This window comes from Ptychodera flava, chromosome 4, assembly GCF_041260155.1.
Source record: "Ptychodera flava strain L36383 chromosome 4, AS_Pfla_20210202, whole genome shotgun sequence".
NCBI classification, from domain to species: Eukaryota; Metazoa; Hemichordata; class Enteropneusta; family Ptychoderidae; genus Ptychodera; species Ptychodera flava.
The window spans coordinates 7512110-7656288 of NC_091931.1; the positions used below are offsets into that span (position 1 = coordinate 7512110).

A 144179-nucleotide genomic window follows, 5' to 3' on the forward strand; every position below is an offset into this window, starting at 1 on the left:
ACTACCTTTTTGATTTTCATCGGATTTCGCATGTCTAATTTATTATTACTAGTTTCATTGCTCGGATGCTAATATTGTATTTGTATCATGTTTGCATTATTTTGTGTTTTTCTCATGTTAACTGCATTTGTAACTTTCGCATCATTTGTATCTGGTGAAATACATAAATAAATAAACATGATGTCACGAATCATTTAGGCTATACTGAATTTGGATTATGGGTATTGGTTAGCTGTTGCTATTTCTGTGAACCAGCGATCTACGCATTGCTGTACAGGTTGAATCTCGCTCAGGCTGCCTATGCACTCTTTTAAAGAATGCAAAGAGACTATAGTTCATCAAAATGAATGTGCCTATGACAGATAATTTTGGACACTTTCACATATCATACTACATGCTGCGTCACACACTGCTTGGGTGGACGTGACACTTGAGAGATGGACTTGAACAAATTCAGGGAAGAAACTATATAGCCTCGGAAGTCATGTTGATAATTACTTTCTCACATTCCTGGCCGCTGGGAGTGCGGGATGGACAGTGTGGGGAAAAATCGATTCCACACTCTCAGAAACCGTCCCACACTCTGCAGTAAATATTACACGAGCTCTGATTGGATGATAAAAAGTCTGTATTGTTCCACGCGCAAAATGTTATCTAATGGCATGACGAGTAACAGACAGACCAGAACTACAAAGTAAGCAGGTCAAAGTACAGTGGCAGACGACAGACTTGTCACGATTTTGGACAAAGTTGTACATGTCTAATGTGAATTTAATGCATTTTGCGGTCATGTGAGAAAAAGAATCTCACACACCAAGGACCTGGGATCAGATTTCTCACACTCGTTGGGGATATTTTGTCTCACACTCGCATGCGGCTCGTGTGAGACAAAATATCCCCAACTCGTCCTTGGGGTGTGAGATTCTATTAATGTAGGGTTACACTAATGAAAAAAACATATGAAAATACAACCTAGATAAGGAATATTGGATAAAATAGGTGTCGAAAAAAATTAGATAAAATATCAATGATGTAAACAGAACTGGAATAATCATACATTAAAATCCAAGATGAAGTTGAGAAGAAAGTACTCTGAGTTTAAGAGTAATTCAAAAATTTTATCTATCTGTTTGTTTGACGATCTAATTATCTGAATATCTCTCAAACTATATCTATCTGGATTTTTTAATAAAATAGCCTTTGACATCTCTCCGGATCACTCTACCAAAAAGCAGATTTTAACAGGTAGGTAAGGTACCTGTCAAAGGTTGTCAAATTTCCAAGTTTGACGACATCATACTTCCTAAATCTTTGTTCACATATGCGCCTTCACAGACCTTTGACAGGGATGACACAGCTGAAAAATTCCCGCATTTGATATCAGCGTCACAGTATATGTGAATGTCTATGTTTACTCTGATAATTCACTGCTTTACCAAGGCTTTATATGTGCATATATCTAATTACATTTCCCTCTAAGCAAAGGGACATATCTTCAAACAATAAACACACAGGGCAAGGTGGCCATATACGGTTGATATTACGCCCACACAAACGTGAAATAAAGCAACACATACAGCGCCCCCTATAAAGCAGGTGGTTTTCATCAATTACACCCAAGGACGGAAATATGGGCAAAGGTGGCCTTATACGGCTGAAATTCGTCCCGGACACATGTGAAATAAAGTAACACATACAGCGCCCCCTCTAAAGAAGGTAGTTTTCATCAATTACACCCCAGGATGGAAATATGGGCAAAGGTGGCCATATACGGCTGAAATTCGGCCCGGACACATGTCAAGTAAAGCAACACATACAGCGCCCCCTCTAAAGCAGGTTGTTTTCATTAATTACACACCAGGATGGAAATATGGGCAAAGGTGGCCATATAGGGCTGAAATTTGGCCAAGACACATGTTAAATAAAGCAACACATACAGCGCCCCCTCTAAAGAAGGTACTTTTCATCAATTACATCCCAGGATTGAAATATGGGCAAAGGTGGCTAATACGGCTGAAATTCGGCCCGGACACATGTGAAATAAAGCAACACATACAGCGCCCCCTCTAAAGCAGGTACTTTTCATCAATTACACCCCAGGACGGAAATATGGGCAAAGGTAGCCATATACAGCTGAAATTCGGCCCGGACACATGTGAAATAAAGCAACACATACAGCGCCCCCTCTAAAGCAGGTAGTTTTCATCAATTACACCCCAGGATGGAAATATGGGCAAAGGTGGCCATACGCCGCTGAAATTCGGCCCGGACACATGTGAAATAAAGCAACACATACAGCGCCCCCTCTAAAGCAGTACTTTTCATCAATACGGCTGAAATTTGGCCAAGACACATTGAAATGCAACACAAACAACACCCTTCTAACAAAAATTACTTAACTAACCTGCTGTGTGACAACAATCAATACCACTCATTAAAACATACTTTTACTACCAACTGCACACAAACTTTGATAAAGCAAAACCAATACAAAATTATACAATTTAACAATTTATTCAAATACCCAAAAATCATTTTCAGTACAAAGAACTTCAATTGAAAATATAAATAAATACTACTGAATTGCCCAATCTAGCGCATCCTCAGGGGCAGAGCGTAGGGAATGTGCCCCATCTCTTCTCGTATGACTGTACTTCCCCCCCCCCCATTTTTTTAAAACTTTTTTTCATGTTTCGCGTCCAAAATTTAAAAAAATTTGTTAACTCTCGTTGCTCTCCAAGGAAGTGGACGTCTGCGGAGGAACTTTGTCTTTCGATTTGGAGCAATGTTAAATTCATCATCATCAGAGGAAGATTGGCAGGACCCCGAATCTGTGTCTTCACTGGAAATGTAATGTGTCGTTTTAAGGAGCATGGTTATGTACTTCTTTTCTTGCTGACTAAATGATGACGAGGATTAAAGCATGTACCGGCGCCTTGTTAGTTTCTGCAAAAGTAAAAATAGAAGCTTTTAAATGTTTGTGACAGGTAATGATTGATCTATCATATGCCATACAACATACATTCAGGTTGTATTAATAAATTAGCAGAATCTTTATATCTTTCCAATACTAATTCAATGCATTCCTTATATGGTCACATAAGCGAACTTGCTAAATGCATGGACGAAACGAAACGAAAGGAACGATACACGCCCTATGATTGGCTAGACGCTGCAACGTTCGTTCTTTTCGTATGCAATCCTTTGTTCTGATTGGCTGAACGAAAACGACGACAGAGTTTTCGTTCCTTTCGTTCACATTCTTTTTCTTGATTGGCTGAACGAAAGTGACGAAATATTTGCATATTCATTTTTCTGATTGACTGCATGGAAAGAACGAGCTAATGTTGTTCCTCAAAATGCTGGCGCCCCGCTCTCATTATATATTCACCATGTATAACTCCCGTCCTTGAAATACAAGGAATAACAGTGAACACAGATTGAACAGAGTTCATTCACCGCGACCTCCATTCAACACGCCTCCTAAACGGTTTTGAAAGGCTGACAAATTTGCATTTTTATTCCTTTATATTTTAAAGTTGTTTTTCCAAATTGGTTAAAACAGAGACTTCCGCCCTGTCATTTAGTATTTCGCGTTATTTTGGTCTCAAATATGGAATGGAGCAACAATCGGGCGTGCTGCAATGAATCACGCTCATTGTTTAGGCCAGTGGCACACACTGCCCGAAACAACACGCCCGGACTCATCTCAACACACACAGTCATGGAGAGTCGTAGCAGTGCACGTGGTTCTACGACTGCGATCGCACTTTTTCAGGCACACATTGGTGGAATTTCAGTCGTTAAATCTGAACAAATCTGAACTTAACTGTGTGAATTGAGATGAGATGTGATGACTAGGGGTGTGTGATGTACGGCGGACCTTAAATGTCCAAGCCTCGCTATAATTAGTAACCAGACAGTGGCTGAGCTAGAATGGGCGCGAGGGGAGGGGTAGGGTGTTGATGCCCTCTAATACAAAGTTGACCCAAGATATTATATTCGTGAATAATGCACTTCAAACAGAAATATATGAGAATGAAATATACTGTTTTTAATGACAATAAAAATGAGATAACTCTATAAAGAATTGTTTATATTTTCAAGTGTTCTCTCAATCTGATCTAAAATTCTGGGCAATCTCTGCATAATAACCAGATATGCCTCATAACTTTCCCTGACAATATTGTGAAGCGGTCGTCGGTTGCCGGCCCGTGCTCCTGGAACCGGGATCTCGCGGCCAGGTGGCACATGTTGATTTGGTTGCTCTTGTTCTTGTAGTTGCTGTTGTTGTTGTTGTTGTTGTTGTTGTTGTTGATGTTGTTGTTGTTGTTGCTGCTGCTGCTGCTGTTGCTGTTGGTGTCGTCGTCGTTGTTCTGGCGTGTGTTGCTGTGCGTATCGCATCTCTCTTTCCCGGACGTGTCTTTGACTATAAATAATAATAACAATAATACTAATAATAACAATTTACAAATATTTTTAAAAATGATTTACCAGTAGATTTTACCATGGAAACAAAGATAATTACGATTTTAGAGAATAACTTATACTATCTTTAAAACATGCAATACTTTATCACCTCTACCATAATAGCAACAATAATACAATGTCATTGCATGATACTTACTCTGCAATTCTACTTGATATTGCATCATGAATTCTCCGCCTCAGTCTAGCTGTTGTACCAGTAGTGTACATTTGCCTAATTTGCGATGGGAGCTCATTGCCACGACCTGACATACTCAACAATTCGGTTGTAGTTATTGCCGAAGATAGTGTACCCTTCGGCAATAATTGCTATTTCTGGCTCTCGCACGCAAATACGTGTACGTGTACGAGTCGGCGCGGCCATGCTGAGAATGCTGATCGTCACACTTTTCAAGACTCGTGGACAGACACTTTCCTCGTCTATAGCACGTGTCATCTGTTGTTATTACGCAATCAGCAAAGTGTATATTTACACCTTAATTTGCATACACCAGACACTATTCTATTAACCAATCACTGAAATGATTGCCAACGCGGAGAAAATCGTCCACACTGCATAAACTATAATAACAAATTTCTGCAGTATTGACACAGCATCAATAAATATCACCATGCCTGGATTTACTCGTGAACTGCTTTTTCAGATATTGGGCATTATTGCTCTATATCTGGAATTATGTGTACTGGTATTGCCACCTCTTCCAAACCATCAGTCTTCCGTGGAGTATCAGACTGCTACTATGCCTCTGCTGGACACACTGCTTTTGTTGCATGCGTCACTGCCAATACCTCCACAACTGCCACGGATAACTACGATCCTGTTTCCGCCCCAGTAGTACCACCCGCAAGCATGGATGCAACTCCTTGACAACGCTACCAATTTATGGCTACTGACTGGAGAAACACCGGAATCGCTATTGCAAATAATTGACGATTTGTTGCCACGCCTTACAAGACGTGTCGGACGACATAACACGTTGTCACCAGAACAACGAATCCTGATGGTACTCATATGGTTGAGGAAATATCTCAATATTGACACTCTGGGTGCCTGGTTTAGGGTAAGCGCATCAGTTGTTAGCCGGGACATTCACCATATTGTACCAATGATGTGGCACTATTTCCGCGGTATGGTGCGATGGCCAACACGGCAAGAAATAGACGATTTGCGTGGTAACTGGGAGTTCTTTCCGAATGCAATCGGGACAATTGACGGAACGTTGCATGAAATATATATGCCAACTGTTGAACCTCAGAGTGACTTTTACAGTGGTTACGCACATTATCATTGCATTGCTACTCAGATAATAGCTGATAATCGATGCAATATAATCTTCATCAAATCGGGCTTTCTGGGGCACAATAACGACGCCGCTCAGTTCGCTTTACTATACCGACGATTGGTCCCGGCGAGGCACTGCACTTACCACGAGATGTGTATTTATTAGCCGACCAGGGTTATCCTAATGTTTATCCCCTGATGACGAGATTTAGCCGGCGTCACATGACCATACCACATAGTCGTGTTAACCGCTGTCGGATCACAATTGAACATGTCATCTCCTACCTGAAAACATATAGAGCTGTGAAAGAGATGTACCGACACCCCAGGTGGTTTATGCCTGTTGTTGCAGACGTGTGTGCTTTCTTAGCGCAGAGACATATAATTTTGTTCAGGGAAGTGAGATGAACGTTTAAAGGAAAGAAAATTTGCGTCGTTTTATTTTCGTTTTATATATTGTTGTGTTTCAGACACTTTTATTATCACGTATGAGCAATAAAATGCAATTTTATTTGAAGTTCGCGCAAAGCAGCGCCATCGTTTCCTCCACACACGTAGATTTCATTATTTTATACGTAAATTATTGAATGATGAATGAAACGAATGGTTTTGATCTCATTCCCATGTTATGTAATGGTTATGTATGGGTTATGTATGTTGTGAATTGTTTACGTATCAGTGTTTGTATTATTACTATTCATGATTATTTACTTCGTCCGCGTGTAATTTAATTCGCAAACAATCGACCTCTCGCGACAATAAATTGTTCTATCACATAAACAAAATTATCAACTTTCTTAAAGCCGCACTTTTCAATCCCAGGTTCTCGCATTAGTGGCGTTCTCCTCCCAGTAAAACATTTGGCCAGTACGATGTTTGATTTCTATAACATTGATTACACAAACTGATATCAACCTTTTGTCACATTTTGCTAATCCTGCAAACAGTGTTTATACAAGCGTTTGATTGACGGTCGGTTCAAATCACCAAAGGTCATTGATTCCCCACCACAAACGCTCCAATTTCCTAAAAAATTGTCTTCCAGTCGCGTTAGACTTTGAATATAACCACAGAGTTCGATTGGCAGCAACTTCGCGCTGACCACTTGACAGTCTGTCTGTGTTTTTGCGGCCGGGGAAAACTAAAAAGTGGCATTTTCTGGAGCGTGTGCCCGCGTGTTGCCGTTTTGGTGTCCACTTACACGGTGAACGCCGCCATAGCTTGGCGTCCTTTAAAAGGGAGGCTCCGCCGCATTATTTCCAGGTACATTGGAAACGTGCACTGAGCGAAATAATACTACACTGTGGCCACGGCAGGGCATGAACGTGAAATCCACCAGCTTTACAAAACACTTCATTCACCGTGACCTACATACAACTCGTGTCATGAAAGTGTTTCAATCTGTGCTCAGTTTTATACGAAGTTGTATTTTAAAGACAGGCGGAATCACATAGTGAATATATAATGAGAACGAGGCGCCAGCATTTCGGTTAACAACAGCTCGCCCTTCCATGCAGACAAAATGAATATGCAAATATTTCGTCACTTTCGTTCAGCCAATCAAGAAAAAGAATGTGAACGAAAGGAACGAAAACTCTGTCGTCGTTTTCGTTCAGCCAATCAGAACAAAAGATTGCATACGAAAAGAACGAACGTTGCAGCGTCTAGCCAATCATAGGGCGTGTATCGTTCCTTTCGTTTCGTTTCGTCATGCATTTAGCAAGTTCGCTAATAAAACGCATGTTTCAACATTAAATACGGCTAGTTTTCAATCGGGTTCGAACCCACAACATACGGCATCAGTCGCCTAGACATAAAAAGTGATTTTTAAAAACTCGTACTGCGCCTGTGCCTTGCCGATGCTTTTCACAACGCAGGCGTGATGAGGACTGGGTAGTGTACCGAAAGATTTTGTGTTCCGACACAACGTCTCTACGTACATATTAGCGACGTTGCGTGGGAATATACTTCAACATCAAGTCTGTATTGCGAGCACTGGCCGAGCTCGCTCGTATACAACTAGCACGGGCCAACATATCCCTGGATACACAGAGCCTACGTCCGCGATTTGTCACAAACATGGCCTAAATTAACTTGTACATACCTTAAGTTTTCTCGATGGCCTTATTTTTCGCCTTGCCCGAGACTCTTCTGCCAGCTTTTCTTCTAGTAACTGCTGCTTTTTAGCATTTCTTCTTGGTTCTTGAGGAGGCGCTGAAACTCTTCTCTGCTGCTAGTAACTTCTTCATCTGAGTAGACGGTCTTGCGGCGTCAGTGCCCGGACTCACGTCCTCTCCACCTAGTTGAAGTTCTCGTCTTGGCCGGATGATCCCAAGAAGGGATGACGACTCAGTCAAACTTGACTGCGGAGTTACTTCTGTATGATTTTCAGAGCTCGGAGTAGCCATCGTAGATGATTTCGAAACGCTTAGGTTGTTTAAACTTCGCGGTTGTTTGTATTGCTTGTATACACATGTGTATGCAAATTTATATTCATCTTTGGCATATACCACGCCCCTTTAGGCTCATTCACAGTATAAAGTAACACGCTACAGTGACATTGTGTAATAGTTTGACCCAGAACTCTGTAGCACTGCTGCGGTTCCAATTTTAGAAATGAAAGTTTTGAAGTCAGAATTTACCCTGAATATTAACATTAATTTGGCCTTTTTCACCGAACAATACAGTTTAGACGCGCAGTTGCTTAACAGAGAATGATGACTGCATAATGCTTGCTGTTTAAAGTGGAGCTTCACGCTACCGACAGTTATTTCAAAACAATGTCAATTTAGATGACAAGGAAATCCCCTCATACTATATAGTTTCGAAAAGCAGATAATCTAAAGTTTAGTATGGTAGCAACAGTTTACTGAAAGGATGATGTGGATGTATATTTTTATAAAAAAAACATCAATTTTCAAACTAATGAATACAGTTATTCTTAGTAAAACACAATACAATTTTCTGAAATTTAATATTTTACTTGAAACAAGAGTATATGGACAACAAAAAATATTTCATTTTATCATCATTCAAAAATTGCATGACTTGAAAGATTGACATTAAAAAAACGGTGAAAAGCCTGATTAACAAAATTAAAATGCCCCTTACTCAAAATGTAAGAATTTAAATGCCAAGCAAAATAAGTGCTTTGTTAAATAGGATTTAAAGTACATAATGTGAAAATTTAAGAAAATTTGAGCTAGGTAGAATGGATCTGAATTCTTTAGAAATCTTGAAATTGGGAGAAAAGAGAAGCCAGGTAATCGGATGATTTGCATACATTTGCATTTATTAACACTCCGTTATCATGCAATTTACGACTGCTTGACAAGCTAAAAGGTAAATCCAACAAATATGTTAATATTTGGTTAACAAATTGATTTAAATAGATGAATATTTGCAAAAAAGTGGTTTTGAGCAAAACACACTGTGTTGGGTGCAGCGCGCCCGTAATCTTAGCATTACAAGTGTATTTAAATTTTGTTCTTGTCTTAGTAGGCTTCACAGTGTGTAGACAAGACATTTTGCTCAGACTATTGCAGTATTTGTTGATTCCATCCCGCGACTTGGTGTGAGTACGAATATTATTATTTGGTTAAAAAACCCCGTGATCAACATTTTGCTTTTTCATTTGATCGCGTATGGAGAGACAGGGCTCGAAATTAGCGGTATTCCCGCATCCACAGACTACCAACTTTTTCCTTGGGTTACCAGACTCCCCCTATTACAGACAGTCCAAGATCTGTTTTTAGCCCTGCCGAAGGTGGTGGACATCGCCATGACGACTATCACATTTGGCATGCAACTCTGAGAATGAAAAGGCTGCCAATACAATGATAGCTCACCAAACCTTTTAGTGTCATTGTCATCAACTAAACCAGTTTACTTTGGGTAATGAAGTTGTGCAAGTATTCACATCAAATGACTGACAAATTCACTTCATGGGCAGAATCTTGAAAAATAGCTTTTCCTTCTCTTGTTACTGAAAAAAATCCCTAAACTTAAATATGCATGGGCTACCAGCCATTGTCTCTGGGCTACCGATTTCAGAAAATGGTAGCCAAAGTTGACTACCAGAGGAAAAAGTTAATGTCGAGCCCTGACTGAGATTGTCGCAGAATAATCGTATGGCCTTTTGGATCTCGATCGCTCTTGAATGGAGAGCTATTTTTAGTGTTTGGAAAGTTGGATACGGGGGCTGGAAGGTGGCTTAGCTTGCACCCCTTGTTTAATTATAGGAAGAGAGAGTACTTTCGGAGAGATGTGTTGGGCCATCGTCCGAGACTATGACTGCGTCAATATATGACAGACTAGTGTCCTTGTTGTGTTACTTATATGACATCTAAAGAATTTATGAAACAATAGCAACACCACAATATTATGTTAGTTGAACTTTATTGGCCAACAACAACAATATCAGCAGTGTCTCAATTGTGAATGCAATCATTAGGTTTACAAAACTTTAGAAAACAGCAAACCTTGCAGTGCATTGTGCGCAGATGCAGTGGCCTCTTATCCAAAAGTTCGGGTATTAATAAATTTTGGCTTTGTGTTACCGTAGAAATCGACACACGAAGGAACATGGGTGGAAATCAAAAGCTGCGAAACAAGATTCAATAGGATGACTGATTTACTGCTTCACCAGATTAAACTAAAAATGCCATGACGAATAATTGTCGCTTAATTTATATTTAAGTTCGTTAATTGAACTTAAATTGGCAAACAAGATTCAAGAGGGTGACTGATTTACTGCTTCGCCAGATTAAATGGATAATGCCACGACGAATAATCGTTAATTGAACTGGGAGCCTCCTGCGTTATTTGATTTTCTTACACCAATCAACTCATCATTGACATAACGTTTAAGTTGCTAATTACACATTTAGTGTTTCGTCAAAATTGAGTGTTCTTAATGTATGTAGACCAGAGTTCACGACCCCGATAATGAAGGTTGATATATATGCAACAACAACATAAACTTTAAAACAAAGTACTCCATATGCCATTGTGATTTGTAAGACATCTGTAAGACATGGTCGACAGTGCATAATGGTTTGAAACTGTACACGCCAATTTTCTTAGCTATGTTTCAGACAACCATCAAACCGTGACCATCTGTTGCCAAGTTAACACTGTAATTGTTCATACGAATCTTTCACGGTGACCCCTTCCTATGATTCCTATGATGTAGAATAATTCATGTTTGAATACTATCAATAAGTGACACGGTCCGCATCGCCAAAAATAATACCAAATATTCATCCTCGAAAAACTACTATTTTCGTCGGTTACGCTTTATTCAACGTGATCGAATGGCTCAATCGGATTCTCGTCATCAATTTCGTTGAAGAGGCCCTGCAATTTACAAAGTATGACATTAGTTAGCCATTGACATTGAAAATTTATTGATTCATAAGATTGTGAGCGTGTGCTCCAAATTAGCATGTTGATGGCCAGTATGTTGATCGTTCTCAGGCAACAAGAAACATCCATGAGAAAGTGATTCATTTACGTCACATATTACGTTATATACTTGAACAGAGCTGTTTCATGTTTTTGAATTTAGCAGATATATCACCATCAAAATATTGAGTCAACATTTTATAACCTTACAAATACACAAAAATTGGAACCACGTAACGCGCTCTTGTAAACGTCATAATTGGATGTCACTGTATCATGCTTGACGGGATATAGTCCAGCGATAATTTTGAAAAAGGTAGCTGAAAACCTAAAATTGCGTTCGGCACAGAAGGTAAGACTGTAAAAGATAAAAACTTAGGAGAAACCAATTTATCAGAGGCATTGCGGGGTATTTAAAGCACATTCCAATATTAGAGTATTCTTCACAAAGAAATAGCATTTACCTCGTTATTCATCAGATGTTCAATTTGTGGTATTAGCTGCTCAGCGGACGGCCTCATTTGTAAAGGTGACTGCCAACATTTCCGTATTACTTGATATCTAAAAGGAAAAAAACAGAAGTATAAACATCATTGTTGTTTATTTCTTATTTGTAAAATGTACCGGTACAAGGTCCACTTGATATGACGCAATGATCAAATATAAGCTGAATCTTTGCATGTTTGCCTTGGCAACCTATTTTACATTCCGTTTAATTGTATTAAAATATGAAAATTACTTCTCATTATAAGTTTTTGACGCCGAAGGCTTCCATCAACAATAATCTCGAATCAAGTTCGGAAGGCTCTTTCCGACTCGAAGATCACGGTCCTGTCCTTATTTCACAACTCTCGTTAAGACAGTTTTCATAAAACTGTGCAACTCACGCTTCTTCTGTACATGTGTTTGGCCTTGGCAGTCTCTCCCCACGGGCTATTCTCCTAATAAACTGGTAAGGCGTGTCTTCTTTGAAAGGCGAGTCACCTTGCAGTGAAACAAACGGCAACAATTGCTATATTGGACCGACATAGGTTCTTTAATTTCTAAGGAAACAGATCTATGCTATCTCTCTAAACTATACATACGAACCCAATTTCACAAATAATTAACTTCCAACTTGAATACTACTGTATTTCCGAAGAATATATGTGAAAGTCAAACGTTCTGTCGATTTCATCGGGTATTCCCTATTGTTACAAATTCAAGTTACGGTACTATTTGCCAAGAATTTGACAATCACACTCTAATCCTGGCTGGGCACATTGAATTGACATTAAAATGACCACACTGAACGTAATTTACTCGTATATTCCGGCTAACGTAAAGGTACTGTAAATATTTACGCAAACCGTTCGACTTCATTGCATCAACGTCAACATATTAACTTTAAGGAAGTATGAAGTATGAAGAACGGTGGCGAGCACTACGATTCAAGAATGCTCTCACTTCGGTGCTCTCATAGTTTGAGGTATGACATGTATCACATTGTCGAACTCTACATACCATGTGAACAAATTTCCCAAAGTAGAACTCCAAATGACCATCTACGAGGAACAACAAAATGGGAATTTGAGTCAGTTAAGATATATTCTTTTCGTCGGACCTTATGTTTCTGTTTAAGTACAACAGGAACTACAAGAAATGCAACACCATATATGCGCTACGCATCCGTATTTTTCACCTTATGAAGTACTACTCTTAAAGCTAAGTAACAAAAATATTTTGCAACTAGACGAGTAGACGTTTGCAAAAGCATCTATTACTTAAGACATCTATTAAGACATCTATTACTTAAGTATATATATATATATTATATTATATTACTTAAGTATATATATATTATATTATATTACTTAAGTATATATATATTATATTATATTACTTAAATATATTATATTATATTACTTAAATATATATATATATATATATATATATATATATATATATATATATATATATATATATATATATATATATACACTCTTCCATAGGCAATCGATGTTCTCTTTGCTTATCAGAAAAGCTACACCTTATCCATGCTTATAAATCAATGCTGTTAATCAAACGCTCTGAATTTAGTTTCAAAATGTCAATACAATATTCGCACATTTTAACAAAACCAAGTGTTTATGTACTTGATACAAGGCGTATGTCAGTATGAAGCCTCGGACAACTCGGCAGATCAATGCATCGTTATACGAGAGGCACAATAAGCATTTACATATACGGGAGATAGTACGATACCTAATTAATTATCCATTTATAGAATTAATGTACAAAAATCAAATTTTCAACTCCATAATATACATGAACATTTTCTCCTTCCTTACACATCACTCTTGTAGTAGAACTCTCCTCTTGTGAGGAATTCTGGTGGCATCCATTTTAATGGCAGTGCAGTCTGATTCTCAGCCTGTTGGTTAAAAGTTATTAGGGAAACGACTTTTAATTTGAGGATAACGACAGCACCCTTCTTTTAATTTCGGTAACCATTTGTCATTCGCGATTTAAGTGTATCAAACGCTTAATTGAACTATGACCTTGATTCGTGCGTATAATGTGTAACTATTGTCAATTTCAACAAATTTAGAAAACCCAGCAAAAGCTTAGCTCTCCATAAGATTGGTGGAAGACCTTAAGCCTAACTATGGATAACAACTGCCGCGCGGAAAACGGGAGTAACAATTTTCTTTTGTCGGGATCGAAAATGGCTGTTGTCTCATATCATTTTTATAATATCTATAAACTTTGACGATGTGGAACAGTAATTTAACTCACCCAGGGCATTTTTACGTAAACTCCCTTCGTTTCACTTGCGTCTCTACTGAGACCAAAGTCGCTAATTTTTGCTACTCCACCATTGAATAGTAATATATTTCTCGCTGATAAGTCTCTGTGTAGAATCTGAACAAAAGGAAGGAAACGTCTGCGTAAGAGTGTGTCAATCGACCTAGTTTGGACGTGCATATGATATTTGCAACGATATAATTTTCGAAATAGTACATATTATTGCCTGAAAACATGGGTTATGTGCCCGAGAGCAGGTGACAATTTGCCCTACGGCGGGTAGGACAAACTATCTCTTGCTGAGAGGGCACATAGACCCATGTATCAAGACAATTATATTTGCATTTCATATATGCCTCTCTACAGTTAACGCTATATGACATGTAGTTAAATGTAGGGCATTCTCAAACAATTATATATATATATATATATATATATATATATATATATATATATATATATATATATATATATATATATATATACAATTATCGACCAACATCAAAGAATAAGAAATAGTAGTGCGCGCACGGATATTTACATCTAGCGTTAAGCGTCATCTTTAAGGACAAAAACGTCGAAGGTCTTCACCGGACCTGGTAACTATGGAAACCGGTCCGTATATAGTTCAAATAACCGGCTAACACCCTGGATGTGCCTATTCAATTCAATGCACTAATTTTCATTCACACCAGCATGTATTAAAACAATTAGAAAATAGCCCTTATTGACGAGGAACTGGCCATCTAATCTCGCTTGAATACAGACGTTGATATGCTTAACATGGTTGAAGTTTTTTTTAAATATTTAACCACTACATTCATTTTCTCGTCACGCCTGACAAAGATTATCACGGCTGTAACCTTTTTCTGTTGGATATATTGCATCCCCAACGTTATGTGCCTTGTGTAGCAAAGTAATTCTTTCTCCTTTTTCGTGGATATGCGCTTTCCCAGGCAGTGAAGATAGTTCAGAAGATCACCACACGTTGAACTCTCCATTACTAGGCAGTTCTCTCCTGTAAAAGAAATAATCCCATATATACATATATTATGTATGCACAACAAACGTCATCCGTCTAAAAGTGTTCCCGAATTACCTGTGTCATTTGACAAATATTAAATCAACCTACGATACGTTATTGCCATCAAAATAATAAAATGGCTTTGAGGAACATGGTTATTATGCTGACGTTTGTAAAAAAAATATTGCAGTGTTATTTTTCATTCAAAGAAGCCGTGTAATTTATAAAGATGGCTTTTTTATACAAATATTCGATTTCTATGAATGAAAATAAAAGTAAGTCCTAAACTGAAGGTTTCCCTATCATTTTATTATTTCAGTTATGGAAATATCATCAATCGATTCATTACATAATGTCGCCTATTCTTTGCCTCGTATAAGAAACTATGTCATCAGACCCTCAACTACGTCCCTAGTCCGATGCAAAAGAAATGCCATTTCTGCAGATACAACACAGAACCAAGTGATATTTGGTAAAAATTCCTAAATTATATCATTTCATCTGCTTTTGAGTCTTATCTGCATATTTGTGCAACCATCTGCTCAAAATTTACAGGTAAAAAGATACGCAAAAGGTCATATTCGCTATAGTAATTCGTTTAGTCAAAATACGGTCATAATAAAGTGTGTCCTATGCCTTTAATATGCTCTGTGAATACTTGAACATGCAAATTATAGAAATTCAGCAGCGATATACAATGAATATAATTATCAATGTTTTACCAAGTCTTGTCAATTGCAAGTAATAAGGCGGAGGAAAATGAGTGATTGTCTACCGATCATTATCGTGCATTCTACCTTGTTGTAGAACAATGCCTTTCAATATCACGATATTCGGATGTCCCTGTAGTTTAATTAAACAAGATATTTCTCGAGCGAAGTCAGCATAGCACTGATAGTTTCTTCTGGCTGGAAAACGCAAATTAACAAAACTTTAATTTGGAATGTAAGACAAGACGTATGAAAAATAATGAACTACAGCTCTTTAAAGAAAAACAATATGCTCAGTAAACCATAGTTGTCGGTTGCCATTCTTTGTCAATGATTGTGTATATAGCATGCATTGTGATTAAGTACATCTCCAAAACACTAAATCTACTGCATTACCTTGAGCGTAGGACTGAAGTTGACGATCATCAACTAATTATAACACAAAATTTAGACATTTAAAACAAGAAAAAACAAAAACATTTCCAACGTAGCACCCACCTGGTAGGAGAGATTTTATTGCTACATCTTCGGTAATTTTACTTCCTTGCGGCTTGAAGTTTCCTTTATATACTTGGCCAAATGATCCCTGTCCCAGCAATTCATTTGATTTTGTTAACCTGGCTGGCTGTATTGACCAGTATTCACATTGTCCAATATTTTCCTGTGCGAGTGAGTTGGAATTTCATTTGATTATCACAATCTGAAAAAGTCCCTGTGATGATGTCAATTGCAAGTTGTCATGTTTCGGTGGAATAGGGAGAAATCGATTTCGCTTAAAATTATATGATATTTAAAGGGGTAGTTCACCAAGGATGATTTTTACATATGTGCTAGCTTTGTGGTCACTTACCCCGGAAAAGCTTTTTTCGCCTTTAATTTTTACAAAACCGATAGAAATAGTACAGGAAGTTGCCCATGTAATTTGAATCATGGAAAAAGCTCCAAGCTTGGAGCTTGCAGCATGTGATATGGAAGGGACCATTTTCCTATGGGTATGGCATTGTCCACTCAGCCATGCTCAAACCAGGCCGTGCGTATTTACATAACTTTTGTTTATACTGAGTATCCTTGCATAAAAATGAATCACTTATAATAAACTTTCCACTCTCAGATTTTGTTTTTGCTGTTTACTACTGTGTTGCTGTGAGTGGACAATGTGGGGGCCATAATCGTCCGAAGATGATCCCTTCCATACCACATGATGCAAGCTCCAAGCTTGGCGCTTTTTCCCCGTGATTCAAATTACATGGCAACTTCCTGTACTATTTTTATCGGTACTTGTAAAAAATCGCGCGAGTTATCAATGGTGAAAATAGCTTTTCGTCCTTGATGAACTCTGCCTTTAACATATATCAAAGGCAGCCTCATATAGGTAATATAAACTGTGACAAGAAACTTGGCCAAACGTTTTACGTGTATAAAACAAATTCCCTACTGCTTGAACAAGCTAAATAAAGGTCAAATCAAGTTTCAAAGGTATTAGGAAATCAAAAGTATTAAAATTTCGACGGAATTCGAGGAAATTTCCACCTTTTGCATAAGAAATCATATTTGATTGACATTTACACACTAAATATTTATGCTAATTTGTATGAAACTGAATGAATGCTCCGGAGAAATATATGATATCATTTTTGTTTTGTTGTTTAGTATTAAATGAGCTCTATTAAACAGACCAATCTAAAACTCTTTATGCATCTTCACACCACTTTTTAAAATCCGGCCAAAAAAACTTATAAAATGTGATCATAGTGACTACGTATCTTTCGGCTTGAATATAACGAAATAACATCAACACAAGTGAAGGTCTGATAAAAAATTATGGGGTCGAATAACCTTTTCAGAAATATGACAGTAAATGTGGCAGGTGCAATACAAAAATGGTTATTTATTTATTTGTTTTTTATCTTTGCATTTCTTTAGGTCTTACAAAATTCAATGGTTATGGGCAGATTTTCATCAATGAAAACTCCCCGATTTAGATTTAACCGTATATATATATATATATATATAATATATATATATATATATTATATATATATATATATATATATATATATATATATATATATATATATATATATATATGTGTGTGTGTGTGTGTGTGTGTGTGTGTGTGTGTGTGTATTATATATATATATATATATATATATATATAAACAACCCAATGAAAAAAGATATACACAGTAAGAATTGATAAAAACGAATAAAGCAATAAAAATACAAGTCAATAAAAAGAAAAAGTGCACATTGCACACTTTGAGTGCGAGAGTGTCGACAAATTATTGTAATTGTTATGCAAATTACTTTTAAAAGACAGCAGCGATGGTGCGCTGACTACGGAAGTAGGGAGCTAGTTCAACTCAAAAACTGTCCTGCTGAAGAATGAATACTAAAGTAGATCTCTTCTATCTTTGGCATTTGTAGCTAAAGATCATGGTTATGCCTACTTGTTGTTATAGGTGAAATCGTAAAGTGCTGATGGTACTGAATATCGATATTATTTCTCTTGATTTTAGAAAGCATAATTGTCCTATAATATATACGTCTGGTATGGAATCCATTGTAATTTGTTTATTAGAGGGGGATAGTTACTGATCTAATATTTTGTAACTAAACATGTAGCACGGTATTGTGCTTTTTCAAGTTGTTGTAATTGACCTTTTTATACAGGTCCGATACCGTGTAAGCAAATTCAAGTTTTGGGGCGTACGAATGACTGGCATGCTCTTTCGATAGTTGCTGGTTTACAGTCTTCCAGCATAAGTTTAATGAGGCCCAGTGTTTTACTGTCCTTGCTTGATACATGTATCTCATTACAATGACCATTGTTATGTACGTCATTTCCCCCACACTCATCATGACCTGAGTTTAATTAGTCTAGAACATTCTAAGGGTCACTGCCCTGAAGGACCTCACAACCTTGAATTCAATTGGTGTTGTTTGGAATGTTCTGAAAATTTAATTAGTTGTGTAAGAGAGATAATTTTAGAACAGTAATTAGCATGTAAATAAAAGTTCTAGATTGTTCTTATATGCTTATGTAATTCCATAAGTATAAATAAGGACGTGCAGGCTTGCAGTTAGACATTTTTGGATCGTGTATCTTGCGTGTTACTTCAAGTCTTTGGAAACTCCAGCGGTATTAATTTCAAGACTTTTCAAAACCTTCACTGCCAACGCTGGATTTATACTGTGGACTTTATGCAACTTCAAGCCTGCAAGCCAAAGGACAGTTCATTCATCCGACTGACTGTTACAACTCAGAGACTGGAGTTTTGCCGTCCCAGCTGAGATAATTAGTCTATATATACACTTTTACAGTTTGTATTCTATCCCTGACTTAGCAATTAGTTTCATTTCATAATAAATTTCGTTTTACACGGAAACTGCTGAGTTCACCTTTTGTTCGTTTTCTGTCACGTAACATCATGCCATGGTAACAAAGACTTTACATTACTCCTAAGAAATCGTCTGATGAAACCTTATTCAGGTTTGTCTTATTTATGTTACAGTTTGATATTACCTCATTATTGCAAATTGCATAACATATATACAATAATACTCCATTAAATACTTACCTTGAAAACATTGCATATTTCTCTCTCTTCGTCTTCAAGACGCTGATACATTTTGTCCTTGTGTTTACTGCGTAAGAAAACTACAGCAGCACCAAATATTGCAAGGGCGGAGAGTAAGATGATAGCCATTATTATCCTTTTTTTGTGCCATGCCTCGTCACTGTCTTGACCAGGTGATACTTGTGGAAAAACCCAAATGAATAATACCACATTTGTTATACTGCTAAAGTTCATTTAAAGTTCATATATTAATGTTAAGATTTATGTCAGAATTTTATATTAATTATGTCCAGTTTAGTACAGTACAGCGAACATGACATGGTTATGTTAATCATTACGTGATGCATCCTTTGTTATGTAAATTCTATAGCATTTACAGCGCCACGAGGTGTACTTTGATACTAAGTGTCTGTATTCATTTAGTGTGTGTAGTAACGATATAGCGGATGCGGTGGCACCACAAAGAGTTTGCTCTGAGTGTGTTAGAATGTTAGACATTAAGTTCCTAAGCCAAGCCATCCGGCCGAAATTGATGTAGTGCCATGACGATATGTAACTCATGCTTCAGTTTGGAAGAAGTTTGTCAGTGTTTGGTAATTTACGGTCCATAGGAAGTCTTCGATTACTCTGTCCATATAGTGCCATTGATGCCTGTACATGCTGTGTTGCAACTCATGAAGAATTGTCATTCAGTCTGGTAAATAATAATATTATATAGGGCTCACCCCTTGGTGTCGCGCAAGGGGTTAAAGCTAGAAATGTTATTTGTATTGATTCAAGATAAAATAGAATAAATTGTTACTTGCTATATATGTTTGTACGACAACCATGCCCATTTACCCTCTGATGAAAACAGTTCACGTACACGATGTCAAACCCTGCAGGTATAGATTTTCTGTAATGTGTAAAATGTTGGACAAAAAATGGCAATTTTTACCATGATAACAACCTATTGTTTCACAAGGGACGTATCGTGCCATCATTTATTTATTTATTTATTTATTTATTTATTTATTTATTTATTTATTTATTTATTTATTTATTTATTTATTTATTTATTTATTTACACTTTTAATGAGCGGCCGAGTTACTAAATAAGTAATTTTCATCGGGGCTCAATAAATACAACAATCTTGATAATGGCAGAAGTACATTTTAGATAATAAAGTCGTTCACAATGGAAACTTCAGTTTGATAAACTCTCTTAGCTTCACCTTAAACTGTATAATATTAGACGCATGTCTTAAGTCGTTTGGCAGAGAATTCCAGAGTTGTGTGGCACGGTAATGAAAACTCCGTTGACCAGTATTTAAAACTGACTTTGGAATATAACAGTCTTGACGAGAAACAAAACGTGTTTGATAAGCATTATAGTTGCAACAGTAACTGCACTGCCAAACTTCCACTTGCAAAAAGCTAGCGTTCCGTCTCAAAACTGGCAATTTGCATCTAGTTATTAACACAGGGGGTGGGGCACTTTTCTAAAATTTAATCCCAGCATTCTTTGCGTATGCCCTCTTTGATATGCCCGACAGTTTTCTGTTTCTAAATTTTAGGAGTGATAGTAACGATATTTTGTATAAGTGACAAGGTGGATAATACATACTGGCCGATAAAAGAGATTATTAATAGCATTTTATAGAATAATGCTTTACACGTTTCGTATTTGTTTATTTACTAGCACTCAAAAACATGGCGGCGCCCATGAATACTTCCGGTTACTTGCGTACTTTATTATGAATCTGCGCATGCGTAGTCAGTAAGCCCTTGGCGTGACTAAAACTGAAATGATATTAGACAGTTGCAGTTTGTAACATATGGTCATTTTGAACGCTAAACTGTATAATCACGGACATTGTGAGAGTGACTTTCACTTGGTAAAATGTTTGATATACAACAATACATACACATATACTGATTCAGTACATGTAATACGTTAACTATATACGTACGTTACAAATAATCTGCATAAGCGTACACTTGATGTGCAAAAAGCTGCATTACGTTTACTCTTGATCTGCATAGATATACGCTACGCACATCAAAATATTGAAATGTTTCATATATACGTTTCGTATGCAATTGATATTGTGTTCAATATACGTCAATATACGTAAATATACTAAACTTATATCAAGTATTTTGTCCAGTGTCTTTCCTTGTTGTTTTGAGCAGTTGCGAACATAAAGAAGAAAGCAACTCAGCAATTTGCATTATGCAAATTACCAAAGTTGAGAAACATCTGTGTCGAGTGTAGCGAGAATAGAGCTTCGCTTGTTGTTCACACTATTACTTGAGAATATAAATTCATGTACCCTATCTTGTAATGTTAGTTGCTAATATAGAGAAGTCAATTTGCTGTCAGTATGAAGGAAGCTTGCCGTGTATGTGAACATAAAAGCCATCGAGTACCAGAAGTTGGATGTCTCTATATACGAGTGCTGTTGTTTGTTAATGACTGCATAGCATCGTTTAATTATCTGCTTGGAAAAGGTTTACGTTGTCTTTATATGTTGACTCATACTAAATGCCTGTTGTCAGTTTCGATTATTCATTTTGAGAATTCTGTTAAGAGTTGGACAGTATTGTACGCTTATACAGCAAGTTTTGTGTATGGAGTTCAGAGATACTGTAATACATTTTCCTTTGCAATAAATTATTTTGATTTATATATCATTAATTTTACCATTTGCTCGAGAGTGTTACATCTTGGTGTAATTGTGAGTATAAATTGTTCTGTAATTTATTAATAATTTATTCATAAATTTAGAAGTGTCATGATAGTTGTTTGCTTGTACTTATGGCTAAAAATTACATATGAACGACGCAGGAACACAACGAATAATGGAAATTATTACCTTCTTCACAATGGCAACCGCTTGTACCATTGCATGTCGATTTTTCCCAAGATTGACAAGAACACTTCTCTTCACACAGGCCCCCACAAACCCCTTCTTTACATTTGCACCATCCTTTTTCAGAGTCACAAGATATCGTGTATTCAGTATGACATAAACACTCTTCGGAACAATTACTCCCGAACATTCCATCTGGACAAGCTGCGAACGAAAATAGTCATTTCACGTTTAAAGGTTTTTAAGCTTACATTTGTTCAGCCGCAGTATCTCGCGATTAGAGCTTTGTAAGTCGAAATTATTATCTCTCGATGCAGACTTGAAAACATTACTGACCTTTTTCACAGTATAAACCAGTCCACCCAAGACTGCATATACACCCAAAGTGTCGATCGCATTCGACAGCATGTCCACAGGCACAGTCAAGCTCACATTTATCACCCCATTTGTTTCTTTTACAACCTGTAAATATATCGATATTGAATGAGGTACACTTAGACTTTTCGAACATGGTAGCGATATTCATGAGCCACATATTTTCAGTTGAAGAAAAGTTGCAATAAAGCAATAACACATGGCGGTTTTTGACTTAATTTAAGGGGCGCTGCACCCAACACAGCGTATTTTGCTCAAAAATCACTGTTTTGCAATTATTTATTCAATTTTGATTAATAATTTGTTAACAAAAGATGAAAATATGGTAGCGTTCACCTTCTACTTGTAAAGCAGTCAAACATTGAGCGACAAAAACGGTTAAATTTATGCAAATTTATGCAAATTTATGTAAATCATCAGATTTCCTAGCTTGTTTTGCCTTCCAATTTTAAAATGTCAAACGAATTTAACTAAATCTGCCTGGGTCAATTTTCTTAAATTTTCACATTACATACTTTACAAAATGAATTTTTTGCAATAAAGTTCTTACCTTTTGAATAAGAGGCACTTTTAATTTTGCTAATAATGATTTTAAATCACTTTTTGAGTGTCAGTCTTTCAACCCTTGCCATTTCAGAATGAGGATAGATAATTCAAAATAAATAGTCTTTTTTTCTACATGTACTCTTCTTCAAAGTGTAATATTACATTTCAGAAAATAGCGCCAAGTATTTGACTTAAATTTATTTTTATCATTAAATATCAAAAGTGAGATTTTTTACCCTAAATATACAATCACTTCATCCTTCGAGTAAACTACTGCTACCATACTAAACTTTGGACTCTCTACGTTTTGAAAATATATATGATATGAGGGAGTTTCCTCATCATCTTTGATGAGAAATATTGCTTTGTAAAAACTGTGTTGGCAACATGCAGTTCCACATCAATTTTTGTCACAAATAGAAAAATTGAGGTTTTCTACTCAACATTGATCTTCATTCTTCGAGTAAACCATTGCCACCAGCTAAACTTTAGATTCTCTGCTTTAAGAAGGGGTTTTTTATCATCTTTGATGAAAACTTATCTTTGAAAAAAGCAGTTGGTAACGTGTATGTCCACCTTAAAGGTGAAATGAAAAGGAAAAAAATAGCCAAAAAGTTACCCTGTTCAACGTATTAAGTATGTAAAAGAAGATTAGAGACAAAATAGTGCAAAGAATACGCCTAAAAAGCACCTTTTCGTTTCGCCAAAGAGTCGATCAGCAAGACTGGCCCAGAATCAGTTTTGTTATCGATTTCTCAAATTTGCCATCTGAGGGCGTCTAGTGACGTCATATGAGTCAAACAAAATGTCGCTCAGTGACAGCGAGAACGCAGCAGACTATTCAGACCTTGAAGACTTAGCCAGAATACATCAGTTATTTGGTCTCAAACTCTTCATATTTCATTCTTTTCTATTAATTAAATAATATGAAAGACCAGGTTCAAACATAAAAAGCCCAACACTCTGTAAAAAATTCCATAAACATGTGTACACGATCAGAATACCAAACACAATGGTGGCGTCGAGGCCACGTACGACACCCACACGAGCGCGTTCAAGAAATCAAGGTACTCAAGACAATGCTGGAAAATCTTTACTGCTAGCGACGCTGGCTGATGACCTGCATGGCCGAAGTATTCCAATCCCGTTTCCGGCCACGGAGGCTAAGGAGACTGCGTTCGCGGACGCAGGAACTTCTTAACTCCCTAACTAGGAAATTGATGTCACCCACGAGACAATGACGTGATACTGAAGCGATATAGATCCGATCATCAAATGATCAAAAACCAAACGGTCCATTTCAAGGCGGCCACATCCTCCAAAAATAAATCATCCATTTAATAACATTAAGATTCTACTTCCTCCCTCTGAAACCCACAGAAAACTGTACTCAGTGTTCACTCATCCTACACACTGTACATGCACGCGTTCTCACAAATTGGAGTGTTCATGTAACACATTTTACTACTTTTTTGCATTAGTGTTTAAACAGCAGCATGCAGCGCTGCGATATTGAAGTACCAGCGATGTCAAACGAGCCTAATTTTGCAGGATTTTGGGCTCTGAATTTACTTGAAATTTTCGCAATTTTGTGTCTGTAAACATAATGGTCTAAACTACTGTGAATATGAAAAATACAATTATTATTTCTGTCGAAGAAGGTACTGTGTTTCCGTACAATCCACTTAAAGGCAGGGGAGCCTATAAATACCCCCTATCTCCCTGGGCATTCATAATCCAATATGAGTGGCGTACGGTAACAACGTCAACGAATGCTCCCGAAAATCTGGAGCTTTCAACAACCATGGTGTAAATTAAAGCACTGTTCCAACATATTACGTTTTGTGAATACTTGTTGCATCACCTTATTGGTGAAATTCTCTCATTTTTTCCATTTTAAGTTGATTTTTGATGCCAAAACTGCTTCGATGTTGTGTTCAAAGCGTCCACAGAACAATAGATGAAAGCATTCAAACAGCTGCCAATCACGAGGGGACGCGAAAAGGTGCAAACGATCAAACATTTGATGTGTACATCGGATCGATTACGATGTCAACAATGAATAAACGATTCTTACCACTGAGCAAAATACTTGACCAACGGTTACTGAACACGAGTCTCAGATGAGTTCAGACACAAACGGACTGCTTCATGGTTTCAAGCACATTGCCTCTCCCTGTTTGTTTGTTGATCTGTGTACCTGTAGGCTATGAATGGGTGATGTGTATGTTGACCTGCAGTACGATATTTTATGATAGATCTCTTTTGGAAGTATATAGTGACCTAGCCCTACATACGATGCCGTGTGTTCCCGGCGTTATACGGCCTCCCACCACGGCTCTGCTGATTGCCACGGACAAAACCGGCAACATGCGGATCTAATTTGGACGGAGCACGAACAACTACTTTTCATACTGTTTTCGGCCGAAATCAACTCGAGTCCGATCCAAATCCAATTGCCTACCCAAATCACTCAACCGCTCACAGAGTGCGAAAAGAATGCTCTCGTGACGTCTAAAACCGTTGTTTGCTGGCGATGCATGGTCAATGGCCGAGGCAGTGGACGCCCATTGGATACGTTCATGCATAGACCCTAAAAACGTTTTTAGGGTCTATGGTTCATGCCACGATTATGCAGGTGCCCATGAGCTGCATTATTTCCTGTCGGGTCGGGGCGATGAAACTAAACCGCGATTGACTCATCTCTGTCTGATTTGACCAAAAAGAGACACTTGAAATAGATTATAGCATCAAATGTTGACCGTTCAGACTGAAACATGATGAAAGGTCTGAAGATCGCCGTGATGTCGTTCTTCTCAGTCTACACGTTTTTCTGAGCTTGTTTTTTACTAAATTGCTCTAATATTATCTGACGTTTTTTTGATCGATTTTTCTTTCCCAACCAGGGCACAACATTACCCTTTTTACTTAATAGTAACCTAGGATTCATTTAATTCGCAGATTACATGTAATAGACTCTTATGTTCTTCCTCGATTGTCTGTGACTGATTTTGCTTTCCCGATATCGATATTGCGTTCGCACTCACATGTCTTGAACCTTACGCCATTCACTGAAATAGTTTTCGGACAAACTCAATAAATTTGACAACTACTAACGAATAGTCGGCAAAATTTACAGAGACTAGCAATAATAATTATGGTCATTTTACCATCTTTAGCAAAGCGGATTCGCTTGGCGGAAGCAGTATCTAACGATCTGAGTTCCAGTTTTACCTATCCGAGTGAGTGTAGTATTAATTCGAACGAGTGAGATCATAATCTTACGATGTTCCGAGTGGCCTGGAGATTTTTTATAATATACAATAAACTGACCCTATCAAAATTACTCTGTTTTACATTGCTTGGATATTGATATTTTTTTCTATACATTTTGACTTTTGATTTTTGATTCTCCATTGGCGGCAGCACAAGTACGGTTACAACCGTCATGTGATGACCGGAGTGCGATTGTAAAGTTGTCGGGAACAGTTGTTGTTCAGAAGAAAAATCATTTTGTATTTAGAGGCTGCAGTTCGGGATTGTTCATGATAAACAACCAATTATACATTTCCTACATCTTTGGAACGGGGATTACGGTAATCTTTCATGTGATGAAAATTTTTTGAACGTGTTTGCAATGTGTTCCACGATAAGTGTGAACGGATTCTTTGTCAGTAAAATCGTCAGAAATGGTCCAGTAACCATGGTAAAATAGACACAGATGAAAAATCATTGTGAGGAAGATAGTAAGAAATTCACATTGCAATATTTGCTGTCGTATTTCTCAGCAGGAATAACCCATTTTACACGTTGTGTATAAGAACAGCAAGCAGGTGTTCGGCGGTCGATTGCTTCTATCATAATGATCTTGATCGCAGCTATTTGGCGAGAAGACAGCGGGTACTTATAATCTCGCAAAATTATTGACATCATGTCTTTGTATTGACAATTTTCGATCGGAGGCAGTTCAAATCAACAGCCGTGGTATATTAGGAATCGTGTTTATCACTGGACACCGAACTACCTGCTATCAACAGTACGTTATGTACCATCGGCGGTAACACATTGGTCGTAATCTTGTCTAATTCTGCCCCGCCTTTTGCACCGTCCTGAAAAAGCTAGATTATTTTTAGTTACCCTGACATATAATACAGCGACCTTGCACACTAATGATCATTCCAATGTTTCTGTTGGGGTTTGTTGGCTTTTTAATTTGCTCCGTGGCCCCGGTAAGATTTTTTTCAATACGATACACAGTTTGAATTTTTTTCAACGTAAATTTAGTATATTGCCAGTTTGTTGGGTAAAGTTGTCTGGAATGAAAGTTTGAGTTGACGCTGACAGAGTAGACGTCGAGCCCGGTACAGTTGACTGAGATCCGGTCGGTTTGGGGTCGTTTAGTCCGGAAACCTGCAGAGTTCTGTATGATCATCATTCGGAATTTAGGTGAATTTTTGGTCAAAGTAATTCAGTAACAATGTATGCCAGATTCCTGGTGTTGTTTTTGTCACCGTCATACGCGTATACGGACGGTTTTCGATTAAAAACGGTAAAAATATCCAGTGCTCGTAAATGCGTGCACAGTTTATTCAGTGACTGTTTACGCAGCAGTCGTCGATTCGACTAGGATTTGCCACCACGTAACAACTGTAAACACCGCGTCAACAGTCCATACGAAAATTTTGTGCTGAATCGAGTAAGATAATAATTGGCTTGCAGTGGGAAAGGTCAGTCCATCATCCGTCAAAGTTGTTGAGCCAAAAAATCTCCACTGTGCACCAACTACATGAGTGGCTGTTATAGTTGTACACGTAGTTCCATGGGCTTTCCTCTGTCCCTTGTTACGAGCTACCGGTATGTTCAAAGTGCGTCAAGCTACGAATATTGGTGAAGTACCGGGTACATTGATTTTGTTCAAAGCCACTGCCTGTTCGTTCCCCGTGTTGTTTTTTGTGTCCCTAACGTTGGCTGGCCCTATATGCGTACAAACATAGCAATCGGGATTAAGATTTCCTGGATAAATAGAGACACTCATAGTTTATTCCGCCTCTGACGCAAAGATACACACTGTTTTACATGTGCCACTCCTAGGCCCTGGGATCGATTTCCATACCTTTAACTGTAAACTAAAAACTTGCAGTTCTAAAAGCTAAACACGACTGGTCTGACCTTTTTGCTTACATTTCAATTTTCTTGTAAAAGTATGACTGAATTGTACATGCGATCACCAATGATACAAAATGTAATGCAAGTGTCACTACGAGGCGCCAAATGTAAAAAAATTAATTTACACAATCAAGCTTTTTTTAGAGATAGAAAAGGTGGAAAATGTATAGACAGAGAGGAATAATATATATATATATATATATATATATATATATATATATATATATACATATATATATATATATATATGTGTGTGTGTGTGTGTGTGTGTGTGTGCACGCGCGCGCGCGTGTATACACACATACAGATACGTTGCCCCTACACATATGTTTGCGTATGCATTCATATACATACATACATACATACATATAGAACAAAATACGCGCACGCATATAGCGTATTCATTCGTACATGTAGAATACATACATACACACATACATAATAAGTACGCGCATACATACATACATACATACATACATACATACATACATACATACATACATACATACATACATACATACATACATACATACTTACATCGGACTTTGATACAGCTCGAAGATTTTACATTGAGCCACGTTTTCGAGGCAGCTGCTGACGTTTACAGTATCTGACAGCGCTGCAAAATGTTATATACTGTATTCAGCCTCGTTCTGATGAAGCTGAGCTGAGTAAGTTTCTTACATATTGAACCTCGTTCTGATATAGCGATACAATTGCAAAAAGTTTATATATATCGGGCCTCGTTCTGATGATACAACTACACACAGCAAAATCTTACATACAGTCTCGTTCTGAGGGCACAGCTATAACTGGGAAGTTTTATACACAGACTCGGTGGGTAAATTTTACATACAGACTCGTTCTGAAGAGAGCTATAGCTGAGAAGTTTTATACACAGACTCAGTGGGAAAATTTTACATATAAACTCGTTCTGAAGACACAGCACGCTGGGAAGTTTTATACACAGACTCGTTGGAACAAATTTTACATAATATTATACAAACTCCTTCAGAAGACACAGCACGCTGGGAAGCTTTATATACAGACTCGGTTGGAAAATTTTACATGCAGCTAGCTGGGACGTTTTATACACAGACTCGGTGGGAAAATTTTACATACAGCTAGCTGGGAAGTTTTATACACAGACTCCGTGGGAAACTTTGACATACAGACTCGTCTTGGATTAAGTGTAATACCTGGTGATGCTTGTGCTCAGAAAGCGTGATTGAACTCTGCCCGGTATTGTACGCGGCTAGACCCTGGCAAGACGAAAGCCAATAGTGCTGGTGCTTGTGCTATTCAAGTGCATTTGAACTTTCCGGTTTATTTTGATCTAGTAAGGTAGCAACAACAATGATCGTGGTACTGCTATCAGGTGAGATCACCACTGATCTGGGCTGCTCGCAGCCTAGCCCTGTGTACATGTCTGTGTGTTCCCGGCGTTACACGGCCGGGAACACACAGACATGTACGCAGGGCTACTCGTCAACCATATAACGATCGCTCACTGAGACCGCTGCAGTTCGTCAACTGTGCAACGAACTTTAGCGGTCTTCACAGTTACGAGAATAAAGACAAAAAATTTAATACTGAAATCTTGGTGCAATAAACCCATGCACAATTATGGATGAAGATAAATTTGAGTAAAAACACAGCAATTCTTGGTATTGGACTTTCCTCGGGGCATTTGACACAAGGAGCATGGAGGTACACGCGAGCATGTAGCTAAGGGACTGGTCAGTTGCTTCAGCCATGCAGGGGGCGGTTTATAGATTCATGGGGGTCACCCTGTTTTTGACTTTGGTGATGGGGGTCACCATGTTTTTGAAATGCCCAATAGAGGGGTCAGTGTGTTTTTCAAGTTCAACAAGGGCTCATACTTGCATAAAATGCATTGTGCCAGCCACAAATTTCAGCATTGAGTTGCATTTTCGGGCGCCCTTCGGGCGTGTTACTTTAATAATAATAATAAGACACATTTTAGACCCCTGTCCTAGTGCAAAATTTTAAATATTTGACATATATATATATTTGAGATATCTGTATTTTTAAAATTCTTTGGCGCGCCCTTGGGCGCATTTTGTTTAAAATATCAAACATATTTTTTAGCATGCCCTTCATATGAAAAGCATGACCATTTCCTGATACTTTCTGTTTTCTCTATAAGAATTTAGTATTAGAAAGCAACATGCATTACTATTTCAATCACATTTTCCTTACACAATAGTTTCTGGACATCTGCTTATGCATAAAGGGAGTTGGAATACATACAGCTCATTCAAAATACTGTACTCAAACTTTAGAATTGACACTTTTAAGTTCCTATCTTAAAACTGATATGACACCAGTTTCATTAAAACACAGAATGACTGATTGTTGAAAATATACCCCCAAATATATATATATATATATATATATATATATATATATATATATATATATATATTATAATATATATATATATATATATATATATATATATTATATATATATATATATATATATATATATATATATATATATATATATACATACTGAATTATTCAATTTATATTCCACCTTTTGTTAACCTTTGTTTCACACAGGGGGTCACCCTGTTTTCGAAAGTTGAAATGTGGGCTCACCCTGTTTTTGAAAGTTGGAATGGGGGTTCAGCCACTTTTTGACGTCGGCAAAAAATAATCCACAGGCCCCCCCCCCCGGCCAAAACACTGACCGGCCCCTAATACAACGGTTGTGTTTACGAAATGATCAGATACTCAAAACACAAGTAAATCAGCGACGCTCAACCGACAGAGTATATGAGATTCATTGAAGACGGCATGGAGGTCGCAAGAGATCTCTTTCTACCTCCATGCCATGTTCAATGAATCTCATATACTCTATCGGCTGAGTGTCGCTGATTGACTGGTGAATTGGAATGTCTGATCATTTCTTATTCTTGTAAACACAACCAAGCACCATGCTCTGTGTACCGCCATTCTCCTTGCGTCGAATGCCCCGAGGAAAGCCCAAGACCAAGAATTGCTGTCTAAAAATTGCCTTCATCCATCATAGTGCTTGGGTTTATTGCACCAAAATTTCCAAATTAAATTTTTGTCTTTATTCTCTTAACTCTGTAGACCGCGAAAGTAAGTTGCACAGCCGACTGCAGTGACCTGCAGTGAACGAGCACTGTGTGGTCGACGCCTAGTATGGCGTGTAATCCATGCCAAAATTAACACCTTACATTTTGAGCCAACCTACATGCAACTCTCACGAAGGTACAATGCAACTCTCACGAAACTGCATGCGATTCACAAAGCTACACGCAACTCTCGCGAACGTGCATGCAACTCACGAGGCTACATGCAACTCACGAAGCTACATGCAACTCACGAACTTGCATTTTGAGCCAACCTACATGCAACTCTCACGAAGCTGCATGCGACTCACCAAGCTACATGCAACTCTCACGAAGCTGCATGCGACTCACCAAGCTACATGCAACTCTCACGAACGTGCATGCAACTCACCAAGCTACATGCAACTCTAACGAACGTGCATGCAACTCACGAACTTGCATGCAACTCACGAAGCTACATGCAACTCGCGAACCTGCATGCAACTCGCTCGAACCTCATGCAACTCTCTTGAAATGCATTCGCTTTGCGCTGCGACTTATTTGAATCGGACTCCCTAGATTACCTTTGAAGCTCAACTCATTTTTGCTTGAAGCTCGTTTTTGAGCTGAACGCATTCGTGTCGGGGAAAGTCCGTGTGAAGGGGGGACTTGGTTGGGGTAAACCAATTTTAAATAGGGTCTGCTGCATGCTGCCTTCGATTTAATTAAAGGCACTTCTGGTTGAGAAAACCATACGTGAATTGGAGTACACTATGTCGGTTAACGTGTGTGAATGAGGTTCTATCGTATTTTATTTGACTCTCATTTTACTTCAAGTAGACTGTGCCACAATGTGGTTTACAATAACCAACCCATCATTAAAGTGACTAACTTTGCTCCGACAACGCGGAAGCTTATGAGACGTCACAACGCGTCATACCAACGTCATATGACGTATTCAGATGTGTTCTGCCAGTGAGCCAGGGATCTGAAAAAAATGACCCGACATATAGTATATTATGGAAGACCGGTCACGTCATGCGACATGCGACCTGCGACTTCAAAACTGCGACCTGCGTCCCGCGAGTTTGAAACATGCGACCTGCGACTTCGGCATTTAGACCAAGGTGTAGGCCTAACCTGCGACTTCACAACAGCGACCTGCGTCCTGCGTGTTTGTCAAACTGCGATATCAGTCTTGATTTGTTCGCACATTGCTCTGAACACGAGCCTGAAAAACACGAGGGACACCATTGCACTATATTAAAACAGCCGGTTTACCGCATTCTCGCGACCAGAGCATTATTTTCGCACCGCTGGCCTACGCAAAAATCGGCCAGCGAAAGAATTCAACCAGCGATAGAAGTGCATGAAGCTGTGACGGTAGAGAATTCCACAAACGAAGAGCACAAATTTATTTTCCTTCTTACGAAAGGCAAACCAATCTGAAATAATGCAATAGCAATAGGGTTTTAAACGTCTACATCAGTGTTTAATAGTTTCTGGAACTTTTCTGCCTACATGATCTAAAATATTATATACACACAAAAAATAATATGTACATATTATAGTATGTACATATTAGGCTTAAAGACTGAAAATATGATTGTAGGAGGGTTTAATTATGTCCTGTTTTACAGTTTTAACTCGCGTTATCTATAAAGAACTTGAGTCGGTCTCTGGCTATTCATGGTTAGCAAATATGTTTGCACTTCTGTCAATATCAGTATTATTTTAACTGCTTTACTTTGCATATGTTATTTGTGTAGACAAATGTAGTCCGAAGTTAACCAGTAAGAATATTTTTATTTTTCCAACTGAACAAAAGTTGGATCAATTCGATTTTTTGACGAAAAGAAAAATGAAATTAGACGAAAAGATGGCAACATCCGATGATCAATCACTAGATGTGAATCTCCAGGAATCACTCATCATAGTGTACATAGGTAACCATCCTTAAGGCAATCTGCACATTGCAAATGTTCAGTGTTTTTGTAAATTGTTTCTCTTACATTAATTCGATTGTAAAGGATATATCCTTGGGCCACTTCCTGTCGACTTTTATGATTTCAATTTGTTTTGTCTACGTCTGACAAGGCGATTGTAAGGACTACGTATTTAGCAGGCTAATACTCGACCCGTAAAACATCGCCAGCTGTACGCATACGCTGTGTGAAGTTGCCCTCATTTTCCTTATTGAATAGTCACGGAAGTGAATAGCGCAGAGAACAAACAGTAGAGAGAAATTTGAAACGATGCGGAGAATTGTCTCCAGCAGGGAGATTTGAAACAGCCTGCGGAGAAATTTTAAACAGTAGAGAGAAATTTTAAAAGGCACCAAGATTTTCAAACAGCGCGGAGATTTTTACACAGTGCGGAGAGTTTTCAACAGCGCCGAGATTTTTACACACTGCCGCGAATTATTTTACACAGCGCGATCTTTACACAGCACGGAGAGTTTTCAACAGCGCCGAGATTTTTACACACCGCCACGATTTATTTTACACAGCGGAGATTTTTTAAGAGCACCGAGATTTTACACAGCGCGGAGAATTTCCATGAGCGCAGAGATAAATTCACACAGCACGGAGATTTTACGCTGCGCAGAAAATTGTTGCTTTCGTCTATGGTAATCGAGTGACACGATGACATCGTACAAACGAGGCAATGCAACGGGCAACTCAAGTTGCTTGTTGCACTGCATATACTATATGTCGGGTCATTTTTTTTCAGATCCCCTGGCTCACTGGCAGAACACATCTGAATACGTCATATGACGTTGGTATGACGCGTTGTGACGTCTCATAAGCTTCCGCGTTGTCGGAGCAAAGTTAGTCACTTTAATGATGGGTTGGTTTATTGTAAACCACATTGTGGCACAGTCTACTTGAAGTAAAATGAGAGTCAATAAAATACGATAGAACCTCATTCACACACGTTAACCGACATAGTGTACTCCAATTCACGTATGGTTTTCTCAACCCAGAAGTGCCTTTATTTAAATCGAAGGCAGCATGCAGCAGACCCTATTTAAAATTGGTTTACCCCAACCAAGTCCCCCCTTCACACGGACTTTCCCCCGACACGAATGCGTTCAGCTCAAAAACGAGCTTCAAGCAAAATGAGTTGAGCTTCAAAGGTAATCTAGGGAGTCCGATTCAAATAAGTCGCAGCGCAAAGCGAATGCATTTCAAGAGAGTTGCATGAGGTTCGAGCGAGTTGCATGCAGGTTCGCGAGTTGCATGTAGCTTCGTGAGTTGCATGCAAGTTCGTGAGTTGCATGCACGTTCGTTAGAGTTGCATGTAGCTTGGTGAGTTGCATGCACGTTCGTGAGAGTTGCATGTAGCTTGGTGAGTCGCATGCAGCTTCGTGAGAGTTGCATGTAGCTTGGTGAGTCGCATGCAGCTTCGTGAGAGTTGCATGTAGGTTGGCTCAAAATGCAAGTTCGTGAGTTGCATGTAGCTTCGTGAGTTGCATGTAGCCTCGTGAGTTGCATGCACGTTCGCGAGAGTTGCGTGTAGCTTTGTGAATCGCATGCAGTTTCGTGAGAGTTGCATGTACCTTCGTGAGAGTTGCATGTAGGTTGGCTCAAAATGTAAGGTGTTAATTTTGGCATGGATTACACGCCATACGCCTAGCGCATGTCATTTCTTCTACGAACAGGCCAGATCAGTGGTGATCTCTCGTGATAGTCATACCACGGTCATTGTTGTCGCTAGCACAAAACAAACCGGAAAGTTCAAATGCACTTGAATAGCATAAGCGCTAGCACTACGCTAGCTCTGCATGGCAGGGATGTGTGTTACCGGCGTTATACGGCCTCCCATGGTGGCTCTTGTGGTGGGAGGCCGTATAATGCCGGTAACACACAGCCCTGCCATGCAGAGCTAGCACTATGCGTGTATCAGCTTTAGTCTTGCCAGGGTCTAGCCGCAAAAAAAGGCAGCTCACGGCCGGCCGGGCTGTGCACGGTCTTTTCCTAACGTGTTGCTGTGAAGCAGCAGCCGCTACAGGCCAGCACTGCAAAGAAAACAGGTCAGAAAAGCCAGCGCACGCGCACAGCATTTGGGCTACAATAATTGCACCAAGCCTGAATCATTATTATTAGCCCTGCCATGGTACCTTCTAAGCTCCATGCGTACGATACTCTGTTTTCCCAGCGCGACGCGAGAGGCCTACCGCCTCCTGTCCAGCACCTTCAACGCCGGGAACACACAGTATCGTTTTGCGGCTGTATCAGTCAGCAAGAACAGTTTATATATATATATATATATATATATATATATATATATATATATATATATATATATATAATATAATATATATATATATATATATATATATATATATATATATATATATATATATAAATTTTCAGAGCAGAAAGTTCGGAAAAAAAATCTTCAAACTAGTTTGCAAATAAAAAAAATAAATAAGAAGACAAAGGTGTAAAAAAAAATCTGCAAAAGTCTTCAAACTTTTGAATTTTTTTTAGATTTTACCGACAGAAAGCAACTTTCTGTATTTTTTAGTACATCCTCCAGGCACATTTTTAATTTTAATTAAACATTTAGGGTGACTGTATCCCTTATACTGGAAGTTGTGATTATCTTATCTTTTCAGGACTTTTGTATTCTGATCACTTGAAAATTATGAAATTATAGAGCCTGTTTTCTACTTGTTTCCTGCGTACAAACCAAGCAGGTACACTAGGTAAAACATTGAAACTATGGTATGGTTGTCAAGACAGAAAGTTGTATTTGCCTTTTAAGATCAAAATAACAGATGCAGGCTACATCAGTTTCATTTTTTTCACAGCATTTTATTGCAATGATGAATGCAAGAATGTGGTGAACAAGTAGAAAACACGTCAATTATGATAAAACAACATATCAAGTATTATGTATTATTTTGCTTTTAAAAAGGCATTTTCAACTCTTTTTTCTCAAAAAACAGCCTCAAAACAACAGGAACACATGTTTTAACATTCAACAATACACTAAGTAGAATGCCATCTATCCAACAAATCCCAACACAGAAACACACAAAAGGGTTGAACTTTGAAAGTTTCTCGATAGCAAATACTTAATAAATCTGCATGAATAATCGTTTTTGTGTAGCAAATTTCAAACAAATTGGACAAGCCCTTTCAGAGAATACAGATTTTTGACCATGAATGGCATAAATTGCCCTAAAAAGACAAATATTTAAATTTCAACACATCTATACACATCCAATCAATTTGGACATGCTGCTACAGAGAAATAGATGTTTTGATCAAAAAGGGAAACAATTGCTCTAAAAACACAATTATGCAAATTTAACTATATTATTTAGCATATTTTAGCTTCTCAGCTTTTCAAAATCAATTGTAAATCATGAAATATGCATGATGTATGAATATAGGCATTTCACCACGCAGTAGAAAGGGAAGCCAGGAAACCAAAATAGTCAATTTTCAAAACTATAGGAAGCTACTGAGGAGCAAGAAGACCATGTTTCAGAGGAAGATGTGTAATCCGAAAAAATGCTCCCAAAGTGCCACCAAATAACACCATTTTTATGTCTATTTTTCAAAAGCTCCAAGGGCAGGAGGGGACACCCTCTCCTGACCACCCCCTGCAAAAATACTCCCAAGTGCCACCAAGTAACACCATTTTAATCTCTATTTTTCAAAAGCTCCAACAGCACCAGGGGGACACCCCTCTCCTGACCTCCCCCCCTGTGACCGCTTGCGTGGCCGCTTATGGTGCTTGGCACCACATCTTTGCCCTCTTTATCTTCAGACAGCGACGAACTAAAAAAAAAATTATAAATCTGAAAATTTACTCTGAAAAAAAAAATTGCACAGCTAATCTCAATTGGAAAAAAACAAAATTTCAGAAATTTACAATAGTAAAAAAAAAATTTCACAGTTTCATTGTGACCACCCCCCTCCTAAGGTCTAATGGTCCATCCCTAAGTCAGAACGAGGTCCAGCTGTATCAGTAAGTCAGAACGAGGTTCTATGTATACAAATTTTTTCGCGTCGAGGCTCGACCCTTGTCCAGGCTCTGTAATCTATGTATGCATGTATGTATGTCTGTATGTATGCATGTATGTACGTCTGTATGTCTGTATGTCAGTATGTATGCATGTATGTACGTCTGTCTGTCTGTCTGTCTGTATGTATGTATGTATGTATGTATGTATGTATGTATGTATGTATATATGTATGTATGTATGTATGTATGTATGTATGTATGTATGTATGTATGTATGTATGTATGTATGTATGTTTGTGTGTAAGTATGTATGTATGTGTAGTGTGTGTGTTATGCATGTTCGTGCCAAATTATGTGTGTACGTGTATACGTATGATGTATGTATGAACGTATGTATGTATTGTACATGTCTGAATGAATACACTCTATGCGTACGCGTATGATTATGTATGTAAATTATATATATATATATATATATATATATATATATATATATATATATATATATATATATATATATATATATATATATATATATATACTTGCGTGTGTGTATGTACGTATGTATGTATGTATGTATGTATGTATGTATGTATGCATGATGCCTGCCTGCCTGCCTGCCTGCCTGCCATGCATGCATGCATGCATGCATGTATGTATGTATGTATGTATGTATGTATGTATGTATGTATGTATGTATGTTTGAATAGCATGTTTTGACTTTTTAGTAATCCAATGGACGCTATGATTCTTGGAGAAACGGCACACCAGGCGCCAAATGTAAAAAAATTAATTTACACAATCAAGCTTTTTTTAGAGACAGAAAAGATGGAAAACGTATATATAGAGAGGAATTATATATATATATATATATATATACACAAATATATATGTGCGTGTGTATACACAAATATACAGATACATTGCCCAACACATATGTTTGCGCATATAGCGTATTCATTCATACATGTAGAATACATACATACATACACATATACACACGTACACAAATACATACATACATACATACATACATACATACATACATACATACATACATACATACATACATACATACATCGGACTTTGATAGAGCTCAAAGATTTTACATTATTAAAGCCTCGTTTTCGAGGCAGCTGCTGACGTTTACAGTATCTGACAGTGCTGCAAAATCTTATATATACAGCCTCGTTCTGATGAAGTATCGCTGTATCCAAACGAGGTTCTTTATGTAAGAAACTTACTCAGCTCAGAACAGCTGCGAAACGTTTATATATATATCGGCCTCGTTCTGATGATACAACTACACACAGCAAAATTTTACATACAGTCTCGTTCTGAGGGCACAGCTTATAGCTGAGAAGTTTTATACACAGACTCGGTTGGACAGTTTTACATACAAACCCGTTCTGAAGACACAGCACGCTAGGAAGTTTTATACACAGACTCGGTGGGAAAATTTTACACATACTGAGTCGTTGAAGAGAGCTATAGCCGAAAAGTTTTATAAAAAGACTGGATGGGAAAATTTTACATACAAACTCGTTCTGAAGTCATAGCACGCTGGGAAGTTTTATACACAGACTCGATGGGAAAATTTTACATACAGCTAGCTGGGAAGTTTTATACACAGACTCGATGGGAAACTTTAACATACAGACTCGATTTTGATTAAGTGTAATACCTAGTGATGCTTGTGCTTAGAAAGCATGATTGAACTCTGCCCGGTATTGTACGTGGCTAGACCCTGGCAAGACGAAAGCTAATACACGCATAGTGCTGGCGCTTGTGCTATTCAAGTACATTTGAACTCTCCGGTTTATTTTGATCTAGTAAGCTAGCTACAACAATGATCGTGGTATTGCTATCATGTGAGATCACCATTGATCTGGGCTGCTCGTAGACTAGCCCTGTGTACATGTCTGTGTGTTCCCGGCGTCGTACGGCTGTGGTGGAGGCCGTATAACGCCCAGAACACACAGACCTGTATGCAGGTCTACTTGTCAACCATACAACGGCATCAACCATACAACGATCGTTCACTGAGACCACTGCAGTCCGTCAGCTGTGCAACGAACTTTCGTGGTCTACACAGTTACGAGAATAAAGACAAAAATTTAATACTGAAATCTTGGTGCAATAAACCCATGCACAATTATGGATGAAGATAAATTTGAGTAAAAAGACAGCAATTCTTGGTCTTGGACTTTCCTCGGGGTATTGAACACAAGGAGCATGGAGGTACACGCGAGCATGTAGCTAAGGGACTGGTCAGTTGCTTCAGCCAGGGGGCGGTGGATTCATGGGGGTCACCCTGTTTTTGACTTTGGTGATGGGGGCACCATGTTTTTGAAATGCCCAATATGGGGGGGGGGGGAGGGTGAGTGTGTTATTCAAGTTCTACAAGGGCTCATACTTGCATAAAATGCATTGTGCCAACCACAAATTTCAGCATTAAGTTCCATTTTTCAGCGCGCCCTCTGGGCGCGTTACTTTAATAATAATAAGATATATATATATATTTGAGAGATCTGTATGTTTAAAATTCTTCGGCGCGCCCTTGGGCGCATTTCTTTGAAATGTCAAACATATTTTTTAGGATACCCTTCATATGAAAAGCATGGCAAGTTCCTGATACTTTTCTGTTTTCTCTATGAGAATTTAGTATCAGAAAGCAACATGCACTAATATTTCAATCACATTTTCCTTTATTGTATAAAACTTTTCAGCTGTAGCTCTCTTCAGAACGAGTCTGTATGTGTAAAATTTTCCCACCGAGTCTGTGTATAAAATACACTATTCCATGTGCCCCTTTCAATGAACACGCAGAGAAAACACGGTATCAATTCAAAAATACATTTTCTATTTCCAAATGAAATGCTCATATTAAATACTAAAAATGTACAATGTTACTTTACACCACAATTGAAACCACTTATTCACTCAGTACATGACTTACATAACCAGATTTCGCAAATATTTTCTATTACTGATGCTGAAAATATTTTGACACATTTAAAATGATACCATCTGTCACAACCGTCGCATTGAATGCTCCGCTGTTCAAACTCTGGATGTCATTGGGTTCTAAACAAACCTCAATGCAAGAAGGACAAATGACTTTCTTTATTTCATCTGATTTCCTTTTATCAACTTTGCTTTTCTTTCTCTCTGTTTTTATGGTTTTAGGTACTTGTATTTCAATGGCGTTGTCCATAAATGCGAAGGCCTGCTTTGTGTCCGGTGATTGAATTGAATTGCTAATTTCTACATCTGGCTGAATTGAATTTTTTTTGGATTGACTATTTACAAGCTTTTTTGCAAGAAAATTATTGAAAAAAATCTTAAGCTGTAACAATTTTGTCCCAGTATGTACAATCAAACATAATTCTCTCAATGTGATAGACATGTGATGTGTAAACAAAAAAATCACACCATTTACGACATGTGATGGCCATCTGCCCCTGAATTTGTGCATAGTATGCATGATTCTGTTTTAAACCTAATTTAACATTATCATCGACTAAGTAACTTGGATGTCCGGGTTTTGGAGTAGTATGTGAAATACTGATCGGACATTTTATTTCCAAGCAACCGTTACCACAACATTTGCAGTTGACAAGGTAGTCTGGTGTTTCCCCTAAATATGGCCGCTCTTTATCGATGAAAATACCGCAATCCCTTACAGACAAGTCAACATGACATCGTTGCAAAATATCTGTATATTTAACTTTAGCTACAGGTTCCATGTTTCGGCCGTATTGTTATGTAGGTCATTTACCCACACTCATCATGACCTGAGTTCAATTAGTCTAGAACATTCTCAAGGTCACTGCCCTTGATGACCTCACAACCTTGAATTCAATTAGTCATGTTTGGAATGTTCTGGAAAGTTGATTAGTTGTGTAAGGGAGATAATTTTAGAACAGTAATTAGCATGTCAATAAAAGTTCTAGATTGTTCTTATATGCCTTTATAAAAGGGACGTGCACAGCTTCCAGTCAGACTTTTGGGATCGTGTCTCTTGTGTGTTACTAAACTCCAGCAGTAGTCATTCTCAAGACTTTTCAAGACCTTCACTGTCAACGCTGGATTTATACTGTGGTCTTTGTGCAGCTTCAAGCCTGCAAGCCAAAGGACTGTTCATTCATCCGACTGACTGTTACAACTCTGAGACTGGAGCTTTGCCGTCCCAGCTGAGATAAGTAGTCTGTACACTTTTAAAGCTTGTACTCTGTCCCTAACTTAGCAATTAGTTTTGTTTTCGTAATAAATTTTGTTAAACGGAAACTGCTGAGTTCACCCTTTTGTTCGTTTTCTCTGCACGTAACAAATTGGGGGCTCGTCCGGGAGCGAATATTTGAGCCGTTTGACAACATTTTGACAGCCTTTTCAAAACTACTGTATACTGTGAACTCAGCGAAATTCAATCATGGCGGAATTCAAGCCAGACGAATTTATGGATGACCTTGATCAGGACACATTTAATTCCCTCAGAAAAGACAACCTCATAGCACTGGCAAATTTCCTTAAAGTAGATGTCAAAAGATCTATGCGCAAGCGAGAAATACAGTTCAAGATTGCAAAACATTTAGTTAATTCTGGCCATTTTGAGGAGTCTGCCTTAAAAGATTATGAGCCTGAGTCTTCCTCTGAACTCAGAAAATTAGAATTAGAATTGCGGACAAATTTGGAGATTAAGAAACTAGAATTACAAATGGAAGAAAGACAGAAAGAAAAAGAATTACAAATGGAAAAAGAGAGACAGGCATTAGAAAAAGAAAAAATACGAATGCAGTTAGAAATGGAAGAAAGACAGAAAGAAAAAGAAAGGCAGGAAAGATTAGAAATGGAAGAAAGACAGAGAGAAAAAATTGCGATTAGAAGAACAGCGATTACAGGTAGAAATAAAACGTTTAGAGCTTGGACAGTCAGGAAAATTCTTCCCTTCAGACAAGTTTGACATCACTAAGCATTTCAGGTTAGTTCCCCCTTTCCAAGAAAAGGATGTTGATAAATATTTCCTTCATTTTGAGAAAATTGCTCAGAGTCTGAATTGGCCTAAGGAGTCCTGGTCTATGCTTTTGCAGAGTGCTTTGGTGGGTAAAGCCAGAGAAATTTACATTCAGTTGTCAGTAGAGCAGGCTTCAGATTATGATTCTGTGAAGGAATTAATTCTCAAGGGCTATGAGTTGGTGCCTGAAGCTTACCGTCAGAAATTTAGGGATTGTGAGAAGGTGAAGGATCAAACTTATGTTGAATTTGCTCGAACAAAAGAACAACTGTTTGATCGTTGGTGCTCTTCTGAAAAGGTCAGTCAGAATTATGACAAATTACGACAACTTGTTTTGATTGAGGAATTTAAAAGGTGCATCCGGAGTGACATCAAGACGTTTATCAATGAACAAAAGGCAGATACATTAGAGGTTGCTGCACGTTTGGCCGATGATTATTCATTGACCCACAAATCTTCATTTCTCAGCAAACCATCCCAGTCCTTTTCATACAGAAACAATGCAGGTAAATTTAACTCCTCCTTTTCGTCCAAGAATTTTTCAAAGGACAGTAGAAAATCAAATGACAACAGTTCACAGAGTTCAAGTAACACTCCCACATCATCAGATCCCAAGTCTCAATCTCCTTCTGACAAACAGTTTTGGTACACTTTCTTGTAATTATTGTAAGAAAGACGGCCATTTAATGTCAGATTGTTTTAAATTGAAAAGAAAACGTGAAGGTCAAAGTGGTCAAAGTTGATCTAAGCCCACCGGCTTTATTTCTTCATCAACTCAATTAGAGTCTAATAATGTGTGCAACACATTTTCTGAGGTTAAACCCCTCTTATCCCCAATTAATGAGGTCAAGGTCAATTCTTCTCAAGATAGCATTATGGGTATTTTCGAGCCATTTATTCATAATGGTTTTATATCACTTTCTAGTGATTTTTCTTCCGCTACCCCTGTCAAAATTTTAAGAGATACCGGGGCTTCCCAGTCTCTTTTGTTGGCAGATACCCTGCCGTTTTCTGAAAAGTCATTTTCAGGTTCTAAAGTTCTTATTAAGGGGGTAGATTGTAATGACTACATTCCTGTTCCTCTCCATAATGTCTATTTGTCTTCGGACTTTGTTTCTGGACCTGTGACTTTAGGTATTAGGCCTTTTTTGCCTTTTGAAGGGATTCACCTTCTTCTTGGAAACGACCTTGCTGGGGACAAGGTCATTACTAATCCACTTGTGACTGATAATCCTAGTTTAGATCAGGATCCAGAGCCAATTGAACAAGACATTCCCGGCCTTTTCCCATCATGTGCCATTACTCGAGCCATGTCAAAGAAAACTTCCGAGAATCAAAATACTCTCAAAAATAATGTCACAGATGTTGACTTAAATGACACCTTTCTCAGTCAGGTGTTTGACACGGATCATTCCGTTATCCCTCGTGGATTTGAAACTTCCAGTAAAACTTCTGCTGACCAAAGTCAGACATTTTCTAGATCAAATCTCATTGCAGAACAACACAAAGACCCAGATATTTTGTCTTTGTTTGACAGGGTAGATGATGAAGGTAAAACTTCAGATAGCTCTGTTTCCTATTATACAAAATCTGGTATTCTCATGCGTAAATGGAGACCTCCAGACGTTTTGGTTGATGACGATTGGCTATAAAACATCAAATTGTGGTTCCAAAGCCCTACCGTGCTGAAATATTGCGCCTGGCCCATGAAACCCCTGGGCTGGTCACTTAGGAGTCAGGAAAACTTATCATAAAATTCTCAGTCACTTTTATTGGCCTAATCTCAGGCAGGATGTAGCACATTTCTGTAAAACTTGTCACACATGTCAAATGGTAGGAAAGCCAAATCAGACCATTCCAAAGGCCCCTTTACAACCAATTCCTGCATTTCAAGAACCATTTAGTAGGATACTAATAGACTGTGTTGGGCCCCTACCAAAAACAAGATCAGGAAATGAGTACATGTTGACAATAATGTGTACATCAACTCGGTTCCCAGAAGCCATACCACTGAGAAATATAAAGACAAAGACTATAGTGAGAGCTTTAGTCAAATTTTTCACTTTATTTGGCCTCCCTAAATGTGTCCAGTCCGATCAAGGCTCCAACTTTATGTCTGGTATTTTCAACAAGTAATGGATCAGCTAGGCATTAAACAGTATAGGTCCTCCGCCTATCATCCAGAAAGTCAGGGTGCTCTTGAGCGATTTCATCAAACTTTGAAAACATGATTAGGACCTACTGTTTTGACACTGAGAAGCAGTGGGATGAAGGAATTCATTTTCTGCTCTTTGCTGTTAGAGAGTCAATTCAGGAGTCTCTTGGTTTTAGCCCATTTGAGCTTGTATTTGGACATACAGTCCGTGGCCCACTTAAGCTCGTTAAAGAGAAATTCCTATCAGACGATGATGATTGTCTGAATATTTTGCAATATGTGTCAGATTTTCGTACGAAACTCTCTAAAGCATGTGAATTAGCCAGAGAAAATCTTGAGTCATCTCAGCAGTCAATGAAAACCAAATATGATAAAAGCACCTCAAAACGGAAGTTTGAACCAGGTCAAAAAGTTCTTGTTCTACTTCCAATTCCTGGCAAACCACTCCATGCTCGTTACTTTGGGCCATACCTAATTGATAAGAAATTGAGTGATTTAAATTACATCATAATAACACCTGACAGGCGAAAACAAAAACAGCTATGTCACATAAATATGCTTAAGCCATATTTGGATAGGGATAATCCTACTATAACTCAGCCTGTCAGTGCAGTCAGTTCAAACCATTATGAAGATAGTGATACTGAAACTGACTTGAGTGAAAATACTCTAAACTCAAAGCTGGGCTCGGTCAAGCTTCAGAACTCAGAAATCCTGGAGAAGCTGGAGTCTACAAAGTTGGCACACCTCCAGCCAGAACAACAACAACAGGTGAAAGAACTGCTCCATGAATATAAACACCTGTTTCAAGATGTTCCAACGAGGACAAACGTCATCTATCACGACGTTGATGTTGGGGACAGTAAGCCTGTAAAACAACATCCATACAGACTGAATCCAACAAAAGCGAAATATCTCCAGGAAGAAGTCAAATACCTGCTGGACAATGACTTTATTGAACCCAGTAAAAGTAACTGGAGTTCGCCGTGCATACTTGTTCCCAAATCAGACCACAGTTATCGTATGTGCACGGACTTTAGGAAGGTCAACACTTTAACAAAGACAGACACTTTCCCAATCCCGAGGATTGATGACTGCATCGACCGAGTGGGAAAAGCCAAGTAGTGACAAAATTTGACCTACTGAAGGATTTTGGCAAGTCCCTCTGACGGATCGTGCTCGTGAAATATCCGCCTTTGTTACACCAGACGGATTGTTCCAGTACAAGGTGATGCCATTCGGAATGAAGAACTCTCCGGCAACGTTCCAACGGATGATCAACGACGTCATATCCGGGCTAGACGGGTGTGCAGCTTACGTTGACGACGTCTCCTGTATAGTGACACCTGGGAGAACACATCAAGCTCATGCGGAAGTTCTTTGAGAGACTGAGTAAAGCAATGTTGACTGTCAACCTTGCCAAATCTGAGTTTGGTTGGGCGAGGGTAACTTACCTCGGACATACTGTAGGACAGGGTGAGGTAAAACACTGTTGATGCCAAAATCAGTGCCATTTCAAGTTTTCCCATACCAAACTGCAAACGACAACTGATGCGCTTTCTTGGTATGGCTGGTTACTACAGAAAATTCTGTCCAAATTTCTCCACAATTACTGAGCCTTTGACTAACTTACTTAAAAAGAAAGTAAAGTTGTTTGGTCAGAGCAATGCCAACAGGCATTTGACACACTTAAAGCCATACTGCAAAGTGCCCCAGTGTTGTCTGCACCAGATTTCACTTTGCCATTCAAATTAGCTGTGGATGCTAGTGATACGGCTGCTGGTGCGTTTTATTGCAAGAGGATAGTCATGGTGTAGATCATCCTGTTTGCTATTTTCACGCAAATTTAACAAATCCCAGAGAAACTACTCTACAATTGAAAAAGAGTGTTTATCTTTGATATTAGCTTTACAGCATTTTGAAGTTTATGTTACTTCTTCAAATCAGCCAATAGTGGTTTATATTGATCACAACCCTCTTGTTTTTCTGCAGAAATTGAAAGGCAAAAATCAGAGATTGCTAAGGTGGAGTTTAATGTTACAGGAGTTTAATCTTGACATTACACATATCAAAGGCAGAGACAATTTAATTGCAGACTGTCTCTCTCGTATTTAGAGTTTATTGTTGTTCACTTTCAAGAAATTTTATTGTTGTTCACTTTCAAGGAATTTTACTTTAGAGTAAAACAAAATTTGAGTACTTAAATCCTTTTCAAGATTACATTTGTAAAAGAAAGATTTTTCTTTGAAAAATTTTCTTTTTTGAAGAGGGGGTGTGTTATGTAGGTCATTTACCCCACACTCATCATGACCAGAGTTCAATTAGTCTAGAACATTCTCAAGGTCACTGCCCTTAATGACCTCACAACCTTGAATTCAATTAGTCATGTTTGGAATGTTCTGGAAAGTTGATTAGTTGTGTAAGAGAGATAATTTTAGAACAGTAATTAGCATGTCAATAAAAGTTCTAGATTGTTCTTATATGCCTTTATAAAAGGGACGTGCACAGCTTCCAGTCAGACTTTTGGGATCGTGTCTCTTGTGTGTTACTAAACTCCAGCAGTAGTCATTCTCAAGACTTTTCAAGACCTTCACTGTCAACGCTGGATTTATACTGTGGTCTTTGTGCAGCTTCAAGCCTGCAAGCCAAAGGACTGTTCATTCATCCGACTGACTGTTACAACTCTGAGACTGGAGCTTTGCCGTCCCAGCTGAGATAAGTAGTCTGTACACTTTTAAAGCTTGTACTCTGTCCCTAACTTAGCAATTAGTTTTGTTTTCGTAATAAATTTTGTTTTAAACGGAAAACTGCTGAGTTCACCCTTTTGTTCGTTTTCTCTGCACGTAACAGTATTGCAAAGAAGCAATGTTTGGGCTTACAGCATTGTATCCATTAAGCGTGAAAATAAAGATGATACGTTTATATCACCAGACATACTGTGACCTTTCATACTCTTAACTTTCGTATACACGGCGTAAAAATTGGAAGCTGTTATTCTCCCAGACCTGAGTTTATGCCACATTGGATTGTCATGTTGTTTTCTTGTCTTTGTTTCAATATGAATAATATCTTTGTCAGAATAAAGGGGCAATGAAGTGAGAAATCTTTCTCTCTGCCGTCTAAATTACAAGTATATGAATTATCATTAAGTCTGATCGCCAAGTCCGGTAAGTATGCATTCTCTACACAGTTATCAATTACAGTGTTGCTATTTTCAGAAACAGAACTCTCGGCAATTGGTGTTTCAAACAACGTATGGAGGCAAGCATTAGGTACAACTCTTTTTAATTTATCGTGCAAAGTAATATGCCTGTCATCATGTGTTGTATTGTGATCTTCTGGGAGTGGTCAAAAGAATCGTTTCATCGCGGCTACTAGTGGCCTCTTCACAAATCCTGAAAATGAATGAGAAGTGAACATGGCGGCGTAAATATTTTGATTTATACAATCCGCTATATCACCACTCTTAGTAATATAATTAATGATTAATAGATAATTAAATGTATTCCCACACTCCCTTCCTCCCTCTCTCTCTACATGCGTCTCTGTCGCCGTCTCTCTGTCTCTATCAAAAGATGAACCACACCGAAAATTTCACACATGTTAAATAATAATTAATATAAGTATTATATAGAAATAATGATGCGAATATTAATAGGTTCAATTTCCTTGAAAATTTCACCATTGGGTCGAAAAGACCAAATATGATATCGATTTCACTTCCCCATGTTCCCATGGTAACCATTTTAGGGGTTGAAAATTTCAGTTTTTCTAATATCCCATGAGAAGTTACTTTGATTGATATGAAAATTACCTACTGGGGGAGTTCGGGTCAGAGAACACAAAAACAAGACTTATCTTAATGTTTCGAGTTGCCATGGTAACTTTTTGGGATTGAAAACGTTACTTTTTCCATAATTCCTATTAAAGAATTATTGATTGATGTAAAAAAATTGATAATAAGGGTTTTTTCTTGTTAGCCCACAAAAAAATCACACTCATTTTAATGTGAGATGTTTCCATGGTAATCATTCAGGAGTAAAAATTACCAGTTTTTCAAAGATTCCACCTAAAATCCAGTAACCAACAGAATATGTTATATCAAAGGGATATTTTTGGTTAGGAAGACCAAATATCCAGAGTAAAAATCCAGTAATCAACAGAAATATTATACCAAAGGGTTATTTTGGGTTAGAAAGACAAAACTTGATATCCATTTTTACTGCCCTGTGTTTCCATAGTAACCTATTTGCGTTTTAGAATTTCAAAGTTTTTCCAAATTCCATTAAAAGTAACCCCAGTTACTATGCAAATGCTCTCCTAGGTGTATTTCTGACAGCATGAAAAATGCTATATTGTTTCATGTTGCCATGGTAACCATTTAGGTAACCACAGGTTTTTATTTAAAACCATGCATATTTTAGATCAGGGGTATCTTTTTTCGTTAACCAGACAAGAAAAAGCTACATGTACTTTACGAGATTCTGCCCATGAAGTGAATTTTCTAGTCTTTTGATGTGTATACTTGCACACCTTTAATACCCAAGGAAACAGGTATAATGGACGACAGTGGGACTCAAAAGTTTTGTGACCTATTAACAATCCGTTTCACTCTCAGAGTGTATGCAAATTTTAAAAGTCGCCATGACAACATGACAACAATATGGCCTTTTTAGCACTGAGACATACTGTAGCAGGGCTAAAAATAGACCATGGCCCTTCTGTTGGGAGGAGGCATAATTTCCGTGGCATTTAGATTGATACATTATTATCAATATGCAACGAGAATGCGTTTTTATTAATATTGGCCATCGTTTCCTGTGCCTGTCATTCGAGTACGTCAGTTCAGATATGGAAACTTTGTTGCAAAACCCCACCGCACGGCCGGTGTCTCCAGAACAAAGTCATACTATGGCAAATTTCTATGCCCAGCTGGGTTTGACTGCGTCGGTCCCAAAGTGACCGACGCATCTTTCAACCTTTCAGCTTGGTGAAAAACGCCTTTATTGATTCGCCACAAGCCTGTGGACTCGCTTATTTTTGCACAAGTGCTACGTGGACATAGGAAAAAGTTGTTGAATACTCACTGTTTCAGTAAATCCGCCATGATGAGAGTTCTCAAATCAAAAAATGTTGCCGAGCTCGATTACAAATATCTTCAACGTCATTGTTATACAAGAGTTAGCAGTCCAAAGTCTGTCACCCTGATTTTTTTCAAAGTTTGGAGAAGGCCGGCATTTCATCTGAATGATTGTACGACGTGAAACGCAAAATTCCATCGCATATTATTCGGCAATATGTAGAGTAGAAATACTGTATATCGTCGCTCCATGTACGTATAAGCTTATACTCCACAAAATGGCCACAGGCGGCGTGAACTTTCTGAAAGGATTTCCTAAACGTCCTACTTGGTACCTTAGGGACTCACTTGTGATGTCCTGAAAAGTATTCTCTGCAGTAATTCTAGATTCTGTCAACATGCAAAACTGAACGACAAGATTATAGCATGGGACGTAGTGTACAGACTACACATTCACGCGCAGGTAAACATAATTTCGCACGCTCATATTGGCAGACTACACTGGAAAACGAGTGCGCATGCGTGAAGGTATATTTGCAGCAAATACACTGGCATAGACTCTCCATAGTCACTGTGCCTTGTTTTGTGTGCGTCCACGACTGCCACGATGGACCTGCATTCGAACACCTCTTTTTCAGAATTCCCACCGCTTCAATGACGTGTTATTAGATTTCTATATAATACTTATAGCCCCTAAACTTGTAATAATAATAATAACAATAATAATAATAATGGGTTCTTATATAGCGCACGTATCCACAAGTACATGTGCTCAAGGCGCTTTACAATTTTGACGATACTTACCTGTAGCATTATATCGTGCCTGTTTAAAATTCATATCGCTCACATTTATATATGGAATGGACGTCTTTTGAGAAGGAATATTCCATCTAAATCTTTCCTGTGTTGCAGCTGGGTTTGTCATGCCAGACCGATTAGCTGCCTCAACCCTGAAGAGCAGGGCCGTTACATGACAACATGTTTCACTTAATCTGAAACAAATTCGAAAAAAGAACAGTTGCATGACATATCAAATCTTTGATTAATCGAAATCTATCGATGTTGTCTTGAATATGATATTATTCGGAATCATTTATGTCGCAATATCAGACAATATGATTTGACATGATATAGTATATTGTACCAATGATCTAATGTGATATAATGTGATATGACGTGACATGAAAAATATATAATATAATATAATATAATATAATATAATATAATATAATATCATATCATATCATATCATATCATATCATATATCATATCATATCATATCATATCATATCATATCATATCATATCATATCATATCATATATACACCTACCCAGCAGTACAAGTGCAATATGCAGAGTGAATGTTGCCTTCTTTTGTCTCACATACCCACAAGTCATGTGGAGGACAATTTAACGTTGTGATGGTGTACACTTTGAACGCAGAAACACATAATTGCAAGTTTCTGAAATCTCGTGGACAAATATCTCTTTTATCCAATTAATTTCGAAAAATCGGAAAGATTTCCCTTCTTTATATTCATTTAAAATTCTTTTTCGTAAGTCTATATCGCCATCTGGATGGTCAATCATAACGAACTGGCAGATATCATTAAAATATACTGGGGGCCACTTCTTTAGTCCATTACTTGATTACCGAACCAGCAATCCTCTAAGTGGAACGGATTGGGAAGTTGACCACTCGTAGTTTGTAACAGCGTACTGTACAGTACTTGTTTTTCCTAAAGTAATTTGCTCCCGTGTCTTAATATAGGTAGATGCATCTCCCATGCCGCAAAAGCGCGAGAAACAAGCATAGCCTTCGTACCGTCTTTACTGAGTCCTCTTTGAGATACGTATTCTTTAAGAGAATTCACAGACCGTGTTTGGAACAAATCAGGGGCCATTATGGCAAACACTGAGGACCTATGATAAAACAGAAGAAGGGGAGATTTGCTTAGTTATGTTAGACTTTATGTTAGACTTTATATTTTATTTTATATTTCCTAAAATTTATCATCAGATAGGCGTACGTCTAAGATACCAGTTAGTCAAATGATGAAAAATCCTTATACAATAGGTGTGAGTTATTGTTCCGGATGTCACAACGTCTTTGGACCAAGGGTTGAGAAATTAGGCCTTATAGAAATTTTTCCCGTCAAAAGTAGCCCAGAGATGTTTTACAACATTTTACATTGTACTTAGTCCTGATAAAAAAAATTACAAAACAACGCAAATATTCCGAGTGGTCATCAACTGTATTTTAGGCCAAGGCTTTGTTATCGATAGGCTCTATAGCATGAAAGACTGCGTCCTTATACAACGCATAATTTTACACAAAAAAATAATTTTAAACAAGTAAGATGAAATCATGTACACTTACGTGTCAGATTCTTCGTGTTGGTGTATATAAATCTCCTTCCTGGGCGAAAAACTTTCCAAAAACAAAAGAAATTTGGCGAGATAAGAAGTGGCGCTGCGCTTATGTGACTTCCTCGTTGGCACGATTGACCTCGTGACCTTTATTATATTTCCCACATTCCAATGTAAACATGGATGACGTGCGTAAGGGTAGAATCGTGTATTTCCCAGCGTGCTGTGTCATCAGAACGGGTTTGTATGCTTTCACACCGACAAACAAACAAACAAACAAAAAACTAACTCGATTCTGTCATTCGGATGAAGTACGCTCTTTAATAAATATATCAGCTCGTACGATGTTTTGCATAATGAAACAGATTGATTTTTGAAGACTTGTGTAATTTTCATGTAACTGCCCCTCCTACTTTGTTGCTTAGTTACTGTCAAGGGCGCAGTCATTTCAAACATTCCAGCCTGACATCATGCGCCACGCGCATCCGCCATTTTGCCCAAAATCTGGGTAAAATGGCTGCCGCATGGATACCTGACCCTTTTCGTGAGTGTAGCGCAGCCAGCGGTAGAAAGGGGCAGGGAAACAGACTATCAAATACTGTAAACGTCAGCAGCTGCCTCGAAAACGAGGCTTAATGTAAAATCTTCGAGCTGTATCAAAGTCCGATGTATGTATGTATGTATGTATGTATGTATGTATGTATGTATGTACGTATGTATGTATGTATGTATATGTATGCATGTATGTATGTATGTATGTATGTATGTATATGTATGTATGTATGTATGTATGTATATGTATGTATGTATGTATATATGTGTGTATGTGTGTATGTATGTATTCTACATGTGTGAATGAATAAGCTATATGCGTGCTTATTTTTTTCTATATGTATGTATATGTATGCATATGCAAACATATGTGTGGGCAATGTATCTGTATGTGTGTGTATACACACGTACACATATATATGTGTACAATATTATATATATATATATATATATATATATATATATATATATATATATATATATATATATATAATATATATATATATATATATTTAGAGGTTATTACCCAATATCGCCTGTTCCTGTGTCGTATCAGCATGGGTGTCATTTGTGCTGCGTCAGACACGAGACGAAGTCGAGTGTCTGACGCAGCACAAATGACACCCATGCTGATACGACACAAGGACCAGGCGATATTGGGTAATAACCGATTTATCATATACCCATGCCCATAATAGGGAATTTTTACAAATAGAACGAAAAACCTTTAATTTTGAGGCTTTACTTGATTACGCTTTGCGCATAAATATCAGAATGTTTATGTGAACAGGCTTCATTCATAAAGTATACGACGAAGATGACAACATCACGCGCAACATCGCTGCAAGTCGTCCATATCTCAATGAAACCCAAGAAGAAAGACACCGGGATACAAAAATCGTCATACAGAAGGAACATTTTAAGGTGCAATATGCTATTACAACTGTAACTGATCAAAGACTGCTCAGCTTTAAATCTATCCTGATTTCGATCGTCGTACGGCACGGAGCTCGCGCGGAAAGGGGATCCCCCCCGGCTGAAAAAGAACCAAAACCATATGTCGAATTTACCTGCACGGTTTGGATTTGAACTCTGGTATGCGGCGCACTTTATTTGTGTAGCAGAGATGCCAGTGCACAAACTTCTCAGCCACATCCATGCAAACGTCTGTTAATTAGGACGTCTATAAAGCAATGTTTAACTTCATTTCCATAGGCAACTTATGTCCATGGACATTGTATAGAGTAAACTTTATTGGAATGGTTCTCCAAAGGCAGCCCTCCGGTTAAGAGGGTCGTGGGCCATTACGTAAAGTGAACTTTATTCTAGTGGGCAACTAAAGGTGGCCCGCCAGTAAAGAGGGTCGATCATGGCCATTGCATTAAGTAAACTTTACTGGACAGGGCTGCCCAGGTAATGGGGTATTACATAAAGTCAATTTATTGTAGTGGGCCGCCGCAAGCGACCCACCGGTAAAGAGGGTCGATCATGGCCATTACGTGGAGTAAACCTAATTGGAGTGGGCTGCCAAAGGCGTCTGCCCATTGAAAGGGTCATGGGTAGTACATAAAGTATATTTATTGTAATGGGTTGCCAAAGGCGGCCCGCCGGTAAAGAGGGTCGATCATGGCCATGGCATAAAGTGAACTTTATTGTAGGTATTATGTTTTTAAAATGTGGTGACCCCCCTTTCCTACCAGTGAAAAAGCGATGACCCCCCCCCCCTTCGCGGATTCCAAAATTACGATGAACCCCCCTGGATTTCGCCCCCCGGCCGTAAAAACCGAACGGTCCCTTAATGAAAGAATACAATTATAACATATACCACTCGTTTGAAAGATATATATTTATATTGTGAGATGTAATAAAAAGGGGCTTAACTTCGCTAACTTTACGAATGTGCAGATAATAGAAGTCTTCATAGCCAACGAAAAACCCAAACCAGATAAAGACATACTATGGGGAAATATTTACAAAGGACTGGTGAACAACATTAACTTTTTATTCACTGATACATTGATCATATTTTATGTGACTCTGTTGTTACTTCTGACAGTAATGGAGAAATGCGACTACTTTTCGTTTTATGAGACTAATAAAAAACTTATAAGTGGAAAAAGAATAGTTATCAGCAAGTCCAAATTCAAATTCGTGTCAAGTTTGTGAACGGCATGTTTCTATGTTCACATGGGCTCACACATACGGATAACATTAAGAGTAACGAGAATGAGGATGATGGCAAGTTACGATAGAGACGTTTGTAGAACTTACGGTGGAAACATGGTATTTTCCTGACTTAGCTGACAATAGTTATTCCTATTTTACAGAAAGAAAGAGAAAGATTAAACACGCTGTCCTTACCAGTGATCTCAGCATATCCTGTATCCGAATACTCTACTCCTGATATATCTTCAACCACACATCTATATTCCCGGTATAGCTCTCAGTCAAATGATTCACCTGGATATTGCTATAACTAAAATATCATACAAAATATAATTTACAATGATAGTGGAAAACAATATCACATTAAACACAAGCATGCAATTCATTTACAATAAGACAGCTCTATATTACAGCGGTGAAATCTACCGATAAAACGTAAAATTTTGGACGATCATTTCGTCTGTCACGTCTGTCTTCTCTTGTTGACCAAGTAAATATTTAATAAAAGAATAAACATATCACGAGTTTTAAAGATATGTCAGTCTGCGCAAGCCTTTTTATAAATTATGATAACACTCAATTGAGTTAAGATTTACGCTATTACTGCTAAGAAAAAATACGTTGGTTATAAAAATCATCATCAATGCCCAACGAACCCACAAATTATGTGCAACTCCATGTTAAATCTTTTTTTCCTTTAAGGTTCCTTCTTTATTATTCCCAGAGGAAAAAAAGGTTTACATCACAGAATGTATGTACGACAGTTTCTCAAAACCTTATGGCTACACTCTTAAACTATGACAGAAAAAAAGATGAAATTAAATCAAATTCCTTCGTTGTAATTCACATTGCAATAATTGTCTCAGATGTGACTTGTTTGTTTCTGTACAATGAAATTTGTGTATTATCCATTTTGCTACTAACACAATTAAGTTGAGTTTGCTATTCAAGTTTCTTGTAACATCTACTCCACACACTATATTTTGCCATGTTAAATCTAGCCATACACACTTTCATTACGTACGGAAATAGACAAGCTTAGGTATGGCATACAAGGAGTGTAGTGTCCGTGCACAAATAAAGAAAGAAATCAGCACAGGTAGGCTACTTGTGTTTTTTATGCTTTCGACGTTCAAAAATAAAAACCGACAGGCATGTGTACGACATAAGGTTATTTCATTGTACGTACTTTAAAATAAATTGATTCTCAAATGGCTCCGTCGGTAATTGTAATGGGCATGAAAGGTACTTATATAGAAATGCCCGCACCATAGCTGTGCTGCCCTATACGATCATATCATAACCAAGATCAAACGGCAAATGTATTAACAGTGATTATTTCCTTGCAGTAACTTTAAAGATTAAAATTGGTGCAAAAACTGCAAAGCAATAGACATGAAAAACTGTAAAATAAGGGCTGTCTGGCAGCCACATTTGATCGTATTACAAAACAACCTATTGAGTGCATGTAAATATAGAACTATGTCTTTATGTCAACTTTGAAAAAAATTAGTCGAGGTATGTCTGAGTTAAAGATTTAGACATAAATTCTTAAATGAAATCACTACACTGTACAGCCATATTAGATCATATCGCGATAGTAAATAGATGTGCATAGAGCAACATACGGTTATTTCCATGTCTCAACTTTAATGCAAACGTGAAGGCACACGTCTTAGTTATGGCTGTGGACAATGCATGATAGCGGCCATACTGACTCATATTGTGAAACAAAATGGTGCACATATATAGCTCTTGACATGACAACATTGAAGCAGAACGCCCCCGACTACATTGAATCGTATTATAGCGCAAAACACATCGCATGCATATGTATTGTGACATAGACTTACTACGTACTCGTACCAATTTGAAAGAAATCGATTGAGGTATCTCCAAGAACAGCTTGTACAGGGGTGTAAGGACGGACATGACAAAATCTTTCACTTTCCGGTACTTCGACGCAAACACTTCTTTTCATTTGATGTATTGAAACAAATGTACAATTATTGCAACCTAATTCACCTGATTATTTTCCTTACTTACCTGTAGGCTTCTTGAATATGTTCTGATATGTAGGTATTATCGTCTTGCTTACTGTCGTGCAGCTTACCATTTATATACCACGAAATACGTGATTTATTCGAAAGATAATTTTCAAATTCTATGTTATAGGCGTGACAAAAGAAGGTTGCTGTATTGTCGTAATATGTTGACATCGTTCGTGGTGCCATCTCTAAGTGTTTGTAAGCTGCATAAGTAATTGATTATACGAAATTAATGATTTCACATTCATAACTAAATTTGAATGTTAATTCTCAAAATACTTTAAGAATTACAATCGCCTTTCTCCATCCCCTACTGTATATTCAAAATAGTTTCATACATCACCATTTTTACTTCTATTCTTACTTTAAGTCTAATTTCCAAACAAGGTCATCATCATATCTCTTAATCCTTGCTTAAATCTCAAATATATAAATTCGCAATTTTACACCCGAGAATCGCGATCAGGATTGGAATAAATTTCTATAATCGGACCTCCATATTTTTCAAATTTCTTAAAAGTGTTAGGTGCTCTGTATCCGAAAGTTCCGATATTACAAATTACTCATAAAAACAAGTGTATAACTTAAGAAGAAAATCAGATGAGCGTACATTTCTAGATTTAAACCGATATTACTTCACCATTCAATTATCCTTAACTACTTCCAATCATGTTCGCAACCTTTTTGACTGTATTCTTAGCTTTCATATTTTAAAAAAACCAAATATATGTAATTTTTACCAATTTATTAGTATCGGCTAGATGGTTGGAATGCCACAACTCACTGCAGGAAGTTTTCTTTCATAGAGCGCACTTTCCATGCTAATTATAATATTGAATTATCTTCCAGGGCCAATTGAATGTCGCTGTTAAAACGTCGGCAGCTAATTTAAGTAAGGAAACAAAAATATTTCTTGACAACTCACGAATGTCACAAGCAACTCCCTTCCAACCTTTCCGACATTTACAGGCTCCATTAAATGTATGGCAGATAGCTCCGTTCTGACAAATGCAATCGTACTGGCAAAAACCTCCATATTTTCCTGCTGGACAACCTTCAAAAGACATCAGAAAAATATATTTAATGAAGATAAGTATGTTTTAGATCCTCTTAGCTACATCCAGTCACCGCACTATTCTTCCACACCGTCATTCTCACTGCACACACTTCATCTCGACCCTTCCTTGCATATGCATTCATTTGTGCATTTATACACAAGACAAGTACAGACATACATTTTTGTTTTTTTATTGATTCAATACATAAAGCACAAAATATTCAAATTCAGGAAAAAATCTACAGACTAAACACACAAGAATCATTGCGTTTGGATAACACAGGAAGTTGTAAGCATGTTCATTTTCCCAATGTTGCTCCATCGGAAGCAATTCAATAAATGCAAGAAAGAGACCGCACTATTCTATAAGATCATATAACTAAGCAAAGCTCATGACCTGTTTTAAAAATATGACATTGGATGTTAATATGCTGCTTTTTACGTAACACACAATCGTTACTGATCTTTCTGTCAGGTACATTCTATCTAGACATATAAATACACAAACGCTGAAGAATGTAATACACCATAAGAACAGGTAAAATGTTAACTTTACCTAATGCCTTAGCTTGACCAGTCAGTGTTAACTCATTCCATGAGAGTTCAAACATATTTTCTAAGGCTAAAGAAATATATTCATAGGGCACTGTCAGAGCAAAAAACTTAAGCGATACTGTCATCCCACGTTCAACTATCGTCTTTGCAATATTGGCTGGTACATCTACAGGATTCTAATAATAATAATAATAATAATAATAATAATAATAATAATAATAAATAAAGTAGTAGTAGTAGTAGTAGTAGTAGTAGTATAGTAGTAGTAGTAGTAGTAGTAGTAGTAGTAGTAGTAGTAGTAGTAGTAGTAGTAGTTTTCAAACCAACTAAAATCTGAAAGCGGAAACAGTTTTCCAAAATAGCAAAAAGTGAAAAAGAGAACCTGCGAAATACAATTTACAAATATTTACAATGTAAGTACAGAAAAGATCTAAACCAGCGTGAGAACAAAGACGAAATTCAGATGACGAAAGATACTTGAGGTACTGCTACATGGACATATCGATGATCAGTGAGGGAATAAATTCAGGAGACAGTTCAACGCTGCTTACTGGAGAAAACAGAACTTATGTTGTTAAGTGTATGTATAACCCTCCATCAAACTTTTAACGGATCCGAAGATCGAAGGAGTACGGTGCCTAGGGTTAAAAGTCGACAATGACCGGGAAACAAGGAACTGTCAGTATATATGTGTGCAGGGAAAAACAGGAACATGAAAGAAAACAAGGTTAGATTAAATCATTAATGAGGAGTAGTAGTAGTAGTAGAAGTAGTAGTAGTAGTAGTATTAGTAGTAGTAGTAGTAGTAGTAGTAGTAGTAGTAGTAGTAGTAGTAGTAGTAGTAGTAGTAGTAGTAGTAGTAGAAGTAGTAGTAGTAGTAGTAGTAGTAGTAGTAGTTTTTCAAATATCTTTATTTCACATAGGTCCCTACATACTAAAACTGTAAAAAGAAATTTTTACATTTCAAGGAACCAAAGGAAATATAAGATACAAATAAAAGAAAATCACTATAAAGTGCTGGTCGGCATTGAACAGAAAACGTCATGAATGTACAACAGTAAATGTCAGCAAGAATTACATATCTTAAACCTATCACATAACAATTCAAAGATGACACAACCTAGCGATGCACAAAAGCAGGTAAGTATCTTAAATGTGAAAATTGAGTTTACCATCATGAGTGTCACAAAGAATATCATCAAAAGCCCAATTAATATTAAAAGAATGTAAATATTCATTGAGACGATGATATCCAAATTCAAGTCTCAATCTGGTGAAAATCTTGCTTTTTATGTCCACACAACTTAGCCATTGTAGAAAGGTAAATAAAAAGAGACATTGCACGTCTATGAATAAATACAGAGTTTTTAACAGGAGGATTAATGAAAAACCATGCAATGTTTACAGCTTGCCCATGTAAAACTAAACGAGATGTTATAGTGGAAATAACACCTAGAAGCGGTTGAATGTTTGGACACGCAAGGAAAGTATGTTAAAGTGAATCAATGTCATTACAGAGAGAACAGTTTGTATCTGAACGAAAACCAGCACGGAACAAAAAAGAACTAGTTTGATAGGCTCCGTGCATAATGCGCCATTGTAAATCCTCTTCTTTCCAAGTCGGTTGCTGTGACCAACTCTTTTGGGTTGGAAACGGTAGCCGACTGGTTTTGTGTGAGGCCTAGCAGCTAGGCGATGTTGCCGTGAGTGTGTGGGGGTTCGAATCCCGTTTGGGTTATAGTAAAAAATTTATTTCTTTAACCTGAGTGGACAGTTTCTGCTGGTGGATATTTACTTGTCCCCGAGTCTGTCTGATAGCTCAGTAAAAGCTTCGTGCTTTTCCGATTACTATATGTGTGTTTGTACTGTTTCTGTGTGTCGTCTGCTCCATGCACACTGTGTTGCTCGGTCGTGCACAGGATTGTAACATCTAAGTCGGTTGCTGTGACCAACTCTTTTGGGTTGGAAACGGTAGCCGACTGGTTTTGTGTGAGGCTTAGCAGCTAGGCGATGTTGCCGTGAGTGTGTGGGGGTTCGAATCCCGTTTGGGTTATAGTAAAAAATTTATTTCTATATGATGGGATCACAATAACATGAAGCAAAGTTTGGTTGATGGAATGTGGAATACTCAAAATTTCCCTCCAGATGGTGTCTAATCTGTCTGGTAAACATGCATAATGATGAACCATTATCAAGTACTTGTAAATTGCACCTTTCTCTATTTTACACAGAAAAAAATTGTGCTCTGTAGAATGTTGCAGCTGAAAAGAATACACAGTATCTGGCGCATTGTTTGACCTCGTCAATGTTTATAAAATTGTTTTACGAATTTTGACAGTGATTACCAACAAGTCAGCAGGTCATTGTGAAAGTTTGGAATACAAATGAAAGGGGAATCAATTTCAACTGCAAGAAGATTTTTAGAGTAACAGAGGTCTTGAACTTGACTGAAATAATGATTAACAAAACGGAAAATAGGATGGTAATAGTCGGAATGGAGATATCTTTGAAAAAACTGGAGACGAAAGGACTTGATACGAGACGGTAAATGAACGAGACCTTATCCTCCTTCATTAATAGGAAGGTATAATTTTTCTGCAGGGATCCAATGTTTACTTTGCCAAAAGAAATCAAGGAGGCGAGACTGAACGTAGGCCACCGTGCCAGCAGGAGAGCAAAGTGAGGAACAACGGTACACAAATTTGCTTGCTAGTAAGTTATTGATAATCAAAACTCTCCCACTATACGATATGTTTGGAGCGTGTTGATTCCAGTAGTCAATATCGTTTGAAAGTTTATCAACCAGCTCAGTCCAATTTCGGCTTTCAAAATGCTGGTCGTTAATAAGATATACCCCGAGGCATTTAAGACCATTGCTATTCCAGGTGATGTTGAGAGGGCTATCCTTCCTTCGCCGCCAACTTCCAGCCTGAAGACCCCCCTCCGTCTTACCAAAAATTGTCATAGAGTTTGACGCTTTATTGTAAGTATTCAGCCAGCGGTGAAGTTTACTGAAAATCATCGCTACGAGTTATTATAAAATCAACATCATCTGCATACGCGGAGAGAGTACAAATTGTATGAGACTCTGGAATGGTAAGACCTTTGATAACACTTTTAGTCCGGATTTATTGAGCAAGGGTTCTATGGCGATAATGTAAAGTTGTGCGGAAAGGAACAGCCCTGGCGGATTCCTAGATTAAAAGAAATAGGGGCAGTGAGGTTGTTATTGACCCGGACCAAACTCTGTGCATTGGTGTTATACAGTATAAAAGTTTGATGTAGTTCATGAAATTTTGGCCGAATCCAAAAGCCTCTAAAGTGTGAAAAAGGTAATGATGATGCACTCTGTCAAATGCCTTTTCTTGATCAAGTGTAATTATTGCGAGAGGAATATTTTCAGCATTTGCAAATTGAAGGCAGTCTCTGAGCATAGCAATATTATCGTGAATTTGTCAACCAGGGACACTGCAGCTTTGATCATTATGAATAATGGCACTGAGAACATTACGAAGCCGGAGGGAAAGGGTCTTGGTGAAAATTTTGTAGTGGCTGCAAAGAAGACTAACTGGCCGCCAGTTTTTAAGTTTTGCATTGTCCTCGGATTTCGGCAAAAGACTTATGACTGCTCTTCTACAAGACATTGGCAGTTCCCCGTCGCTAACGGATTTAAGGAAACTTCATGAACGTCTCTGCCAATTACTGACCAGAAAATCTTGTAAAATTCGTTTGGTGAGCCATCAATCCCAGGAGAGCGACCATGAGAGAGGTTTTTAACTGTATTGTGAGTTCGTCATAAGTGATTGGACTATCTAAAACATATTTGTCTGTCTCATTAAGTTCTGACAAACTATCGTGCAGGAGTTTTTCAGAATTCTTATGAATCGGGTCCGGGGAATACAGATCTTGATAAAACGCATATGTAAGGTTTCTTATTTCCTTTTGATCTTAAGTAAGTGAACCGTCATCCCTCTGTAGATGGATAATAGGCTTTCTTTTCCCATTATTGATTTCGATATCACGGAAAAAAATTATTGGGAGTATCATTCGAACTGATATGTCTATGTTTGGCGCGAATGGCCGCCCCTTTCGTGTCATAGTCAAGAATTTCCTTAAGAAGATCTTTCTTAGCTTTATAAATAGCATGGACGGACGGGTTTTGGAAGAGGAAATTTTCTAGCTGGCGAATTTCTTTTTGAAGGTCGCGTTTCAAGATATTTCTTTCTGTATTTTTGTGATAAAAATATTGCCGAGTTAGCAGCTTGACTTTGTTTTATCCAATATCCCACCAATGTTGAATTTTATGATAATTTGATTTCTTTTGGCGCCAATTTTCCCCAGGACAGGGAAACAAGGTCAACATAATCATTGTCATTTAAAATATCTGTGTTCATATGCCACACTAGATTATGGTGATTAGCGCATTTCTGAGAAATAACTATTTTCACGGCAGAGTGATCAGTAAAACAGAGAGAAGAATTAATAATATTGCAACAGTTTATACCGTTTGCAGAATGCTCTTTAATATAAATTCTGTCAAGCCTGGCATAACTGTAATCTCGGGACCAAGTGAAATCATGAAGGGAAATGTTTTTGATTACGCTACGCATCAACTAATTCAAAACGATGAATAATTTTGTTGAAGAGTTGTGAAGTACGAGGGTCAGGCTCTCTACCAGATCGGTCAATATCAGAATCAAGAGTGCAATTAAAATCTCCACCCAAGAAAATCGGGTCACTGTTAAGGGAATCAAGATGCGTTTTAAGTATTTTAAAACACTGGAAACGATCCGTAGAATTCGAGGGGGCATAAACATTGATTACATGCACTGGTTTATCATTGATAAGCACGTGTGCGTGAAGGAGATGACCATTCATTAATTCTTTCGTGTCAAGGATGTCAATTTTCTGCTTGGTGAGAGTCAAGGATGTCAATTTTCTGCTTGGTGAGAAAAGAATCGCCACTCCTCCTTGATTTGTACTTTTATGAAAAAAGGACTTTTCCTTTCCAAATAACTTGCCAGATTCTTTCGTCACTTTCCAACGTATGTGTTTCTTGGAGGAGCTGAAAATCAGTAGGAACCTCGTTTTTGAGATATTCGAGAACTTGATATCTCTTGAGTGCATCTCGGCAGCCACGGACATTTAATGTCGACCCAGAAATGGTTGCCATAGCAGCTAGTAAAATGAAAAAGAGACTAAACATAGCGGAGAACGTTAATGGGCGAATTCACCAGTGGTTTTAATGTGCTGCTTTACTTTAGAGCTAATTTTTTGAACACATGCTTTTTGAGCTCCAGTTAAAGGTTTGGATTTACGATATTTATTGAAAGCGGTGATTAAAAGTTTAAGATCCGGACAAAACTCGATGCATCTGGTAATTATATTCTTTGAGTGAAGAGTATCCTCAAGGAACTCATCGATTGATTGAGAGGACGTAACTGGCGGTTATTTTCAAAGGTCTGGGAAATATTGGATAGTTCTGATGCCATAGACATCGTTTCATCGTGATCATCTTCTTGACGAGGAGTAGCAAAAAGATCTTGAGAGATACTGACGAGAATTGATGGACCGGGAAGAGACGAATCGGAAAGCTGAACGGAAATTGGTTGTTGAGAATCAGACGAAGTCGTGTAATCTGAGGCTGGCGAAAAGGTGGGAGAGGGTGGGAAAGGTGAAGGAGGGGTTAGTACCCTCTCTTCGACACTTAAGTTTTCTTTATCGGCAGCCAAAATCTCTGATGGGAGCGCCTTTTCATTAGTAGATTTTTTATCATTTGCACGAGGGTTTTCTTTGTTGTCGGTTTCCCTCTCATCAAAATTTTCTATTGAAGTGTCGCCATTGTTAAGTTGCGGTAATGTGCTACCTTTTTTGAAATAGACTCGCTACTGTCATTGATCGGTAATATTGAAACGTCTTTATCACCTGTGTCACTTTGTGTCTTTTTGTTTCGTTTGCCATCGGTATTTTTATCAGTGGTGGTCACCGAGCTTTCATCATGCACGTTATCTCTTATGTCACCGGTTTTGTCATTATTAGCTTCTTCATTGTCAATAACAGGTGTATCATAGCGTTGAATATTTTCCATCATTGCATACTCATTTTCGTCAACCATGTCAGTAACGTTGTCGGTAGTCATCTCTCTGGCTCGTTTTTAGCTCACGTGTGTAAACACGTGGGCTATTGTCATAGCGATGTCTGTCTGTCTGTCCGTGTGTGTGTGTGTTAGTGTTAGTGTGTGTGTGTGTGTCTGTCTGTCTGTCTGTTTACACGATAACTCAAAAACGCCTAGACAGGTACCATATGCTACTTGCAAGAACTGATAAGATTTTGGTTAGTGTGGCTTGCATATTAATGAAGTTATGCAATATCGTTTTTTTCCGTACAATGGTTTCCCTATGGAGACGGTAATGACAGTGTAGGCATATATCAAGAAATACTGCACCAAATTTCATGAAACTTTTCACAGATGACAATCTCAGAACATTATGATGATACTGTGAGTGTCATGTCAATTGCCTTCTCATTTGCATATTTAATGAACTTTTGTTATTGGTGAGATAACTCTGAAATTCCTGCACCAAACTTGATGATACTTGCAACAAATATTGATCTGATATATATCTAATTATACTTACAAGCATTGGACAGTGTCAAGTTAATAAATAGGTCATTTGCATATTTTATGAAGTTTTGTAATTAGTCATATAACTTCGATATAACTTCACCAAATGTGATGAAATCTGCTGCAGATACTGATCCGACTGATATCTAACTGTAGTGTAAAGCATTCAGTAGTGTGAAATTAATTTAGGGTTCATTTGCATATTTAATGAACTTTGTAATTAGGTATATAACTCTGAAAGTACGGCACAAAAGTCTTAAAAATTGGGTACAGATATTGTTTTGATAAATATCTAATTGTACTGAGAAGCATTTGGCAGTGTCAAGTTAATAATTAGCTCATTTGCATATTTCATGAAGTTTTATAAGTAGTATCATATAACTCCGAAATAACTGCATCAAATGTGATGAAAACTGCTGCATATACTGATCTGACAGATATCTAACTGTGTAGTAAAGCATTTATTAGTGTTAAGTTAATTAAGGGTTCATTTGCATATTTAATAAACTTTTTAATTAGGTATATAACTCTGAAATTACGCCACCAAATTTTGTGAAACGTGCTACAGATATTGATTTGATAAATATTTAATTGTGCTATGAATCATTGAACAGTGTCAAGTTAATATAGAGATTATTGCAGTTCATGAACTTTGTAATTAGTGACATTACTCTAAAATTACTGCATTAAATTAAATAAAACGTGCTACAAATATTGATCTGCTGGATATCTAATTGTCCCATGAAGCATTGAGCAGTGTCAAGTTAATTAACAGCTCATTTGCATATTAAATAAGGTTTTGTAATTAGTGATTAAAATCTGAGAGTACTGTGCGATGTTGAAAAAAACCTGCTTCATTTAGTGATAACATATAACTTATTGTTCTGTGAAGCGTACTACTATTAATGAACCTGTTGTAAAACACGTGAGCATATTCAGTTCATATCTGGTTTCCTGATTATCTTTAGCATTTTCCTTTCAACGATTGTCTCAGACCCAGGGCAATTGATTTTTATGTGACCAATCTTATGACAGTTAAAACATCTCACTTCATCAAATGACAAATAAATGCGATATGTTTTGTCCTCAAACGTTACATGGTAACATCCTAATAATTCATCGTCAGTAACTGTTGGCAGAATATACATTTGACGTCGGAAAGATTTGACATGCTTCAATCTCTCCGACTTGCAACCTAAAGGAATGGTCTTGACCCCACCAACAACTCTACCACACTTGTTTAGTTCATTTATCAGAACTTGGTTTGGAATAAAGGGAGGTACTCCCGAAAGTATGACCTTTGTTGCGGGCTTCACTATGGTTCAGTCGAAACCCAACAGCCACCAAGTTCAAAACCGTCTATACAAACGGATTCGACCCAACTAGTTGAACTTAAAAACACAATTACCGCACCATTAACACAAGACGCAGCGATAATATTTCCAGGTCCCGTGATTTTTGCAATTTCTTCAACATATGTCTCAACTCTCACACCCTCAACAGATGAACATTTCAAACCATGCTTTCGAGTGAGACCTCTGAACACCTGGCTTGCGGACGCCATCTTGCCTCACTGGCCTTGCCCGGGCTCGGCAAAGATAGAATCCAACAAAATCGATCACAAATCCGACCAAAAACAACAAAAATGACAACTAACCGAAAGTAGAACTCGATGACAACACATATCAGTGAAGATTGGCGAGGGATGTCTTCTCAGTCAACCAAAATTTTGCGTTGATACGGAGCACCTCATACACACGTCTTCACTGTAGTAGTAGTAGTAGTAGTAGTAGTAGTAGTAGTAGTAGTAGTAGTAGTAGTTAGCTTTCAAACCATCGTTTATTCACTATGTACACAAAATTGAACAGAGACTAAAAATCTGAAAACGGAAACCGGTTTCCAAAAAAGGAAAAAAGTGGAAGGGAGAACCTGCGAAATACAATGAATTTACAAATATTTGCAATATAAGTAAAGAAAAATTCAAAAACGGCCTGAGAACAAAAGACGAAATTCCGATGACGAAAGATACTTGAGGTATAGCTACGTAGACAGATATAGACGATAAGCGAGGGAATAGTTTCAGGATACAGTTCAACACTACCTATTGGAAAGAACAGAACTTATGATGTTAAGTGTATGTATGACCCTCCATCAGACTTTTAACCGATCCAAAGATCCCGTAAGGAGTACGGTGCCCAGGATTAAAAGTCGACAACGACCGGGAAACAAGGAACTGTCAGTATATATGTGTGCAGGAAAGAGACAGGAAAATAAAAGAAACAAGGTCAAAATAGAAGGCATTTGCAAGCAAAAGCGAAGTTCCAGAGACCAGAGCAGCGGAAGAAACAAGAGAATGTGTGGCAAAGATAGGTGCAGAATGAAAGAGTACTTTGGATTTTAATATTCAGGGCTGATAGCAGTAAACACAATAATACAACTAGGAATTACAGTACACAGATTACAAATGCCTACATGTACGGTAAAAACGCAACAGATACATACGGGGGCGACAACGCACGGAAATGTTTATCAGACGACATTCTCGCGAGCCAGAGCAATAATTTTCGCTCCGCTGACCTACGCAAAAATCAATAGCTTGACGGGTAGCGCTGAGTTGTTGCCGTAAAGAGGCGTGTCATTTACGACGATGATCAGACGAGAGGAAACATCGGACCTAGGCCGTTGAAATTGAGCCACATGCATTTTCATTTGATTAAAAGCACAGACTAAAACAATTTTCATTGCTATGTCGCTGTTTTCACAAGATACTGACCATTTGATCTTGGAAAGTTGAGTTGCTTTTACGTGCAGCCAACGCATGCCGGTGCATGACAGACAGTACGTTCACTATGAATGCCTAGCTCTGCATGGCAGGGCTGTGTGTTTAATACCGGTGTTAAACGGCCTCCCACCACAGCCCCGCAGACTGATATAGGAAAAACCGCTGGTGGCTCCTCAGAAATACGGCGGGCAGTTTCTCCGCCAAAACAGCCGATTTTGAGTCCAAATTTTGCATTGATCATCGTTTTCGAGCACACCCACCTCGCCTAGGTACACGATGTGCCCAGCCGCGCTTGTAAACTTAGGGAAAGGCTACTTTTCTCTATCTGTGCGAGCGAGGCGATCGATACGCCACCATGTTGTCTCATGAGCATTCGGGCGAAACAGTATAGCGCCACGTACGGCGGGTATTTAGAGAAAAATAAAATCAAAAAGCAACAAAAAACAAAGCGAAAGAAAGCTAGAATTATTAATAACTGAACGCAATATGATAGTTGAGCAATGCAAAATAAAAAATAAATAAATAAACAAACAAGAAATGCCCGAAAAACCCGTCCGAGCTGAGCGATGACGTCATAGGCGTATCGCAATACATTCTGGGTAATTAAGGTAAAATTTGTGTATAGCATGTTCTATGGTAGTAAAACCGGAAATAGAGAAAGAAAAGAAAGAAAGAAAGAAAGAAAGAAAGAAAGAAGGAAAGTGAGCAAAAACTAAAAGTTCCAGAGCTGGTCTCTGGAACTAATTAAATCATTAATGACAAGGACTCCCTTATCATTAACTCTACAAAGGGCGTCATTAGTCGTCCAAGTGGTCTTGAAAATGGCAAGTTGATTGTTAAGTTTGTGGTGCAAAAATTCTATGTGAATCCGCGATTTTAGACGAGTTTTAAAAATTTGTAGAGGGTCAGTAGGAAGATTATTCATAAGTCTTTTATTTCTACGACAAAGGTAAATCGACGTTTTCGCGAGAGCATTGATAAAGACAAAGAGACTATTTGCTTGTTTCGAGATGAATTTTCCTGATTTGTGAGGTGGGTTTAAAATTAACCAGTGAATGGGAATGGAAATTCTGTTATCATTTAGCAGAAGTTTTGATAATGTTTTTAATGCAAAGATAAGGTCTCTATTATAATTACACTCGTAAAAAGCATGAAGGAGATCGTTGGATTTTCCACAAAAAACGCAATTAGAGCTTGTAGTGAACCCCATTTTGAACAAAACTCTCTCCGTGGAGAACGCGCCATGCATGATCCGCCACAGATAATCACCTTCTCTCGATGATAATGGAGGACTATAACAGGCTTTAAAATTAGGAACAATTGAATTTGAAAGATTAAGAATGGAGCGCCAGATAGCATCAGCAGTATTTGGAAGGCGTTCTTTTTGCAGAATATTGACTAAATATTTGTAAATGGCACGCTTTTCGAATCTGTACAAGGGAAAGTTGAGGTCATTAGAAAAATGCAATTCAAATGAATAATGAAAATGAGCAACATCATTTGAAATTTCACCTTCAAGATAAGAATTAATAATATATGTCCACTTTATAGGGATTGCTTTGAGAATATCACCGTAGATTACTTTTGCAATACGACGAGAATGAATGCTTAATTTGGAAAAGACTTCTAAATCAGTAAGCCATTTTTTTCTTTGAAAGTCAATGAGGTCTTTGATTTTGGTGAAACCTGCGTCGATATAACAGCTATTTTTCAACCGCTTTTGCGTTACTGGATGGAGAATTTCCTTGTTGTAAAAAAGGGGTTCATTAACAATTTCATGAATATTTGAACTGGTTTTGCGAATTTTGGAAACAGATTGCCAGCATGAAAGCAGATCATTGTGAAATTTTGACGAAGAGATGAAAGGAGTGTCAATGTCGACAGCGAGGAGCTCAGTGGAATAAGACAGATTATGGTTTTTTTGAAGTAATAGTCAACAAAGCTGAAAATGGGATGTTTGTTGTCAGAGTAAAGATATCTCTGAATGAATTTCAGTCGGAAAGATTTAATACGGGATGGTAAGTGGACAAGTCCTTGACCACCTTTGTGCACTGGCAAGTATAATTTCTCTGCAGGAATCCAGTGCCTGCCTTGCCAAAAGAAATCCACGATGAGTGACTGGACGAACATTATTGTACTAGTTGGTGGACTTAAGGAAATAAAACGATATAAGAATTTGCTGGTCAATAAGCTGTTGATTATAAGAACTCTACCCCTATACGAAATATTTGGAGCATACCGATTCCAAAATTCAAGTTTATTTGAAAGAGAAACGACCAAATCTGTCCAGTTTTTGTTAACAAAAAGATCATCATTGCCGAGATATACGCCGAGACTTTTAAGACCGGTACTGTTCCATTTTACGTTGAGTGGTTCACACCTACCACTGCATGAAAACCCAATAATTCAGATAAATTCACATTAATGAGTTGCCTGAATTATAGTATAATACACGTGAATTCACATGAATCCACATAAATACAGGCTTGCTGAATACAAAAAATGGATTCTTGACTGTATTCATCTGTATATGCACTCTTCAGCTAAAATACAGGCAATAATCCATGTTAATACAGTAAGTATTATAGGGTTTTTATGCAGTGTACGGCCTCGCCAGCAACCTGCCAAAAGACCTTCAGTTTTAGCAAAGTTCGTCTTTGCATTGGACGCTGCATTGTAGGGTAATAAGAAAATCTACATCATCAGCATAGGCGGAAAGATTACAGTGGGCTTTATTAGTGTGAGGAATAGTTAAGCCTTTGATACCGCTTTTTGTTCGTATTTTATGAAGCAAGGGTTCAATTGCAATAACATACAGCTGAGCAGACAGAGAACAGCCTTGACGAATACCCCTTCCAAAAGGTACTGGGGAAGTGAGAGTGTTGTTAACACGAATTAGGCTTTGGACATTAGAATACAAAAGAGTGATGTAATTAATGAAATTATGGCCGAACCCAAAGGCTTTTAAAGTATTTAACAAATAACCATGATTAATTCTGTCGAAATCCTTCTTTTGATCAAGAGCAACGATAGCAAGCGGAATATTATTTGAATTTGCTAAATGAAGACTATCTCTCAGAAAACCGATATTACCGATCTTCGTGAATGATAGAACTAAGAACATTGCGAAGACGAAAAGAGAGTGTTTTTGTCAGAATTTTATAGTCGCTACAAAGAAGACTTTAACTGGACGCCAATTTTTTAACTTCGCAGAATCACCTGACTTTGGTAAAAGGCAAACAGCTGCACGTCTGCAGGACAATGGCAGTTCACCATCACTGATAGAGTAGAGAAGCACTTCGTACAGATCATTGCCAATGATCGACCAGAAAGTAGTATAGAATTCATTTGGGAGACCATCAATACCAGGGGAACGACCTGTCGGGAGATTTTTAACAGTAAAAGAAATTTCATCATAAGTAAGAGGGCTATCTAAGAATTCTCTGTCAGTACCTTTAAGGTGCGGTAAATTTTCATGAAGACGTCTTTCAGCACTGTTGTCAGTAGGGTCAGGAGAAAAAAGATTTTGATAGAAAGAACGGGTTAAATTACGAATTTCCTTTTGATCTTCTGTGAGGGATCCATCCATTTTTTCAAGATGGATAATAGGCTTTCTTTTTTCATTGCGAGATTCAATATTTTAAAGAAAGTTTTCGGTGCATCGAATGTGTTAATAATTTTGTGTTTTGCACGAATGGCAGCTCCTTTCGATTCATGATCGATGATTTCTTTTAGAAGGAGTTTTTTAGTGTTGTAATTCTCAACGAGAGACTGATTTTTATGAAGATTATTTTCAAGCTGAAGAATTTCTTTTTCGAGACTACGTTTCACATGATTCTTTTCAGCTTGTCTGTGGGAGGAATACTGCTGAGTCAACAGTTTGATCTTATTTTTACCAGCATCCCACCAGAGTTGGATCTTTGTATAATTTGGTTTTTGTTGTTGCCATTTTGACCAAAATAACGAGATAAGCTCCATGTAATCGTCTTCTTTCAGAACATCAGTGTTCATGTGCCAGACTGGATTGTGATTGTCAGTGTTTCTCTGAGAAATAACCAATTTAACAGCTGAATGATCAGAGAAACAAAGAGAAGAATTTATGATGGAGCAAGAAAGAATACGAGTTGAAAAATGTTTGTTAACATAAATGCGATCAAGTCTAACACGTGTGTTGTTACGAGACCAGGTATAATTACGTTCAGACTTATATTGATCAGGCATCAACAAGTTCAAAACGGTGAAAAATCTTGTCAAGAAAGAGAGAAGTACGAGGATCAGGTTCACTACCAATACGATCGATCTCGTTTACTGTACAATTAAAATCTCCACCAAGAAAAATTGGATCTTCATTTAGAGTAATCAAATGATTTTTAAGAACTTTAAAGCACTGAAGGCGATCCGAGCCATTAGCAGGTGCATAAGCGTTGATAATGTGCACTGGGAAATCATCAATTGTAACGTGAGTATGAAGAAGGTGGCCCTTTACTAACTCTTTTTTGGACAGAACAACTACTCTGAGATTGGTGGGGAAAAGAATTGCAACCCCTCCCTGATTAGCAGAATTGTGAGAAAGAAGGAAAGAACCTTTTCAAAGAAGATTCCAAATTTTCTCATCACCAGGCAAGATATGGGTTTCTTGAAGGAGATGAATATCTGACGGAACTTCATTTTTAAGATATTCAAGGACTTGGTATCTCTTCAGAGAATCCCGATATCCTCTAAAGACAACATCTAAATGCTAGCCATGCTAACTAGAAAAAAAACAGAGAATGACAGAACATAAGAGAATACTAACGAATGGGTTTGCCAGTTGCTCTAATAGCTGTTTGGTCTTGGAATTTATCTTTTGAACCCTTGGTTTCTGAGCTCCTGACAAGTGTTGGCATCTGCGATAATTATTGAAGGCGCTACTTAGCAATTTGAGATCAGGACAAAATTCTATACATCTAGTGATTATTTTCTTTGAGTGAAGAGTGTCTTCAAGGAACTCTTCTATAGCTTGAATGAAGGTGCTTGTCTATTTCGTTCAGCTGTCTGTGGTATGTCTGATAATTCTGACGTCATTTATGTTATTTCATCAATATCATCGTCTTCATTTTGATTGTTTTGATTTGCTAAAATTTGAGCAGGGGTGAGGAAGAGATCTTGAGAAGGATCCAATGACGAATTGAAAAGGGACGAGGGACCAGGAAGAGACGAATCAGAGAGCTCGACGGAAATGGGATGATTGGAATCCGTCGAGCTAAGAGAGCCTGTAGCGGGGGAAAAACATGGAGAGGGAGGGAAAGGTGAAGGAGGGGTTAGTACCCTCTCTTCGGCAGATTTACCCGAGGAAGAATGAGTTTTTTGAGACTTGTTAGATTCTGATTCGTGGCGAGTGGCGTTTTGAATGTCATTACTGCTAATTTCCATTTTTTCCATGTTGTCGCTATTTCTTGGCTCTATGCATGTGTCTACGTGTTGTGAGTGAACATTTTCATTATAATTAGTTGAAATCGATACATTGACGTCTTGACCATCTTTTTCAGACTGCGTGACATTCATTTCCTTTCCTGGAATGTTGCTGGCATTTTTGTCGGTTGTCGATGTTTCATTCATTTTTGGACTGTCGTTTATCACATCATGATCGTTTGGTTGATCATCGATATTACTATGCAAGTCATGGTTATCAACAGGTGTGGTTTGGTTATCGGCATTTGTCTGAATTCCTTCCCCTCCCGCATCAATATTTTCAATAACTTTGTCACCATTTTCAACGTTTTCATTCATTTCAGTTGTGTCCATTTCATTATCGTCAGGATTTTCATTGCGAGAATCTTGCATTAATAACGGCACTTACTTTGAATGTGACCCGGCTCATAGCAATTAAAGCACCTAACTTTGTCAAAAGACAAATAAATGCAATAAGTTTTGTTTTCGAAGACAACGTGATAACAGCCAAGTAATTCGGCATCAGTAACCGTACTTAAAATATACATTTGACGTCTGAAAGATTTAACGTGTTTCAAGTCATCCGATTTAATACCCAAAGGAATATTTCTCACGCCACCAACAACCTTGCCACGTTTACTCAATTCACCGATTAAAACTTTGTTAGGAATGAAAGGGGGAACTCCAGATAAAATTACCTTCGTAGCTGGTTTGACAAGTGGTTCCGGTGTTATCCAACACCCTTCGACTTCAATACCTTCCAATCATACCGTTCTACCCAGTTTGTCGAGCTCAAAAACACAATCACAGCTCCATTCACACGAGAAGCAGCTAAGACATTTTGCGGGCCAGTAACTTTAGCAATGCCCTTAACATACGATTCAACAGTTACTCCTCTGAGGGACAAACATTTCAACCCATGCTTCCTTGTCATCCCACTAAACGACTGGCTTGAGGCCGTCATCTTGCCTTGGTGGCCCTGCCAGAGCCAACCGAAACAAAATCCGTCACAATGTACTCAAATCCAAGAAATATACAAGAAATGAAATAACTAACCACTAAATGGAGTCACTTAGTTGACAAATCCAAGTGTAGAGATGACGGATGTCTTCACAAACGACCAAAAACTGAAGGAAAAACGGAGCTCTCCAGAGACACGTCTGCACCGTAGTAGTAGTAGTAGTAGTAGTAGTAGTAGTAGTAGTAGTAGTAGTAGTAGTAGTAGTAGTAGTAGTAGTAGTAGTAGGTTTTCAAATATCTTTATTTCACACAGGTCCCTACATACTAAAACTGTAAAATGAAATGTTTACATTGCCAGGAACCAAATGAAAAATAAGACACAAATAAAGAAAATCACTACAAAGTGATGGTCGGCATTGAACAGAAAATGTCATGAATGACAAAAGTAAATTTCAGCAAGATCGACATATCTTACCCTATCGCAAAATAATTAAAAAAGGTGACACAGCCTAGCGATGCACAAAAAAACAGGGAGTTTCTTAAATGTGAAAATTGAGTTGACCATCATGAGTGTCACAAAGAATATCATCAAAAGCCCAAATAAGATTAAAAGAATGTAAATTTTCATTACGACGATGATACTCAAATTCAAGTCTCAATCTGGAGAAAATATTGATTTTAAATATGTCCAAAGGATCAACAGGACCCTGGTTTCTAAACACATTTCTTCTTGCTAAATGTACACACAACTTAGCCATTGTAGAAAGGTAAATAAAAAGAGACATTGCACGTCTATGAATAAATACAGAGTTTTAACAGGAGGATTAATGTAAAACCATGCAATGTTTACAGCTTGCCCAGGTAAAACTAATCGAGACGTTACAGTGGAAATAACACGTAGAAGGGGTTGAATGTTTGGACACTCAAGGAAAGTATGTAAAACTGAATCAATGTCATTACAGAGAGAACAGTTAGCATCTGAACGAAAACCAGCACGGAACAAAAAAGAACTAGTTTGATAGGCTCCGTGCATAATGCGCAATGGTAAATCTCCTTCTTTCTTTATGATGGGATCACAATAACATGAAGCAAAGTTTGGTTTGATGGAATGTGGAATACTCAAAATATCTCATATCTCTCCAGATGGTGTCTAATCTGTCTGGTAAACATGCATAATGATGAACCATTATCAAGTACTTGTAAATTGCACCTTTCTCTATTTTACACAGAAATTAACTGTACTCTGTAGAATGTTGCAGCTGAAAAGAATACACAGTATCTGGCGCTTTGTTTGGATTGTTGTTACAAAAATGATTTTCAATGTCAGATTTCAAACGAACAGGAATAGCCTTGTAAATACATTGTAAAGACAAAGAAATAATACGCTGTGAATGAATCGCAACTCTATCACACAAATCTGAGAAGTTAACCAACGATTTTCCACAGTGTTGAAAAGATCACCTATAGTTGTAACATTAGCATTGACAAAGGCTGGTACAGTAAAAGGTGACTTATGAACGGGATGCATAATGAGAGGATTTTGAAAAAGAGGCTCTTTAAGAATGTCAGGAACACTCAGTGGAATTCCTTTACGAATTTTATCAACAGAATTCCAACAATGTAATAAATCACGATGAAAAGCAGGAATAGCAGCATTACAAAAATCAATGTCTGTTGTGAGAAGTAACTGTTTGTCATAATTGAGACCACCAACTCTTCTAAAATAAAAATCTGTGAAATAATACGACGGATGATGAACATCCTGATACAAATACTTTTGAATATAACTGAGACGTAAAGAAATACAACGAGTTTTAAGATGAATAAGGCCTTGGCCACCTTGAATGAGAGGTAAGTACAGTGTTTCCGAAGGAATCCAATGACGTCCTTGCCAGAAAAATCTCAGAAAAAGGGATTGAAGGTAAGAAATTGTTTGATCATCGGGAGTTGTACAAGTCAATCTATGGAGTAATTTTGATGCAATCAGCTGATTAATGATCAAAACACGACCTCTGTATGACATGCCAGGTGCAAAGACGACCAAAATTTCACCTTGTTTTCAGTGATGTTCACTAATTTAGACCAATTTTTCTAACAATAATTATTTGAATTACCAACATACACACCGAGCAATTTTAACCCTGTTAAGTTCCATTTGATATTTAATGGCGTATCAGTACGATTTCGTCAACTACCAGCCCTAGACCTTCAGATTTCTTTAGGTTAACTTTTGCATTAGACGCATTTTCATATAACTCAAGAGTGGACTTTAAGCTACTAAAATCTACATTTCTGGTAATAAAACTTCAACATCGTCGGCATACGCAGAAAGGCATGTAGGACTAGGAGCTTCTGGTATTATCAATCCCCTCATGTTACTGTTATTCCTAATCTTATCTAAAAATGGTTCTAAGGCAATCACACAAAGTTGACCAGAAAGTGAGCAACCTTGACGAATCCCACGATCAATTGAAATTGGAGCGGTGATGGAACTATTTATCTTTAAAACTGACTGAATATCTGTGTAGAGTGTTTTAATGTAATGAATAAAGCGGGGGCCAAAACCAAAAGAACTCAGAGTTTTAAAAAGTTAATCATGACTGACACAGTCGAAAGCCTTCTCCTGGTCTAGAGCAACAATACCCAGAGGTGAGTTTGTGTCATTGGCATAGAAAACACTATCTTGTAATAAATTCACATTATCAAAAATGTGACGATTTGGAAAAGAGCAGGACTGATCAACATGAATTATTTTGGAAAGAACATTACGTAAACGAATTGAGAGAGCTTACGTGACAATTCTATAATCGCTACATAACAAGCTAATGGGTCTCCAGTTTTTGACTAAAGTGTTGTCTCCAGCTTTAGGGTGAAGACTTAGCACTGCTCTCTGACAAGAAATAGGAAGCTGATCATTACGGAAATACTGAATGAACACTAACCCTAACCCTAACTCTAACCCTCATTAATTGCGCTAAATTGTCGAGAATTGCCGACTGAGCATCAAGGTCAACATTTTCAGCAGAATAAAGATCCTTGTAGAAATTGTAGAAAATGTCACGAATTTCATCGGGATTTTCCGTTATTGAGCCATCAGCACGTTTCATGTGTATGATGGGCTTTGACCTTCCCCTCTCTCGGAAAGGGAAAAGAAGAAACTGTTCGATACATCACTGTGGGTAAGTAATTGGTGACAGGATCGTACAGCTGCACCTCTGCTCTCCAGGTCTACCAACTGAGCCAGAGAACTTTTCTTTTGTTGATATTCATCAAAGAGACTTTTGTCTTCATGTAACTTTTTCTCAAGTTCTTGAATTTCCCTTTCTAGGCGTAATTTATCCTAACGAAAGTGAATTCAATTGAAGACTCAATCGTAGTTGACCTACCAGTAGTTCTGATATAGTCTTTGATTTTACGAACCAGCTTGTAGATGCGAGCTCTCGTTGCGGTATCCAAGCAACATTTTCGCAAGTTCTTTCAAATTTGGATGAAAGTCAAAACAATCCTGAATAAACTTCTTTGAATGTTTTGTACTTTCCAAGAAGTCTGCAATCGATTGAGTTGATACATCATGGAAAAACGAAGAATCTGAAATGTCTGACACCACTGATTCATTGTCATCAGTCTCTCTTTGCAATGAATCTTTCAAACTGTCTTCCGTTGACTGGCTTGCAATGCGTTGAGTAGAAAGCGGTGAGAATGATATGCTCTGAGAAACATCTGCAGACATAACCATGTCTATCGATGCATTGGTCTTGTCTGCAATGTCTTGAGAATCGGGAACAAAATCAGAAAGTCTGGAGAGAACAAACGACGGAGTGCAAGCCGGAGAAGACACCGAGGATTGCGAAGCTTGCCTAAACCAAAGGTCCGGAGAAGGGGGGAAAGGCGATGGAGGGGTTCTTACCCTCTCATCATCAGTAACATCGTCTACCTTTGAAATTCCATTGTCATTCGTTCTGTCAGTGTTCAAAGAAGTTTCTGTAACAATTTCTGAAGCTGGTTCACGTTGAACAATGTCAGTTTCGTTATTACAAACCATACTTTCTTGTTCCTCTTTACCATGGCCATTACTGTTCTGTTGTTAGCTACTGTGAGTATCAATAACGTTTTCATCAGAAAAGTTCGCGACATTATTACCATTAACATTATCAGCCATCGTTGTGTCTTCATTTCCACATTCACGTACAACTGTGTCGTGATTGAAAACAGTTGACGAATCACCACTGATTGGTTCCATCGGATGTTGAACAGATTCATCGTTGACCATCGTTAATTATGGTGGTATTGTCTTTTTCTTGCAATGTGGCAGTTGATTCGGTTTGGGCTGATTGTTGACAATCACGCTGAACATGTCCCTTTTGACCACACTTGAAACATTTCATTTCTTCAGTTGAAAGATAAATTCTGTATAATAATCGCAATCATACCATCCATAATCCAATAACACTAGGTCAAAATTTGTAAGACAATAGTTATAAACATAGACACAAAACAGCACAGAACAGACAGTAAGTAGACGGTACAAACAAAGTCAAATTCATGAAAGAAAGATATGTGGACCTCTGGCCAAAAGACCAAGAAATGAATTCAGGTGTTTCGAAAATAGTAAGGGCATCCTGCCCCACATGTGGCACCCGCCATATATCAATCTGTAAGTCAGATAGGTAGTGGTCACTAACTAAGGCCCCATATCTTTTCAGGTATCTTTTACCTTCGTGTTCGACATTTAAAGGTCCTTCCCATGTATCGTGAAAGTCGGCATCGATCAGCACTAAAGCTTGTCTTCGAAAGGATCTTACATGCCTCAATTGTTCACTCTTGCATCCGAGAGGAATTGTTTTGATTTTGCTCACCAGTTTACCAAAAGTAAGGAGTTCACTTTCAATCACATGATGGGGAATAAACGGTGGAACCCCTGATACAATGACTTTTGTCGCTGCTTTCACGACAGAGTCAACTTGAATTGTGTAGCCGTTCAGTTCAAATCCGTTGACGCACACGTTTTCCACCCAGGTAACTGAGTTGAAATAAACGATGACTGAACCGTAAACTCTTGAAGCAGCAATGATATTCTGTGGACCAGTAATCGATGAAATAGCCTGTAAATAATTTTCAAAGGAGACTCCTTCCATGGATTCACACTTGACACCATGTTTCCTCGTGAGGCCGGCAAACGTAGCTAAGCGTCCATTGTCAATGAATGGCGCGGCCATCTTGGCCCAGGAAACAGCACACGGAAACCACTGAGGGAATCCGCAAAAATCTCTTCAATCGAATGTTCAAACACACAAAAAACTTGACAGCAGCAGTCCACAACCGGAGCAAAAACAGATCAGACAACGATCTAAGTCCGGAAATCACTGAAGGACTCAATAACTGTGAGAAAATTCAGAGCACACTACCACGCTGTGTACACATGCGTAGTAGTAGTAGTAGTAGTAGTAGTAGTAGTAGTAGTAGTAGTAGTAGTAGTAGTAGTTTTTCAAATATCTTTATTTCACATAGGTCCCTACATACTAAAACTGTAAAAAGAAATTTTACATTTCAAGGAACCAAAAGAAATATAAGATACAAATAAAAGAAAATCACTATAAAGTGATGGTCGGCATTGAACAGAAAACGTCATGAATGACAAAAGTAAATGTCAGCAAGAAAGACATATCTTAAACCTATCACATAATATTTCAAAGATGACACAACCTGGCAATGCACAAAAGCAGGGAAGTATCTTCATTGTGAAAATTGAGTTGATCATCATGAGTGTCACAAAGAATATCATCAAAAGCCCAAGTAATATTAAAAGAATGTAAATTTTCATTGAGACGATGATATTCAAATTCAAGTCTCAATCTGGTGAAAATCTTGCTTTTAAATATGTCCAAAGGATCAACAGGACCCTGGTTTCTTCTTGCTAAATGTATACACAACTTAGCCATTGTAGAAAGGTAAATAAAAAGAGACATTGCACGTCTATGAATAAATACAGAGTTTTTAACAGGAGGATTAATGAAAAACCATGCAATGTTTACAGCTTGCCCAGGTAAAACTAAACGAGATGTTATAGTGGAAATAACACCTAGAAGCGGTTGAATGTTTGGACACTCAAGGAAAGTATGTAAAAGTGAATCAATGTCATTACAGAGAGAACAGTTTGCATCTGAACGAAAACCAGCACGGAACAAAAAAGAACTAGTTTGATAGGCTCCGTGCATAATGCGCCATTGTAAATCCCCTTCTTTCTTTATGATGGGATCACAATAACATGAAGCAAAGTTTGGTTTGATGGAATGTGGAATACTGAAAATGTCCCTCCAGATGGTGTCTAATCTGTCTGGTAAACATGCATAATGATGAACCATTATCAAGTACTTGTAAATTTCACCTTTCTCTATTTTACACAGAAAATAATTGTGCTCTATAGAATGTTGCAGCTGAAAAGAATACACAGTATCTGGCGCATTGTTTGGATTGTTGTTACAAAAATGATTTTCAATGACGGATTTCAAACGAATAGGAATAGCCTTGTAAACACATTGTAAAGACATAGAAATAATACGCTGTGAATGAATCGCAACTCTATAACACAAATCTGAAGACGTTAACCAACGATTTTCCACAGTATTGAAAAGATCACCTATAGTTGTAACTTGAGCGTTGACAAAGGCTGGAACAGTAAAAGGAGACTTATGAACGGGATGCACAATGAGTGGGTTTTGAAAAAGAGGCTCTTTAAGAATGTCAGGAACACTCAGTGGGATTCCTTTACGAATTTTGTCAACAGAATTCCAACAATGTAACAAATCACGATGAAAAGCAGGAATAGCAGTATTACAAAAATCAATGTCAGTCGTGAGAAGTAACTGTTTGTCATAATTGAGACCACCAACTCTTCTAAAATAAAAATCTGTGAAATAATACGACGGATGATGAACATCCTGATACAAATACTTTTGAATGTAACTGAGACGTAAAGAAATACAACGAGTTTTAAGATGAATAAGGCCTTGGCCACCTTGAATGAGAGGTAAGTACAGTGTTTCTGAAGGAATCCAATGACGTCCTTGCCAGAAAAATCTCAGAAAAAGGGTTTGAAGATAAGAAAATGTTTGAACATCGGGAGTTGTACAAGTCAATCTGTGAAGTAATTTTGATGCAATGAGCTGATTAATGACTAAAACACGACCTCTGTATGACATGCCAGGTGCAAAAGACGACCAAAATTTCACCTTGTTTTCAGTGATATTCACTAATTCAGACCAATTTTTCTGACAATAATTATTTGAGTTACCAACATACACACCGAGCAGTTTTAACCCTGTTGAGTTCCATTTGATATTTAATGGCGTGTCAGTACGATTTCGCCAACTACCAGCCCAGAGACCTTCAGATTTCTTGAGGTTAACTTTTGCATTAGATGCATTTTCATATAACTTAAGAGTGGACTTTAAGTTACTAAAATCTTCATCTCGAGTAATAAAAGCTTCAACATCGTCGGCATACGCAGAAAGGCATGTAGGACTAGGAGCTTCTGGTATCATCAATCCCCTTATGTTACTGCTATTCCTAATTTTATCTAAAAATGGTTCTAAGGCAATCACATAAAGTTGACCAGAAAGTGAGCAACCTTTACGAATCCCATGATTTATTGAAATTGGAGAGGTAATGGAACTATTTATCTTTAAAACTGACTGAATATCTGTGTAGAGTGTTTTAATGTAATTAATAAAGCGGGGGCCAAAACCAAAAGAACACAGAGTTTTAAAAAGGTAATCATGACTGACACGGTCAAAAGCCTTTTCCTGGTCTAGAGCAACAATACCAAGAGGTGAGTTTGTGTCATTGGCATAGAAAATACTATCCTGCAATAAATTCACATTATCAAATATGTGACGATTTGGAATAGAGCAGGACTGATCAACATGAATTATTTTGGAAAGGACATTACGTAAACGAATTGAGAGAGCTTTAGTGACAATTTTATAATCGCTACATAACAAGCTAATGGGTCTCCAGTTCTTGACTAAAGTGTTGTCTCCAGCTTTCGGGTGAAGACTTAGCACTGCTCTCCGACAAGAGATAGGAAGCTTATCATTACGGAAACATTCAATGAAAACTTTATGAAGGTCTTGACCAATAATAGACCAGAATGTTTTGTAAAATTCATTAGGCAAACCATCCATGCCTGGAGTACGGTCAGTTGAAAGTTGTTTTACAGCAAAAGTAAGTTCATCAAGAGTAATTTCACCATCAAGGTAATCACGATCTTCCTCGTTCAATTGCACCAAATTGTCGAGAATTACAGACTGGGCGTCAACGTCAACATGTTCAGTAGAATAAAGATCCTTGTAGAAACTGTAAAAAATGTCACGAATTTCATCAGGATTTTCCGTTATTGATCCGTCAGCACGTTTCATGTGTATAATTGGCTTTGACCTTCCCCTCTCTCGTTCAAGTGCAAAAAAGAAACTGTTCGAAACATCACTGTGAGTAAGTAATTGATGACGAGATCGTACTGCTGCACCTCTGCTCTCCAGGTCTACCAACTGAGCCAGAGAACTTTTCTTTTGTTGGTATTCATCCAAGAGACTTTTATCTTCATGTAAACTCTTCTCAAGTTCTCGAATTTCCTTTTCCAATCGTAATTTATCCCATTTCAGGTTGTACTGGTTTGAAGCACAATACTGCTGAGTTAAAAGTTTGATTTCCATTTTCCAATCTCGCACCATGTCCACAAATCACAATATTTATTCTGTTGCTGTCTCCAGTTTAACCAAAAATGCGTAATGATATCTTTATACAGTTCATGCTTCAAGATGCTTGTATTGAGACACCATATTGGGTTGCGGTGTTTGACTTCTTTCTGTGTCACCCTTAACTTTACCAATGAATGATCAGAAAACGTCAGCGCAGAGTGATGAATTTAAGCCACCGTGATGCGTGATTTCATCCACTTGTTGACGTAAATATTAATCCTGTCAAGACGAGCCTTTTTCTCATTTCTGTGCCAGGTGTAATTACGGCTGTCCCCATGATAGTGACGCCAACTGTCAACAAGTCTGTACTTGTGAATTAAATTAGAAAAATAGTGAACTGCACACATATCAGATTTCTTACAATTGATTCTGTCCAATTCTTCGTTCAGAGTACAATTAAAGTCTCCACCAAGAATAACAACACTGTCAACATCTAAACTCGATAGCAGATCATTCAGCTTGGTAAAACACCACAACCGTTCATTGGAAGTAGTGTGTCCATACCGCGGAGGGCGCATTCTGCGCCAACGGCCAGACTGCGGGAGGTGCGTAAACGCGCCAAGAACGTACGCGTTTATATGCGTTCGATATACGTTGGCTTTGTCTGATCTACATCATGTTTGTTGACTATTTCCTCAAGCCTAGCTAAGCGTACGAGGTAGAGGTCAAACCTAAATGAGCATGCGCGCCAAATTTGTAAACAAATGCCGGCGTACTCGCTCATTTCTCCGCCGTAATTTGTAAGGATCGTGTGATCAGTTGTTGTTTTTCTGTCCGGAGATATTTAAAAATGGCGGCGCAGGCACAGTTTAACACCGACTAAGCCCTTTAGCATGTTTTTCTAGACAGTGATAGTGGAATTGTCAGTGATCGTGAAAACTGAACTCGAGATAGCGGAAGTCAAATTTCAAATTACAACTTTAATACCGAACTTGAATATGTTCCCAAACCAGTTGAGCAAAGACAGACATTGCAAGCAAGACAGGAAGGTAGGCCAGCTGAGCATGCTGAGAGAAAAGTGCGACAAAAGGTCTGTGAACGATGTCACAAACGTTGATGGTGTATCCTGTGGATGTTGTATGATATCAATCCATCAATGACAATTACACATCGGACTATCTACCAGTATATAAGCCTATATATAATATAGCTCTCTTGAGATGAACTTGTAATAAATATGCATATTAACCTCATTTATGTGGGAAATCTTTTAGAGTATGTGTTCCCCCTACTGAATTTGAGTTAATAAAATGTAAGTAGTAATTTTTAAAGTGTTGCACTGAAAAAAATACATTTATATATCGGAATAACAAAAAATGCAACATTTTTTGAATTTTTTGTGTAAAATCCAATATGGCCGCCGTGATCACGTGACCTTCTAGGTGTGTCACATGACCTTTTGTTCATTTTTATGATGCTCTGTCATATTGCAATACTCACTGAAAAAATTGTCCCAAATACTCTTATAATTACAAAGATACAGCTTATGCATGTAAATCAATATTTATAAGGCCGTATTTCCATAGAAAACTACGCACAGGAATGCACGTATAAAAATTAATTACGCAGTGAAAGTGTTAAAAATATTGACTAGGCTGCCATCAACGTGTGCCTGCACATGCAGTAAATGTCCAGGAATTGGTTCTGATGTACGAATGATATCAATTGAAGAGGTGGGTGAAAACAATATAGCGACGCCTGCATTGTTTGTTGAACGATGTGAAAAAATGCAACGTCCTCTCCAAATCAAAGGCCATAATTTTTCATCACTGGGAATACTGTGAGTTTCTTGTAAAAGGTAACAAGAAGCCGGGTTGGAATGCTTGAGGAAATCAAAAACTTGGAAGCGTTTCATCGAGTCTCGACACCCACGAACATTAAGCGTTACACAGGACAGAGCCATGCCTGTAAATAGGATTGAGAGAAGATGCTTCCACATAATGAAAGTGAACTAAATTGAAGAATCAATCGCAGTTGACCTACCAGTAGTTCTGACATAGTCTTTGATTTTACAAACCAGCTTGTAGATGCGAGCTCTCGTTGAGGTGTTCACGGGCTGTGAAGAGCGATATCCAAGCAACATTTTCGCAAGTTCTTTCAAATTTGGATGGAAGTCAAAACAATCCTGAATAAACTTCTTTGAATGTTTTGTATTTTCCAAGAAGTCTGCAATCGATTGAGTTGATACATCATGGAAAAACGAAGAATCTGAAACGTCCGACACCACTGATTCATTGTCATCAGTTTCCTTTGGCGTAGAATCTTTAAAACTTTCTTCTGTAGACTGGCTAGCAATATGTTGAGAAGAAAGCGGTGAGAAAGAGATGCTCTGAGAATCAACTGTAGACATATCCATATCCATCGATGCATTGGTCTTGTCTGCAATGTCTTGAGAATCCGGAACGAAATCAGAAAGTCCGGAGAGAACAAGCGACGGAGTGCAAGCTGGAGAAGAATCTGAGGATTCTGAAGCTTGCGTAAAACACAGGTCCGGAGAAGGGGGGAAAGGCGATGGAGGGGTTCGTACCCTCTCATCATCAGTAACATCATTGCCCTTTGAAATTTCGTTGTCATTCGTTCCGTCAGTGTTCAAGACAGTTTCTGTATCATCTTTCAAAGACGGTTCACGTTGAACAGTGTCAGTTTCGTCATCACAAACTATAGTTTCTTGTTCCTCATTACCATAGGCATCACTGTTGATTTGCGGTGTATCAGAAATGTCCGCGACGTTATGACCATCAACATTATCAGCCATCGTTGTGTTTTCACGTTGATGTACATCTGTGCCCTGATTGGAAACAGTAGACAAATCACCACAGATTGGTTCCATCGGGCGTTGAACATATTCATCGTTGTTGGTCGGAATTTTAACACCTCTTTCAAATTGACTGTCGTTAATTATGGTAGCATTGTCTTTTTCTGGCAATGTTGCAGTTGGTTCGGTTTGGGCTGATTGTTGACAATCACGCTGAACATGTCCCTTTTGACCACACTTGAAACATTTCATTTCTTTGGTTGAAAGAAAAATTCTGTATCTTTTACCTTCGTACTCTACGGTCAAAGGTCCTTCCCATGTACCGTGAAAGTCGGCATCAATCAGTACCAGAGCTTGTCTTCGAAAAGATCTTACATGCCTCAATTGTTCACTCTTACATCCGAGAGGAATTGTTTTGATTTTGCTCACCAGTTTACCAAAAGTAAGGAGTTCACTTTCAATCACATGATTGGGAATAAACGGTGGAACCCCTGATACGATGACTTTTGTCGCTGGTTTCACAACAGGCTCAACTTGAATCGTGTAGCCGTTCAGTTCAAAACCACTCACACAAACGTTTTCCACCCACGTAATTGAGTTGAAATAAACGATGACTGAACCGTAAACTCTTGAAGCAGCGATGATATTCTGTGGACCAGTAATCGATGAAATAGCCTGTAAATACTTTTCGACAGAGACTCCTTCCATGGATTCACACTTGACACCATGTTTCCTTGTGAGGCCAGCAAACGTAGCTAAGCGTCCATTGTCAATGAATGGCGCGGCCATCTTGGCCCAGGAAACAGCACACGGAAACCACTGAGGGAATCCGCAAAAATCTCTTCAATCGAAAGTTCAAACACACAAAAAACTTGACAGCAGCAGTCCACAACCGGAGCAAAAACAGATCAGACAACGATCTAAGTCCGGAAATCACTGAAGGACTCAATAACTGAAAGAAAACTCAGAGCACACTACCACGCTGTGTACACATGCGTAGTAGTAGTAGTAGTAGTAGTAGTAGTAGTAGTAGTAGTAGTAGTAGTAGTAGTTTTTCAATGGAACTTTTATTCCAATAATAAAAGTCGTGTACAAAAAACCAAAATTGCACTCAGCTGTACACGTCAATCTGGTGCAATCAATAAAATCAAAAGAAATCAAAAAAGGTTTAAACTGAGAATCACAAGCAGCGTTCACAGAAAAACACAACGAAGCACCGAGGTTGATACTCCATTGGGTCTTGACGTGGAGACCAAAACGTCGATGACATCACTAGATAACTGGTAGTATAAAATTCACATCAGGCAATGAGATGACTACCAAAGCATACGTGCAGTAAAAAGTAGCATCACGTGAGATTGGTCGGACCAATGTTGACAGCTGGACGTCAAGATAATAGGCAGCAATAACGCTAACACAAGCACAGTGGTTAGCCTGAAACAAAGCAAAGTGTATGTCCCTCCGACAACTGTCCGAACCATGAAAATGATTCCCGTGAGGAGTACGGTGCCCAGGGCATAGACTCGAAGCTACTCGAGCCTCAGTTATCAGAAGTGTAGCCTAATGCTGTAGAGTGTATGCAGTGTGTTAGTACACAGACCTAACAAGCTTACCTCACAAGAGAATATCAGCAATTTTCGGTTTTCCTTCACTAACAGAAGCTAAAACATTGTTCACACACCAAAATCTATCAAAATTCGTGTTCTCGCGGGAGAAACCATGGTAAGCGTATTCATTTAGTATACGCGAACGTAGACGAGATTTAAAGGCGGTAATAAGGTCACCGGACAGGTGCGGATCATTTTCAGTGATGGCTTTACGACGAGTCCTGTGAATAACAAGTTTTGCAGTGTTGAAAATATAGTTTAAAAGGGCATGGATATTTTTATCCATAACAGTTTTAATAAAAGGTGGGCCCATTACAAACCACCAGTACAAAATCCTACAGTTGGGTCCAAGTAGTTGACGAGATAATTACGCAGTAATTTGAACAAAGAGGTTAGTCGATGACATTCCAGAAAAATGTGAACAAGGTCATCTCTGTTACCACAGAAAACACAATTTGGGGTCTGACTGAAATGACATTGAAACAGGTAGTTACCAGTTGCATAGGCACCGTGCAAAATGCGCCATTGAAGATCACCTTCAGTTTTAGGTATAGGACTAGTATAACAGAAACTAAAATTTACCTTCGTGTCTTTTGACAGACCAAGTAATTCCCTCCAAATAGTGTCAGGACGATCACTATGCTTCTTGTGGAAGTCAGACATGATGAGGAATTTATAAATTGCGCCCTTTTCAATTTTATAGAGGGGCAGTTAAGGACAATGTTATTTGTTTCATCGGTATGAATGATGTCAAAGTGAAAACAGGTATTGATGGGGGAGGTTGGAACGTTAAGATTGACATCTTCGGAGAACGAATGTTGTAATTTATCTCTCCATTTTTCAGGAATGGAATTACGTAATGACGTCATGACATTGCTCAAAATCCTACGCGAGTAAATGGGCATTATGTTTGCTATATTATCATGAGATAACCAGTTTCTGGAATAAGGATCGACAAGGTCACTTATTTTTGTTATCCCAGCATCAATGAGATGATTCGAAAGGGTTGGCTGATCATCAAATACTGAATGCTTTATTTGATCATTAAAAAAGAGAGGTTCTTGGAGAATATTATCCGTTGAGGTGGGATCACCCTTACGAACTGCCTTGGAAGACTGCCAAGTTTGTAACAGGTCAAGATAAAATGGAGGCATGGTAACAGGAATACTAGGAATTCTAATAGCAAGAAGTTGTCTACTATAATCAAGTTTGTGGACACGCCTAAAGTAATAATCAGTGAATGAGAATGAAGGGTGATCTAAACCTGAATACAAATATCTTTGTATATATTGTAAGCGGAATGCCTTTGCACGTGCAGGGAGATTAATAAGACCATGGCCTCCCTTTTCGAGAGGAGTGTATAACACAGTAGCAGGCACCCAGTGACGACCTTGCCAGAAGAAATCAAGAAGCGCACGTTGAATTTCATTGAGTACATCAGGTGGCGGAATTAGAGAAAAAATGCGATGTAAGATTTTGCTGGCCATGAGCTGGTTAATAACAATTACTCGACCACGGTACGACATTGCAGGGGCATATCTTGACCACCAACTAAGTTTGTTGTTGACGTTTGATATGCAGTCATCCCAATTCTGAATGAAATAGTCAGCAATATTGCCTATGAAAGTACCAAGGATCTCTAAACCGTCACTATTCCATTGAATTTGTAAGGGGGTGTCTCTTCTGTTACGCCAAGCACCACCCACAGCCCTTTGATTTTCTATAATTAACCCGAGCATTACTAGCATCTTCATAAGTACGCAACCATTTTTCGAGAATACTGAATTCTGAATTATGTGTGATAAAAAGACTGACATCGTCAGCATAGGCAGATAGCTTACATTTGCGCCCATTAGATTTTGGAATCATGATTCCTTGAATATTACGATCTCCACGAATTTTGTGAAGCAATGGCTCAATAACAATGGCGTAAAGTTGACCAGATAGAGAACACTCTTGTCTAATTCCACGTTCAAAGTGGATTGGAGCAGTAAGAGAGCTGTTGATTCAAACAAGGCTTTCCGTTTGAGTGTAAAGCAATTTAACGTGTTTTATGAAATTATCACAAAAGCCAAATGAATGCAAAGTTCTGAAGAGGAAATCATGATGGACCCGATCAAAGGCTTTTTCTTGATCCAGTGACACAATACCAAGTGGAAGAGTGAATTCGTTATGGTAACTTATGCAGTCTCTGATTAAGTTGATATTATCGAAAATTTGACGACCCGGAACTGTATAACTTTGATCGATGTGTATGATGTCAGGTAACACGCCTTTCAAACGAATAGATAAAGCTTTAGCAAAGATTTTATAGTCTGCACAAAGAAAACTAACCGGCCTCCAGTTACGTAGCAAAGTATTGTCACCTGACTTGGGAAGTAAAGTCAGAACAGCACGACGACAAGAAGTGGGTAAAACACCATCTGAGAGAGAGGCTTGGAAAACATCATGCAAATCATGACCAATAGTGGACCAAAACGTTTTAAAAAATTCCACTGGTATACCCTCAATTCAAGGTGTTTTACCAGTGGTAACCTGCTTTAAGGCTGAGGACATTTCTTCAAAAGTGATCGGTTTGTCGCACTGTTCAGCTTTATCCGGGTTTAATTTTGTAAATTATCGCGAAGAGAATCTTGGGCTGCAGTTGAAATGGGTTCCGGGTGGTACAAATTTTGATAAAAGGTACGAATAAGTGAACGGATTTCATGTTGATTTTCAGTGATGGTCTGATCGTGACGACGCAGCTGATTAAGAGATTTGTGCTGACCTTTATGTTTCTCAAGGGAATAGAAAAAGTTTGTACTGGCATCGGAATCATTAAATTGTTGATAACGTGCTCGAACAGCTGCGCCTTGAGTTTGAATCTTATTTAAGTTATCCAACATATCTTTCTGTTGCTGATATGTTTTATGAAGTGAAGGGCGTTCAGGAAGCAGGCATTGCAGATTTTGGACGTGATCGTTTAATTCTTTTTTCATATGCTTATAACGGTAGATGTATTGATAGCTGTATTGTTTGCTAATTTCTTTAATTTTTTGTTTGCCAATGTCCCACCAAGATTGAAGTGAAGTGAAGTTTTTCATTGCGCCATTTCTGCCAAAAAGTCTTGATCAAATTACAGTAGTCTTCATTACTTAAGAAACTAGTGTTGAGACACCAAACAGGAATTTTATTTTTAGTGAAATTGGCACAAATATGAAGGGAAACTGGACTGTGATCAGATAAATTGTGACATGAATCATCGAGAGAGATTTGATTTTTGAAGTGAGGGCTTTTGTAATGAAGAAGGTGTCAATCCGTGATTTATTATTATTTCTTTGCCAAGTATAATTACGTGAGGAGGTGTGAACATGACGCCACGCATCTGCAAGTTTTGTGCGATGAACAATATCAGAAAGAAACTTACAAGAATTCATATGTGGCTCAGTCTCGGAACCCCTGTCTAAGTTAGGAATGAGCGTACAATTAAAATCTCTCCCCCATAATAACTGGATCATCATTAATACTGTTTAAAAACTTTTTAAGCTGAGCGAAGAAATGTAAACGTTCCTCTGTAGAATACGGGGCATAAACATTCACTAAGTGAAATGGCTGTTCATCTACAGTCACGTGGAGATGTAATAAGCGACCTCTAACAACACTACTTTGAGAAATAACATTCACTTGTTTTCTCTTTGGAAAGAGAATAGCGACACCGGCCGAGTTACTAGTTCCGTGAGAAAAATATATTGGTGAACGCCAAATAATTTGCCATTGGGCTTGACTATCAATTGTTGAGTGAGTTTCCTGGAGGAAACAAATATCGTTACGGTGGTCTACATTCAAGTAAGATAAAATTTGATAACGCCTGAGAGAATCGTGACCTCCATTGATATTCCAGTTTAAAGTTGAAATACTTGCCATTAAAAGACAAGACAAAAGAATTAAGGCATTAGTGACCATTATTTTAGAGAATAATGTTTAGTCTTGGTATACGCATACAGTTTAACTGTCAGCCTATATATTCTTACATTTTGGCTGGCCGTAACATGATCAGATTTGCGCAACTTATGCAATGCTTTAATTAGAAGTCTTAAATCTGGGCAATATTCATACCATCTCTGGACTGGCTTTTTTGAACCTTTAATCTGCGCTAAAAACTCTAAAAGGCTGCTAAAGCTTAGATCATTGCGATCTGTCAGTTCAGAAGTATCAGAAACTTCAGATGTCATAGAAATACTATCGGCGACATCAACCTCTTCGTCTCCGTCAATATCAGAATCTTGGCTGAGAACATCGAATCTATTACCAGTCTGTATGCATCCCTCCAGTATTAACACCAGAGAAAGGCGTCTCTGGAAAATCAAGGGATTGAGAAAAACCAACTGAGGAAGAAGAAGAAGGGGAAGGAGCAAAAGGAAGAGAGGGAGAGGAAGGGAAAGTGGAAGGGGAAGGAGAAGCAAGGGTTCGTACCCTGTCTTCAACAGCAACACCAACATCTGCGGACTCTGTGTCATCAACATTTGTGTTCTTACTATTGGCCCTTCCTTCACTTGTTTCATCGTTAACACCTTCATTGCTATTGTCATTAGTATTGATTATCTCCTCATTGATTACATCATTTGCATCGCCTATTTCCATATCATTAGTATTTTGAACTTTAACCTGCTCATCAACACCTTGCTCCTCAACAATTACCTCATCGATGATATTATCAGTAGCAGCTGAAGAAATTTCTGCATTATCAACATTGTTATGCGACTCTTTGTTCTGACTGTTGCTATTTTCGTTTCTTTGATGAGCCTGAGTTTCATGAGCTGAATTCCTGATTGATTTTCAACAACGTGCAAAACACCGGGCTGACCTGCACAATTTCTACGAACGTGGCCTTTCATACCACAAGCGAAGCATCTCATTTCATCAACAGAAATGTAAATTGGATACAAATGATCTTGATATTTGACCTGTATAAGCCCGTTGATGTTGTCATTATGTAATAAAATGTGAATTTGCCGTCTGAAAGACTTGACATGTTTCAAGGCAGGATCTTTACAACCAAGGGCAATGACTCGCATATGTCCAACTACTCTTCCTAGTTTCCACAATTCTTCCTCTAGTTTTTCATCAGGGATAAATGGGGCACATTAGATAAAATAACTTTGGAGGCAGGTTTGAGCATGTGTTTAACCTGGGCGAATTCATTGTCAAGCACTAGTTGGCGTTCAACGACAGACTCTACGTGTTCTAATTTTGCAAGATACACAACCACTGAACGATTCATTCGTGAAGCTGCAATAATATTTTCAGCCCCAACAATCTTTGAAATTTCAGACACATAGTTTTCTACTGGCACTCCTTCGACATTGTTGCACCTCACAGCATGTTTACGGGTGAGGTGCCTGAATGGATTGTCGACCTGGGTAGCCATATTGCGTACCCACAGTGGCCGGGAAGGGGAAAGATAAAATCCACCCCAATCCAGCCAATCAAGCTTTAAAAACCTCAAAAACTACGCAAAACTGAAAGTATCAATTACTCACGAAGTAAGTATACCAGTAGAGTTGACCAATAACGCTGAATGGTGAGAATACAACACAAAATTCAGGAGCCCATCTACCACACGTCCGCACGGAGTAGAAGTAGTAGTAGTAGTAGTAGTAGTAGTAGTAGTAGTAGTAGTAGTAGTAGTAGTAGTAGTAGTAGTAGTAGTTCATTGTTGGTCTTTTTTCAGTAGTTCTAGGCCATCGGCCCAGCATACTTAACATAGTTAGCATAAATATACAAAAATTGACAGGAAAATAATAATTACAAACACTCAGAAAAATTGATTATCATTTATGTCATTTCTCACTTTCATAGCGTGAAAAGTGAAAACGGCTAGACGTTGCATTATCTCACTATAGGGGAAGTTCCTAATTAAGGAAGTATTCACAAGGGAGAGTATGCGAGTAAGAGTGACAGTGTGATTATGCATAATAATTAAAAATTGATATTTCACTTTTGAGTTTACCACCTTCGAAACTTAATAACTACTAGAGAATAGTCGTCAAGGATAAATCTGAATATAATTTTACCGGTTTTATAAGCTCACGTGTTCACACACGTTAGCTAATGTCGTAGCGATGTCTGTCTGTCCGTGTGTCAGGTGTGTGTGTGAGTGTGTGTGCGTGTATCTCTCTGTCTGTCTGTTTACAAGATAACTCAAAAACGGCTCATTGGAATAAAGTCCGACTCGGTACACGGATAGTGTATTCTAATTACAAGAACTGATTGGATTTTGGTAAGTTTGGCTTGCACATTAATGAAGTTATGGGCTATCTTTTTTCCATATAATAGTTTACTATTGAGACAATAACAACATTGTCGACATATATCAATAAATACAGCACAAAATTTCATTAAGCTTTTCAAAGATGACAATCTCAGAACATTTTGATCATAATGTGAGTGTTATGTCAATCTGTTCATTGACATTGAACTTTTGTAATAAGTGATATAACTGCGCTATTCCTACACCGAATTTGATGATAGCTGCGACATATCTTGATCTGATAGATATCTGTTTGAGAAGCATTGGGCAGTGTCAAGTTAACAAATAACTCATTTCTCCTGATATAGCTGCACAAATTATGATATACTTTGACAGTTACGTTTATTGCATTATTGCGTTGATACAGTGGAAGACATTTATCATCCAGAAGCCAGTAAGTCATCTAACACGTATATATTTAATGGATTTTAATTTTGACTCGATTGCGTACTGATTGAATCGGTGGTATGGCAAAAAAATTAAAGTGTCAATTATGCACAAATGGATAGGTGCACGTCATGGAGAAAGGGAACACATTCAACTCACGACAGGTTTATCAATTTGAAGACAGTAAAGGTATACAGTCACCTGTAATCTAAATTTGTCCATATATGGTCGAAGGGGCGTCCCTTGGTATTCAAAATGCCCATGTGAGGGCGCTGTTTTTAAAAATCGGCTACCCGCTTAAAATCTGTGATTGGTTAGATTTTCTCTTTCCATGGTAACTGTGGCAAAATTGGAACGGATGACAGTATACCTTTAATATAGTCTATGTGAGAAGACGGTTACAATGTTAAGACTAGACGTATTTCAAATGAAATAATTTGAATGCATTGGCACAGAAATTTGAATACATACCTCATAACATCTGCATTGAGAGAACAACTTCTTAACCGCATTTGGGGGATCACTGGTTTTGCGTATGAACACATTACTGTTACAGTCTATCCCATGTTTTTGGTACATCGCTTTGTTTCGTGAGAAATAAACATTCGTTTCACCTGGAAGTGAACTGCTAAAGTTATAATCGGAGAAAGATACATTGGCAGGAATGAAGATAAATCTTATGATTATCCTAAGCTTTTGACGTGAATATTGATTTATTTTCATATTCATTTCCCGATAAAATGTTGTGTTGGTATATGATATTAATTTCGGAGCAATTTCAAAAATTTTATAATATAGTTTATAGCTGCACGATCTTGTTTTGAAGCCAAATGATCAGGAATATAAGGATTTGGTTCACCTTACAATAAAAACAGTACGTTTTGAATAAATAACATTAAATTAAAACAATTTTAATCGTTATCTAATCACAAAAGGCATGATATATCCACGTTTGTTGACCTCTAGCTGCAACCAGCCACATTTGACCATCCTTTTTAATTATTCGAGATCACAATAACTAAATGATAATTTGGTTTTCATCGAAACAAAAGTTAAGTTTGTCTTTTTTTCAAAGATGATTAATTTTGATCTTTAAAATAAAGATACTAAAATTTTAATACATTCCGGAATCGTTGGTTTATTCATTCGTATTGAATCAGTTTAATAGCAAAATGTATGTCTACTGAAGCAATTATTATACACCTTAATCTGTAACCTATGGACTTTCGTCATACTGTAAGTTTCGGTATCAATGGACGCGGAGTCCAAACCTTTGACGCGGAGTACATATATATTAATAGCTTCAGGTGTTATTAGGTGCTATTTGACCTTTTACCTCAAACAACGTAACGTCAATACCGGTAAAAAGAACGTAAGATGCGAGACGTACTCGTACCTAAACCCTGCATTTTGTGTATATCCGCATATTATTCTACATTTACTTCTGCAAAATTTCATTGTACAGTAACTTGCAGTGTCAGAGGACGTGGAGTAAAATACCTTGGACGCGGAGTAAAATAACTTTAGGCCACAAAAAATAATTTGTTTCAGGTCATCGCGCGGATTATTTCAAAGCGTGCGCTTCAACTCTTTTCTTTTTTCCTGTTTTTCATTTGCGCCTATGGAAGAAGGGGAAAAATGTATGAAATTCCATCAAAAATCAAAAGAAATAGAAAAAATCGCTTCGCCGCATCATTTTTGCCACATGTCAATGACCAGAAACAATTTTTTTTGCGTAATGTTTTATTGGACGATGTTTGTCAGACCTTTGACCTCAAATTACCGATATATATGTCCATGCGGAAAAATAAGAGGACAATTACATTTTTTTACAAGAAAGAAACATCTAAACAGTTAGTACTTAATGGTGTGAATAATAGTAAGTCCAAGGCCGGTAACTTTCGGTGAAACTTTCCTACTGAATTACCATTTCTAGTTCGTGCAATGCGCTGCGCGGTTTGAAGTTTCGCTCTATCATAGACCCTTGAGAAAAGCTACGCGGACGCCGTGAACGCGTTCCCCGTCTGTGGCGATCAGCGACGCAGTGTTCGATGGACATCCTCAAAATGCCTTAATTTCGACTTTTGCTGGTTAATTTGGACTAAAAAAGGAGTATAATAATATGGTTATTCCCAAAATACAGGGATTTAGGTCCTCGAACATCGTTGGCTTCACTACCCGTCTCAGATAATATATCCCCTTTTCACTATGTACTCAGACATAATTCTCGGTATTTTGTGAATAATAACATAAATCCTATACAGCAAAAATACTCACATCTGTCATTATTTAGATCTAAAACCGTGTACGAATTCGTGTGCTTTGGGTTCGAGGGTGCATAGACGTTCCTGAAATCTCCATACCTACTGTAAAAAGTATATGGTAAGGGCTGAAAGATACAAGACAGGGTAGATGTACAAGTTTGGTGGGTAAAGAAGGAGAATTGATACTTTCCTTATAAGCGTATGCGTTACAGGTTACGACGAGCAGATAAGGTATATAACGATAAAACAAAATATCTTGGGTCGGGTCAATTTTACTTGGAGAGAAAATGCATAAATCTTAGCCCGTGATTTGATGGAACTCAAAGTGCCTCAGGATAAATTTCAACTTTAAAGTTCAGAGAAATAAATAGATGAATTGATCAAGACTCAAACAGCTTATTTCATGGTGGTAGATTTCTGAATACAATCATACACAAAGTTATGACTTTCACATTTACGACGAAAAATGTTGGTGGCTAACAAGGCAATGAAGATACATGATGTTATATTTATACCAACAGACACGGAGAAAAGAGTGAAAAGTCATTATTTTCACATGTTTCCTTGTAAAGAAAGACTTAGTATCACTTTATTGTTTTATCTTAAAATCTAGCAACCCGATGCAAATTATTGAATTTTTTCTTTAAATATTTTGCCATGTCAATCTTTTGACAATGTGCAAATTTCAAGATAAAGAAAATGACGACATAAAAATTACAATATTCCAAATGGTACTTTCCTACATGCAATAGAATGAGATTGGCCATTATTGCGCCAACCATAGAAGTGTTCTGACTGAAGTCGCCGGTACACTGCAAAATTAAATTGGTCAAGCCTGCTGTAGGCTGTCATTTAAGAATTGTTTCAAGTCCACATTTTTGCGACTCACCGGATGTTCTAGCTTTTCTTTTCTCCTATTTTAAGATTTTCAAAGAATGTAACTCCGCTTCAGCTTGGTCAACTTTTCTAAACATTTGCAATTACATTCGTTACAAGCTATATGACAAAACACTTATTTTGTTTGACAATAAAATTCTTATCTTTTAAAAAAAGAGGCATTTAAGTCATGTTGATCATGTCTACTCGCTTTTTGAGCGTCAACCATTGAACCCCTGCAGTTTTAGAATAAGGATAGACAATGCAGACATGTGTACCCCTCCTTCCTTCGAGTTAACTATTGCGACCATACTAAACTTGAGATTATCTGCTTTTTAAAATATATAATAAATATAATATAGAATGGTATAATATATTATATATATTATATATATATAATATGTATGTATGTAGTATATATAAATATAATAAAATATATAAAGAATATATATATATATATATATATATATATATATATATATATATATATATATATATATATTATGAAGGGGGATTCCTAGTTACGCATCTTATATGAGAAATATTCCTTTGGAAACAACCGTGTTGGTAACATGCAGCTCCATCTTAATGTGTCAACGATTGCAGCAAAATGGCTAACTGGCGGCAAACTCTGATCACAGTGCAAACAAGGAGTACATTTTTCTTATTCCGAATTTCACTAAAGGTCGTGTAGTAGTGTCTACATAACGTAAATGGCTTGAAATCTTATAGCTGCCTGAAGGCCACGGTGGAATATATCTCGGAATAGCTCATCTTTGGTTTAAAGAGGCACTCCAACTTGGTAACATTTTTAAAACACATTTTTAATGCCAACGGTCGATATTTGACATGGCGACTGCGCGCGGATCGCGAGATATTGATAAAACATGTCATTTACCGCGCGTATTTTTCGCATCCCGAAGTTTTACAATCGTTTCTGATTATGAGCCGAATCCCCCGAAGGTTTGTTGTTGTGCTGATTGACGATATTCTACGGAGTCCAAAAAACGTTCGAATGACGCAATTAATTTACCTCCCACTGCAAAGACTTTATAGACATCATGAAGCCTTTACCTCAGTTAGCTTTTTTTAAAACGTCTCTTTAGTTTTTGTCGTTTTCATTATTCCGAATCAGTTTTATTATATTTTTAACCAATGCCACATAGATATCAGTTTTTACGTGCAAAATATTAGCCCCCTCTGATGACTACATTTTGTCGTCTGCCACACAGTTACACGTGGTTCGATACATAGCATCTGCCGCGTGGTATGCGTCTATGCATACCACGCGGCGGCCGCTCAACCGCACATAACTGTGCTAGTCACCTATGCGAATTCTGGTGGAATCAGCAAACTTTGTTTTCCGTTTTTGCTCCGAGTCTGTAAGACTCGGCTGTCCCCCACGGGACATGACCGATCACCGACGCGAGTGGTACTGTGGCGTACAACAGCGTCAGCGTACACTCGTACTCCATAGCTCAGTTGACAATGGTCCCAGTGCCGAACGTTCGATGTTCGGAAACTGAATTTAGGTGGGCCACCGGAATTCAAAATTTTACTTTTTTGAGGACATGTTTTTATCGATATCTCGCGATCCGCGCGGAGTTGCCACATCAAATATCGACCATTGGCATTAAAAATGTGTTTTAAAAGTGTTACCATGTGGGAGTGCCTCTTTAAACAATAGCAGTTCTTATGCATCCAGTTGCGTTAATATACATTGAAACGGGCTCTATGGTTCGCTTTTTCATAATTCAACACTAAATTCGTCATTAAATCATATACTTTCTACTATCCACTATGACATTGTCACAATTCGGTAAGCTACTTCGGTACAATACACTGTATACTTACATAGCCGTCATCTTTTCTGATAGGCCAGTCACAGGTCTCATTAAAATATGGCGGCCATCCGGTAACGTCAATGACGATAACTTCAATGTTGTAAACTTGACATTCTCTACGAACACCATGCATCACCTTAATCATAAGATAATGTTAATACTTAATCATTTATTTGAATATTAAGCAATACCGTTATATAAATGATATATTGCATCTCAAATATCTGTTATCAGAAAGAAGTTCAAGTTCAAGACCGACTATTCGAAGTTTATGGCGGATATAATTGACGAGGGGGATACCATAGAAGTCCCTCCCGACCAACTAGACCGAAATGATGGAAAGGTACGGTACATACCACACCATGGTGTATATCATCCAAAGAAACCAGAGAAGATCCGTGTCATCTTCAACTGTTTATCAAATTTTCAACGAGTATCACCTGTTTGGTGCAGTTTATCCCCAAGCTGCGCGAACACAGAATTACGTAAGACAGCTGATGACAACAGTGATACATTCGACGCTGGAGTCATCGACACAATCAAAAGAGATTGCTTAGTAGATGACAGCCTTAAATCAGTGGAAAACATTGAGAAGGCAATAAGATTGACACAAGATCTGACTGCCGTTTGTAAGAAGGGTGGTTTCCGCCTTAAAAAATGGGTGAGCAACAGTCGGGAAGTCTTAAAAGGCCCCTCCCGGTTCCCATTTGGAGGAGTATGGGGCGAGCAGATCTGAAAAGTTAGGAAAATTGCATATTCCTTGATCAAGGAACAGCCCCTTGTTTATGAAATGAAAAGCCCCAAGCACTGTGAGGCGAAGTTAAAGCCATGATGAACAGCCGATCAATCACAAGGCTGTCAGATGCATATGATCCTAACGACTTGGAAGCATTAAGTAACACACAACCACCTGTTGATGCTGCTACCAAAACAGGCCCTGCCACCTAGCAGATGTTATTTATGGAAGAGATGGGTAAAAGAATACCTCCATTGCTTCAGAGAGACGAAAATGATTCAAAATCAGAAAAAAAACAACCTCAGCATTGGAAACATGGTGTTGATCATACATAACACAGTGCCGAGGAACCTTTTGTCCATGGGCATAATTACCGAGGTGAAGAAGGACAAAAGGGGACCCATCAGGATTGCCGAAGTCAAGACCTAGAACGTCCAGTTGGCAAGCTTTGTGTGATTCTGGATAGCGACATTGTCAGGCATCATCTGAAGAACATAAGAGCAGCTAAGTCTTTGCTTAAGTTTTATGAACAATCTATTTAGATAAGATTTTAAAGTGTGACCAGTTTAGGGGAAATTTGGTTGTAATTGTTCCAAAGTGATTATCCACCATTTTGGGACGAAATGTTACTGTCAAAATCACTGTTTATTATTTGGGGTTAAAGATTACAAATTCCAGTATTGTTATCAGTGCAACGTTTTGTAACCCAAGACACGTTACAGTAGAATAAGTCTAATTACACAATCAGTGTTTATTTTCTGTTACACAACGCAATGCAAATTCATGGTCTAACATTCAGTTCAGTGTTGGAAACGCCCCTGAAAGGGTGTAAGCCAAGGAGAAGCAGATATTTTCTTGCTAGATTTGCCTATAAAGACTTTTTTGAAGAAAAGATTTCAGCCTGTTGAGTGCTCCAGCTTATATACGAATGAATAACGTGATGGAATATCATAAATAGTAATAGACGGCTATCGCACAGTAGTTGCACACAAATTAATTTGAGTCTAAAGAAATTGGTTTATATATATATATATATATATATATATATATATATATATATATATATATAAATATATAAAATATGTATGTATGATTAAACAAGTACAAAATAATAATCTCTGTTACTTAAGTTTCATGCATCCCAACAGGATATCTGCAATTTTTCTTCAGATAGATAGATAGATAGATAGATAGATTGATAGATAGATAGATAGATAGATAGATAAGATAGATAGATAGATAGATAGATAGATAGATAGATACATAGATAGATACATAGATAGATAGATAGATTTATTTCAGTACTGATCGTACAGCAGCGTTGTATCAAAACGCATCAATACATGGAATATATCCATTCGTTATATATCTCTTATTCATATATTTTCTACTCACTCATTAACATCTACAACTCACTAATTAACACCTACCACTTTTGCTGAGACAAGTAAATTGTAAATATTGCCGTCGTTGTAGTCCAAATGTTTCGCAAGATATATACTTCCGTTATAAGTATTTATGCCAAACACACCGTCCTAAGAATGAAAACAAGAAACAAGTTGTCATTCGCACAGCCATTTCGCTTCTGTATCATCGAGGCTACATAACATCAGATGAGGTTCCGTTTTCTTTTTACCTCATTCTACGTAATGAGTTCAAGGATTGATGTTCAGTGTGATCATTGCATTCAAGATCAGATTTTACGTGTTTATGGTATTCCAAAATTTAATATTATTCTTAAAAGGGAAAAGATTAGCCAAGGGATGGTGTACAGTAATACTGATTTCAACAAACGTTGCATCTCCTTGCTTGTATCAGTGACATGACTTATTTCTCCTTCTTCAAACCCGCAGGTAAAATTAACCTTAGGGAAAAATATTCGGACCCTCAAACTTTTTACAATATTCTTTCGGCCCAGTACTTGAAGCTCATTTCGAAGCTTGTGGAGTAAATATAGTTTTCACTGGCTTAGATTTGTAAAATTTGAAAGTTTAATTTTTCTCCTTGGGATAACACAGAGACGGCGGTCATTTCGAATTGTAAATGTAGGTAAATATTTGGAAATTTGTTTCCTCAGTACTTAAGGTTCCAAAACAAGAAATTGACTTTTTAATCTAACAATTCTCTGGTGGTTAATAAGCTCAGAACACCCCTTAATTATACATTTTCTGAAAGCCTATTAATAGGGGAACATTTTGGTAACCACAGTGTCACCATTGTTTTTATAACTTTCACATGACAGTTAATTTGCACAACCTTTCAAAATTCGGCTTTCCCCGTGTTTTGTCTAAATACTTCAAAATATCTGACTTAAACTTGCTGGAATACAAGCTCCCACGACTTTCCTCTAAAGTGTGTCTCATATTTTTTCATATCTTGCTTAGTTTTTCATTTAACACAATTTTAAAGAAATTAACTAGGGTTAAATTCGCTGCTCTGGACGTTTCTCTGGCATAAAAATTGTTTAAGAAGGTTTTAAAAAATTCTGAGACACACTTTTAAAGATCCCTGGGACAGCTTGCACTCACACAAATTTCAGCCATATATCTCCAAGCATCGGAACAAAACATAGGGAAAACCAATTTTTGAAAGGTTATGCAAATTACCTATCACGTGATAGTTATGTAAACAATGGTGACACTATGGTAACAAAAATGTTCCCCTATATATTGGCTTTCCGAAAATATATAATTTACGGGGGTTCTGAGCTTATTAATCAATAGAGAATCGTTAGCTTTGAGAGGTCGATTTCTTGTCTTGGAGACTTAGATGCATGGTGACCACCGATGTTTGTTTTGTTTTTTAAAAGAGAAGACTTAACAGTTTTGCTTTAGGAAGTTTTGAGCGTACGTTTAAGTCTTTCATTTACGAGCTGCGCCTACCAACAGACATTCAAAGTAAAACGCACATCACCCACCCTTATGTAATTATCACAATATTTCCTTGAGCTTACCGTGTTACCCTCGACAAATGCGAAACTCTCAGCATTTTTTCTTTGATAGGGGTCTTCATATATAATGCTCTTTACATCAGCATCCTTGTAAATATATTAAAATTAGTGTATGTTGTAATAATAAATCAATCACATTTAAATCATATAACAGTGTATGTGCATGTTGTGCAAGCTAAACGCCAAGTGATGCCAATGCAGAGTTGTTGACTTTTTTGCGTATAAATTAGCCGTTTTAATGACTCTTTGTTACCCTGATATGTACTGCAAGGATTCCAGATACCTAAATAAGAGTGCGAATAGTGACACGACACCATTTTGTTTGTATTTAAGATGTTTTATTTGTAACATTTTCTTTAACAATAAAAGATATATGTCAACATTTGCACCATTCTTGGAAACATCGCCCTCTTCAAGATTAGCGCGATCTGGTTGTACTATTTCTAATCACTTTATGCCTTCGACTTTAAATTAATTTCATCTAACAGTTGTTACAATTCTCATCAGCTATATATTTACCATCAGGGTATTTCAATGACATTATAATGGCAAAAATGTATGGTAAGAATCAATCGTACAGGAAATTGCTAATCACCGAATGTAAAGTACAGTGTTGGTCACGTGAAATATTATCATGTTTATGCATTATTTTATTTTAACATTCATAATCTATGTTCTGCATTTCCGGCAGCAGTGAAGCTGGATTTCAGATGCCCTGAGAACAACATGACAATGTACAAACGTACTTGTAGAGCAACCTAGTGCAGCCGTTGCACAAGGTTTTGCCCGTCAGATAAACCATTCATTACCATGACAATGCTAGGTGGATAACTAGGTGTTAGTTGGGAATGTAAGTTTATACATTATAATAGATAGGCAACTAAATCTTAGTATTATATATTTAATGCCAACTACAGTATGATAATCATCTAACCTGATACGATTTATGAATACTTACCTCTTGAATTGTGACCGAGATATTTTGCAGAATCGGCGGCATGCCTCCTTCAATTTTCTCAATAATTGTCCCTATGGTGCAGAGAGAAATATATTAGATTTTTGTTTCAACTTGTAATTTAACGCCTACAACAAATGTTTGACTAGGATAGTCCAAAACGTCTGAAATAATGTGTCAACTTCTGCTTTACTTTACCAACGTTCAATACATGTGCAATGCCTATTGAACATGATGTCAGTTGTTAACAGTTGAATATTTCTGAACTCTCTACTATTCTGGAATATTAGTGAAGATACACACATTGCCTAAAATAGCAAATAAGGGCTATCAATTACTGCAATCCCTTTCAGTTCAACTAGTAAGACATATCAATGATTGTGTATTGTAGGAAAGTATGGACGTTCCTTCTGCTTCGTTCTGACACTGGACTTTAAAATCCAATCCTTGGAAAACTTGTATCCTGTTATTCCCTTATTCTGAAGTAACCTTGTAACAAAGTCTCACGTTCACTTTTATGCTGAATTTTGCTCATTTGCTGCATGCTTCTCTTAAAATATGTTGTTGGTTGGTTAGTGATTAGAAGCACTGATGCGTTTTATCTCATTCGGTGTGAAAGGTTACACAGTTCTCTCTATACTGATACTAGTAGTCAATAGCTTCCAGCGTACATCTTGGATAAGCTGTTTGCTTATGTTTCTAAAGTATGATTGGATATTACGTTCGATCGTTGCTGAGTCCATAAATGTCCATTAACATGTAAATAAGGCCCGAAGTTTTTGTTAAAAGTAATATACTTTCATAATTTAGGCGGATACGTTATGTACATTTTGTATTTGTCTAAAACAGATCTTTTGATACTCGACTGTTTTCGTGGGAAACCCAGGGCTCACGAAAGTGGGCGGCTGTTACATCATCTACATATAAGGGACTAGAAATTTGTAATAATTGAACAGCACTGTTCATAAGTTATCAGAAGACACCAAGTGGTAAACGTCGTGGTGGATTAATTGCCTCGATAGACATTGTATATTACATTTCGCTGTTTTGTGTCTAGAACTTGGCCACGAAGAGACACAGCTGTAAATTGTTTGTCAGTGCAGTCTCTTTTATAAAGTAGATGACTGTATAACACTATGATCCTTTAACGCCGTTTTTTAAAAATTTGCCATACTTTCTTCATCAGTCGCTACATACTCATCTTCAGTGGATAGATTGTGTTGAATAATTGATAGATCGCCATTATTCCCGTGTTGTACCTCTTGAAGTTTGTTCTTATACTTGGGATGCAAGGGTGTCTTATTTTGTTCTATAATGTGCTATAGCGTTCGTATAGGTTGAAATATAGATGTATGTTCTCGTAAACAAGTTTCGTGTGGTAAGTTTCTGTTATAAGGTTGTCAACATGTTTGTGTCGTAAGGTTTTACATTCCTAATGTTTGTTCTGAGTCGTCTGTTGTAAACTTTGTGTGGTATAACTGGTCGACGAGCTATTTTGACGCTTCATTATTATGTCATCATTAGCGTCTATAACTGCCGTTCCACTTCTTTTATCTAACGGTTCGATCGGTACGGTTTTTAGCTCCGCTGTCAGCGATGCGGAGCTTATCAAATAGGTTGATTTTCCGTCGTCGTCCGTCGTCGTCGTCGTCCGTCGTTGTCGTCATCCGTCGTCGTTCGTCAACAATTGCCTTCTCCTCTGAAACCGCAAGTCCAATTACTTTGAAATTTTATATGCAGCTCACTTGGGGTGACCTCTCTTAAGTTTGTTCAAATCGTAGTGAAATTTGCATATTTGTATTTTGGGGCATTTTTGGTGTTTTTGGTAAAAAAATTGTCTTCTTGTTGTGTGATTGCTTTGAAATTTGATATGCAGTTTACTTAGGGTGACTTCAGACAGATTTGTTCAAATTGTGGTGAAATTTGCATATTTGTACTTTTAAGGCATTTTTTGTCATTTCTGGTAAAAAAATCTGTAAAAATCTTCTCCTTCAAAACTACCAAATTTGTATATTTTCGGTAATTTTCTCAGTTTGTGACCTCAAATGGCCTACACCAACCAAGGATATGTTATGAGACAGTTTCGAAGGCTGTGAACATAATTTTGTCCTATTTGGCATCAATTTGTAGGAAAATTTGATCCAGAAATTATTATGAAATCTGCAATTTTGAATTTTTGGAGCAATTTTTCCCAATTTTGGTCAAAAAATGTGTTTCTCAAAAAGTACTGGTCTACCAGCTTTGAAATTTGGTATACAGGTTTCTATAGATGTACTAAATTTGATCTTTTGAAATAATGATGAAATCTGCAATATTTATTTTTAGGGCAATTGTTGCCATTTTTGGTCAGAAAATTTTATTCTCAAAAAACTACTCATCAGATAGCTTTGGTTGACATGTTCTTAGGGATGATACGCTGTGATATATTCAAAGTATGATGAAATCTTCAATTGTGTATTTTTGCAGCTTATTTTAGCCACTTTTTTCTGGCCACTGCATTGAGCTATCAAAGATTTCCACCTTCTTCATCAACATTTGTCAAAAATAGTTATTCTCTACATAAACACAACGGAGCTATATCGGTCGCTAGGTCGCTTGTCTGTTAATGTTTTTAATGTATTCTATTCTGTATTTCGGAAAGGAAACCTAGTTTCAGGAAAGTATGCAATGACATTACATTAGTGTTATTAAAGTTTATTAATTATCAGGGCATAGATAAAAATTGTAACATATATAAGGTCAAATTTATTACATTTATGGTTGAATTTTACTACATTTATGTTAATTTGTGTGGTTCTGGATAGTTGCATTAATGATTGATTGCTTTATTACCTCTGTGGTAGATTTTATTACAATTTTAATTGTGGTAATTGTTACATTTATGGTGATAAATACATGTATGGACGTTACACGCCTTCTGTGCGTTGAAAGCAGATGACCAATGTCGTGCGGACGCAGATACCCGAGACGTGCAAAATCGATTTTCTCTTCGTGGGTGTACGCGATGCGAAATTTCAAAAAAACAACTTTCACTAAATGTAGCGCTACTCATTGTAAAAATATCTCACCTGTAGTTAATCAAGGTTTAGTAAAAGGTACTGATAACCAGGCGAATTGTAAGATCGATGCTTATATTTACCAAATCGTACACTGTCTCGTGCATTCTGACACAAAACACATCTAAGTCGCTCTAGGACTTTCAAGATTTTGCGTGTTATATTCTCCAAGTTTGATTTTGTCTATGTCCTTTTACTCAGAAGACATCAATCTTAAATGGTGTGCCGTTATACTTGTACTTTTAACTTTTGTAAATTTTTATCGCCGACCTTGTGGAAAACCGGCCTAATTTGCCGTACAAAAAATGCCGTACAGAAATAAAATGTGATAATAATAATGATAAAATATAGCTGCAAAGCAGCAATCAAGGGTTTCGAGAAAATGAGTGAAAGGTCACATAGTTATAACATTGTGAATAATAATCAATCAGTAAAAACGTATAGGTGAGATCAAAGATCGTCAAGTGCAGATGCGTAATAATTGGGATACAGGATGTGCCCGGTCATGTTACTTTTTGTCAGAAATGTTTTTTACCATAGTTATCTCTCTTTACCAAACTCAGGCCTCGAGCTAAATAAGGACGCCTAGGATTAGGTAAGTACATAATAAGCCCCTTTACAGTTCCGCGGACTGGAGTTCTATACCCATGATGCTTTGCGAAACTCGCGGTTTCAAAGGGTACCACTTTGAGCGTCACGCCTATTCTTCAACACAGGCCTGCTATAACAAGAATCATTTTTGCTTGTTATCCGTCTTATTCTGTCGTAAAAAGTACGCTAATTAGTCATTTTGTATATATAAGTATATTTGAAAGCTGTTGGATATAAAGTTCGCCAAATTTTTACAGTTTTATGTAAATGAGGAAGAAATTTGTGTCGTTTTAATTTATTTACACCTGCGGATGTTGATCACCATAATCGGCTGTTGCTTTTGACAAGGAATTTCACGCGAAAGTATACAATAATATTACTGCCGTCGAACTGAATGTAGAGGCAGCATTGAGCATGCAGCTACAAAAGACACTTGTGATTTTAAATTCCACAGACGAATCCCATAGAAATAATTTTTAGCTTGGAGACAAAGGGAGACTCCGCTCATGTAAACAAACACTTAAAAGTTGATACGACACAGCGGCAATCATTAGACCGGAGAAGAGAACTACACTAGTCCCACGTTAGTTGGATGAGACATGTCCTGAAGGTGTATCATGCAAAGGTTTTGTTGCATCTACACAAATCTAATTTTCAAAATCAGGGATGCTTGCTACATCTGCACTCAGGCAGATGCAAAACAAACGCGAATCCAACAAACGTTTTCCGGATTTCCGTAAAATTGATTAGCACTTGGCAAACTGTTGCATCAAAAGCTATAAATACATCGACATATAAAATTTGACCACGTAGCTCACATTTCCTTGCACAATGAGTCTGAAACACGCGAAAAATGATTTTGGTTATGGCAGGCCTGTGTTCAAGAATAGGCGATACGCTCAAAGTTGTACCCTCCAAGCCGCGTGTTTCGCAAAACATCATAGGTATTGAACGCTGGTCAGCGGAACTGTAAAGGGGCTTATTAATGAAGTACAGGGGATGCCCGGTCATGTAACATTCGGTCAAAAAACTCTTCCCACAGTTATCTCTTTATACCGAAAGACAGAACTCTAACAAGCCTACAATTAGATGTGTGCATAATTAATGAGGTACAGGAAGTGCCCGGTTATGTGACATTTTGTCAAAGCGTTTTATCCCATAGTTATCCTAATGGACGAAAATTCAGACCTTTAGCTCTTTTGGGAAAACTGGAATTAGATATTTGCATACTAAATGCGGTACAATTTGGTATAAGGGTAAAAGGTCATCCCTGAATTTTGAGTTTGCAATTTGGTCCTATACTTGACATTGTTCAATAGACACCAGTCCTCTTGGACTCTTAAAAAGGCCTCTTTTATGGAACTCTATATGGAATGAGATATGGCCATAGCATAGCTGCAGAGGTAAAGGGCAGGTCAAAGGTCATAGAAAAATATTTTAAAAATGCTTTAAAATCTTTTTCTCAAAATTGATATGGCCTGTGCCCTTGAAATTTGGGATGAAGAAGCATGGCCATATGGTCTACAAAGTGACATCGCGGAATTTCGATTGATTGATATTTGTGCCAATGTAATAGATTTAAATGTTGACATTGAAGATTGCTGCCGGGTCATGTGACATGTTGACATGGTAACGAGATTAAAAATATGTCCCGTGAGTCAATCATGTGTCATATTTTGATTGGAGACAAAACCTTTGGAAGAATAATTATATAAAATAGATATGAACTGAATATGCTCACGTGTTTTACAACTGGTTCGTTAATAGTAGTACGCTTCACAGAATGTTGATATCCAGTAAACAGGCTAGAAAATGTTTGCATTTACTCAACAGAACACCTTGACCTGCTAATGTGACTCCTGAATGGAAGGAATCACTTGTTATGGACAAATGACTTGTACAGATTTTGAGTTTGACAATATTACAAACTTAGTTATCACGCGTTGAAATTGACTGCTGATGACTTGACATGTATTGACATTTATCAGACGCTAGTGGACGTATGAAATAATACAGTATGACATGAATTAATGCATACTTTTTGACTGTTATGAAGTTGTGTAAAACAATTCTACCTTTGACTAGTCTCATATTAAAGTGACAAAACAACGAGCAAGGAGATGTTACGCAAGATTTTCACACCTCAGGATAATCACCAACAAAAACACAAGAATTTGGCGCTTTATTTAAAATAAATTGCCCTAATCTGCAACTTCTGCCACTAAAATTCTGCAGTAGACCAAAACCGCTGGCTAAATATTCGAAGACATTTCATTTAATAATTAAACTCATTTACATGACTAAAACGTATCTTAAAAGCATATGAAGTAAATTAATTTTCTAATGTTATGACGATATCATAAATAAGGAAACAATGTAAACAAAACTTTACAAATTTGGTTGTAATCTTTAATTTAGAGTTCAAAGGACAGCAGAGCCAGCGTCTTTGCGACAGTAGCACCAATAAAATTATAAAGGTGTTGGAAATATCGAATTGTAGCTAACAAGATACCAAAGGATTTCTTTCCCAAAAGAACAGCTTCAAAAAGAAGAAGTCTCCATTAGTATTGTAAAATTTCCGATTATAAAGCTAAAGAATCTGTCAATGGTTTATGAGAGAGTTAACCCCGCAAGTAGGTCATCTACAGCTGCTAGTTCCGCCACAGACAAATAGAAAAACTGTTTCTCTATTTGTATGTGGTTCCGCTTATTTGACCTTCTACAGCTATATTAAAGCACGGTCCCTCTATCATGATTGGGAGCAAACAAATGGGAGTTCATATTTCAGAAAATGGGATATAAAATTTGCTAAAACTAGGCACGATCGGCTTTGACGCCGCCGCAGGACACAACCTGCAAAATAGTTACGAGCGACTGCCGGTGTGCTAGATCAAAGATGTGTTCTGCTGTTGGCAATCTCCGTTCACTGTGTAACCGACCTGAATCAAATAGAAAGACGCTGACCTCATTTTAGTATGTAACTTATTCCTTACCTGTAGTGTTCGATCTATACCGATATTTGATTCCCTCCGTCTCGTAAAAATAACACGTTGGGATCACAAACACCAACACAGTGCATACAATCCAAGATATTCTTCGATTTCGGCGTGAGCTACCTCCTCTGTCCATGTTTAGCAGGTTTGTCATAAAGTAACTACAAGTGTTTCGTATCGATGCCGAACGAAAGAGGAAGTTTTCTTGTGGTATTGATACTTAGGGAGCGTTCAGTTTTTACGGCCTGGGGGGGGGCCGGCAAAATCTTGTCGCCGGTGTTCAAAAAAATATAGACCCCCCCTGCATTTTTTGTGAAAAATGATGACCCCCCCTTTGTCAGACGAAAAAAATTGATGACCCCCCCCCCCCTGAAAAATAACCAAAACCCATATGTCAAATTTACCCGCATGGTTTGGATTTGAACTCCGGTACGCGGCGCACTTTATTCGATGCCAGTGCACAAACTTCTCAGCCACATCCATTGAAACGTCTGTTAATTAGGACGACTGTAAGGCAATTTTTAACTTCATTTCCATAGACAACTCATGTCCATGGACATTGTATAAAGTAAACTTTATCGGAGTGGTTCGCCAAAGGCAGCACTCCGGTTAAGAGGGTCATGGGCCATTACGTAAAGTCAACTTTATTCTAGTGGGCCACCAAAGGTGGCACGCCGGTAAAGAGGGTCGATCATGGCTATTGCATAAAGTAGACTTTACTGGACAGGGCCGCTGAAGGCGCGCGGCCATTACCATTATTCAGTGCGTGATCCCAGGGGTCCCTCAAAAATGTTTCTAATACAAGCCGCGGCTTCAATTGGGAATTTTACGGTAAGATTGCCGTGGGGTATTACATAAAGTCAATTTATTGTAGTGGGCCGCCGGAGGCGGCCCGCCGGTAAAGAGGGTCAATCATGGCCATTGCATGAAGTAAACCTAATTGGAGTGGGCCGCCAAAGTTGTCTGCCCTTAAGAGGGTCATGGGTAATACATAATGTATATTTATTGTAGTGGGCCGCCGAAGGCGGCCCGCCGGTAAAGAGGGTCGATCATGGCCATGGCATAAAGTGAACTTTATTGTTGGTATTATGTTTTTGAAAATGTGGTGACCCCCCCTTTCCTACCAGTGAAAAAGCGATGACCCCCCCTTTGCGGATTCCAAAATTATGATGACCCCCCCCCCCTGGATTTTGCCGGCCCCCCCCGCCGGCCGTAAAAACTGAACGGTACCTTAAAGCGCAGTGAACACGATTGGAACTAATTTGGGAAAATTGGATGAGAGTAATTATAAGGAAAATGTAACGAAATCGAAATTTTTACTGCTGAAATTTTACAAAATGATAGAATAGTGTAAAATTTGAAATATTGTTCTCATCGAACAAACAATGAAAAACACAACGATTATTGCATACCTTTTTCATCGGATTCATTTTCATGAAAAAAGTTCATTTTTGTGTAAATGTACTAAAGAAATGAGACAAAATGCTTAAAATTTCTCTACTTAACGACTTTCGAGTCAGGGCACATTAGAAATGCCCCTGACTTTTTCGTGAATTTAAGGCCTCATAAACATTAAATTGAGTCAGGGCACATTTTAAATGACCCTGACTGACTAACTGCAAATCAATCGAAAAGCTTCATTTTGGTCGAGGAAAAGTGACAAACTGAGATTATTACTAGTGTTGCAGTAATGAAGAAACTACAGACAAACTCTCATATTTTCATTAAAATATGAATATTGTTCAAATGTTTTGAATAATATTGCATTAGATACTATCATGCACTGATTCTTACTCATAACATTTCAACAGCATCGTAAATTTTGAATAAAATTTAAAGATGGTAAGCAAATATGGTGTAATATCAGACAAATTTCTAAAATTCATGAGAAATGTTGCCAATCCAATTATCCCAAATTAGTTCCAATCGTGTTAGTGGTCGTCGCGCTGCGCATCCTCCTGAGGGGGTCCCCTCTGTTGTAAACAAATCCAAGAACGCCGCACATGTTACGCGTTGATTGTAACGTTTGCGATATTGCGGCTTGTTAAAATGGCGGCTGATCTGTCACAAGCATACCAACTATCCCAATGTAACAAGCAATAAAAGGTCAATTAATCTAAGTTAATATCTGCTGAACATTGAACAATGATTGCACGTTGGATTGAGATCACGTACATTTGCTCATGATTTTCTTGAATCAGTTGAATGGGGCTCGGCTACTGTTATTGCTCGAGCCATAGAGCTAGACGTACGCATGTATACGCCAACAGACTATCAACGACCGGGCTCTAGTTTTCGACATCGCTAGCAAGGACGAGAGCTTTCATTTCAAGAGGCCCGACAGGAGTACAAAGACAACAACCCAAACTACAGAAATCTACAGCTCGCAGAGCAATGCCCGCTGCAGCAAGAAGCATCTCTGCATCTGTTTCGTTCCGTGGTCTGTATGAACGTCCGTGTCAAACCGGGTATATGACGCGCTACACTCGGCTGTGGAGAATCCTACTCAACTACAAAGTTTACCCCGTTTGGGGGTGCAAACGAGAATTCCGATTACAGGTATCAAGTCAAGCGAAGGATCTTTCATAGGTCTTCTTGTTATGTGGGGGTTATCTCACTTGAAAGAGGATTCAGACCTACCTGGCAATCAGGAGGTACAACAACGAAGTTTGCCCAGCACCGGTAGGCCTACACCAGCTAGCGGTTGGATCACTGCCATGACCGTGCACAGGACCGGGGCACATGATCTCACTCTCGATACGTCTATACACGGTGTAGCCATGCAATTTTCCTGCCAAATGCAGCGAAAACCCGCTCGTTTTTTTCTATTGTTTCCTGTCATTTTACTATTTCTTACCACGTAATACTAGGAGAAGTAAGACATGGTGATCAACAGTTGGTTGTGGGCAAGTCATAGCGGGCCGGTAAGTTGTGGGACCGGATTCTCTATATCCGTGTACGTCAACACGGTGACCGTCTCCCGACAACATCTCCCGTGTCCTGCTCTGGCTTGCCGATCATGGTCTTGAGTGTAAGTTTTGTGTTAGGCATTGTGCTGTTGCTGGTCTACATATATAGGCAATTGTTGATCATTTTAGTTATGTATTTTCACTGTACTGTACATAGCATTGTGTACAACCAGCGTGATCGCGCGCGATCAAATCTTTTTGTTCACTGTGTCTGCGTGCAGTAAACTCAGGGACATAATGTGCTGAGTGTAGTGTCCCAATGTTCGTAGCTCTACACGAGTTCATAAACAGAAATACACCACTGAAGTTCGTTTCCGATCTTAATATTTTACTATTGCATGATGTTGAGTCTTACAAAGGCCTTAACAAAGTGGGGGGACTGCTCCCATCTCACTCCTGTTGAAGTTGAGAAGCCTTATGTTTACAAAAATTTATGTTTATCAACAAAAAAATCACGCACGCGCAGCGCGACGACCACTGCGCTTTAAGTTACTCATAGCAAAGATATTGCCCCCCGGTAAGTTTTCGTTTCGTTCTGCGTTAGTGGAGAGAGTCGTGACAAAGAAACTAGAGGAACTTACCTGCTTTTACTGGCCTGGAGCCACAAAAACAAATTTAAGGAAACGGATAGGAGGAAACATGATTCCCTATCGGTTTTATTGCAATGAAAATTAAGATCTCCTCTGTGCAAGACGATATACCTATGCAAGGTACTAAACGAACTGTCAAGTCAAAAGCCAATTTACTCAAAATCATTTTAAGGTGCAACGTTTCTACAGGGATATATGCATGCCTCAATCTCTCAATGTAAATACCGTTTGCTTTACTAGTGATCAGACCCATATTTACGCGATAATGTCACTTATCGACTAGTGCCGACGGAAAGTTCAATCGAAATTGTCGGTAATCTCACAGTCGCTCGGAGCTATTCAGCTCTGGGACTATTCGCCCCATAGACGAGTGTACATAAGCGAGAAACACGGGTTGTTTCTCGCTTATGTACACTCGTCTATGGGGCGAATAGTCCCAGAGCTGAATAGCTCTCGAGCGACTGTGGTAATCTATTCATTATATACCACTGGCGTTAGTAGCTGAAGACAATCCTGTTGTTACTTTTCAGATTATTATTGCCTGAACAGTAAAGCTGGCAAATATGCCAACTGTGGCTCATGAACATAGCAACCGTTCGGTTCCTCTGACAAGGTATTGTGAAAGTACGAAGATCAAGTTCCGGGTTGAAAGTTCAAACAAGAAAAATGCAACTACAGTTCAAACCCTAGACACGACTATCAACATAGTCACGTGCAACATGAGACATGACCATGTACGATTGATGCCATTAAGATAATGACCGGGTTTTCCGAAATAAACTTCTGCGAGGTGTGAGTCTCTCTTATACCAAAGGATAAAGTCAATCATTTTTAACGCCGTGCCAGGTTCTGTTTCTCTTTGTTTGCGTTAGCATAGTAGTAAGCTTAGCTTAGCTTTCATGACAGGGTTTCGTTCGGAACCACTCGCTTCTGAACGAATGCCGTGAAAATTTCTCAACATTATTATAAATTGTGAATTTCTGCTCCTTTGCACTAGTGTTTGCGGACGTACAACTGTAGGATTTTGTGCCTCTCTTTGTGCAGTCCATGGTCATCCGTAACAATTTGAATGCATAATATTTCTCCTCGACTCATTGATCATTAACCAGTACAAGCTCTGTCACAAAGTAAGCGACATGCAGATCATTTAGGAGCCGTAGCCAGACTAGTGCATTCACAGTATAACGCACAACACTAAATGGCATTTGTACCATGTATTTACCCGGAAATTTTGTGTTACTGCAGTTCCAGGTTGAGAAAATGAAAGTTTTCAAGTCTGAATTTACTGTGGATGTTAATATCAATTTACACCCTTCTCACTAAATTGTTCGGCTGCTAGAGTGAGAATGATTGGTGTTAAATCTTGGGATGACAAATATAGTTAGATTTTGTTCTTTCTCGAGTAAGTTTTAAATGTACTCCACAAGCAAAGTGTGTAGACAATGTGTTTTTCTTAGACTATTGTAATATATGTTGCTTCCGCCTTGCGATTTTGCATGAATTCGAAAATTATTATTTGGTTTGAATCCTTCAGATATACTTTTCGAAAGCATGTGATCGTTAAGGAGAAATGGTCCCAGAGTAATCTTACGGCGTATTTGATAAAGGGAATTGTTTTCGGTATATTACTGACGATATACATTACAATGGCAAAATAAGAATTAATGTGCATGATATCGAAACAAAATACTTTCGATTAAATGAGGAGGGTAAACAAGTTTTCTCAATTTACACTGTTTCTTGAATTTGAAAAAATGTGGAAGGTATAAGAAGTAGCCTTACAAGGTGTCAAGATTGACGACCAGGTAATTCCAGATTTTGATTGAAGATTTTATAATAAAGATATAATGAAAATTTTGGGATTTGCTATCAACAGAAACTCACCCATAATATGTTTATTATTAGGAAACACTCTCACATATCGATTAAAAGATCATGGGCATTTTAGTAAAGTTTCTCGGAAATGAATGACACGTCTATCATATAGTAATCACCAAAATAGTTTTAATCGCTTTGTATATAATGACATCCCTGTGTAGCAGTGTAAATTCGCGATGAATTGCCTATCCAAGCAGTGTATGGTCCTTACAAAGAATAATGATATGATGAAATTGAACAGTTTTTGGAAATTCCTTTTTATGAACAAAACTGTTGCACGTCTTGCTACATTAGAGGATTTAGGCTGGACTGATTTCCATACAGTAGTTGACAGAACACGAGTTGAATATTTAGATAGATCACAAAGAATGGATCATAATATGTTGACCATAGTCGTTTTTGTAAACTTAATAAACCATATAACAGCAAGGTTAATATGATATGGAATTGTCAAAAGTATGTGTATAATGTTTTGATAGATAATATATTAGATCATGTTTATAATTCAGATCCACCGTTACACGAGCATGGTTGAAACGTTTTACTGTAAGTGGTCTTAAAGAAATGACATTATTTCAGCGAAATATTGAAAATATGCAATCTTTACAGCATTACATGTAGGTTAAAAATAATAGAGGGAGAAAAATATGCAAATGACCATTTAAACCTTTACGCTATCTCGGTTTATTCATTAAAATACGCTCAAACGCTATTGACCTTGAAGGGAATAAGTTAATGGTATAAAGGGACAGGAGAATGCAAGTTTTGCCCGGATGAAATTGTAGAATAGATATGTTTATCATTTTCTGTTTATATGCAAACACAGATCAGAAAGACATTGCACCTTCATTTGAATGATGTAACCTCAAAGTCTGTTTACGGAATAATTATTTACAATTATTTATAAGTTTCTGGAGGTGTGTATTTTCAGTTTTATGTTATTCAGTAATACTGTGGTAAATACACCGTGACCTGGTGGAAACAGTTTCAAAGGTACCAGAGTTCCAGGACGGAGAGGAGCGCCCTCATTGATATTTACTCTTGTTGAAAGCTGTCGCTTTGTAAGGTTTTACTTTTCTCGTTTGAGTGTGTTTTGTAACAGTTACTCTAATTAAAGTGATTTGCAATCATTTGATTTTTGTCTATGTTTTTAGAGAACCAATACAAACGTTGTTTACAAATAAAGAAATTGTACATTTCATTAGAACGTTCTGGCGTTCATTGTAAACTGACTGTACGATTTAAGAAAACAATCAGCTTTGACTAACTTTGACATAATTCATGTAAACATCATGCGTAGTATTTTGGAATAGTGACTACTTGCCTAAAACGGAACATGTTATCTCGATATTGTTCTTGACATTCGGTGGGTTTAACCCAATGATATTTCTTTGTATGATATTCATCTACATACGTCATGTAAATAGCTTCACCCAAAGCACTGTATTTGACTGCATTGACTCACGTCCATGCCTGTTGTTGCCTGTAATGCATTACGTTTGATATGATATGTATTTATGTTTCTATTACGTCCGATATGTGATTAGCTATATTGTTAGAGTGGTTCGATAACCTATGAAAGTACACCGACTTTCGTTTATTTTCCAATCCCTCACAGATGACAATATTTCAAACTTCAAGGCTGGGCGTGATTTAAAATGAACAAAATATTATTTCTGTCGTAATGATAGGCTGCTGTTATGGATCACGTTACGGTTTTGTTTGTTCTGTTCGTCCTACAAACATATTTTGACGAAAGCAAGACCGTCGCAATCGATAATAAAAATACTAAAAATAAAATATTACAACACATTCGTCTTCCAGCAGAATGATATATTGTTTGAATACGTACGTATCGGTTTGAATTCATAATCCGTTGAAAGTTGTGGTATTGTAAAAATGTGATCGTTGCAAAGTGTTAACTATCATTTCTTTAATGGAGATGACGAAACACATGTCAATTACAACTTGTTTGACCTTCAACAATGAAAAGTTTCAATATTGTTACTGCACGTTTGGTAAAGAGAAACATTGTTTTGGAAGTAAAGTGAAGTTAAAGAACGAGTATACACACAATCAGCGAGATGGCTGAAATTCGTTTCGGAATATAAACGTTTCCTTCTGACCATTCCTTTCATCATTCGATAAATATGAAGTTGCAGACTATCGTTTATAAGTATTTGTTAAGCCTGGCTAGTTCATACTACCATGATTTGGTGTTATATAAATTTATTGTTGTTTTTCACATTGTTAGAAATTCAAAAAATCACAAGGTCATATTTTAGCTCTGCCGCATAGACACAGAATTCCTATGTTGGCATACAGCAGACAATGAAAAGTAAAAAGCATGTCAACTCTTCCCCAAATTGCTTCTACGTCACTATGTCTCTCAGCTCAGATGATCAACCTGTCGTCAGTGACTACAAATGAAGGTGGCTAACTTGGGATTGCACAGCGCCGCCAGCGGTTGGACGAGAAAGGATATGATCATGTTGAACGAGTGGATCGGAGTCTTTCAGTGCCGCTGTTTCTGTACAAATCGGTACATTTCTTAAGAATACGTCAGTTAGCTAGCTGTATGCGAGATTTGTAAACATATTGATGGTTCCTATCAATAATTGGTAGCATCTTGTCCCTACACAATTTCTACCGCTGAAAAGGGGTCCGGTGGGGCCGCCTTTTGAATAGAAATTTAGCAGAATAGTATTGTATTGTATTATTTATTTCATCAGATGACAAAAAAATCAAATAAAACAAAGTCAAAGTCAAAATATCTATATCTGATGTAGGTCAAGGAAAATAGTTCTGTCTGAACTAGTCTAGTCCGTGGCCAAGGTAACAGTAAATCATAATGTAACTGAAGAAGTACTCGTAATATATCTGTTTAGATATATATTTATTAATGTAGTTATTCTTTTATTCACTTAGTTACTTTGTTACAATTAGGTTACTTTGCAGTCCAGCTACTTTCGCGTACACTACCCTCGATATACTTCAGTTTTCTTGTTTCTTCTTCTTTTTCTTGCTTTAACATCAAATGGCTTTGGGAACGGACTAGACTAGCATTTGCTATTTTCCGTTCCCGTTTACCCTTTATCACAGCACAACTTAGATGTACATTCATTACTGAATTGTAATATATATATGATTAAGGGTAATAAAGATTATTTTATTATTATTATTATTATTATTATTATTATTATTATTATTATTATTATTATTATTACAAGTTTAGGGGCTATAAGTATTATATAGAAATCTAATAACAGTTCATTGAAGCTGTGGGAATTCTGAAAAAGAGGTGTTGTTTATTTTAATTTTGTCAATAGGGGTGACTTCTAATTGTCGTACATATATTCTCTCCGCCCAGTTAGGTGTTCCTTTTGACATCACTACCCCTATAAATATTTATGTACTTGCAAAAACTGATAGTTGCTGTGTCTGGCAGCGCGTGCGCACAGCTGCTGAGCTGCACAGCGTAGGCTTCGCATGCAGGCCCATCGTGGCAGTCGTGGGCATGTAAAAAACAAGGCACAGCGACTGTGGAGAGTCTATGCCAGTGTAATTGCCCTTGTAAACGTACCTTCAGCGTGGCATTTGTAGTTGTGGCGAAAACCATAAACCCTCTCCCTATGCTGACGTTGTTGGTTTTATTTTGTTCATGTGCATTAACTGTAAGCAATCAAGGAAGTTTTGGGATGGAAATAGAGCAAAGGCATGAGCTTCCATGAGATCTGTGCTACAAATATAACTTTACGCATGCGCACTCTTTTGCCAGTGTAATCTGCCAATATGAGCGTGCGCAGTTGAGTGAACGTGCTCGTGAATGTGTAGTCTGCACACTACGTCTCGTGTCATTCAGCTTTGCATGTTGACAGAAACTGGAATTACTGCAGAGAATACTTTTCAGGACATCACATGTGAGTCTCTAAGGTAACAAGTAGGACGTTTAGGAAATCTTTTCAGAAAGTTCACGCCGCCTGTGGCCATTTTGTGGAGTATAAGCTTATAGTTATACATACCTGGAGCGTATACAGTATTTCTACTGTACACTACAGTACAGTGTACATATTGCCGGATAATATGCGATGGAATTTTGCGTTTCACGTCGTTCAATCATTCAGATGGAAATGCTGCCCTTCTCCAAACTTTGAAAAAACAGGGTGACAGATTTGGAATGCTAACAATTGTATATCAAGAATGACGTAATTAATGAGAAGACATTTGTATTCGAGCACGGCTACACTGTGAGTTTTTGATTCGAGAACTCTCATCATGATGGACCGTGGTTGTATTCAACAATCGAGAGGGCAAGGGTGAGTCGAACTTTTTCCTATGTCCATGTAGCACTTGTGCAAAAATAAGCGAATCCACAGGCCTTTGGCGAATCAATAAATGCGTATTTCACCAAGCTGAAAGGTTGAAAGATCCGTCCGTCACTTTGGGACGAGCTAGATAAATGCAGTCAAACCCAGCTGGGCAAATAATGTGACTTTGTTCTGGAAATTACGAAGACGACGTGCGGTGGAACTTTGCAACAAAGTTTCAATATCTGTACTGACGTACTTGAATGACTGGCACAGGAAACAATGGCCAATAAAAACGCATTCTCGTTGCATTTTGATAATGTATCAATCACAATGACACAGAAATTATGCCTCCTCCCGGCAGAAGGGCCATGGCCAATTTTTGGGGCGACTCGCAGCGATTTCGAAGCTGTTATCCAATTGGGTGGCTGAATCTTACCAATATAATGAAAACAATACAAATAGACTCCCTAAGTGGCTGTGAATAGTGACAATCGACCAATCAGATATAACCTTGCAAACACGCTGCAAGTCAGCCGCAATTTTTAGCCCTGCTACAGTATGTCTCAGTGCTGAAAAGGCCATGTTGTTGTCAGGTTGTCATGGCGACTTTTAAAATTTACATACAACTCTGAGAGTGAAACGGGTTATAGGTCACAGAATTTTTGAGTCCCACTGTCGTCCATTATACCTGTTTCCTTGGGTATTAATTAATTAAAAGGTGTGCAAGTATACACATCAAAAGACTAGAAAATTCACTTCATGGGCAGAATCTCGTAAAGTAGCCTTTTCTTGTCTGGTTAACGAAAAAAAGATACCCCTGATCTAAAATATGCATGGTTTTAAATAAAAAGCTGTGGTTACTGAAATGGTTACTATGGTAACATTAAACAAAAATGAACATGGAGTTCATACTGTTATAAATACACTTAGGAGAGCATTTGCATAGTAACTGGGATTACTTTTAATGGACTTTGGACAAAAATTGAAATTTTAAACGCAAATAGGGTACTAATTACTATGGAAAAACAGGGCAGTAAAAATGGATATCATACGGATAGTTTTCAATCGGATTCGAACCCACAACATACGGCATCAGTCGCCTAGCTGAGAGGCCACAGACAGACCGCTCGGCTAAATCTCCACTCCCAAAAAAGAGTGTTCAATAGCCGGCTAAGTTGTTACATTTTTCTGACTGAGACCGCTCAACACGTTGTAGAGTTCGTGAAGCACTCACGCACGCTCACTATCATACATCGCACATACACACTTTATCGAAGCGAAGAAACGAATTTCATCGCTTTAACTGGGCGAACGATAACTTGGGGCAAATTCTGTCCACCAGCAGTGTTACCAACCCAGGTTAGAAAATACGGATAGTTTACAATCGGATTCGAACCCACAACATACGGCATCAGTCGCCTAGCTGAGAGGCCACAGACAGACATATTTTGTCTTTCTAACCCGAAACAACCCTTTGGTATAATATTTCTGGTGATTACTGGATTTTTACACTGGATATTTGGTCTTTCTAACCCAAAATATCCCTTTGATATAACACATTCTGTTGATTCCTGGATTTTAGGTGGAATCTTTGAAAAACTGGTAATTTTAACTCCTGAATGGTTGCCATGGAAACATCTCACATTAAAATGAGTGTAATTCTTTGGTGTTCTAACCAGAAAAACCCCTATTATCAATTTTTTACATCAATCAATAGTTCTTTAATAGGAATTAGGGAAAAAGTAACGTTTTCAATCGAATAATAGTTACCATGGCAACTCAAAACATTAAAATAAGTCTGGTTTTTGTGTTCTTTGACCCCAACTCCCCCCGCTAGATAATTTTCATATCAATCAAAGTAACTTTTCATTGGATATTAGAAAAACTGAAAATTAACCCCTAAATTGGTTACCATGGAAACATGGGGCAGTGAAATCGATATCATATTTGGCCTTTCCGACCCAAATACCCTTATGGTGAAATTTTCACGGAAATTGAACCTATTATTATTCGCGTTATTATTTCTATATAATACTTATATTAATTATTAAGTGCGCACCTGTGTAAACTATTGACGTTTAGAATACAAGAGATGCGAAATGAGTCCATATGGATGGTGGAAATCAATTGCTGGAAGAAAATATACAAAAACTTAGACTTTGGTGATAAATAAATATAGACAAAGTAAGGGGAGAAAATCTACACAATCTTCGCAAATAGGTGTAAACACATTGAAAAAACGCATGTTTAAATTAAAAATACAATACAGAGTATTTCAATAAAGTAATACAAACAAAATACCTGAGAAATGTGTACAATATCAACTATTAATACATTAGATAAGTTTTTAATGTTTTCTTAAATATAGGTCTTTGACTGATATTTTTTATTTGATTTTTAGTTTGATTATTTTTTTGTGTGACAGGGACAATCCCTTGACAATAACAAATCTGATCAATATCAATAGACAAGATTTATACAGATTCAATTTCTTTAGGATAAAGTACAGTTACAAAGAGAAATTCCAAGCCATTTTCATCACTCATACCATCAACATCATCTTTTTCATCCACTATAAGTAAATCAAAGCAACTTTTAATGAATTAATATCTAATAAAACCATTGCGTAAAAATATTCAAAGACACAACATACAAGTATGTCCTTCGACTATTTTGTTGTATTTGCCTTGAAGCATTCCATTGGACAACCAACTCTGAAAACTTTAGCTCAGTGTGTGTCACCAGCCTGATGCAGCACACGTGTATAATGACAAGCCTTGAAATTTGATAGACGGCGAAATACCATGCAGATAGACATTTAAACCCTAAGTTATATTCTTCTATGATAACATGCAGTAGTGAGATGACGATTATCACTCTTGTTCTGGCAATACGTCCATTCGCATGTATAGTAGGGACCCAAAATGAGCGCTTTCCTTAACCAGTTGATAGCAGACCAATACAGTCCCCTTGCATGATTGCTCTAAGGCATAACGTAGCTTATAACCAGAGTATGACGGTTTGGCAAATGAAATGTAACTTCTTTCAATCATTGTGCTCGATACTATGGACCGATGACGGCCATGCTTACAAAGCCAACCACTGGCAGAGCGCCCAGAGCGCAGCCAGCGGTGGTCATGGGGTACGGGACCAGACTTTGATTTCCCTTTCTCACGTCCCCAGTGCGCTGGGAGTGTGAGAACACAGTGTGAGAACAATTTGTTCTCACACTCTGTATTGTTGCGCGACCGAACACCTCGTATGTGAAACGTATGTTGATTGGTCAATTCTGCTCAGCGCCTAGTTCTCTGTACGGATTATTTGACGAATAGAACATCGCGTAATGTACAACTGGCACTATAGGGGACAGACGACTGAACCGCAGAGTGAGCAGGTTGTTCTAGATTTGAGTACGGTCAGCGCGGCGTCGGCAAAAAATACACGGAGGATGACCGCTTTTATGTTGTATGAGAATTCAGGCCATCACAAACCTATCGGCTATTTACGCTCGTCGACACATTTTCTGGAGAAAAACTGACTTGACAGCGATACAGTTAGCGAAAGACTTCGATGAGCGAGCCATTTGCACACGAGGCTGTAGCAGACGACAGCTTTCACGCAATGTCATCAACAGATGGCCACCAGAGCTGTTTCGCAACATTTTCCTCAGATGACCTGGAGAATTTTGTGGCTGACCAACAAAACAAAATTGCCATATCGGTAATATACATGTTAACGTGTTTGATATGCTCATCAATGAACGGAACTTCATTTTTCTTTGCGGAATGATACAAATGAAACAAGTGCAATCGTGTGCTGGTTTTTGATAGTATAAACCTACCACAATAAAATGCAATTTTCTATAGATATTGGAGGGACGTGAGAAAAATAATCCCACACCCCAATGGGTTGGGATGGAATGTCTCACACTCGTTGGGGAATTCTGTCTCACACTCGCCTTCGGCTCGTGTGAGACAGAATTCCCCAACTCGTGTGAGACATTCCATCCCAACCCGTTGGGGTGTGGGATTCTATTATTCTCAATTGCCCCACTCGTGGTGCTGTACACTCCCGGACTAGCCTTGCTCAGCACTTGCCTGCCCAGCGTTTCTCTGTGTAGAATAACAAGCCGCTCTGCAACTACTAAATATCCAACTACATGAGGAAAATGCCGAGAGAGTTTGACCGGTTAAGAAGGGCTTGACTACGCAGTTTCTGCGTAGTGAAGCGTCATTACGTATTCATGGTGACCTCTGGCCAGCTGTCAATAACTTTGGGGGCTTTTGTCTTTTGGCCTGCTTTGCATATGCGTCGTTGGACACGACCTGCCAATCACCCAGGTAGTCAATTAAACTATTAATTGACTGTTTACCGACCCAATTAACACTATCCAGCATTATCAGTCATATTTTAATCGCGTGGCCCGGATGGGCACAACGTAGGAACGCGTGTATTTCTATGTGTACGTTTCACTTGTGGTGTTGTTTGTACCATGGAGGTAGGAATGTTTGTAAATTGTACCATCGTGCGTTTGAAGTAAGCTTACTTGTTTCACCTACAGCATTACCTTCAAGGTGACAGGCTTACTATTAATGTTCAGTATCATTGCACCGAGTTCTGCCCACGGTGAAAACCACCTGTTTTGCCACGGTCCCTCTGTGGAGGGACCGTGGTTTTGCCTACTAATTACTGCCCGTCGCTGCCCGTCCTGAATGTAGCCTATCTATAGCTACAGTAATCAGTCAATATATAATACCCCGCGCCTTATAATTTTTATATAAACCACAGTCTCTCTATCCACGAGGGACTGTGTATAAACTTATAAAATCATAGTCCGTGCCGTAAAATTGTTGACTTTCGATGCGATATACAGGTTGATCGTTGAATCGCACCGGCGCATCCATATTTACTTGCCCCATAAGCTTACTACTCTGTAAAGGGTGGGTAGATGGAATTCCTGGGCCAAAAATGAACACCGGGGCGAAACTTTTTGTGAACCCATGTGAAAACATAAATCATTTATCAGTTTTGATATATACTCCTAAATTGTAAGTTTGATCAAAATCGAGACCACATTCAAGGGCTATGCAGACTGTCCATGTACGCACACACAGTGACAAGAAGGCGGCAAACACCTACTTACCAAGCACATCGAATCGGCGAAAAGAAGCATAAAAAAGCTATAGGCTCATCGCCAAAACAAACGCGCCAAGCGCTAACAAAAACCCATACCAAGCGGCCCTTTTCAGGGCCACCAAACACTCCAAAAAGAGAACTACCAAAAAAAAAAACATAAAATGACATAGAACACACAAACACTTAAAATAAATAACAAAATCGTACACATAAAAATAACGTAACAGAAAAAATGGCCGTGGAAATAAATCAGCTATTTCCAAAGAAAAGCCGACAACAACATGAAATTCAACAACAACCTATCATCGCTCAAACTATGAAACTCCGAAAAATAGTACTAGGCAAAGGCCTTAAAATTAATTCGGACGCAAACCACCTCAGGATTTCAACAAATAAAGTCGTAAAATGTGACTACGCTACATCGTGAGACACAAACAATCGCAACAACACAAATTCAAAGAAAAGTCAAATTGGGCTCCACAAACAACAAACACCAAAAACTTGAAAGCTATCTGAAGCTGCTAAACTCGCACTTCAAGAGATACCCTTTCAAACAAGGAAACAAAACATGTCGCGTGCTAAAAGAATCGCGATAAACCAGCTTGCAAACAATGGACAAATTTCGGGAAAATAACCCTTCGAGGTTTCGTTATTGTCAACACAAACGATTACGTACTCGAATGCGAAAGGCAATTACGCAACACTCAGTATTATACACAACAAGCCAGAACAAACAGTAAACAAAGTAAACGAACTATGAATCAAAATGTACGAGAACAAGCACATCAACCAGGATACTTGTGAGTATCTTGATCCAATAAACATAAAATCCGTACCCCCAGTGGTACTTATTGCCTAAAAATTCACAAACCTCCGCAAAAATCTAACAGACACACCAGTCAAAACAAAATTTACCGAAGTAAAGAAACATAGAACAAACAAACCGAACCACCAAACGGACTCACAACGTGACCAAAATTAATATACTTGCCTCGCTAATCGAAAAGCAAGACCACTAAAATGCATTAAAATAAATTTTCACAAACACAAACTAAGGAAAGAATCTACACCGCGACTGATGAGAAACCACACCGGGTTTCGAAACGCAAGCGTCAAAGGGCGACTCTATCACTTTTGTAACAACATAGGTCCGGCTGCGTCTCGCCATAAGCTTTCCCCACACAAACAAAACATTACCGTACACACTAATCCAAACTTCTCTACAAATATCCAAAGCGAAACAAACATTTTTATTAACACACACAATCGGATAAGAATGTAGGAACACATTTTCGAAACGAATCAAACACAAACTCGACACAAAAACATTTAGGATAGTTAGGTGGGGAGCCTCTTTCACATTTTTTACATCTCGCTATACTGTCTATGATTCTAAAAATAAAGTCATGTGCCACTTTGTCTGTATACGCGGTTTGGCAAAACTCATCTTTTCAATCGAAAGTCGGGTGATTTCATGGTTCTTTGGGGTACGTCGAGCTTAAGGAATGTGGTTATATTCGCGATGTTTTATTCGAAATTATTTATTTCTTCTAGGGCAAATGCACGTAATTCATGCTGTTGGAAATACTGGCCGCTCATAAACAAGACAATAAACTCGATATCTGTGCATCTTTACTTGTATTGTCAAAGTACTAGTACCATCGACACCCAAAAAAAACCAAATGGTTCAGTCCACGCGTGGGTTCAGTCCAGGTATTTGCAACGCCAGTCACCTAGGCGACGGTAATCCGCACCACTTATCACCATCGGGAAGGTACTCCTCCCCCTATACCACTGGTGATCCCACCCTCAAGGCACTGCGTCATTCGACCAAGCATTGTTATTGTAATTTCCTGCATAAAATTAACAGCGAGGTCAACCGGTCAAACTCTCTCGGGATTTTCTGGCATGTAGACTCGATTACCCTACTTTTTCACACTACAGACAGCAAATTCTGAAAAAAGCATTCATAGCAGAGAGTTTATACGAGCAATACCTTGCTTTTAAATTGTTATCAGTAGATCCGCCTATTACTGAAAATTCTGCCGTGAATGCTGAGAATGTGCGAAGATGAAATCAATGCTTTAATTGAAATGACAAAGTCGTAAAGATATGTGTCGTTGCTTTAAATGTATGCATGAATATGTCTACTCTTAACACACCCAAGGTTCAGATATCATCTTTACTCGACATTTTCGGAAGAGCAGAATGTGTCAATAGCCTCGTATATGCCCTAAATGCGAAGAAATTTGGAGCTCATATTCTGGTCCCGCACAATCTCTTGTGCATGGCCTGGTTCTCAACCTGTTTGTGTCTGTAAATCCACTTTGTATTTGAGAGACGTCACTGCGTGTTGTGAATCTTAAGTGTAACGTGTTTATTTCAATTGACTTTGTCTTTTGTGAAGCATCGTATGTTTACTGGTATTATGACGTCTTTGTGAGCCATACTAGCGACGAATTCATTGTTTTATCTCTCTTTCGTTTTGAACAAAGGTGAATTGTCCCAATCATGAATGCAGTCGATCAGGTTTCCATAGCATTAGGAAAAACAGCAACCGTGGGTCTCGACAAATAACACATTCTTTGGCCTTTTACGCCAACGCGGTGGGCCTCAGACCCAATTTTAGGATAGTCATAAATTTGGGGCTTTGTATCACTCTGGTCAATCTGATTAAAATCAGATGTAGAGTACGGCGACTTCTCTGTACTTGCGCGGTTTTGTCTTGCTGTCGCCTCTCACTACATCTGACCAACTCCATAGAAGCTCGCGTTCAAATCTCGCGCTCTGGCCAGAACAGCCGACCTATCAGAGGGCGCCTTACAGAGAACAATAGGTATGACTCGCAAGCGCTGGCATGCATATCACGAAAATCAAAATGCGTACAGGTCTGTGCGTTACCGACGTACACAATTTACGCAGGGCTTGCACTGGCCGACCTCTCTGGTTCAAATTTTGTTGCAGTCTGTGAGTGAGCGATTGAGTGACTCGGGTAGACATACATCGGAATCGAGCTGCTTTCGGCCGAAAGTAGTTAGTAAAGGTAGTTTTTCGTGCGCGGTCCAAGTCGGGACTGCGGTCGCTGTGTATATTCCGCCTATCAGCAGGGCTGTGGTACATGGTGGGAGCAGGCCGTAGATACGCCGGGAACACACAGCATCGTACGCAGTGCATACAGTGAGCAGCGCCCAGTGAACGACTTTGGCTGCTCAGCTCTACTGTTTAATACTTACACACTCCAGTACAATGTGTACAAGACAGCTGAGCGGCCAAAAATTTCTAGACTGGAATTTGAAAGTGCGTCGTGTTGTGTACTTTTCGCTGTAGATTTTAAACAACGATCGGATGTTTACAGCGATAAAAGCAAGAAGGGAACACGACATTGCATCGACGCACTGGACCTCGCGATCGCGTAACGTGCAATCTGATTGGCTACTTCAGAGCGCGAGATTTGAACGCGACCTTCTATGGGAGTTGGTCAGATGTAGTGAGAGGCGACAGCAAGAGAAAACCGCGCAAGTACAGAGACGTCGCCGTACTCTACATCTGATTTTAATCAGATTGCACTCTGGTCAACAACAGACGAAGGAAAATGATTGAAAAACGAAAAGCTATCAAAAGAGAGTTTAGAGGGTGAGAAGTATACCGCTTTGTAAGATTGTATGATATAATGCCATGACGAATAATTGCCGTATTATTTCTAAGTTCCTTCATTGCATTAAAGGAGATGAATTCCAGCATCTGTTGACAAGACAACTTTAATTATATTATAGCATCTTGTGTTTTTAAATCTCTTCCTAAGGTCAAGTCGTGTCAATTCAGATGTCCAATATTGGTTGACACTATTTTAAGATGATGTAACGAAGGCTAGGCTCTATTTTCATTTTGTGTGTACACATTATTTGAGAGCTAAAACGTTCGCTTTGTTTTGTCTTTCAAATCAAATGTTCGAATTCCGGACAGAAATTATTCCTACGCCTGTTACTTAATACGATTGGCTTCGTCGATAATCTCTTCCTAAGGTCAAGTCGTGTCAATTTAGATGTCCAATATTGGCTGACACTATTTTAAGATGATGTAACGAAGGCTAGGCTCTATTTTCATTTTGTGTGTACACATTATTTTTAGAGCTAAAACGTTCGCTTTGTTTTGTCTTTCCAATCAAATGTTCGAATTCCGGACAGAAATTATTCCTACGCCTGTTACTTAATACGATTGGCTTCGTCGATAATAATAATATAGAAATACCTTTCTTAACATTTCCCTATATCCTGTACGACATATGTCATGTTTGGGTGTGTGTTCAGCGCGGGACAGCACGCATATATAACGGCAACAATCCCAAATTGACAAAGAGACACCATGCGGCTACAAATTTGAGCCTTAGGCTCTATTCTCATGAGATTATATTGAGAAGTCGGGGCAATCCGTGAAGGGACACAAAAAATGAGTCATTTTCCGCAACTAGTCGGTAGTGAACGAATACAATTCCCTTGAAATAACGCTTTTAGGCAGTCAAGTAGCTTCTGGCTGACAACTAGAATACGACGATAATTGACAATTGTTATATTCAAACTCACCAAACAATTTATGTCCGGTTTTGTGTAACTTCGGTCACTTTGCACTATACTTTTGACAAATGACACCTGTGCCCATACAAAGTCCACCACTGACCTTATTTCGATAACAGCGCAGCCAGCGGTGGTTATGGGGCAGGGGACCAGACAATGCCCTTCCTTTCTCTCCATTCTCCTACAGTCAACACGATTGGAACTTATTTGAGATAATTTGATCTTTGTAATTTTCAAAATTCTCAAAATTGTTAGGTGTTCTTTAGCTGAATGGTTCAATATTACAAATTACTCATAAAGCAAGCGTGTAACTTAAAATGAAAAACAGATGAGCTTACATTTCCAGATGAAACTTACATAACTTTACTATCCAACTATCCTAAATTAGTTCCAATCGTGTTAGTCGGTGCTTTGCACTCTCAGACTAATCTTGTAGTGCGGGCCGGCCTAGCATTTTCTCGGTATGCTAGCCATGGTACGTCAAGTTGCTGTGGTTGCAATTACCAGATCTAAAAAAAAGGCCTGAATTCGTTGCTTTTTTTTTAATGCAATAGACTGGAAATTCTTCAAAATAGTTCCATTGAGCAAACAACGAACTTGCATTTAAATTACCAACAGTAGACTAAGTGTTTTAATGAAATACACCAGGCTAGTACCCGACAATGACGCTTCTCTTGGTGGCCACCGACTGTTGGGATGAGTAAACTAAGTGTGCTCTAGAATCCTGGCAAATTTCCGCTAAGGCCAATAGTCTTGAGGTTTCTGTGAGTGCGTGGGTTTGATAATAGGGCTTGCTGAATTGGTGAGCCTTAATCAGTGACCTGTGTGAGGATAGTTTAATCAGTACAAATTACATAAATCGATAGCAATCGAAGACCATGGTTTTCGCCAATTGTGTCAAGGATTGTTTTTGACTGTAGAAAAGGAAAACACAAAAAGAAAAATTAAAAAGATTTATCGATGAAAATTTTCCCTTGACTGTCGAGGAATGGTAAAAATAAAATCTATGCTAAAATTGAAGCAACAATGGTTACAATTATGTTTCATTCTGTGAAACGTTTGCATGAATATGTTGACAATAACACAGCCCAGTATATTTATCATCTTTACTCGACATTTTATACCAAAAACAACAATTCAATAGCATACGCTCTAATTGGGAAACGCTTTTGAGCTCGTATTCTAATTCCATAGTAGTCCTGATTCTTATCTTATTCGTGTTCTGTCATGCTTGCCGCTTTTGTATTTGAGAGGCGTGTTGTTATTCTCAAGCATTGCTTCTTAAATTTGCCACGTGAGAAGCATCATATAGACTTGTATTTTGCCATCTTTGTAAGCCATCCTAGCAACGAATTAACTGCTTTATCGCTCTTTCGTTTTCATCAATGATAAAATGTGGATGCAGTCGATCATGTTTCCATGGCTTCAGAAATACAGCACAAGTGCGTCTAGACAAACAACACCTTCTAGGGCACTTTACGCCAACGCAGTGACTTCTTTCTCAATCTTCGGATATTCATAAATTTAGGGCATTGTGCCCGCCTTGGTACAAAACAGACAAAGAAAAGTGGGTGAAAAAGAAAGCCGTCAGAAGACAGCCAAGAGGGTGACTGGTGCTGCTTTTCAAGCTCGGATGTTCTAAACCATGATGAATAATTGCCATATCATTGCAACTAAAGTTGGCTAATTGAACTAATTACAACAAGTCATTGATAATGATCTAGTCCCCGCGCGCATTTCATGTTGTATGCCATGGGAGAGTTTATGATGGATTGGTGGCATGGTGGTGGGGTTGTTGGATGTGGGTTATATGATTTTTTGGGGAGCTTGTTTGAGCTTGGACATTTGTTTCACATTTGTTTGTAATGAATTGAAAATCAGATTCTCTATTGATGTCAGCATGTATAAATGATGTGGAAGTTTTGAATTCTCTACGCAAATTATGATAGTCAGGCTATGAAGAGAAACAGATGTAATTTCGAAAGGTACGGTTTCAAGTGGTTCGTCTGTTATTGTGCAAACCAAATGTTGTAAATGATTACCAAGCCCAGTCAAAGAGTCAACAATAACTAGCATTGCATGTCTATTGTATTGTAGTAGCCTTCATCATTTCTGCTATGAGAATCAAACACATAGAAACCCATAATCTTTGATGATAAGGATTGCCTGTGTGGATGTCTGAAAAGCAGTGTGGAGAGCAGAGTATAATGTATAAATGATATTATCGATTGTACAGAAGTTATCCCCAAAATAACCCAACATGGATGAGGTTGGATCACAGCAAAATACCACTGTCCAAATGAAAAGCTTGTTTTCAAATCTGTTGCCTGTAAATATGCACATGAATCTCTAAAATGCCTATGTGGATACAACTTGTCATACAATGACTTTCCTACATAAAGAATTGAATCAATACCAGTTCTGTTCCAAAAACACATGTCAAAAACTTTTAAATATGCAAAGGCTATTAGGCTACTTGGCATGCATGTGCTGGTATCAGCAGCACAGAGTGGAAATGTAGGTGACCCCGATGCAAGTTGCCTTAAGTTTAATAACCTTTATCATCACTGCCTTAGTACATACTGGTGCAGTGTCAGGGCTTGGATTTGTTTCAATATCACCTCCCAAAACAAGTAGTGCTTTCATATATTGATTACACAAAAAAATTTGGATGATCTATGTTATAGAAAAATACTGTTGTTGTGCCATTTTTAAGATAACTTTACAGTGAACACAATGAAAACAGCCAATTGATATTCTGTACTGCTGCAACAAGAGACTTATGATTGTGATATGTTTAATGTTGTATCAAAGATATTTGTGAAGGAAAATATCAGATTCTTTCTTTTCATAGCTCACACTGTTGTATATTTTACTTTTGAAGTTTTTACAGGAATTATTATACTGGTATGTCTTTGTTTCTTTGACTTTGTTGGTGTTATCAGTCAGTAATTTGTGTTTGGCAAGGGACAAGTTATATCAGTGACATGTGTTTCGCAACTCCTTGTTTCAACTCCCTATATACCTAGCTATTGACTCCACCTCATATGCCTTAGTTTTTATCTCCTGTTATGCCTTGTTTTTGACTTCTTGTTTTTGGCCTTATCTGGCAAAACTCAGCAACGATTTCCAAGCTTAATTGACACAGTATTTTATATTGCTGTTTCAAATCAAACTGATGAAACAATTCCCTTCATATCATACAGAAGTGACATTTTGGTATTTGACGCAAAATTATTCTAAAATATGCAAAAAATTGACGTCTTTGTAATTTAATACTTGTGACAATGACTACTCGGCTTACACTGCACTGCATGGCCGGCCTGAACATGGAAATAGAACACGTGCATGTGCTTGCAAGTGAAAGGTTCATTTCACGGTAACGCCACAAAACAAAAGAGACTTTGATTCATCACTGTCCCTCTGTGATCAGACCATAACTTTCCAAGCAACATTGTATCTACACATCACAATTCGTTGCGCCAATCCTTATTTGCAAATTCTGCAAGGACAAGGTCCGGTTCTAGACAGGCAGGAAATTCTCACGTAAACACAATACAGTTACGTGTATTTGTTATGGTTGATGTCACTGGTGTAGCCCTGCGTACGATGCTGTGTGTTCCGCTACAGCTATTCGCCCCGCTCACCACAGCCTAGTCTGGCAGAGACCCTGGTATTCGCGTTCTTCCCTGTCAAGTAGTTGGAATACGCGCGCGCCCTTCAAAGACGGGTACTTTATAGAACTCAACGCATCCGTCAATCAGAAACAAATGACAAGTACCATAGCCAAATAAAATTAAAAATGACAAATAAAAACATACCACCTACATAGGTCTACTAGCTACTGGTGTAATATTCTCTCCGTCCAGTAAGATAGTTTTTATTTTGATTGCACTACCTATGAATATTCATATCCTTGCAAGAACCGACAGTCGCTGTGTCTAGCAACGCGTCCTCAAAGCGAAGCCTTCGAATGCTAGCCCATCGCGGCACACAAAACAAGGCACAGCGACTGTGGAGAGTCTAACCACAGCCCTGCAAAGACCCGTACGTAGAGTTGGTGACTTCAAAGCCATTTTTGGACTTGACGTAAAAAGCCAAATTACTGCCGAAATTCAGCGTTCTTGGGCCCAAGTCGTATCCCTGCCTACCTCAGCTACTCGATCGCTTCTAAAATGCCAGTCTTTTATTCACTTCTCGTAAATAACCGTCGATGTCGGCAACTCTCTCGCTAGCCCTTCGTACGATGCTGTGTGTTAGGAACGCACACAGGGAATGCACTGCGTACACTGCGTACGTACGCAGGGCTAGTGAGAGAGTTGCCGACATCGACGGTTATTTACGAGAAGTGAATAAAAGACTGGCATTTTGGAAGCGATCGAGTAGCTGAGGTAGGCAGGGATACGACTTGGGCCCAAGAATGCTGAATTTCGGCAGTAATTTGGCTTTTTACGTCAAGTCTAAAAATGGATTTGAAGTCACCAACTCTACGTACGGGTCTTTGCAGGGCTGTGGTGTGCGGGGCGAATAGCTGTAGCGGAACACACAGCATCGTACGCAGGGCTATCACTGGTGTAGGCCTATACTGTTTACGGCCCGAGTGACCATCTAGAGTCTGCCGAGTGGCATTCCTGAGGGCCCACTGGATTTTGACCGCAGTCTGCTTATTTGTCTAGCCTTGGAATACACTTAGTCTGTAGTAAAAGAGTTTTTTTCTGTAAACATGAAGTACATCACGGCATGGAACCTGCACATGGCCGCTACACTGTACGCTACGGCAGATCAACGTCTGAGAGACGTTGATGCTGAAGACCCCCAGCTTATTGTTTTTAGGTAACGGAGCATGCGCATCTTAGGAAAATTTAACCCCCAACTTCTATGGAAAAAAACTATCAGCAAGTTCGACTCACTTTATTCGTACGGACTACGCGGTAACTTTATGCAAACGTACGCATTTTTGACACATTTTACTCAAATAAAAACCCACTTGAGTACAAAGTTTATGGCAAAAGACTCCCAAAGAAGACGAGACACCACGCGGCTTCACATTTCAGCCTTGGGCTCTATTATCCTGTGATAACTTTGAGAAGTCAAAGCAATCTGTTCGTTCGCTCATGTCGTCTATCGTCGAGACTAGCCATTATACATGCCTGCCGTCCCATGCTGAACACACAAACATGACACATTTCATACAATGCGTATAGCGTCATGTGTCTGAGAAAGGAATCTCATATATTCTTTTCAAAGAGGTCCATTGTTGGCGTTATTTTGAGTCCAGAATTGTAAAATAAAGCAAGGCAAACGTGTTAGCTCTCAAACTAGTGTGACTTCATTGGACTTCTCACGTTTATTTTCGAAGAATGGAGCCAGATTGTCAAATATGAAGACGTATATTGTTTCGTCCACTAATTTCGAGGCCTGCCATTATACATGCACGCTGCCCCACAATAAAAACACATTTAAAGATGAAATATTTCGTACAATGCGTGTAGGAAAATATGAACAGATATTGTTTTCGATGAAGCCCATTTTATTAAGCAACAGGTGATTGGGTTCGGGGAAAAATTTGAGTCCAGAATTTAAAAAGTTGAAACGTATTAACTCTCAAAACAACTGTGAGTCTTTCGAGCGCACACAATATAAAATTGAAGTCAAGCCTTTGTGAAATAATCCTGCAATAGTATAAGCTAATATTTGCAGGAGGCTTGAAAACAAAAAAATATTGTAATTAAAGTAGTTTGTCAGCAATGCCGGCGTGAGTCTTTTTAGTCCCCGTGCGCGCAGCGCACTTGGGACTAGAAGATTAGGTCCTGTCCGTCCGTGCATCCGTCTCCAATGATATCTCGGTCACTTTTAAAGTATTTATTGATTAGGATAGCCAATAAGGGCTGATACTAATGTAAAATGATTTAACGAAGACCAAGCTGCAATTTCATCTTGCGTGCTGTCCCATGCTGAACATACATCTTCTGTTTTGAAATCTCTTCCTAAGATAAAAAAAAAATTATCCCTTAACGCTGTAAACGCTGGCCTAGGTCCCACGTCACTGGTAGCGATTCGTTGCCTCGATCGATCAGCCACTACACCAGTCTGGTACAAAATAAGCAATACCAAACTCATGTCTTTGTTGGTGACATGAGCCACTAAATGGGTGACCATTTAATGAAAAACTGTAACTATGAAATACATCATGCAGGCCACGAGTTGATTACAGACAAATAAACATAGCACAAAACGTGTGACCTTACAATAACTAACCTACTTATACCTGCGATAAAGTGTTTATGGTGAAATGCATCAAGTTGGCCACAAAATAAGTGACAAATAAACTGTACCACAAAAACAAATTTCCTTATAATGATTAACATGCCATTAACTATATATAGTGGGCCACAAAGTATGTGACCAATCAACAGTCGAACACAGAGTTCACCTATATTGGAAAACCTCATATTAATTTAGCCTGCCAATATTGATTGACACTAGTCTAGGATGATTAAACGAGGGCTAGGCTGTCATCTTTCGTGCAAACACTTGGTTGATAGCTAACATGTTCGCTTTCTTTTGTTTAACAGATTTTTAAATCCAGGACCCAAAATTAAGCCAATACCCCCCCCTCCCCGGCGCGCCTGTTGCTTAATACAATGGGCCTCGTTGAATACGATATATTAGATGACTTTCTCGGACACATTTCCTCATACGCATTGTATAGAATTTGTCATGTTTGGGTGTGTGTTTAGCGTGGGACAGCACGCATATATAATGGCCAGCCACAAAATTAGACGACGAGACATTGCAGCCTCAGGTACTATTCTCCTGAGATAACTTTGAGAAGTCAAGGCAATCTGTTAGTTCGCAAGTAAGGAAGAGACAGAAATATTAGCAATTTCCCATAGCCAGTCGGTAGTAAACCAATAACAGTTCCACTACAAGAAAGCTTTTAGGCAGTCAAGTAGCATCCGCCTGATAACCAGAGTACGTCGATAATTGTTTTTATTCAACTTCTGTATACCATTTATGTCCGGTAATTGAAATGCGATCACTGCGCACTGTACTTTGTGTGACAAACGACGCTCATGCTTACAAAGCGTGTATCACTGACCCAATTTCGCTACAACAGCGCAACTAGCGGTAGTCATGGGGCAGGGAACCAGGCCTAGATCTGATCTCTCTTTCTCTCCATTTTCCTACAGTTGGTGCTCTGCGCTCCCAGACTAATATAATGTTGCACACTGCACTGACAGGCGTGGCGTTTTCTCGCTACGCAAGCCCCGGAAAGTTAAGTGATCGTGGTTGCAGATGCCAATTATCAAACAAAGCCAGGATTCGCAGCTTTTTTCACACACCAGGCAGGAACTTCTCCATCTGAACGGCCTTCGGAAAAGTTCCATTGAGCCACACAACGAGCTTACGCTTATATAATCAGTAGTAGATTAAGTCTGTTGCTGAAATGCACCAGGATAGAGCCCGATCTTGGTTTCTCTTGATGGTCATTGATTGTTTTGCGTGGAACTTGTCCTATAAAGTCCTGGCAAGTTTTTCGCTAACGCCACTAGAAGTCTTGATATTTCCGTGAGAGGAGCTTGATAGCCGGGCCTTCTACATTGGTGAGCCTTAAGCAGTATGAGGATAGCCTAATCAGACTGCATGATTTATATAACATCAAATCAAAGACCACGAATTCCTTCAATTGTGTGATGGATTGTTTCTGACTTTAAAAAAAAAACAGAAAACAAAACAAAAACAAAAAAGTGAGGAAATGAAAAAGAAAAAGGTGTATAAATGAAATTTTTCCCTTGACTGCCGAGGATGGGTAAAGATAATATCTATGCTGTGATTGGAACAACAACGGTTTGCAATTATGTGTCGTTCCGTGAAATGTGTGCATGAATAATTTTGACATTATCATATCCCAGTATAGTTATCATCTGTACTCGATATTTTCTACAGAAAGGTATGCTTTAAATGCGAAATGTTTTGAAGCTCAATTTCACACTATCTCTCGTACAAGTCCTGATTTTTGCCTTGTTCATGTTCTGGCGTACTTTCCTCTTTTGTATTTGAGAGGCGTGTTATGAATCTCAAATAAAGCTTGTTTATTCCAATTAAATTTGGCATGCGAGGCATGACATCTTGACTACTATTATGCCGTCTTTGAGAGCCATCCTAGCAACGAATTCACTACACTATAGCTCTTTCGTTTTCATCAATGGTAAAATGCGGCTATTGTGAACGCATTAGACCATAGCTTCAGAAAAACAGCACAAGTGTGTCTCCACAAACAACACCTTCTAGGGCATTTTACTCCAACGCAGTGGCCTCTTACTCAATTTTTGGATATTCATAAATTTGGGGCTTTGTAGCCGCCTTGGTACACAACAGACAGAGGAAAGTGGGTGAAAAGATAAGCTGTCAAGAGAGCGTCAAGAGAGTGACTGGTGCTGCTTTAAATGCTCGGATGCAATAAATCATGATGAATAATGGTCATATACTAGTAATTGCAATAAAAGTTTGTTAATTGAACTGAGAATACAAAAAAAAGACTCATGCAAGCATTGCTGACAAACTAAGTTTTTGTTTTTAAGCCTCCTGTGTTGTTAATTAGGACGGCCAATATTGCCTGATATTATTGTACGATGACTTCACGAAGGCTGGGCTTCAATTTCATCTTGTGTGCCCTCGAAAGACTCATAGTTGTTTTGAGAGCTCATACGTTTCAACAATTTTAGAGTTTTCCCCTAGCCCCATCATCCGTTACTTAATTAAATTGGCTTCAGCGAAAACAATATCGTCAACACATTTCCTATACCCATTGTACGAAACATGTCATGTTACGTGTGTGTTTATTGTGGGGTAGCGTGCATGTATAATAACAAGCCTCGAAATTAATCGACGAAACAACATCTATCTTCATATTTGACCCTCCGGCCCGTTTCCTCGAAGATAACTGTAGAGGTCATATGACTATTATCACTCTTTATCGGTCACAGTTTCCTTGCAAAGATGTTCTCGGCAGTCAAGTAGCTTTCGGCTCATAACTAGAGTTCGACGATAATTGTTTATATTCAACGTCACCAAACATTTTCTGTGTGACAATTGAATTGTAACTTCGATCACTTTGCCCTACATGTTGGACCAATGACGGCCATGCTTATAAAACTCATCAATGACCATATTTCGCTACAACAGCGCAGACAGCGGTAGTCACATGACTGGGAAACAGAGATGACCTTCTCTTCTCTTCATTCTTGTACGGCTCCCTAAAAGACCTTAACAGGCGGTAGTTCCATTGAGCAAACAACAGGCTCGCATTTTAAATCATTAGCAACAGATTAAGCTTTATTAATGATTTTCCCATGACTGCCGAGAATGGGAAAGATTAAATATGTGCTATAAAGGAAATAACAATGCTTTACAATTATGTGTCGTTCTTTAAAACATGAGTAGTAAAGTAAACGTGGACAACTGGGATGAAGTAAGAATTTTACACCCCATTTTATTCATTTATCTACATGAAGCGAAGGAAAAATTAACCATCCATGTAACTAAAGTGTGACCCTGACCTATATATGAACTCACGCGCAACAGTGCATTGTCCTGAACTAAGCAGGGAAATTCCCTTCTGAGTCACACAACATGTTTATACATGTACGGGAAATTCCGTGTGAGTCATCACCATCAAACTAGCCTATATAAAGGAGCCCCGTTGTCAGTCCGGCCGGCCGGTCGCGGAGTCTAGCTGATGTTGAACACGAAGTTCCTATCGGGGCGAACTTGTTCACCTGATAGATAAAATTTTAGTAATTTCCTCTGAACTTAAAATGTGACGGAAGGCCATTACTTCAAATAATATGAGACGTTTCAGATGAATGGTACTGATATCTAAAGTGTTCACTCTTTTATCTCTACGTACAAATGTAGTTCCTAAGTCGTTCTCTATTCTATTCCCACCAACAAAAACATTCAATACTCATTTCCCCTCCCCGATCTTTATCAATACTTATGATAATATCACAAGTTGTTCTGTTATCTGTTTTCATAGCATAATATCCAACCAAATCGTCAAATTCATCTCCAGTAGCTAACTTTACACATCTAATGAGAACTGTACCATGTTGAAGTATTTTCATATTATCAGTCATCTGTTGATTTACTGTCTGTAAAGTTAATTCAGCTGCCTCATCACCGACACTTTTAAGACCCAGTTTCTTTAAAGTTGTGTCCCAAAATAATCTAACTGGAACTCCGCTAGCTGTATACGAGCAATAATTCTCCCCCTCGTTTATCCACCTTCTTAGTGTATTATCTGCCTTCATTATTGTATTAAGAGGACTAATTTTAAGGTGAATAGGTATACCAAGAAGTGCAATGTATGGATTCGTAGGAGTAAGCCAACTACGAAAATCTAACAATTTATATTTGTTTACATTGCTATCAAAATAAATCACATTCGGAGTTCCTGGTGGTTCAGCAACACCTCCTGCAATTTCACTATCCAATATATCTAAGATGTTACGCGGCACATTATAAGGCATGAATTTCTGACTACCGAATCCCATGTCAGAGCAAAAGGAGTAGAATCATTCGAAGCCTTTGTGGCGTCAATTACAGTTTCATCAATGTCTTTAAGTTCGGAAAATTCTACAGCATGCTCGTGGGATTGCACCGCGGCATTGGCTAAAACGAAATATTTTTCGCGGTCTTTATAACGAAGGACGTAATCCTTATTATGATTAGCAGCCATCTTAGTATTATTGTTAACTTTAACATCACTCAGATCTTCAAGCTCAAGATTTTGCATACGAATTGTACCTAGACCGAAGCCACTTGGATCAGACATACTCCGTAGGGACCTATATACAGTGAAAATTAAAATAATACCTTGTAATATACAATACACAGTCATGGCTTCAGCTATAGGAATGACAGTTCTCGGTGCTGTATTAAATGCAACGGCATTCACAGGAGGAAATATTATCGGTCAAAAGCTTTCTGGGAATGGTGAGGCTCTTATTGAAGAGAAAATTCGACATGATAAAGCATTAGAAAAATTTGAACATGATCGCAACGTCTGGTCAGAAAAAGATTACTCCAGGCTGACTGGGAAAGAGAAAATCAGGCAAGGATGCACATGCTGCGGCAGAATTAAGAGATACAGATGCAGAAATCCTGGAAGAAGCAGAAGCGGTGCAAAGCAACTCTACGTCAAGTCCAGCGCAAGCGTTAGCGCAATTCTCAGATTATTATCAACCCAGTCCTGAGCAAAGAAATATGAAATGATATATATTGCTGGAGGATTGGTCGTGGGATGGTTTATCTTCCGATAGGGTTACACCGGCCCCGCTTCGGGACTACAATAATTCAATACAAAAGCTAATTGGCCAGTTATTGAAATCGATCATGTTCCCATCCTGATCTGTTATCCAGATACGCATTGAATTCATGTAATCTCCCCCTTTTCTCAATGGCATAGAAATTGCTCCGTTTTTAAAATCGTAAGTAACCTTTTCACTTATTTCTCTCGTATCCCGGATGGGAAGTATTTGTAAACAGTTCGATACTTTCCCCTGTATGTATCCTCCGGAGGCACCCGAACCAAATGAAACATAATTTCCAGTAACATCGACTACATCTGAATGAACTATATATTTAGTGACTGTTAAGAAATCCACTTTCTTCGGACTCATAGTACTTTTTATAACTGGGTTGTCCTCTGGCTTATCTGAAAAGCCAACGACGTTGGCGAAGCTACCTGTAGCATTGAAATAAACTTTAACATCTTTAGCCAAAGTTAGAAGAACGTGGTTTGTCGGCAGATGTTTTTCAAAATTAATTTTTTGCTTCAACCCGATTGCTTTGTTTAACGTATCGATATTGTAGTTACCTGGACGTATTGATTTAGTCTTCTTCGGTTGGTCACCTTCTTGATATTTTATTACATTATTTGTCGATGTTATGTTATGCCATGAATTATATAGTCCGCACTCTAGCAGTCTTATCTTCGTAAACTGTGTCGTGTCAATACAAGGGTAAAAATTAACAGTAACAGGTTCACCTGTTTTGCTTTCAATCCAAATGATCATCGTTGTACGTTGTATGTATATATTACTAAGTATAAATGTTCGATGAATATTATTATTATTCCGAAGGTGCCCATTACGAAGTATAAGGTTCTGCAGGAATAATATTTTTCTGTTCAAGGAGATCTTTGGTCGCAACCGCAGCAGCAGTAGCACCGCCTAATTTTGCCAATCGAGTCAAATTTGGTCGACTTGGATCGCCAACCTCTATTTTCAGAAATTTGCTGGAGATCATAAGATATCCCATCGCAAGTCCTGCGATTACAATACCATCGTACATTGTGTTTACAACTGTTTTAATATCCATGATTGCTGACTAGTATATAAAATAAAAAATAAAAATATGGGGAGTTAATCCATCTCATACAATGTAGAGGAGCTGGCCCCCGGAGCCGCTACTGGCTCTGTTTTTTCCGCTTTCTTATTTTGGGGAGGATCTTTCCGATCTGGACTCGATCGATTAACGGGACAGGGGGTATGCCGAGCACGCCCCCAATATAGCCCTAATGCAGTCAATGAAACTCCCACAATTCCTAAAACAAGATAACATTTATTATACCAGCGTGAATTATTATCACACTGTTCTTTCATTGTAGGCGGTAGGTCTGCTTCAGTCGCTACCGCATCACTCCCCTCCCCTCCCTCCCTCTCCATTGCTTTTAGTTTCTTCTCCTTGTTTTGCCTGTTCCATTCCGCTAATTTCTTGCCCGCAGCAACTCTCCCTGGATGCTTCGGCGGTAACGTCACTTTCTCTATGTTGCGCTGTGTCGGAATCGTTTCCGTTTCCGGTGTGGGCCCCGTCGTCGTTTCCGTTTGCTGAGTCGGCGAAGTTGAATCCATTTATTTCAGGTACTATATTAAACCCGATTTTTTTAAAATTTAAATGTTTACCCGTAATTAAACCGGTGGAAATTAGAGCAATCACGGGCCCCCACGTGTACGCTATCCGTCCTGATAATCGTTTTATTTCACTGTTTAGAATAAAATCCTTTTTAAGATCAGTGGCATAGTTATCTCGATCATCGATTGGAACTACCTGACTAATTGCACGGGCTCCTAGATCTATGAAACTTTGAGTGATGGTATCACTTATAAGAGAACTGTATTTCGCTTCATAGACTTTAAAGGCTCGTGTTATGAATTCATCTTTCCACGTTTCCACTTCTCTAACTGTAACTCCTTACCAAAAAATAACTTACTTTGACCACTTGCGATGACACAGAGTATTTTTTCACGTTTTGTCTCTATTATGGATTGAGCGTCCGAAGGCGCCGAAGGTGCCGAAGCCCCTTCGGAATGCGCTGCCATATTTGCCGCTGCCGATGACTTTATTAAATTCTCCATTGTTTGCAGTATGTTATCTATTCTTAGTAAAAAATAAAAAATTCGTTTAAACCTGAATCCGAAATAAAGTATTAACATAGTCTGGAATGTTAGTACCCCTAACGTTCCGATAGGGATTCCGACAGGGATTCCGGGAAAATTCTCCTCCATTTAAATCTATATGTATATAGAAACACGAATAATGAGTACAGACTTATTCCCAGTTGCTTTTCAATTGAATAAGACGAGCATACCAACAGTACAGCATTCTGATATTCCTTCCAAACCGAACGGAGGAATAAAACCTATTCTCATGGACTTAGAAATATATGTAACGCCGACAGAAAAATTTACTTTTCATCCTCGGGATGTGTTCAAAGATAATGTAATCACTCATAGATCAGCGAAAGAAAGTAATGTCTGGCTGGGCAGCCCAAAGATGAAATACTGGGACCAGCAACTGAATTTCGCTGTATGGTGTAGCACTACTGGTTGTGGTATATCATTCACCCATCTCTTCGATAAGAAATTTCCTCCGCAAATACGATCATTCTGCCGTTTCCATGTATATTTTACAATACGTCGTATCCTTCACGAAATGGGCGTTGCACTTCCAGACGATACCCCCACCTTCAAAGCCGGCGACAATCCATACAATCTCGTCCAATATGAACTTCTATGTACAGAATTTGGAAATATAAGTCCAACGAAGTCCGACTTTCGTTATCGAAAAGGTCAAAATAAAGGTCTTGGTTATGGTTATGAATATTATACTAATCGTGGGCCCGTTAGACAGCCAAAAGCGATATACAACGGTCGGGACTTTTTCCTCTCCGCCGACGGAGGCGTTTTCTATACACATACCATTTTTGGAAAGAAAAAACATGTACTGCCCGACAAAGACAGACCGCACTACTATTTCTTCCGAAATGATGGATCGGAGGGACAATATAATAGTTTCATCCCTCTGACAGGAGACTCCGGACTAACAAAGGCCGGTCTCGCTCGCCTCAATGAAAGCCTTGAAGCCTACGTATATTGCATACTCGGTGCACAAGCAAATATTCGCAGTACCATAGTGGGCGATACTGGCAGTGCAGAGCAAGTCCGAAAAGAATTCGGCGTTCTCCTCGAAGATGAAATTCGCAATACCGACAA

General features: G+C 38.2%; 3 protein-coding genes across 3 annotated transcripts; all 3 read right to left on the reverse strand.

Annotated features, from left to right (window-relative positions):
- Positions 1–4080: 4080 nt before the first annotated feature.
- LOC139130580 (putative mediator of RNA polymerase II transcription subunit 14) lies at positions 4081–4740 on the reverse strand. Its single transcript, XM_070696329.1, has 2 exons — positions 4628–4740; positions 4081–4429 (listed from the first exon to the last, which is right to left on the reverse strand). The coding sequence occupies exons 1-2, from the start codon at positions 4738–4740 to the stop codon at positions 4081–4083; spliced, it is 462 nt and encodes a 153-aa protein (XP_070552430.1).
- A 5412-nt stretch (positions 4741–10152) lies between these two features.
- LOC139130404 (tyrosine-protein kinase Tec-like) lies at positions 10153–19451 on the reverse strand. The gene is made up of 10 exons (XM_070696205.1): positions 19279–19451; positions 16196–16358; positions 15785–15895; positions 14827–14981; positions 13955–14080; positions 13507–13589; positions 12680–12720; positions 12064–12160; positions 11641–11737; positions 10153–11128 (listed from the first exon to the last, which is right to left on the reverse strand). The coding sequence occupies exons 1-10, from the start codon at positions 19405–19407 to the stop codon at positions 11069–11071; spliced, it is 1062 nt and encodes a 353-aa protein (XP_070552306.1). The 5' UTR covers positions 19408–19451; the 3' UTR covers positions 10153–11068.
- A 2685-nt stretch (positions 19452–22136) lies between these two features.
- Positions 22137–110344, reverse strand: LOC139130405 (uncharacterized). The gene is made up of 12 exons (XM_070696206.1): positions 110165–110344; positions 103528–103598; positions 102573–102656; positions 101050–101154; positions 98894–99019; positions 96177–96288; positions 94371–94513; positions 57622–57750; positions 56695–56899; positions 54844–54958; positions 22470–22595; positions 22137–22337 (listed from the first exon to the last, which is right to left on the reverse strand). Exons 1-9 carry the CDS (start codon positions 110316–110318, stop codon positions 56885–56887), a joined length of 939 nt encoding a protein of 312 aa, XP_070552307.1. The 5' UTR covers positions 110319–110344; the 3' UTR covers positions 22137–22337; positions 22470–22595; positions 54844–54958; positions 56695–56884.
- Between the last annotated feature and the right edge of the window lie 33835 nt (positions 110345–144179).

Bases quoted from the DNA above. Each gene is read 5' to 3' on its own strand.
- LOC139130405 (XM_070696206.1), bottom strand. From the start codon at position 110,318: ATGACAAACCTGCTAAACATGGACAGAGGAGGTAGCTCACGCCGAAAT. The intron at 101,155-102,572 runs GTAAGCTCAAGG...TTTCATTCTTAG, and splicing joins CATTTGTCGAGGGTAACACG to GACGGTGTGTTTGGCATAAA. The intron at 96,289-98,893 runs GTAAGTATACAG...TGTATCTTTCAG, and splicing joins TCAGAAAAGATGACGGCTAT to CCCTTACCATATACTTTTTA.
- LOC139130580 (XM_070696329.1), bottom strand. From the start codon at position 4,740: ATGTCAGGTCGTGGCAATGAGCTCCCATCGCAAATTAGGCAAATGTAC. The intron at 4,430-4,627 runs GTAAGTATCATG...TATTATTTATAG, and splicing joins ATATCAAGTAGAATTGCAGA to TCAAAGACACGTCCGGGAAA.
- LOC139130404 (XM_070696205.1), bottom strand. From the start codon at position 19,407: ATGGCTATCATCTTACTCTCCGCCCTTGCAATATTTGGTGCTGCTGTA. The intron at 12,161-12,679 runs GTATGTAGAGTT...TTTCACTGCAAG, and splicing joins TTGGGAAATTTGTTCACATG to GTGACTCGCCTTTCAAAGAA. The intron at 11,129-11,640 runs GTAAATGCTATT...TGTAAATTGCAG, and splicing joins AACATCTGATGAATAACGAG to GGCCTCTTCAACGAAATTGA.